At 52.3% G+C, this 134,742-nt stretch overlaps 10 protein-coding genes and 1 non-coding gene across 17 annotated transcripts in view; 5 read left to right on the forward strand and 6 right to left on the reverse strand.

Annotated features, from left to right (window-relative positions):
* Positions 1–2,600: 2,600 nt before the first annotated feature.
* Positions 2,601–18,698, reverse strand: ALDH16A1 (aldehyde dehydrogenase 16 family member A1). Of its 2 annotated transcripts, none has more exons than XM_047077652.1 (17): positions 18,520–18,698; positions 13,050–13,152; positions 12,381–12,507; positions 11,489–11,667; positions 11,325–11,402; positions 10,523–10,704; positions 10,288–10,440; positions 9,625–9,810; positions 9,025–9,120; positions 8,699–8,835; positions 8,394–8,499; positions 8,173–8,303; positions 7,711–7,878; positions 7,241–7,442; positions 4,254–4,439; positions 3,851–3,973; positions 2,601–2,658 (listed from the first exon to the last, which is right to left on the reverse strand). In XM_047077652.1, exons 1-17 carry the CDS (start codon positions 18,607–18,609, stop codon positions 2,650–2,652), a joined length of 2,256 nt encoding a protein of 751 aa, XP_046933608.1. In that variant the 5' UTR covers positions 18,610–18,698; the 3' UTR covers positions 2,601–2,649. The 2 variants fall into 2 exon arrangements, with proteins under 2 accessions (XP_046933608.1, XP_046933606.1); XM_047077650.1 differs by having other exon boundaries at positions 2,601–3,181.
* A 130-nt stretch (positions 18,699–18,828) lies between these two features.
* PIH1D1 (PIH1 domain containing 1) lies at positions 18,829–23,493 on the forward strand. The gene is made up of 9 exons (XM_047077653.1): positions 18,829–19,640; positions 20,003–20,069; positions 20,418–20,597; positions 21,712–21,773; positions 21,862–21,943; positions 22,386–22,515; positions 22,761–22,836; positions 23,126–23,269; positions 23,372–23,493. The coding sequence occupies exons 1-9, from the start codon at positions 19,551–19,553 to the stop codon at positions 23,411–23,413; spliced, it is 873 nt and encodes a 290-aa protein (XP_046933609.1). The 5' UTR covers positions 18,829–19,550; the 3' UTR covers positions 23,414–23,493.
* Positions 23,494–26,736: 3,243 nt separating this feature from the next.
* Positions 26,737–35,994, forward strand: SLC17A7 (solute carrier family 17 member 7). Its single transcript, XM_047079290.1, has 12 exons — positions 26,737–26,798; positions 30,834–31,086; positions 32,261–32,379; positions 32,665–32,779; positions 32,858–32,945; positions 33,101–33,187; positions 33,277–33,419; positions 34,084–34,233; positions 34,405–34,537; positions 35,004–35,114; positions 35,333–35,460; positions 35,701–35,994. Exons 1-12 carry the CDS (start codon positions 26,737–26,739, stop codon positions 35,992–35,994), a joined length of 1,683 nt encoding a protein of 560 aa, XP_046935246.1.
* A 1,426-nt stretch (positions 35,995–37,420) lies between these two features.
* GFY (golgi associated olfactory signaling regulator) lies at positions 37,421–39,689 on the reverse strand. Its single transcript, XM_047079025.1, has 3 exons — positions 38,507–39,689; positions 38,115–38,288; positions 37,421–37,620 (listed from the first exon to the last, which is right to left on the reverse strand). Exons 1-3 carry the CDS (start codon positions 39,687–39,689, stop codon positions 37,421–37,423), a joined length of 1,557 nt encoding a protein of 518 aa, XP_046934981.1.
* A 2,429-nt stretch (positions 39,690–42,118) lies between these two features.
* PTH2 (parathyroid hormone 2) lies at positions 42,119–42,944 on the forward strand. Its single transcript, XM_047079031.1, has 2 exons — positions 42,119–42,243; positions 42,770–42,944. The coding sequence occupies exons 1-2, from the start codon at positions 42,119–42,121 to the stop codon at positions 42,942–42,944; spliced, it is 300 nt and encodes a 99-aa protein (XP_046934987.1).
* A 414-nt stretch (positions 42,945–43,358) lies between these two features.
* Positions 43,359–43,465, reverse strand: LOC124511980 (U6 spliceosomal RNA). Its single transcript, XR_006962018.1, has one exon. It is a non-coding gene; the product is annotated as a U6 spliceosomal RNA (small nuclear RNA).
* A 2,381-nt stretch (positions 43,466–45,846) lies between these two features.
* KASH5 (KASH domain containing 5) lies at positions 45,847–68,453 on the reverse strand. Its single transcript, XM_047079282.1, has 19 exons — positions 68,411–68,453; positions 64,902–65,006; positions 64,210–64,396; positions 63,658–63,722; positions 62,358–62,424; positions 61,964–62,125; positions 61,401–61,518; positions 61,018–61,068; positions 55,952–56,029; positions 55,637–55,693; positions 55,269–55,328; positions 54,539–54,603; positions 54,288–54,375; positions 53,924–54,052; positions 50,771–50,829; positions 48,965–49,010; positions 47,184–47,248; positions 46,982–47,098; positions 45,847–46,863 (listed from the first exon to the last, which is right to left on the reverse strand). Exons 1-19 carry the CDS (start codon positions 68,451–68,453, stop codon positions 46,722–46,724), a joined length of 1,704 nt encoding a protein of 567 aa, XP_046935238.1. The 3' UTR covers positions 45,847–46,721.
* Positions 68,454–76,898: 8,445 nt separating this feature from the next.
* DKKL1 (dickkopf like acrosomal protein 1) lies at positions 76,899–80,864 on the reverse strand. Of its 2 annotated transcripts, XM_047077660.1 has the most exons (5): positions 80,735–80,864; positions 80,296–80,470; positions 79,609–79,749; positions 79,394–79,486; positions 76,899–77,301 (listed from the first exon to the last, which is right to left on the reverse strand). In XM_047077660.1, the coding sequence occupies exons 2-5, from the start codon at positions 80,449–80,451 to the stop codon at positions 76,990–76,992; spliced, it is 702 nt and encodes a 233-aa protein (XP_046933616.1). In that variant the 5' UTR covers positions 80,452–80,470; positions 80,735–80,864; the 3' UTR covers positions 76,899–76,989. The 2 variants fall into 2 exon arrangements, with proteins under 2 accessions (XP_046933616.1, XP_046933617.1); XM_047077661.1 differs by lacking the exon at positions 79,394–79,486.
* Positions 80,865–83,888: 3,024 nt separating this feature from the next.
* TEAD2 (TEA domain transcription factor 2) lies at positions 83,889–98,252 on the forward strand. 3 transcript variants are annotated; one of them, XM_047077655.1, is made up of 12 exons: positions 83,889–84,120; positions 84,502–84,566; positions 84,988–85,050; positions 86,274–86,285; positions 86,510–86,617; positions 86,703–86,761; positions 90,146–90,210; positions 91,234–91,382; positions 94,428–94,601; positions 96,203–96,364; positions 97,052–97,204; positions 97,643–98,252. In XM_047077655.1, the coding sequence occupies exons 1-12, from the start codon at positions 83,889–83,891 to the stop codon at positions 97,754–97,756; spliced, it is 1,356 nt and encodes a 451-aa protein (XP_046933611.1). In that variant the 3' UTR covers positions 97,757–98,252. The 3 variants fall into 3 exon arrangements, with proteins under 3 accessions (XP_046933611.1, XP_046933612.1, XP_046933610.1); XM_047077656.1 differs by lacking the exon at positions 86,274–86,285 and having other exon boundaries at positions 86,510–86,621; positions 86,698–86,761; XM_047077654.1 differs by lacking the exon at positions 86,274–86,285.
* A 158-nt stretch (positions 98,253–98,410) lies between these two features.
* On the reverse strand, positions 98,411–104,021 carry CD37 (CD37 molecule). Of its 3 annotated transcripts, XM_047077658.1 has the most exons (10): positions 103,536–103,766; positions 103,230–103,304; positions 103,047–103,119; positions 102,033–102,157; positions 101,862–101,936; positions 101,175–101,279; positions 100,270–100,506; positions 99,805–99,888; positions 98,729–98,796; positions 98,411–98,623 (listed from the first exon to the last, which is right to left on the reverse strand). In XM_047077658.1, the coding sequence occupies exons 1-10, from the start codon at positions 103,596–103,598 to the stop codon at positions 98,617–98,619; spliced, it is 912 nt and encodes a 303-aa protein (XP_046933614.1). In that variant the 5' UTR covers positions 103,599–103,766; the 3' UTR covers positions 98,411–98,616. The 3 variants fall into 3 exon arrangements, with proteins under 3 accessions (XP_046933614.1, XP_046933615.1, XP_046933613.1); XM_047077659.1 differs by lacking the exon at positions 103,536–103,766 and adding an exon at positions 103,925–104,021 and having other exon boundaries at positions 98,411–98,796; XM_047077657.1 differs by having other exon boundaries at positions 98,411–98,796.
* Positions 104,022–130,172: 26,151 nt separating this feature from the next.
* SLC6A16 (solute carrier family 6 member 16) overlaps positions 130,173–134,742 on the forward strand; it is a 12,543-nt gene continuing 7,973 nt past the window's right edge. Inside the window, 8 exon segments of the mRNA XM_053722185.1 lie at positions 130,173–130,211; positions 130,590–130,734; positions 131,124–131,281; positions 131,471–131,597; positions 131,798–131,976; positions 132,200–132,251; positions 132,254–132,309; positions 132,476–132,714. Of these exon segments, the coding sequence (XP_053578160.1) occupies positions 130,173–130,211; positions 130,590–130,734; positions 131,124–131,281; positions 131,471–131,597; positions 131,798–131,976; positions 132,200–132,251; positions 132,254–132,309; positions 132,476–132,714 (995 nt within the window).

A 134,742-nucleotide genomic window follows, 5' to 3' on the forward strand; every position in this document is an offset into this window, starting at 1 on the left:
GTCTAGGACCATGTGCCCTGTGGAACTCAGGCACAGTCACGTGACTCCCTTGGGCCAATGAAAAGAGGGTGGAGGTGCCGAGTGTCACTTCTGGATGAGGATTAAGTGGGTCAGGGAGTGGCTCTGTGATGACACAAGCCACTTTGAGATCGGGCCACAGTCAGCCTGGGTCCCTGCGTGGCTCTGATGAACGGAGGGCCCCTACCGCCCCTTGATGGACAGGTTACCGTGAGCAAGAAATGAACTTTGTGGTTGTCGACCGCAAAGGTCTGGGGGTTGTTACTGCAGCAAAGCCTCACCCAACCTGTGATATCATCCCTCTCTCCTCCTTGCCCTCTTTGCCTCGCTTCCTGTTCAGCCTGGCGTAGCTTGTCACGCCAGGCAGATATTTTCTCGATTATCTAGTTTTGTGTCTCCTCTTGCAGTGGGCAGAATGGCTCTCGAAGATGTCTACTGGAGGGGTGCCTGGGTGGCTCACTCGGCTGAGAGTCCGATCCTTGGTTTTGGTTTTGGCTCAGGTCGTGAGCTCGGTTTGTGAGATCGAGCCCCGTGTTGGGCTCGGCACTGACAGCTCCGCGCCTGCTTGGGATTCTCTCTCTCCCTGTCTCTCTGCCCCTCCTCTGCTCACACTAGTTCTCTCTCTCTCTCTCTCTCTCTCAATAAATAAACTGGGGCCCCTGGGTGGCTCAGTTCATTAAGCGTTTGATTTTGGCTCAGGTTGTGGCCTCGTGGTTCGTAGGTTCAAGCCCTGCGTGGGGCTCTGTGCGGACAGCACAGAGCCTGCTTGGGATTCTCTCTCCCTCTCTCTCAAAATAAATAAATAAACTTAAAAAAAAAAAAAAGATGTCCAGTGGAACCTCTCAATGTTACCTCACATGGCCAACGGGCCTCTGCAGACAGGACTTGTCTTGAGGTGGGGAGACAATCATGGATTGGGGGGCTACAAAGAGCAGCACAGGGTCACGTGCCAAAGAAAAAGCAGGGAGAACATTCTTCCCTTGAGCTCCAGTCAGGAACGCAGCGCTGCTGACACCCTGAGTTTAGTTTGGTGACGCCCATTTTCAGACTTCGACACCCAGGGCTGTTAAGATCAAACACTTGTGCTTAAGCCGCTAAAACTTTGTTGCAGCGGCGACAGGAGCCTAACACAGCTCTCGCCCGCTAGAACATCAGCTCCTGAGGCCTAGCTTCTCTTGTTCCTGGCCGTCTCCCCAGCACGTGGAACAGTGACTGGCTCAGAGTAACGCACTCAGTGGACAGCTTCACAGACTAGGAACGTCCACCCCTGGCCAGACGTGATTGATTGGCCGAGAGGTGTACGCCTGACCCAAACTGGCCAGGTTTCCTCTCCCTGGATGCAGCACGGACGCTTGCCAGAGGTCAGGGCTGGGGTTACGTTGACCTGGTAGTTGCCCTTGGCTGGTTAAAGCCACAGGATTAATGGGAAGGACACCGAGGCAGCCCGTGGAATCCCGGAGGGAGTTGTCAAAACACAGACAGCAACTAGAGCCTTCCAGGGACTTTCCTCCAACTCTCTCCAAACGTCCAGATCCTGGGAGAGATAATGATCCGGTCCAGCTTTAATCAGATACTGACAGGAGGCTTCTTAGTCTCATTTGCGCCATGACAGAAGCAACCTCTATTTAACAGCTAACACTGGCGAAGCGTGTGCTGTGTACCCATCACTAAGTTAACCAGTCTGGTTAGAACTATTAGTCCCATTTTACAGATGAGGAAACAGGCTCAGAGCAGTTAAGAAGCTTTCCTAAGATCACATGGCTGAAAGAGTTGATTGAGGCAGACAGGTAGAGATAGAAAACCCCAGAGATGGGGCGCCTGGCTGCCTCAGTGGGGGGAGCATCCAACTCTTGATCTTGTGGTCATGAGTTCGAGCCCTATGTTGGGTACAAATAATTAAAAAAAAAAAAAAAATTCCAGTGATCACATGCCCACAGAGAAAGGACCAGCCCTGGTTCCTGCCTGCATCTAGGTTCTCAAGACCTGGGGCACCTCAGCTGCATGTCTTGCCCTATTTTCTGTAAGACGTCTCTGTAGCCTTCTAGAAAATTCCTTCATCCTGAGCTAGCGTGAGTGGGCTCCTTGCATCAGAAAGAATTCTAGGGGTGCCTGGCTGGTTCAGTAGGCAGAACATGTGATTCTGGATCTCCGGGTTGTGAGTGCGAGCCCCACATCGGGGGTAGAAATGACTTAAAAATAAAACCTTTAAAAAAAGAAAAAAAATAATTCTAAAACATGATGTGCTCGAGCCGCTCAGATTCGCTCATGGGAGCGGACTGTTAAAAATTTAGGAATTCTGGGGACGCCTGGGTGGCTCAGTCAGTTGAGTGTCCGACTTCTGGCTCAGGTCTTGATGTCACAGTTCGTGGGTTCGAGCCCCGCATCTGAGCTGTCAGCGCAGAGCCGCTTCGGATTCTGTGTCTCCCTCTCTCTCTGCCCCTCCCCCCGCTCATGCTCTGTCTCTCTCTCAAAAATAATGAAACATTAAAAAATTTAGGAATTCTGTTAGCCTGTTGTTTAGTCATCGGGAACATGGTGGGAGCGTTTATACCATGGGAACTGGGAAAAGTAACTTACCAGGGTTTTTATTGTATTCCAGAGAGCCACTGTGTTTTATTGTTTGTCTGCAAGCTATGGGTCCTAAAACAATGCAGAGGCAGAGAAAGTCAAAGGGGAGGAGCTACACGACGGAGAAGACCAAGGGGGAAACATGAGGCTCTGAGGGCCTGCCTGGGGCTCTTCAGAGTTCCCTTTATCTGTCTCACAAATACCGGGTTATACTGGAGCCAGCCCACCCAGCTGCTGAGTCTTACAATTCAAAAGGCCTCAAACAGAACAGAAGTCGCTACTCCCCCACTTCCTCCCCTGAGAGGCACAGCCAAGGTTGGTCAGAGTTTATTGGAGGGCATCGGAGCCATGATAAAAGAAGGCTCCAGGCTTCTGGTGTCTGTCGGGGTCCATCTCTCCTCTGTCCAAGACGGAGTGTGGGGGCACTCAGGCATCAGTCGCCCATGGGCAGCCACAGGGCCTTGGTCCGTGCTGCCCGCAGCCCCAGCTCTGGGCCTGCTCCCTGGGCTTCCTGATCCCAGGCACGAGGGCGGCCCCTGTTCACCCACACCGGCTTCAGGTTTCCTGCTGAGGCCCACTCCACAAACTGGGAGCCCTGACACAGAAAAGGGGGATCAGCCCTTCCGCCAGCTTGGTTGCCAAGCAGCTGCTTCCTTGGCAACCAGGACTATTACTGCGGAGGGGCCCCAAGGCTTGACCTAGGCTCTGGTGCTACAATGCTCAGCTTGTAGCAGGCAAACCTTTCAGATGCGAGGGAGACAACGTTGACCTTTGCGGACGGGCCCCAAGGCTTGACCTAGGCTCTGTTGCTACAATGCTCAGCTTGTAGCAGGCAAACCTACCAGACGTGGAGGGAGACAACATTGACCTTTGCGGCTGGGGAATTTCCTCCCCATTAACAGCCCACATTCAAAGGAATGAGGCCTGAGGTTCTTATGACAAGGAGTTCCCCTCCGTCACCTTCAGGCTTGAGGGTGGACCGTGGGCTTCTGAGTCTGTTACAGGGTGTGGTCCCTTAGCAACGGGTTGTCCAATGAGATTGGGTCTTTGGGCCGGGCAGGATCTCAGGCCCTTGTTGCTATGCTAAGGAGATCCTCTCCCTTAGCAACAGGGACTCTGGAGGGCGGGATCTCAGGACCCGGTTGCTAAGGAATTTCTCCTCCTTAGCAACGGGAATTCTAAGGGGGCACTGCCAGGTTTCCAGAAAAGGAGGAGACCGTTGGTGAGGTTTAGGACGCTGGAGAGATGGCAAAACAAAGGGTACCTGGGCAGATCCGAAATACCACAGGGCCTGGACGTCCTGGTGCAAGGCCAGGCAGCGGGTCAGGTGGTCCCGGTCTCCAGTCACTACATTCACCAGGCCCGCTGGCAACAAGGTGGCCATATCCTAGGGGATGGGAGAGGGGGTCGGGAGGGAAGGGAGTCAGAGACGCCGAAGGCAATAGGTTGGGTGAGGAGTGAGCTTCCGGGGAGGGCTCACGGGGTCCTGGCCAGAATGGTCACGGGGTCCGTGAGCAGTGCAAGCTTGGATGGAGGGCGGGGGCAATGGGGACTGGGGTTGCCGTGCTTACAAGGGGGTGGGGCTAGTGCAGGCCTTGGGACACCGTCCATCCCTCTGCTGCCCCAGGGGCTGCTGGGAGCAGCAGCAGGAAGGCGGGCAACCGTACCTGGCAGACCTCCAACGCGGGGATGGGGCAGACCCCGCTGGGCACCAAGACCACGGTGTTGCCATGGGCCAGGGCGGCGGCCAGCAGGGACGCAAAGGCAAGCAGGGGCCACTCATCAGGGCACACGATAGCCAGCACGCCCAGTGGCTCCCGCAGCCGGAGCACAGGGCCTCTCAGCTCTGCCACCTGCAGGGGCAGGCAGGAAGGAGGTCAAGGGCTGGGTTGAAAAGCCTCATCGTCTGCCCCTTTCCTCCTCTACCTATCTTTGCTTCTCTGTAACAACTCCAACAATAATTAACCAGGTGACGGTTCAGAGCAGACTCGGGCCAGGCAGCTGGGTTGAAGTCCCAGCTCTGCCACTTACCAGCTGTGTGACCTTGGGTGAGTTACTTAACCTCTCTGGGCCTCAGTTTCCCACCTTTCAAATGAGGCTCATAGTGCTTACCTCGTAGATTTGTTTCCAAAATGAAACAAGTTAATGTGTGTAGAGGGCTCGGAATCTGGCCCATGTTTTGTTTCTGTGTGTGTGTGTGTGTGTGTGTGTATGATTAAAAAAAACCCACAAAATTTTATTGAATATAATTGACATTCACTAATCTGCATGCATTTTAAAGGGTACAATTTGATATTTTTTTTTCTTTTTTTTAAGTAAGCTCTACGCCCAACATGGGCTTGAACTCATGACCCTGAGATCAAGAGTTGCATGCTCTAACGACTGAGCTAGCCAGGTGCCCCAATTTGAAACATTTTGAGATCTATATGTACTCCTAAAACCGACACTATAATCAAGGTAATGAACTTCACCCTTCAAATCTCCTTGTGCCCCTTTGTGATCCTTCCCTCCTGCCTCCATTTGTTTTTTTTTAATTTTTAATTTTTTTTAACGTTTTATTTATTTTTGAGACAGAGAGAGACAGAGCATTAATGGGGGAGGGACAGAGAGAGAGGGAGACACAGAATCGGAAGCAGGCTCCAGGCTCTGAGCCATCAGCCCAGAGCCCGACGCGGGGCTTGAACTCACGGACCGCGAGATCGTGACCTGAGCTGAAGTCGGACGCTGAACCGACTGCGCCACCCAGGCGCCCCAGTTTGTATTTTTTTTTAAAGCTGATTTATTTATTTTGAAAGATTGAGAGAGTGCAAGTGGGGGAAGGGCAGAGAGAGAGGGAGAGAATCCCAAGCAGGCTCCATGCTGCCAGTGTAGAGCCTGACATGGGGCTTGAACTCATGAAACTGCGAGATTATGACCTGAGCCGAAACTAAGAGTCAGATGCTTAACTGACTGAGCCACCCAGGCACCCCTATAATTTGTACTTTCTAGAATTTTCTAGATTTGCAATTATAGAGTCTGTACTATTTAATTTTTTTTAATCTGGCTTCTTTCACTTAGTGTAGTAATTCTGAGATTCATCCACCATGTAGCATGTTCACTCCTGAATGCTGAGTAGGATTCCTTGTAGGGACCTACCACAGTTTATTTATTAACCAATCCAGGGACATTTGGATTGCTCCCTATTTTTACGTATTTAACTAATTATTTAAATAAAAAAAAATTAATGTTTTTATTTATTTTTGAAGGAGAGAGAGACAGAGCGTGAGTGGGGGAGGAGCAGAGAGAGAAGGAGACACAGAATCCAAAGCAGCCTCCAGGCCCCGAGCCGTCAGCACACAGCCCGACGCGGAGCTCGAACTCACAGACCGTGAGATCATGACCTGAGATGATCTGAGAGTTGGATGCCTAACTGACTGAGCCACCCACGCACCCCAATTATCTCTCATTTCTATCCCTGAGTGCTCTGGTGCCATTGCCTGACTCACTGAATCCTCACGCTTTCTTTCTTTTTTTATTAAAAAAATTTTTTTTAAATGTTTTATTTATTTTTGGGAGAGAGGGCACGAGCGAGCGAGAGTGGGGGAAGGACAGAGAGAGGGCAACAGAAGATCCGAAGTGGGCTTTGCACTGACAGCAGCGAGTCTGATGCAGGGCTCGAACTCACCAACTGTGAGATCTTGACCCGAGCCGCTGTCGGATGCTCAACCAACAAAGCCACCCAGGCACCCCTCCTCAACCTTTCCTCACGGACTCACTGTATGTTTCATATCAACCCTGTATTTGGTTGCCTGTCATGTATATAAACAAAACCAAAGTCACACGAAGCAACACTCTGTGTAAGACATTCTATATTTCCTGTTCTATTCTGTTTAAAAAAAAAAAAAAAAAAGCTGAGTGGCTCGGTCAGTCGAGCATCTGACTCTTGATTTCAGTTCAGGTCATGATCCCAGAGATGGGGGATCGAGCCCTGTGTCGGGCTCCGTGCTGAGCGTGAAGCCCGTTTGGGATTCTCTCTCTCTCTCTCTCTCTCTCTCTCTCTCTGCCCCTTTCCCCTGCGTTCTCTTTCTGAAAAGAAAAGAAAAGAAAAGAAAAGAAAAGAAAAGAAAAGAAAAGAAAAGGAAAGAAAAGAAAAAAAGAAAAGAGTAGAGGGGCGCCTGGGCGGCTCAGGCGGTTAAGCGTCCGACTTTGGCTCAGGTCACGGTCTTGCAGTTTGTGGGTTCGAGCCCCGCGTCCGACTCTGTGCTGTCAGCGCAGAGCCAGCTTTGGATCCTCTGTCTCCCTCTCTCTCTCTCTCTCTCTCTCTCTCTCTCTCTCTCTCTCTCTCCGCCCCTACCTTGCTCGTGTGCACTCCCTCTCTCTCAAAAACAAATAAACATTAAAACAAAAAAAGAGTAGGAAAAAAATCATACTGCAACCACTAAACTGATTTTACGGTCCAGAAATGGGTTACTAACGACAATCTGAGGTGCTACACTGTGATGCAGAACATATGCCCATTACACAGATGAGGAAATCGAGGTGCGGAGAGGGGAGGCCACTTGCTGGTGATCGCGTGCAGCTGGGATGCCGTGTGGCTGGGCTCACTCCAAAGTCCTTGCTCTAACCTCTACTGCAGACCGCCCGCCCCGTCTGCTGGTCCCCAGAACCCTCTCACCTGCAAGAGGTGGCCCTGGGCCTGGGCGCGGGCCCCCCACGCCCGCAGCCGCTTCGCGCTAAGCTCCACCTCCACCTTGGCGGTCTTGAGCTCCACTCCGTGCCTCTCCAGCGCCGAGGCGAGGGCAGGCTCCCGGCGCTCCAGTGCAGATGCCAGGGCCCACAGCAGGGACGCCCGGGCTCCTGGTGGCTGGCTCACCCAGCTGGGGGAGGGCAGTGCACGTTACGGGGCGGCTTCCTGCTCCTGGTTCTTTCCAGGTGCCCCAGCTCTGTCCACAGCCCCTACTGCGGGGCTCCAGACCCCACGGCCCATCTGCGTGGGGAGGGGTGTGACCCATATCCTGTCAGCTTTGGGAGCTCAGCCCTCAGGACCCAGACCCCAGATCCCATCAGCCCTTGGGGGAGGGGGGTCTCAGGCTACCCTCTGAAATGCCCCACGACCTCTGGGTTTTCCCACGGGGTTCCCCTTACCCAGGGGCAGCCTGGTGAGCGGCCTCCACGGCACCTCGGATATCCTTGGCTCCGCCCTCAGCCACGTAGGCGTGGAGATTGCCTTTCGAATCCTGGATGCATCTGGAGCTCCGGGCCCCAGGAGCTTGGAAACGGCCCCCGACGAAGAGCCCATAGGGGGCCGCTGGGCTGGAGCAGGGTGAGGCGTGGGGGTGGGTCCTGGGGCCAGGTCTACTCGGACCCCAGGCCCCACCCACTGAGCCTCTGGGAGGGCACTCCTTCATTTAGCAGAACTGAGACTCCCTTCAGGCAGGGGTGAGGGGGGTGGGTGTGAAGCCACAGAGAATGCGATTCTGGGCAGGACTCGGGGACCCCCCTCAAGATGGCTCTAACGAACCCCTCCTCCAGTCCCTGGGCAGCCTGCTCCAACTTCCCTTCTCCCCGCCTGCCGTACCCCCAGAGATGCTGGGAGTTGCAGCTCACCTGGGTCCTATTTCAGGCCCAGATGGTAGGGTCAGGGGGACAGCAAGGCCAAAGGTGTCATAGTTCAGGTTCTCAGAAAGGGAAGGCAGCCGGGCAGGGGTCCCGGAGGGCCGCAGATACTCATACAGACCCTGTGAGAGGGGCAGAGTGTCAAAAGGACGCAAGGTGGGCACTGGGTGGTTGAAGGGGGTGCTGATGGGGGGCAGGAGGAGGGAACTCACGTCTGGGCCCCCGTGCCAGGAAGACCCACTCTCCTTGCAGCCACCTGTGGGCACTTCGGGGTGTCTAAGGCCGTGGGCGTTGATCCAGACCGTGCCCACCCGGAGCCTGTCCGGGGAGAGGAGGACATCAGCAAGAACAGAAGGTTGCAGGGGGTAAATGGTCGGAGGGGCAGGGTGGAGAGAGACCCAGAGACCCACAGAGAGTGGAACGGAGACCCCAAGACTGAGAGAAAGAGCAGAAGCTTGAGCCTCCCCCTCCCCCCACCCAACAGACTGCTTTTGTGCCCCAGCAGGCGCCGACTGACCCATAGCCCAGCTCCAAGGCCTGCCCTAGTCTCTCGCTCCACACACTGGCACTGCCTCCTCGGGGCGTCCCGTTGGCCATGGCCAGTGCCTCCTTAGCTGTGCGGAATGGGGAGGCCACGACCACAGGCCAGGGCACCTGGAAGGGGTGACGACGGAGTTCAGGTGGCCCGGCCAGCTCCCCCCCTCCAACACCCCACCCATTCAGCAGCCCCCAGACCCGGACCAAATGGTCACTCCGGGGGCCTCTGCAGGTGTAGTGTTGCTGCCCATGTGTGGCTGCAGACGGCTGGATGGAAAAGGACTTCCGGGGCCCTGAAGGGCTCACCTCTGCCTGGGTACATGGGGAGGCTGGGGGCAGGTCAGAGACCAAAGTTGGGGGGAAGAATGGGCTGACTGAGGGAACATCGCCAGCCTGGAACACCTGAGGGGAAAGGAAAGATCTAAGGTACACCCCCAGCTCCTCCTCCGTCAGACCTGGGAGACTAGGCCCCCAGTCCCTCCTCCCTCAGACCCAGAGTCTGGGCCCCCAGCCCCCTCCTCCCTCAGACCCAGGAGCCCAGGCCCCCAGTCCCTCCTCCCTCAGACCCAGAGTCTGGGCCCCCAGTCCCTCCTCCCTCAGACCCAGGAGCCCAGGCCCCCAGTCCCTCCTCCCTCAGACCCAGGAGTCCAGACCCCCAGCCCCTCCTCCCTCAGACCCAGGAGTCAGGACCCTCAGCCCCCTCCTCCCTCAGACTCAGAGTCTGGGACCCCAGCCCCTCCTCCCTCAGACCTGGGAGACTAGGCCTCTAGCCCCTCTTCCCTCAGACCCAGAGTCTTGGTCCCCACCCCCTCCTCCCTCAGATTCAGAGTCTCGGCCCCCAGCCCCTCCTCCCTCAGACCCAGGAGTTGGGTTTCCAGGTCCCTCCTCCCTGTACGCCTTGCTCACCTGTGCGCCCTGACTCTGGGCCTCGCGCACGTAGCGCTGGGCCAGGTCATGTGCGGCAGCCCCTCGAGCCCCCATGTCCACAGTGCCGTCCAACCCTCGACCGCCCCGAAGCCGTGCCATGCGCTCCTGAAGCCGCCTCATCGTCTCGTCCCATACGGACTCCTGGATGAGGAGCCGGAGTCCCCCCTGTGAGGAAAAGGGATGTCAGGGCAGGCAAGGTCGGGGCTCACGTTGAGAGGATGGGCCCCCGCAGAGGGTGGAGACTTGGGGATGTACATACACAGATCAGAGGAGGGTCAAGGGGGGGTGGCTGGGGACCCTAGAGACTCACTGAGGCCCCAAACCCGGGCAGGAAGTGAAGTTACAGAAGTTGGTGATTCAGAGTGAAGACAGAGATTGGAAAAGTAGGGACACGGATACTTAGAAAAGTGAAGAGAATCTTAAAGAACGAGAGACGCGAGCCCTCTGCAAAAACTGGAGAGCCGGGATGTGGAAAGGCAGAAATCCGACGTGCGGGAGCCCCACACGCGCCATGGTGCGGAGACAGAATCTGAGGCACAAGGAACTGAAAATTATAATCAGTGGAGACATGAGGCCCTGAGGTCTGGAGACGGACACGCACGATCCCCAGGACTTGGGGGCACACGAGTGCACGGGCCTCACCGCGCTGCGGTCGGACCAGGCTGCATCCACGACGCCCTCCACGGCCGAGTCCACGTCCGCTGCCTCCGTCAGCACCAGCAGCGACTCGGCCCCCAGTGCCAGGCCCAGCTCAGCACCCTGACCCGCCAGGGTCCGCCGAAGGACACGTCCTTCCTGCAGGGCCCCCGCGGGATTCAGCCGAGGGGCCTTTGGGCCTCCCCGCCACGTCCCGCCCCCCTCCCGACCCCGAAGATACCTCGACGGCTCCACAGAAGGTCACCTTCTGGACTCCAGGCTGGGAGGCCAGGATGGGGCCCAGGGAGGCAGGGCCGTTGATCACGTTGAGGATTCCTGGGAAGGAGCCTAGCTCCCCTGCCAGCTGGGCCAGGAGGAGGGGTGTTGGAGAGCCTGGGGGCACCAGCACCACCACAGTGCACCCTGGGAAAGGTGGGCAGCGCAAAGATCCTGGAGTCTGGGCTCCCGGCCCCTCCTCCCTCAGACCCACGAGTCCCAGCCCCCTCCTCCCTCAGACCCAGGGGTCAAGGCCCCCCAGCCCCTCCTCCCTCAGACCCAGGGGTCAAGGTCCCCAGCCCCCTCCTCCCTCAGACCCAGGGGTCAAGGCCCCCACACCCCTCTTCCCTCGGACCCATGAGTCCCAGCCCCCTCCTCCCTCAGACCCAGGAGTCCGGACCCCCAGCCCCCTACTCCATCAGACCCAGGGGTCAAGGCCCCCACACGCATCTTCCCTTAGACCCATGAGTCCCAGCCCCCTCCTCCATCAGACCCAGGGGTCAAGGCTCCCCAGCCCCCTCCTCCATCAGACCCAGGGGTCAAAGCACCCAGATCCCTCCTCCCTCTGACCCAGGGGATAAGGTCCCCACACCCCTCTTCCCTCAGACCCACGATTCCCAGCCCCCTCCTCCCTCAGACCCAGGAGTCAAGGCCCCCCAGCCCCTCCTCCCTCAGACCCAGGGGTCAAGGCCTCCCAGCCCCTTCCTCAGACCCAGGGGTCCAGGCCCCATCAGCACCGTCCTTCTCAGACCCGGCCCATCAATTACCCACAGCCAAGGCAGGGCAAATCCTCCACATCATCTCAAGGAAGGAGAACGTGGGTGACAAGATGAGACCAATCACTCCTGTAAAAGTGAATGAGACAATTGGGGCAGGCACTGCTGGTTCACGAGGGAGGAAGGGGCTGGGGACCAGGACTCCTGCGTCTCACCCATGGGCTCCCAGCCTGCCAGCGTCTCCTCCTGGGTGTATGCCTGGACTGCATGGCATTGGAGTAGCTGCTGGGCCAGTGGGATATCCCTGTCTCGAACCTCTCGAACGGCTCGCCCGGTCACCAGGGACTCCAGGGTCCAAAGTAGCCGCTGGTGCTTCTGGATCATCTTGGCCAGCCTGTAGAGAAAGCCAGGGGGAGAGTCATTTCCCATTGCCTCTCAGTCAGAGTCCTGGAACACCCCCTACATACCTGGACTACAATCCCCATGATCGCCTCCACCATTTACCAGAGGCGAAGAGCACCAAAGATTTATGGGAAATGTAGTCCGAGAAACACAAAACCCGAGGGTGCCTTTTGCAGATCTCGGCCGCCCGCAACCCCCAAAGGTGCTGAGAAATTGGAAATTCAACCTTTAATCTCAATTGCATTTTAGAAAATGGAATGTTGGTCTCTAATTGCTCCAAGAGTATGATGGAAAACGGGTGGCGCTGAGGCTCCAGCAGCCCCAATGAACTGCCAGGAAAATGGGGCCTCGATGAGGCCCGAGGCTATTCTGGGAAACAGAGCTTTGTCATTACTAGTCCTGGTGGATGGATGTTTTAGCTGCTACAGGCTCAAAGCATGCTGGGAATGTGAGCCTTAGCTATGCGATCAATTCCGCGAGGCATCGAGACATCGGGAAACAGTCTTTGTTCCCAGAGTCTCAAGTGGTTGCTTGAGGCGCTGGCAGGCTGGGAGCCCATGGGTGAGACGCAGGAGTCCTGGTCCCCAGCCCCTTCCTCCCTCGTGAACCAGCAGTGCCTGCCCCGACTGTCTCATTCACTTTTACAGGAGTGATTGGTCTCATCTTGTCCCCCACCTCCCAAGGTCCACACCTCAACCGCATCACCTGGTCAGGTGCTGGGCCCGAGAGGCTCCAGGGAGTCCGCTCCAGTTCTCCCACGCAGTCCTTGCTGCCTCCACGGCTGCCGCCACATCCTCAGCCTGTGCCTGGGGGCAACTGGCCAAGTTCTCTCCTGGGGAGATGAAAGGAGGGACCCCAGATGTGCCCCCTCAGGCAGTAGAGCTGCTCCCCAGCCCCACTCTATTATAAATATTTTGGTTGTAGGGGCGCCTGGGTGGCTCAGCCAGTTGAGCATCCGACTTCAGCTCAGGTCACGATCTCACGGTTTGTGGGTCGGAGCCCCGCATCGGGCTCGCCGCTGTCCGTGCAGAGCCCGATTCAGATCCTCTGTCCCCCTCTCCCTCTGCCCCTCCCCTGCTCGCACGCTCGCTCGCTCGCTCTCTCGACAATAAATAAAACGCTAAAAATATATAAATATATTAATCAAGGAAGGGATCTTGGTAGACACTGACTTCAAAAAGCATCCACGGGCACTTGGAGCTATTATTTGGATGACTTTAACGGGAAGAGCCAGAAATCTTGGGCTTCTCCCCCCACCGGCTACTTCCTGCCTTCAGGGCCCTGAGCAAAGAGAATGGGGTGTCGTTGGTAGATACGGCTGGGGATATGGATGCCTGCCTCTCCCTCCCCGAACAACCGGGGGACACTTCATACCTGTGATAGGATCCCGGCAAGGTACTGAATTCCTGTGTTCCGGCTTTAGCCACTTTCCGTTTACATAGTGACCCAAGTGCCGGTCTTGGGTGTCCAGCCAGGCCTGGGGGAGGCAAAGACAGTTTAGGACAAGGTCTGAGAGGCAGCTAGGGGAGTTCAGTCCCTACCTAGGGTCCTCTGGGAGGGGGACACTTACACCCCTTCGCCCCACCTGCCAATTCTTTGCCGGTGTGGCAGGAAAATGCACATAAACATAAGATACATGTACCAAACGGAGCGCCTGGGTGGGCTCAGTCGGTTGAGTGTCCGCCTTCGACCCGAGTCACCATCTCACGGTTCGTGACTTTGAGCCGCGCATCGTGCTCTGCGCTGATGCGAGAAGCCTGCTTTGGGTTCTGTCTCCCCCACCCCCACCTCTCAAAAATAAATAAAGACGAAAAAAACAACAACAACAACACGGAACATAAAACCCGCCATGTTAACCATTTCAAGGCGTACAATTCAGCGGCATGTGGTACGTTCACAATGTCGTGCAACCATCACGACCTAGTCTCAGAACATTCTCATCCCCCCAAAACGAAACTCGGCACCCATCAGGCAGTCACTCTCTCTTCCTCATGCCCCTAGCCCCTAACTGCTAATCTGCTTCCTCTTTCTGCGGATTTGCCTTCTCTGGATATCCCACGTGAATCGGGGCCCCACAACACGTGGCCTCTTTGGCTGGCTTCTCTCACCCAAGATGGTGGTTTGCTTTTTAATTTTTTTTCACTGTTTACTTATTTTTGAGAGAGAGAGAGAGAAAGCACAGGCTGGGGACGGGCAGAGAGAGAGAAAGCCCGAGGATCTGAAGCAGGCTCTGAGCTGTCAGCACAGAGCCCAATGCAGGGCTCGAACTGATAAACTATGAGATCATGACCTGAGCCGAAGCGGGACGCTTAACCGACTGAGCCATCCAGGTGCCCCCAGCATGGTGTTTCTGGAACTCATCCAAGTTGTAGCACGTATCAATCATTCCTTTTTGAGGCTGTAGGACATTCCATTGTCTGGAGAGGCTACGTTTTGTCTCTGTTCATCATCACTTGACACATTCCGTTTGTTTCAGCCTTCTGGTTACTGTGCACAGTGCCGCTGAGGCAGCTTCCCGTACCTGATTTTGTCTGAACACCCGCCTTCACTTCTTTTAGGCAAATGTACCCAGGAGCGGAATGGCTGGGTCATATGGCAACTCTCTGGGTAACCTCTTGACGAACCACCAAACTGTTTGCCATGGTGGTTGTGCCATTTTACGTTCTCACCAGCCACACGTGAGGGCTGTCCTACTGACTTTGACACGCGGCTTCATAAAACCCATTCTCCTGGGGCGACTGGGTGGCTCAGTCGGCTGAGCGTCTAATTTCAGCTCGGGTCATGATCTTGAGTCCCTGGGTTTGAGCCCCACGTCGGCCTCCGTGCTGACGGCACAGAGCCTGGAGCCTGCTTTGGCTTCTGTGTCCCTCTCTGTCTCCCCGTCTCTCTCTCTCAAAAATAAACAAACATTAAAAAGCAAAACAAAACGAAGCGAAACAAAACAAAACAATCTGTTCTCCTCCATGCAGAAGTGACCTCAGGTGAACTTTTCTAATACTCAGGGAACCTGAGACAATTCAGCTGTATTACTAGACAACAATGACTCCTGAATGGTCCACTGCGCCTGAACGGGACAACTGGGGACACACCCTAAATATCCAATGGGAAGCCAGGGCACTGAGGCTGTCTGGAGTTGTCTGCATTCTTTTTTTTTTTTTTTTTTAATGTTTATGTATTTTTTTTTTTTTTACATTTTTTTTTCCAACATTTTATTTATTTTTGGGACAGAGAGAGACAGAGCATGAACGGGGGAGGGGCAGAGGGAGAGGGAGACACAGAATCGGAAACAGGCTCTAGGCTCTGAGCCATCAGCCCAGAGCCCGACGCGGGGCTCGAACGCACGGACCGCGAGATCGTGACCTGGCTGAAGTCGGACGCTTAACCGACTGCGCCACCCAGGCGCCCCAATGTTTATGTATTTTTGAGAGACAGAGAGAGCATGAGCAGGGGAGGAGCAGACAGAGACGGGGACAGAGGATCTGAACTCTGAAGCGGGCTCTGTGCTGACAGCAGTGAGCCTGAGGGTGGGGCTCGAACTCACGAACCGGGAGATCGTGACCTGAACTGAAGTCGGACGCTCAACCCACTGAGCCCCCCAGGTGCCCAGAGTCCTCTGCATTCCTGTGATGGGGCATATACCTTGGGGCGTACAAGACTCTGGAAGCAACGCCCATGACACTGTATTAGGCACCATCGGGTTCTTTTTGGAAGGTGGGGTTTCTAAGCCGGGTGGTCCCTGCACCCAACCGTGTGATGGCATTCCCTCCCCCCTCGGCGGCCGCCACTTAGAGGAGCAGTGTGGACCCCCAGTGAAGACACAGGCCCCACAGGTGCAGCTTCTTGGGCTGAGCCCCAGGCGCGGCACGTAGGCATTGCCAACGGGGCAGCAGTGTGTGGATTCGAAACCCGGTTCTGGGACTGAGCGGTGCAACCTTAGCCAGGGTGTTATCACACTCTGGTCCCCGCAAGGTCACCTGAAAGATGGGGATAATCCCAGCCCCTCCCTACTTCACAGGGTCGTGGCGAGGATGAAATGGATCAATGCACGTGACACGCTGAGAGCAGCACTGCCTAAGACTTGCTCTTAATCTCTCCCTCCACGTCTGCTTCAGATTTCTCTCCCTGCTCCTGTCCCCCCCAAAATCCTCGCTAAATCCGAGTCACGCTTCCCATTTTTTCCTTCCACAGATGTTCTCTCTCTTCTCTTAGCATCCCAAATGCCCCATTCTCCTAATCTTTCTCTCACCCTGCCAACTGGCTCTTCGTATGGGGCTGGAACACGAACGGTGAGATCATGACCTGAGCCGAAATCAAGAGTCAGACGCTTAACAGACTGAGCCCCCCAGGCACCCTGACATTGGATGATATTAAAGAATGACCCCTAGGGGCACGCCCGGCTGGCTCACTCAGTAGAATGTGTGACTCCTGGTCTCAGGGTTGTGAGTTCCAGCCCCACGTTGAGCGTGGGGCCTACTTAAAAATATTCAAAAAGGGGCGCCTGGGTGGCGCAGTCGGTTAAGCGTCCGACTTCAGCCAGGTCACGATCTCGCGGTCCGGGAGTTCGAGCCCCGCGTCGGGCTCTGGGCTGATGGCTCGGAGCCTGGAGCCTGTTTCCGATTCTGTGTCTCCCTCTCTCTCTGCCCCTCCCCCGTTCATGCTCTGTCTCTCTCTGTCCCAAAATAAATAAACGTTGAAAAAAAAAATATTCAAAAAATTAAAGAATTGGCTGCACACTAGAAGTGTGCAAAATGGCCAGGTGGGTTATGTTATCAAGTGAGTTCTTATCAGTTAGAAAAGAGGATCCAAATACTTATGGGAAGATAACATGACATCTGGGATTTAAATCATTCCAGAAAAAAGAGAAAACCAAAGAATACAACTCTGGCCCAAATGTTGACGATTCCTGAAGCTGAAGTAAATAGCAATTCATAGTATCAAGTTCTCTGTGGAAGTTTGCAAATCCCCCCCCCCCCTCCCAAAGAAAAACAAAACCCTAAAAGAATGTCTACGGGGTCCTGGCAGGTCACGCTAGTGTGAGAAGAGGGCCTGGTGGAGACTGGGAACTCACAACTTGCCTAAAAAAAGACAGTCACTATTGGATCCAGATGATTTTTGTCAGGGAATGTGAGCCAAACATTGCCAAATTTTGGGATTTTATTTTCAAAAGAAGCTGGGATCCTGGGATGTTTCCATGGAATGAGTCGACCACGAATTCACATTTTCAAAAATAAAGTTCGGGCCAAAGAAAACAATTTGTTGGATGAATCGGGCCCACATGTTGTAAGGTTGAGACCTTTGCTTGGGAGGCTGTGGGGGAACCGTGAATCCGAGGGTTCAGGTTCAGATCTCAGCTTTACCTATTTTAAACCGTGTTGGCCGTGGGCAAATTACTTACCCCCTGAAGCCTCCGTGTGCTATCACTAAAAGGATGACAACCATCCCCTCCCACAGCTGTTCTGGGGATTAAAGGAGATCACACTGAGCGCAGAGGCTGGCACGTAGAAAGCACCCAGTAAATATAAGCTATTTCTACATTATTGCTATTTCAGTATATTCCATCTCAAGCCCACCTTCCAGTGTGGGAATTCTGTGTGCTCTGTCCCAGATCATCACTCCCCCCGTCCAATGGTCTTACGGTGGTGACTCCCAGGTCCCTGTCTCCAGTCCTGAAAGGCTCAAGCCCAAGTAACATCAGACTCCTGCACATAACTCAAGGCTGTCCCCGGGTCCCTCACACTTTCACCATGCGATAATCACGCTCAGGGTCTTTCCTTGCAACTCTAGTCCTCCTGGGTTCCTCCCTGGTGGCGGTGGTGGAGGGATGGAGACACAGCTGGACCCCAGGCATTGCCCTTGCCCTCTCAACTCCTCAAACGGTTCCCCTGCCTCATCCCCTCCTATCCACCTTATCCATTTTCACAGCGGGCTCCTGGCTCTGACCTCATCTTCTTCCACTTGGACCACGGTTCTAGACTCCTCTTCTCTCCTTGAAGAGAAGCCCAAGCTTCTCATTCCTGGGTGCTAGAAGACCCTGTGCGATCACGAGAGCCCCAATGAGGGAATTCTGAGGGGGCTAGGTAATTACAGGATATTCCAGCCACCCTACTTCTCCCTAAGAACCACAAGAGGTTCTGGGGAACCCTGAGGGATCACAGAAGTCTCATGAGGATTTGAAGAGGCCCTGAAGAATCGCGGGAGCCCCATGGGGGGTGTTCTGAGATGGGTGAGGGGGTCATGGGAGCCCCATGGGGATATTCTGGGGGGTGTAGGTTAATTACAGTTTAGTTCTGATGTATTCTGGAGTTCTGAGTTCACAAGATCCTAGGAGACCCTCAAGTATTGGTGGGGGCCTTGAGGAATCCCGGGACTCCATGGGAAGGCGGGGGTGGGGGGGGACTCAGGATCATGGGAGCTACAGGATGTTCTGGGGAAGTCTATGGGGCTTCTGAGGGTCCTTGGAAGATCAAGGGAGCCCCACAGGAATTTCGAGTCCTGGGGGATCCCGGGAAGTTCTGAGGGGGCTGGAAGAATCACGAGAGCCTCCGGGGAATCCGAGGCCTCGAAGCAACCGGGGAAACGCCATCACAAGTAGGTACCAGGGAGCAGGAGAGCTACTACCAAACAACGGAAGAGGATCCAGGGTTAAGAAGAAGCAACCGCAAAGGCTTAAGGGAATGCCCTTCTAGGGTGGGTCCCAAGGGGTGGCGAGAATCACGGGAACCGAGAAGGGCGGAGCTGCTGAGCTGCCGCGGTGGATCACGGGAGTCCGCGCGCTAAACTGGACCTGGATGCCTGGTTGGGGAGGGGGGGCGGGAATGGGCAGCGCTGAACGGCAGGCCCTCACCAGTGCGCATGCGTGGCTCTCAGGCACGGGTCCGTACTCCAGCGTGGTGAAGATCTCTCGGGTGCTGCGCTGTGCGTGCGTCGCAGCCATCACTCGCCCGGACCGCTTTCCACGAAGGAATGCGGGGCCCCCGCTCTGCCCAGAGGAACCTTGAGGCCGAAGGGCGACACCGCCCCCTCCAGCCCAAAGGGCGGGGCTACGGGAGATAGAGCGTAACCCCACCTTAGACCCGGTGGCCCCGCCCATGCCCCCAAGCTGGGAAGTGTAGTTTGGAGCATGCGCAGTCCTCAAAGTGGGGGCGGCGGGGAACCGAGATGTGGGCGCCTGGCCGGTAGTTAGGGCTGCTCCAGATTTAGAAGAATGACCGTGTGGTTCTTCCCGCCACCCTTTTTATACTGAGGACAGGAAGTATATTTAGTCCGAAGTGTATTTACTAGAGAATCGAATCTAGCTCTGGGACGAAGCGATAGTTCATAGATCAGAAGGGAACCTTTTAGGATGGACACTGAAATGAAGGTTTTGAAAGTGTGCCAGTCTGGACTCCCCCGTAGTTTGGCTAGATGTTGTTGGGAAGGAGAAATACGGCTTTAATCGGCACAGGAAGTGTGGCATTTAGAGACTAGGTTCAGGATTTAGTTTTGATTGGTTGAGGTGAGAGGCGGGGCTTAATCTTTAGATTATGATTGGTCGGAACGTAATGAGGTTGCAGGATTGGTGAATGAGCTTTTGAGGCAGACGGAAGCGTGGTCGGCCGAAGTCCTTGGTTACACAGTGACTAGAAGCGTGGCTGTCATTTACATAGCACGTAGGACGTAGAGAGCGTCTGGAAATATTGGCTCCTAACAGATTTGACAGCCGTATCTGGTCTGAGTGGAATTACAGTTTCAGGACAGATTCTTAGACTTTCATACGGAATAGTGGGCACCAGGAGCCGGGGTGGGTCTGGCAGCAGGCTCCACAATTCGCATCCTGGCGAAGGTTCCCGCTCACGTCGGAGTTACTGAGGACGCCTAGGTCTTTTCCCCAGGGCCATGGCGGACTCGAAGCTGCTGGTGCCCGAGCTAAGCGAGGCAGAGAAGATGGGCGCTGAGACCATGCGTTTCGAGGAGCTACTGCGGCAGGTGCGGACTGACGGGCCTCCGGGTCCTGGGTCCCTGGGTATTCTGGGGAGGTGTGTGTGTGTGTGTGTGTGTGTGTGTGTTGTGTATATGTGTGTACGCCCGCGGGTGCTCTGAGATGGGACTACATTCCCAGAAGGCACTACATGGGATTGTAGTTGGTTAGCTGCAAGTTTGCTAGGATCTGGAAGAAATGCAGATGGGGTTGGGATTGTTCATAGGGGTCCTCAAAGGAGGAGAGGGACATAGTATGTCTTATTCTGCTCATATCTCACATGCACAAAATTTCTCCATAAACTTTTGAAGAACAAATGAGGGTCTGATAGCATAGACACCGTGACTGGAGGGTGTTTTCCTTCACACAGGCCTCCAAGGAGCTCCAGCAAGCCCAGACAAGCAGACCAGAATCCACACAGATCCAACCTCAACCTGGTAAGAAAGGCAGAAAGCCAGAGAGAGAGGAGGGATTGAGTCTCAGAGAGAGGTGGACAGAGACTGGGGGCAGGGGACAGAGACAGAGGAGGCAGGAGAGAGGCAGAATAATGGAGTATAGAGGTCTTTGGCAGGGAGAGGGGGAGGGACCAAGAGCTAAAGAGAGAAGGAGGAGGACAGGAGTGACTGGGGGACAGACTCAAAGATAGAAGGAGAGTCAGAGATCCCAGGAATGGGGAGGGGAGCAGGCCCAGAAAGCAGAGGACTGAGACTCAAAGCAGGGACAGACCAAGGGAAGGACAGAGATGCACACAGAGGCAGACATCAGGACAAACCCATTTCCACCAGGTTTCTGCATAAAGACCAACTCCTCCGAAGGGAAGGTTTTCATCAACATCTGTCACTCTCCTTCCATCCCTCCTCCGGCTGATGTGACCGAGGACGAGCTGCTTCAAATGCTGGAGGAAGACCAAGCCGGGTTTCGCATCCCCATGAGCCTGGGAGAGCCTCATGCAGAACTGGACGCAAGTCAGTGCCCTCGGGGGACCCAGGAAGCTAGCTCCCTGGGTCCTTTCTTCCCTAGGATCCAAGATCCAGGGCCCAAGATCCCCCTCCCCCCTTTCCCCCTAGAAATCTGGCCCCCTTTTCCTTGTGACATAAACCTAACCTCCTGGGCCTCCAGTGCCTGCTACACGGGGTAGTTCTGTCCTCGTTCTGCCCACCTGGCCAGGCTGGCACTTCTCCCTGCCCTACCCCACAGTGAGGGAGAGCTGGGCGGGTGTCCTCATTAGCTGGCCAGACCAGCTCTCAGTCTTGTTCCTGTTTCCTTCTTCACTCTTCTCCCCTGTCTCTGTCTCTCTGCCTTGTCTCACGTGTCTCTGTTGAGTTTCTGTGTCTATATGCTTGCTTTTTCAATTAACGTATGTCCCCTGAAGCCTCCTGGGATCAAGCTTTGGGCAGTGCCCTGGGGAGTAGGGACTGATCCAACCCAGAACTTGCCCTTGAGAGACTCCTAGTCTTAGGTGAGGGCAGAGAAGACAGATGCGATTTCATTATGGTGTGATCTTTGCTGCTCTGGAGTTGGAGGGGGGTGGGCTCTTTACCCGAACTGAGGAGTCAAGGAAGGCTTCCTGGAGGAGGTGGCAGATATAAGATGCAAAGGAACCGAAAGAGTGTGTCAGGCCAAGACACAGAAGAGGGTTCTAGGCAGAGGGGACCGAGGAGTCCAGAGGCTGGAGAGAATGGTTGAATTGGATCGGTCAGTAATTGGAAGAGACTGGAAGAAATTTAAAGGGACGAGGTCCCCAACAGAGAAGTGAGCTTCTCTTCAGGTGGGAGGAGCTGACCACACAGGGCCTCCAGCGCCAGACTGAAGGACACAAACCTTCGTCTGGGGCGCTGGGGAGCCATGGGAGGGTCTGTGAGCAGGGAAGGGGCAGGGTCATTGCTGGGATGTGGTGGGAAAGGACCAGAGCAGTAGAGAGGAGGCTGGTATGACTGGCAAGAGCCCTCACTTTCTAATTGTCTCTGGATCTTTCTGGTTCGTGTGGCCGCTGTCCTTTATCGTTTTTGCCTCGTCGTTATCTGGGCGGTGGGGTTCCTACCGAGGGCTGGGGGTCTCACCCCCTTTCTCTCCCCACAGAAGGCCAGGGTTGTACCGCCTACGACGTAGCGGTGAACAGCGACTTCTACCGGAGGATGCAGGTTGGGGGCGGGGCTGCGGGTGAGGCCTGGGCTGGGGCCTCTCCCTCCATCCCGAGCCCTCCGGCAAATCTCCCTCTCTCACTTCTAGAACAGCGATTTCTTGCGGGAGCTCGTGGTCACCATCGCCAGGGAGGGCCTTGAGGACAAATACAGTCTTCAGCTGAATCCAGGTGAAGGGCGTGGCCTGCGCTAGCGGGGACTCGGGGAGCCAGAGCAGCTCGGGGACAGCCCTTGGAAAAGGTGGTGCTGGTGTGGGCAGGGATTGTTTTGGTCCCTGGGCTGCGGGTTACAGGGAGAAGGTGAGGCTTCCCAAGGTGGGGGTGGGGGTGGAGATGGGACTGGCCCAGGAGCCAGATAAGGGGCGGGGTCTGGCGAGCCAGAGGGCGGAGCCAGGAGCACCTCTGGTGACAGATCCCGCCCCCCCATATCCCTAGAAGGGCGGGGCTAAAGTGGGCAGATTTCCTGAAGCCAAGCTCGGGGGTGTGGCCAGATCCCTGGCATCCTGGGAGGGGCGGAGACTTTCCCCTGAGGCTCTCGCTGCGTGGGGACCGCTAGGAAAGCCGAGGGAACCCGCGCTTGAGCCACCTTTGACCCTGAGCTTCCTACTCACAGAGTGGCGCATGTTGAAGAACCGACCTTTCCTGGGCTCCATCTCCCAGCAAAATATCCGCTCCCAACAGCGTCCTCGGATCCAGGAGCTGGGAAACCTATACACTCCCGACTCCCCGAGACCTGAGGAAGGGTGGGCCTTCGCTGGGTTCTGTCCCTCTCATGTCTCCCCAGTAATTTTTGGAATCCCTCCCTCAATCCTGCCTCCCCATAGGAGGCGGTGTCCTGGGGCCCTGGGAACCCAGAGAGGGGGGAAGCAGGATGGCCACTGAGAAGGCTCCCCGAGGCAGCAGGGTTTGTAGGAGGGAGAAAGGGAAAGAATAGCTTTGGCAGAGACCTAGTGGGCTCTCCTCAGTTTTGGGTCTTGGTCCTTCGCAGCCCTGAGAAGCCTCACCTGAACCTTTGGCTGGAAGCCCCTGACCTCCTCTTGGCTGAAATTGACCTCCCCAAACTGGTGAGTGTACCTCTGGCCAGAGTGGGAGAATGAGGTCTGGAAGGGTTGGGGTCTCCGAGGGAGAGTGAGCTGGGCATATGCAGACAGCGCTGAGCCTGGAGCCTGCTTTGGATTCTGTGTCTCCTCCTTTCTCTGCCCTTACCCTGCTCGCGTGCTGTCTCTGTCTCAAAAATAAATAGACATTGAAACAACAACAACAACGACACACAAGGCTTTTGTTCCTGGTCCATATTATTATTGGCCTATTGCTGGGAACGGAAGGGTGGGCCCACTCCATTAATATTCCCAGGATGGAGCTCTGGGGCTGTCGCTGGAGATTGGGGAGAACCGGGTAGTGTTGGGGGGCCCCCAGCAGCTGTACCATCTGGATGCCTCTATCCCCCTGCGGATCAACTCTGAGGAGAGCAAAGCAGCCTTCCATAGGAAGAGAAAGGTACCTGGGGAGGTAGAGGGAGGTGTGCGGGGGGAGCGGGGGCGCTGGGGAGGCCTGGGCTCCTGGTCCTGAATCCTTAATCTGTTTCCCGTCTCTCCTCAGCAATTGATGGTGGCCATGCCCCTCCTGTCGGTGTCTTCTTGACCTGCTTTCTTTCTGTGCTTCTAAGTGGAGAGAAGAGGCTCGTGGCTTCTCTAAAATGGAAATAAAAGATGTTTGCCTTTGTTCTGTGTCTGGCTAGGAATGCACGGGGAGCGGGAGGGAAAAGGGACATTGGACCGTGTCCTGGCGTCACAGAGAAGTCACTGTCCCCACTGAGGCCTCAGCCTCTCCCCACCAGAGCCCCTCCCTGGCCGCCAGTCTCTCCCGTCGTGTTGCACACGGTCCCAGAGCCGGCCCTCCCCTCTCCACTTCAGGGGTCCTCGGCTCCCCAGGGTCCCAGGAGAAGGTCCCAGAGCCCCCTGCAGCGCAGCACTCCGGGCCATGTGTGGTGTGGTCCCCTTTATGCTTCATTTTCTCCCTGTCCTTCCTGTCACTCAGTCCCAGCACAGTGAATGGTGTCCTGAGCACACCTGTGTTCTGCAGCCCCTCTTTAGTTTCTGCTGTACCCGCCCCCCCTTTAGTGTGCCTCGTCAATAAAACCAGAATTTTTTTTAATTTTAAATTAAAAATTGTTTGATGTTTATTATTTTTGAGGGAGAGAGAGAAAGAGACGGCGTGAGTGGGGGAGGGACAGAGAGAGAGGGAGACACAGAATCCCAAGCAGGCTCCAGGCTCCGAGCTGTCAGCACAGAGCCCGTCGAGGGGCTCGAATTCACGAATTGTGAGATCGTGACCTGAGCTGAAGTCAGATGCCCAACCAGCCGAGCCACCCAGGCGCCCAAACCCAGGGAATTTCTAATTGCCCTCCCAGGGGGCCTTGCCCAAGTCCATTGGTGATCCGATGCATGCCATCATCTCCAGCCTCCCCTGCGTCTCGTCCTGGAACAGTGCTTCATGTCACAATCACACAAAACTGTGTCCCACTTTCCAACTCGGCAAGCACCGTTTCCTGTACCGCGGACACTCCCAAAGTCGTCCCTTTCAGTGAACTTTCTCTGGGAAGCTTTTCCAACTTCAAGCTGTCTCTGGTCTCCCCTGGCTGAGTTAGCAGTGGCGGTGGCGGTGTCTGGAACCAGTGTTACCTGGTTGTAGCTCCGCCCCTGTGGTGCGGTAACGCTTTACAATGAGCAGGAACTCAAAAAAGGAGTTCATGAACGAATGCTAACTCTCTCCTTCCATAGTGAGTCCTAAGAGGATAGGTAAACGGAGGAGCCTCAGTGGTAAACGTTAGAAGAACGGCGAGACCAGTGCGGTTGGAATGGAGTCAATGAGGTCGGGTGGCAAGGTGGATGGTGAGAAGGTGAAAAGGTAGCGGGGATGATCTCGGGTAGGGTCTGTTGGACCTGAAGGAGCGAGCGTGGGCTCCGGCGTCCACCAGAGGGCGCCTCGCAGCCTCAGGCTGTTGTCTCAAAACTACAACTCCCAGCGGCCCTCGGGGAGCGCGGCTCTTCTGAAGCGCACGGCGAGGTCCAGCGACCGCTGGGACTTGTAGTTAGCACGGGGACCCTCCGTGGGAGGCCGAAGAACTCTTTTTTCAGGTCCCCCAAAAAGTGTGGAGCTGGGTCCTTTCCGCCTTCTTCGGTCTCCATGGTGACGGTTCCGGCGCAGGCCCGGGATTTGGCAGCGGCCGGGGCCCCCCTCCCACTCCCTCCTCTTCACCATCTGCTCCACCTTCACACCTGGCCCGGAGCCGCGGCCGCCGCCTCCGCACCCGGGCCGGGGATTCTGCCGCCACAGGGTGGCGCTGGTGGACGGCTCCGCGGGCTACTCCTCCCACAGACCCGGGAGTCCGGGTCTCCAGCCCCTCCTCCCTCAGATCCTGAGGTCCCGGCCCCCAAACCACCACCCCTTACCAGGGATGCGGGGGGTTCTCAAACACTGGCAAAACTGTGAGCCCCAGGGACCCAATGGGACAAGGCGACAAACGGGAGGCCGCGGTGGGCAGTGGCTGCCGGGCCACCGGGTCAGTGGCGCCCGCCCGCCGCGCCGGCTGCTCCCTCCCAATCCACTTGAGGGCCTGTGCCACATCATGAAAATTTAATCCCAAACGCATTTGCGGCCCGACTCAGGGAGGCGGAGAGGAAAGGAGCACCCTCCCGGCGCTTGGATCTGGAAGTGGCCTCAGCATCGGGGAGAAGGGCTGGTCTGGAGAAAGGAGCAGGGGCAGGATCTGCCTGCGGGCCAGGGACCTAGAAATAGTCCGGGTTCAACCCCAAAGGGGCAGGGCAGGAAGTCAGAGATGGAGTAAGAGGGCGGGGACAGGTCCTAGCAGGAGGGGGCACAACTCAGGGGGCGGAGAAAGAACTCCGGGTGTGGGTGGGGACAGAACTCAGACGGACAGATTCCAGGGGAAAGGGGCAAAAATTAGGGCAGGGACAGATGTCCGGGGAGGGGACCGAACTCAGGGAGCGGGTAGAGAACTCGGGGGAGTGGGGACAGAACTCAAAGGGCGGGTTAGATTCCAGGCTGGGAGGGAATTATGGGGGTCGCAACTGGGAACTGGCATATAACCGTCAGGGGTTAGGAAACAGAGGATGCAGAAACCATGAGGGGCATGCGCCCCAAAGGGAAATAGAGATGGAAGGGGGTAGAATTTTAAAAAGGAAAGATGGAAACAGGTGGATGGAAGTCCAGAGGGAAGAAACTGGGTGGGGGAAGAACAAGAGGGGACAATGGGTGGATCGAAATGGGGAGTTGGAATTCAGGGGGAAAGAATTCTCTGAATGAGAAAGCACCCTCTGAATGAGGAAGTCGGAGCTGAGGGACGACGCGGGATGGGGGTGGAATTCGGGAGGCGGGATGTGGAACTGGAAGGCACAGAAACTCGGGGGGATAGGGCTGGAGAATGAAACGTGGAAGATGGAACCGTAGGGGGCGAAAGCGCCAGGACGAAATTAGGGCGAACTAAAAAGGAGAGGGAAACCTCAGGTGGGCAAGAGAACTCGGGAGGAGAGAAAAGAGATAGAAGGAGCTGGGGGGTGGATGGAAACGGGGGGGGGAGTAACTCCGGGAAGGGATAGAATTGGGGCGACGCAACCCGGAGGACTGAGTTCAGAACCCAGAGGCGTGGTCTTGGAGTGGAAGGGGCAGGAGGAAAGGAGCCGGAGGGCTGCGGGAGGGGGCGGGACTAGAACACAAGAGGCGTGGTCTATCGAGGGTGGGCGGGGCATCACCACCGCCCGCCCCGCCCCCGGCGCTGAGTCCACTGACAGCCCCTAGGCAGCCGGCACACGCAGCCTCCTTCCCCCCGAGCGGAGCTGCGGGGCCGGCCGGGCCGGGGCGGACCCCGGGAACCCGGACGCGGCCGCCCGGGCCCGCGGGCGGGGGGATCGGCGGGGGGGGGAACGGCGGCAGGGGCAGCCACCATGGAGTTCCGTCAGGAGGAGTTTCGGAAGCTAGCGGGTCGCGCCCTCGGGAGGCTGCACCGGTGAGCGTGGTGAGGGTCCTGGGTGGGGAACAGCCCGAGGGTCCGAGGAGGACGCACATTCCCACCTGGACAGAGACGGACAGTTGGACGAGCGATACCCGTGCATGGGGGTTCCACTCATCTGTTCTATTTTCTCCCTCCTCCAACAGTCCGCTCTCCCTGGTCCAGTCTCGTCCATCATCTCATTCATTTTTCCGTGTCCCACCCCACCCCAGACTCTACCCTTTCCCCTGGGACTGCCTCTTTCCTTCTCTTTGGATCTCTGACCCCCTTCCTCACTTTTGGGTCTCTGTTCACTTATCTTCACTCTGCCTCCTTTCTTAGGATCTTGCCCCCTCTCTGAGTCTCTATTTCCCTTTATCTGCAAGTCTCTGTCCCCCCCCTCTCTCTGAGTCTCTGGCCACTGGTCTCAGATCTCTATCAACCCCTCTCTCTGGGTCTCTGCTCCCCTCTCTTGGGGTCTCTGACCCTCTCCTTTTGGGTGTCTGTCCCCCTCTCTCTGGGTTTTTATCCCCTGCCCTGGGTGTCTCCATCTCCCTGTGTCTTTTTCAGTGTCCATCTCTCAGAGAGTTTAATCTGAAGCTAAAGCGGATTGGGGCGCATTGGTCCTTGTCCTTGGGGAGAGCTAAGCTGGGAGGAGAAGCCAGGGTATCCTGGGTCTCTGGGGGGGAAAGAAGTTGCAGGCCAAAAATTAGGCCCTGGGGTACGGTGGACTTCCCGAAGGATATAGACTAGAGCTAAGAAGGACTTCTCATCATCCAGGGAGATGACCCCAGTGACCTGGGTGTCCCCAGGACAGTCTGCTGGACACCTCCACCCAAATCTCTCACCCCCAACCCCAGCCCTGGCTCCAAGTCAGAGAAATTACTCAGCTGCGGAGAAGCCTAAAAATATCCAGCCACAGTGCGGGGAGGAGATGGCCTCATCAGGACCATGCCCCTGCTGCCATTCCCTCGGACCCTGTCCCCTTGGCCCTGACCCCGTCTTTAGTTGACCCTCAGTGCCTCTCCCTAGGCCATACAAGTCCTTCTCTTGTATTCTCTAAGACTGTGTTCTCTAAGACTGAACACCGGTCCTCCTTGCTGCGGATCACTTCCTAGCTCCAAAGTTCCCCCACCCTCTAGTAACTGGAAAGATGGGAATAAGGCTGGACAGAAGGGAGGGGGCAGGAGGGTGGTGCAATGGGGGGCGGGGGAGCTGAGATAACCTCACCCCTTCTTTCCCCAATCTTCCAGCCCCTCCCCACCCTTTTTCTCGCCTCCTTTCACGAGTTTCTCAAAATACATCAGTGCGAAGTCAGGAGAGGGAGAGAGCCGTGCTGATGGAGGGGGCTGGAAGGAGGGTGGTGGTGGGAGGGATGTGTTGCTCAGGCCCCCTCCCTCAGCCCCTGCGTCTCAGCTTCTCGTGTGTGTCTGGGCTTCTCAGTCTGTCTGTGTCTTACCTTCACCTCCCTGAGCTGCCTCCTGAGCCTCTAGAGACCCCAGAGCTCAGAGCTGCCCCCAAGACAGTCACCAAGGAGCTGGAGTTTGAGAAGAGCTTTGCAGCTGAACCCTGGGCTTCACTTCGATGGCTGGGGAGAGGCAGAATGCCCTGTACTGGACGTAACACCCTGATTCCATTAAATCCTTTAGACAAAGCTGGGGAAACTGAGGCTCAGTTCGAAAAGGGGGGAAAAAAATCAATGGATTAATTACAAATGCCGTCATTCGAACCCAGACCAGCCCCTCCCAAGCCTGGGATGGAGGCTGCAGTTTCCTCGAGATGAGTGATCCTGGAGTGGGTGGGAACTCCCTCAGACCAGGAAACAGACGGTCACCCGGAGCGACTTGTGACAAGGACATGGCAGGGGGAGGGGAATGCAGGAGAGACAGGAGCCAAGGTGCCTCCTTTCTGAGAACCAGGCCTTGGATGGGGCGATGGCAGGGGCCAGGGAACGCTCAGAACCCATCATCACACTCTGGTGTGTGACCTTGGACCTGCTACTTCTGCTTTCTGAACCTCAGTTTCCCTAGTTGTGCAATGGCAGGAGACGACCAAGGGACATAAGGGGACAGAGGCCTGCGAGAGCAGGGGAGCGGACAGAGAACCGGAGAGAAGCAAAGACAGAGACCCAGGGAGAGGGAGATTGTGACACCTTCTTCATTTTGGTGAACTGCTTCCTAAGCGCGGCATTCCGGGCACCCAGGAAGGGGAGGAGGACCTCCCTCCAGGCTCTCCCCCTCTCTGTTCTTGTCTTCTGGGAATCACTTGGGTCACTTCATCTCTGCACCCTGGTTCTCTTGTCCTGAGATGATCAGTATCACCTGGCAGTTCCCTCCTTGTAACTTCACATTCTACCCTGGTCCCCATTTTATAGATGTGGGATACTGACACCCTCCCCCCCCCCCCACCGCCGCAGCCCATTTAGAAAGCCTTGGTCAGGTATCTATCTGACACATTGGAGTATCCACAACGGGTATCAGATTTCAGGGGCTGCAATCACATCCTGAGTTTCAGGGTCCAATGGCCTCTGATGGTAACCCGGGTCAAAGTCTACTCGCTATGGCTGGCAGGTTCCGATGCGGGGTGGGGGCAGTCTCTACCAGTCTGAGCTTACATTCTGGGGCATCTATTCCCCGCCCCCCCCCCATCTGGCTCTCTTTCCTGGTCCCTCCTGGGTACTGCCCACTCCCCCAGTCTCTTTCTCCTACCCCGTTTCTTAGCTGCCCCCCCCCCACCTCCTTAAGTTCTAGGATGGGGAGGGTGGCTGTGTTCTCTCATCGCTTCCACCCGCCTCCCCCTAGACCGTCTGGCTGTTCTATTCCTCCCCCGTCCCAGTCTCCCTCGCCTCCATCTGTTCCAGCCCCTTCCTGGGATCCAGCCCGATCCCCTGGCTGCGCACCCGCCTCAGAGAGGGGCCGCATCTCGCGAATCACGTCCCCAGCTTGTTTCTCCTCAGTCCCTCGGTCTCTCCATCTTTCTCTGCATCTATGTGTCCTCTCTTTCGGGTTGCCGTCCTTCTCCATCTCTGAGGTTCTGTCCCCTGCCCTCTCAGGGTCTCTGGTCTGTTCTCCCTTTTCTCTCTGGGTCTCTGTCTCTCCTTCTGTGTCCCTGACCCTCTTTGTTTCAGCCTCTGCCCACCCCCACCCCATCTCTGTCGCCCTCCTTTTGGACACCCTGTCTCAGGGCACCTCTCTTTCCCTGCAGCCTCTCTCTGGGTTTGAGGTGGTTCTCCAAATACCCTATCCATCATCACAGACTCAATTCCAGAACGGGCGGGGGCGAGAGCCACACTGGGGCCTGAGCCAATCCCCCTACCAGGGCCATCTGTCCCTTGCCAGGACACCACCCGCCACTCCCCCTCCCTACCCCCTAGCAGACAGCCTGAACTCAAGGTTCCCCAGGGATGTCTGGCTGGGCTGCTGGATTCCAGGGACCCTGACTTCTCCCCACCCTCAGGGAATGGGCTTCCGGTGTCTGAAGGGAGTCAGCTGGATGTCAGCCCCACACCTGGGGCCTGGAAGCAGGGAAGGGCATGCCGCAGGGGGCAGGAGAGGAGGGGGTCGGTATATATAGCAGACGTGGCTGAGAAGCATCTGTTCTTTTGACACCTTTGCTGAAGCATCTCCTTAGCGCTTTTTGCTTCCTCAAATAGACTCATATCTGGAAGAGGGGGTTGGAGAATCTCTGGGCCTTAGGGTGGGGGCTGGGGGCACAGGTTCTTGGATCACGAAGCGTACTCTGGGGGTCTAAAACTCCTGAGTCGAGAGATAACAGGGCTGGGGGAGAAGGAAACCGAGGACCCCCATATCTGAGTCTGCGAGAGAAGGGAGCTGGCAGTGTGCATTCATGGTCTGTGGGGGATGGAGAGAGGGGGGGGTCCAGATTCCTGGATGGGGGGGGGGCGAAGGGAGTTAGGGCCGGACTCTTGGGGAAGGAGGGAGTGCGGGCTTAGAATCGTGGATCTTGAAAAGCAGGAGGTTTTGCACTGGACTCATGGGGAGGAGGGGGCCGGGGGCCTGGACTTACGAGTCTTTGATTCTCGCTGCCCCGCAGCCTTCTGGAGAAGCGGCAGGAAGGTGCAGAGACGCTAGAGCTGAGTGCGGACGGGCGCCCGGTGACGACGCAGACCCGGGACCCGCCGGTAGTGGACTGCACCTGTTTCGGTCTCCCTCGCCGCTACATTATCGCCATCATGAGCGGTCTGGGCTTCTGCATCAGCTTTGGGATCCGCTGCAACCTGGGCGTGGCCATCGTCTCCATGGTCAACAACAGCACGACCCACCGCGGGGGCCACGTGGTGGTGCAGGTAGTTCAGGGGCGTGCCCCGGCACGCCGGCCCACCTGGCCCTGCCCACGCCCCCTGCTGACGTCACGTTCGTCCACGAGCAATCCTGGCTCAGCCCCTTCCCACCGCAGCCAGAGTAGCCCCGCCCATCTGTGCATGCCCTACGCCTCCCCTCTGCTCTAGGGGGTCTCCTCTTCCTAAGCCCTGCCCCCAGTTAAATGAAGCTCCGCCCCTATTTTTCTCAGTGTAGACTTTGCGCCAGCATTGGGTTCCCTACGTGTTTTGCCCCTGTCCCATTTTGGGCCTCCTAGCAACTTTGCTCCACCTGCCATCCATGCCTGTCACCAGTGTCACAACTTAATCCCAGCCCCATGGCAGGCTCCACCCTGAGTTTTGATCCTGGCGTTTCTGAAGTTCAGTCGCTGCTAAACCCCGCTTCGTTGAGTCCAGCCCTTACCTAAAGCCCGCTTCATCTCAGACTTCTTCCCTATTTAAAAAAAAAAAAATCTAAAAAAAACACATTTATTTTGAGAGACAGAGCATGAGTGGGTGAGGGGCAGAGAGAGAGAGAGAGAGACATACCGAATCCGAAGCAGGCTCCAGGCTCTGAGCACAGAGCCTGATATGGGGCTCGAACCCACGAACCGTGAGATCATGACCTGAGCCAAAGTCAGACGTTTACCAGACAGAGCCACCCAGGCGCCCCAGACATCCTTCCTATTTTAATTCCGGTGTAGATCGTGCCCGTGCCCTAGGAAAAACTGATTTAGGCATTGACCTGCCTGCCTCGCCTCTTGCTCCCTTCCAGTCAGGCCGCCCCTTTGGCTACTTCCGGTCCCAGGCCAGACCCCACCCAGTCACCCCGCAAACAGTTCGTAGGTTGGTTAAGAGGCGTAAGTGGAGAAAGAGTCCCCACCCCATTTATGCGCCCCTAGACAGTCAAAGCTGGGGCACTGAGACAGCGAAGGCTTCTAGGCAGCAGCAGGCCCCTTTGCTAGGGCAGAGCAGCCCCTGGAAGCCCACCCAGAGCAGAGCTGGGAGGAGGACGGCTTGAATTCTGATTGGCAGGTGTTTTGGCGCGAGAGGGGAATCCCTGTTGCTGATTGGCTGAGGGACTAAATCTGTCTGTGCTGATTGGTGGAGGGGCAGAGCCTGGGGGCGGAACAGCTCGTTTGACGTGCCTTTTGGCCCGCAGAAAGCTCAATTTAACTGGGATCCAGAGACTGTTGGCCTCATACACGGCTCCTTTTTCTGGGGCTACATTGTCACCCAGATTCCCGGAGGATTTATTTGCCAGAAATTCGCAGCCAACAGGTACAGGGCTGGGGTCTCGAAGTGGGCGGGAACTACAGTTGTGTGGGTGGACTTAGTGGGTGTGGCCTGGCATTTAGGGGTTGACGGGGGGAAATGGGAGGAGCCTGCGTTAGGGGCGGGGTCTTGGAGGAAGGCGGGGCTTGCGATTGTGGAAGGTGAGACAGAGGTGGGAGCCGGGGGTCTTGGAGAACACAAGGCCTGGCCCGCCGTGGGCAGAAAGAGCAGAATCCTAGCTTTGGCGGGAGAGCTGGACCCTATTCTCGTACTACGGACTCTTCCCACCAGGGTTTTCGGCTTTGCTATTGTGGCTACATCCACTCTAAACATGCTGATCCCCTCGGCTGCCCGAGTCCACTATGGCTGTGTCATCTTCGTGAGGATCCTGCAGGGGTTGGTAGAGGTAAAGCCCTGCTCCACATGACCCTGTGCCTGTTCTGACTCCGCCTCTTCTCGTTGACTTTGGTTTTCTCCTTCCTAGGGGGTCACGTACCCCGCCTGCCACGGGATCTGGAGCAAATGGGCCCCGCCCCTAGAGCGGAGTCGCTTGGCAACCACAGCCTTCTGCGGTGAGAGGAAGGGGCTGGGATCCAGTCTTGCGGGTCTGAGGGAGGAGGGGCTGTGGCCTGTACTTCTGTGTCCCAGAAAAGCAGGGGCTGGAAGTCCACATTCCCGGATCTGAGGATAGATGAGCCTCTTCTACATGTTGCACCCTCCCCCTTAGGTTCCTATGCTGGGGCGGTGGTCGCGATGCCTCTCGCCGGGGTCCTGGTGCAGTACTCAGGATGGAGCTCTGTGTTCTACGTCTACGGTGAGGGTCCGGAGCCTGGGTCCGGGTGGCGCTGGGGCGGAGCGAGGCCGGTCATCGCCTCGCTTCCGTCCCCCTCCTGATCCCCCCAGGCAGCTTCGGGATCTTTTGGTACCTGTTCTGGCTGCTCGTCTCCTATGAGTCCCCGGCTCTGCACCCCAGCATTTCGGAAGAGGAGCGCAAGTACATCGAGGACGCCATCGGCGAGAGCGCCAAACTCATGAACCCGGTCACGGTCCGGGCCCAAGCCTGATGGGGCGGGGGAGCGGTGGGGCAAGAAGAGATATCCAGGCAGGGAGGCAGGAGAAAAGGGGGCTTCGAACCTGCACGGAGTGTAGAGTGTAGATCGTGTTGGGTTGCTGTAGACTCTCAGAGGAGACAGGATGGGGACGCACAGTGGGCGGGGCTAGAACCTAGGAGGCGGGGTTAAAGCCCGGGGAAGAAAGGATCAGCAGGTGCTGAGGGCAGGGCTAGGTTGCTAGGTGGACAGAACCAGTATGAGACGTAGTTAAACCGGCAGAGGCGGGATTCGAGTGTGGGGGGGTGGGTTGCTTAGACGGGTGAGTGAGGCTAGAATTAGGGGGCATAATGGAAATGGAAAGAGACTCCTGGGCTCACATTTATGGGTCCCTGAGGGTCATCATGGGGTCCGCACACCTGCGAACCTGAGGGACACCGTACAGTCGGGACGCCTGCATTTCTGAAGTGTCACTGTGAGGCTAGGATGCCAAGGTCCCCACAGGGACGTGGTCAAGCTGGTGCCCCTGCGTCCCCAGAGGTTTTAGTGAAGTCGGGAGACCTGGGTCTCTGTGGGACTATAATAGGGTCCCTGAAGGGACACGGAGAGCACCCAGCCCTGGTCTCGATCTTAGCGGCCGCTCTTCTCCCCCCACCCCCAGAAGTTTAACACACCCTGGCGGCGCTTCTTTACTTCCATGCCAGTCTACGCCATCATCGTGGCTAACTTCTGCCGCAGTTGGACGTTCTACCTGCTCCTTATCTCCCAGCCCGCCTACTTCGAAGAGGTGTTCGGCTTCGAGATCAGCAAGGTTGGGCCCAGGAGGGGAAAGCAGGGGGCGCAGCGGGGGGAGATGAAGCAACCGGGCCCGGATCCCAAGAGGTTGGAACGAGGGACAGGAAGGAGCCAGTGGAGCACTAACCGGGTGCAGATGTCCGGCCAGCAGCCCCTGAGCCCTCGCTCTGTGCGCTCGCTGGTGCAGGTGGGCCTGGTGTCAGCGTTGCCTCATCTGGTCATGACCATCATCGTGCCCATCGGCGGCCAGATCGCGGACTTCCTGAGGAGCCGCCGCATCATGTCCACGACTAACGTGCGCAAGTTGATGAACTGTGGAGGTGAGTGGGGCGGGGCCCCGAGCCGGGTCTGGGACCGCCCGGGCGGGGCGGAACCAGGTGGGGGTGGAGGTGGGGCCAGGGGCGTGTCCAAAAAGTCCCGGCGCGGGCGAAGGAGGGCGTGGATGGAACAGAATCCCTGGCTGCGGTCTCAGGGCCCACCTGGTGGCGGGGGCTGGTGCGTGTGACTATGCAGGGGCCTGGAGCGGAGTCTTTAGGGCGTGGCCTAGTCGGGGCGTGGGGCCACGGAGGACCCAGCTGGGGCGGGGGGTGCTGGCCCCCGTACACCTGGTTGAGGACCAGGGAGGTGAGGGTTTGGTTAGGGCGGGCGCGGGCGGAATGAGGGACGAGGCGGGCTGCACAAAGCCAGGGACCGGCATGGAGGCGGCCGGACTGGGGCGGGAACAGGCTGGAGAGGCGGTGTGGGGAGGCCGGGGCTCAGATGAGACGGCCCTCCGGCCCTCCGTAGGCTTCGGCATGGAAGCCACGCTGCTGCTGGTGGTCGGCTACTCGCACTCCAAGGGCGTGGCCATCTCCTTCCTGGTCCTCGCCGTGGGCTTCAGCGGCTTCGCCATCTCTGGTGAGAACCGCGGATCCGCAGCTTGGCGGACTCTGGACAGCTCTGTAGGGAACTCACTGGCTCAGGATAGGGGACCTTCCAGCCTCGCAAAAGGTGGTCTGGAAAGAGCCGGGGTGGGCGGGGTGGGGGGGGGACGTGGGGGGTGGGGCGGCTCAGTAGGAGTCCCTCTGAGTGAGATTCACTGAGTCAGAGTGACGCCTTCTGGCTTGCCTCGCCAGGGTTCAACGTGAACCACCTGGACATCGCCCCGCGCTACGCCAGCATCCTCATGGGCATCTCCAACGGCGTGGGCACGTTGTCAGGCATGGTGTGCCCCATCATCGTGGGTGCCATGACTAAGCACAAGGTCCGTGCACTGGCCCTGACCCACTCGCCCTCCGGGCTTGTGTATGGCACCTTCCTGACGTGCGACAACCTCTCCGGGCTCCATTCCCTGCCCTCTCCTGGGTCTTTCCGCTTCTCTCTGGATCTCTGTCTCCCTTTCTCTGCCCGTCCTCCCCCCCGCCCCCCCCCCCGCCTTCTCTCTCCCCCTCCTGTTTCTCTGTCCTCTGACCTCACCTCTCCATTGTCATCCCCCCCCCCACAGACTCGGGAAGAGTGGCAGTACGTATTCCTAATCGCCTCCCTGGTGCACTATGGGGGTGTCATCTTCTACGGGGTCTTCGCTTCTGGAGAGAAGCAGCCGTGGGCGGAGCCTGAGGAGATGAGCGAAGAGAAGTGTGGCTTCGTTGGCCACGACCAGCTGGCTGGCAGTGACGAAAGCGAAATGGAGGATGAGGCTGAACCCCCCGGGGCACCCCCTGCTCCCCCTCCTTCCTATGGGGCCACACACAGCACAGTTCAGCCCCCAAGACCCCCACCCCCTGTCCGGGACTACTGACCATGTGCCTCCCACTGAATGGCAGTTTCCAGGACCTCCATTCCACACGTCACTGGCCGGAGTGACTGTCAAGGAACCCCAGTCCTCTCTGTCCTGCTGCAGGCCTAAGAAGCACTCGCCCTCTTCCCCAGTGCTGTCAAATCCTCTTCCCTTCCCAATTGCCTCTCAGGGGTAGTGAAGCTGCAGACTGGCAGTTTCAAGGATACCCAAATTCCCCTAAAGGTTTCCTTCTCCACTTGTTCTGCCTCAGTGGTTTCAAATCTCTCCTTTCAGGGCTTTATTTGAATGGACAGTTCAATCTTTGACTCTCTCTTGTGGTTTTGAGGCACCCTCCCCACCACCTTCTCTTTAACCCCTGGGACTCTCTCGGGTTAAGCCCTGAGATTACTCAGCCTTCCTCTCCTTTCAGAAAAACTGAAGATCTTCCTCTAGAAGTTCCCAACCTCTCCCAATTCTATTTTGCATTTTCCAGGTTGGGTTAACCAATCGCCCGTCCCCGCCATTCTAGGGATTGATTCTCACCAGCGTTTCTGAGGGAAAATGGCGGTTTCAAGCCCCCCTCCCCCCTTCACCCCCTCCCTCCACCAGCAGGTTCTGCTGAAGCACCAAATTCCCCAAGACCTCCCTAGCTTAGCACAATGTCTAGGGAAACAAGATGGCGGTTTTAACACTATGCCTCTCTCCACCCCCATGCACTTTTTCTGACACGTTTTCAGGTCTAAATAGTGGCTGCTCAAGTCCATCCACTCAACGGTGTGAAGCCACCATCACTGAACTTCCCCATGGTGGTTTCAAGATGCCCCTCTTCCCCCAGTTCCTTGCACTTTATTCTCCTGGGTGGTTTCAAACTACCCTCATTTTCTCAGTGGCCATTTGTTGTGTCCCTCAGGGGCTAAATGACTCAGAACCTGGGATCCTTCCCCTCTCAGACTCCCCTCTTTCGGCTTAGAATTTGGGGAACCTATGCAGGAGAAGTCACAGAATCCCAGGAAACGGAATGGGGCTGGGGGAGAGGGGTGTTTTTCCCCGGAGCAGGGTTGTGTCTTTGTGTCTGTCTCTGTGACTGTGAATCCTGCCCTGCCCCACTCCCAATAAAATGCTTTGGTGTTCACACTCAGTCGTCCTTGGCCTTGGCAGTCACAGGAGTCTGGGCCCCCAGCTCCCTCCTCTCTCAGACCCGGTATCCTAGGGTCCCAGCCCCCTCCTCTCCCAGGACTCAGGCCAGAGTACGTGTCTAGCTTTGGGAACAGTTGATTTATTCGGCCGCACTCAAGACGGTGTTCTCCGGTCACAGCGAAAGCTTCTCTGTGGGTGGGACTTCCTATCCAGGAGGACTACTAGGTAGCAAAGCATGCCAGGAGGTCAGGACCTCTGGGTCCTTCCTCGGCCTGGGGACGGCGCAGGTCTGGCGGGACGCGAGCGGGGCTCACACGAAGTTGTTGGGGAGCGTGGCGGGGGAGAGCGGCTCCAGGCTCTGGGGGCGCCTCCCGCAGGGCGGCGGGGGCAGCTTGGGCGGCAGCGGGGGGGTGGGCGGCGGCTGTTTGGTGGCGATGTGTGAAGGGACCCAGGCATCCGGCGCGTAAAAGTAGAGGTCGTAGGGGTCCTTCGGGGCTTCCAAATGCATAACTGTGGGAGCGAAGGGGCGAAGTCATCCCCAGGCAGACAAGGGGCCTGTCCCCTCACTGTGCCGCGGGCCAGTGAGAAGGCGGGAGAGAGGATTACGACTGTTCTTTAGAACCGGGTTTTCAAATTAAAGGGCGGGAGCCCCATTCCCCAAATGGAAGAGGAGGCGTGGCATCCGCGTAGCAGGGGCGGGGCCCGCAGTGGGGGGGCGGGGAATGCGGGGCTCCGGCCCCGCCCAGGGAGGGGAAAGAGGCGGGGCTTGTAGGGGCGCTTGGCTCCCAGCCTGCTGCAATTCCCAGCTGGGCTGGGGGCGGCGCTGGACGTGTGTTTGTGTGTGTGTGTGTGTGTGTGTGTGTGTGTGTGTGTAATTTCGGAGAATTGGGGGCAGGATCATGGAGAGGGGTCGGGGCTTCTATGGATCTAGGATGGAGGACCTGTACTTTTTGGCAGGCGAAACCAGGTTAAGGGAGCGTGCCGTCGCTGTAAGGGTCGCTCACCCGGTTCATCTCCGTCGTTTGGAAGCCGGTGATGTGCGAAGGGCCGGTGTCGAGCCGCCCGGCGGTAGAGACACCACAGCAGCAGGAAAATGCCGATCAGCAGGCCGATCCCGGCGAGGAACAGGCAGAGGGCCCCTCCCGCCGCGCCCCGGGGGCGCCCCACCAGGGTCACGCCTGAAGGACGAGGGGCCAGGAATTGAGCAATCTAAACCCCTAGCCCCCTTCTTCCTGAGACCCCCCTCTTTCCTCAGTCCCAACATACCCGTCCTCAGCACCCTCCCGCCTTAAACTTAGGAGCCAGGTCCCCAGCCCGACCTCTCCGAGACCCAGGAGTCCCGGCCTCCAGCCCCCTTCTTCCCTCGGACCCAGGAGTCCGGGTCCTGGCCCCTCACCGGTCTCCTCCACTCGTTCCACCACGATGATAGTGTTGACTCTCTCACCTCGGCTGCGCCGCTGGGGGACCCGTGGAGTGGCAGGGGCCAACTGACTGGGGGACCCTGGAGGAGCAGGGGGGCCCGCAATCCGGGCTGAGGGAAGAAGGGCGTCAGGCCCTTTAGGGCTAGAGTCCTGGGAGGCCTTCAACTCAACTGTGCCAGGAGACTCTGAGGTGGGCAATTTAAGGGAGTCAGGCTGGGTGACTGCAGGGGTTTCTGGTTTGGGATTCAGGGGCAGCTCATTTAGGGCAGCTGTTGCTTCGTCCTTGAAAGGTGTAGTGGTTTCTGAGTGAAGACTGGCGGAGATCTCAGGGTCCGAGGTCATGGGGTTCTCTGTTGCATCTTGGTAGTGGGTTGTGGGGGATTCTGTCTGGGGAATTTCAGTGGGGTTGGGGTTGCTGGTTACATGGGATTCTGGGTGGGGGCTTTCAGTAGAGTCAGGATACAGGGTCTGGAGGAATTCAGAGTGGGGGGTTTCAGTGGTGTCAGGGTTTGGGGTTTCTGGAGTTTTGGGGTGAAGGCTCTTGGTGGGGTCAGGATTTGGCGTCTCAGGGACTTCTGCACGTGAGACTTCGATGGAGTTAAGTTTGGGAATCTCTGGGGATTCTTGGTGTGGAGTTTCTGTAGGGTCAGGGTTTGGGGTTTCAGGAAATTCTGGGTGTGAAGTTTTGGAGGGACTAGGTTTGAGGGTCTCAGGAGATTCTGGGTGTGGGATATCAGTTGGGTCAGGTTTGGGGGCCGCAGAAGGTTCTGGATGTGTTGTTTTGGAGGGATTAATTTGGGGGGTCTCCAGGGAGTCTGATATTGAGGTATTGAGTGAGTTAGATGTAGGAGTCTCAGGAGACTCTGGGTGTGGGCTTTCTTGGAGGTCATGGTTGGGAGTCTCAGGGAAGTCAGGGCGGGAGGGTTCAGGGGAAACTGCATGAGGTATTTTGGAGGGCTCAGGATAAGTAGCCACGGGGGAATCTGGGTTAGGCTGGTCTCCAGTGGAATTCTCAGAAGCAGGAGGGGAGGTCTGAGAAGGGTAGCCCATCTCAGGGAGGTCGGAGCCTGTAAGCGGTGAGGCCGAAGGGTCAGCCTTGGAACCCAGCCTGGCGAGGAGGAAGATGAGGACGAAGAGGATGGGGCAGAGGGATTTCATGGCTCTGGGAGACGCCTATAGCTGCGGGGAAGCAGGAAGGAAGGGGTTAAAGTTGGAAGCCTCCTGGGAACCCCCGCCCCCACCCCTGCCTGGAGGCCACGCCCACTGGTCCCCAGGTGGGCCGTGATCCCGCCCAGCTCCGCGCCAGGGAGAGGAGGACCTAACTGCAAAGCCCTGAAGGCTGTGCAGTAGCTAAGGGAGACTGAGGCGCGGGGCTTCTTGGGAGTCGTAGTTAATTTCCTTATGTATTTCCCCGAGGCACGGGGTGGGGGGGCAGGAAAATTGGGAAAGAATGACACCTCTCCAAGCCCTCACACCTCCTCAACTTCTATTTCAGAGGATGTAGACCTCCAAGGAGATGCAGGATCCCTTCCTCTCTGAGGGCTCCAGGGACACCATCAGGGCACAGTTGTTTACGCTAAAGCAGGCTCAGAAGGAATGGCTGGGGGTTGGGGGCCCGAATGCCTGGATCTGAGGGAGAAGGGAGATTCCTAGGATCTGGGGGAGAAGGTTGCTGGGGGTTCAGACTCCCTGTTTCCAGAGGGTGGAGGGCACTGTGGGTCTAAATTCCTGGTTCTTTAGAGAGAAGAGGCCTGAAGGTTCACACGCCTAGAATTTTGAAGGGGGGGAGGCTGGATAACGGGGGAGAAAGGAAACAGGAGTATCGAACTCTAGGGGACTTGGAACTCGGAGTCCGAGTCTTGGGTCCTCCACAGATAGGCGTGGAGGGTTCTGGATTCCTTAGCCTTCAAGAGGAGAGAGCTGTGGGGCAGGACTCCTCTAGTCCCTCTGTTTATTGGCGATGGAGCTGAGATCCCAGACTCTCAGGACTGGTCTGAGGCAGAGACACCTAGGTCTGTGCCCAGTGGGAGGTGGAGGCGGCAGATACCTGGATAGGACAGGGTCCCTTGGGGCCTGGGGTCTCTTACCTGCTCAGTGGGGTCCAAGATAACAGCAGGTGAGCAGAGCTGGATGCAGAGATGGGTGAATGTTGCAGAATGGCTCTGGGCGGGGCAGCAGGAGGTAGGGTCCCAGGGGCGCAGATGACGCACCTGACCCCCTCCCTGGGGAGCCTGGGAGCCTGGCGACAGGCTTGTTCTCTTAAAGGGACAGAGATAAAGAACATTGTTTCTGGAATGGGGAAGGGAGTTAGGGCCTGGATCATCTATCCAGTGGAGGGATGTGGCCCAACCAAGCTATCTTTTCTTTGAAACCAGGCATCCAGGCCATCTTGTGTCTCCTACATGCGAACCCAAGAGCCTAGGTCCCTGGTGCCCTTTTACTTCAAGACCCAGGAGTCTGGGCCTCCAGGTCCCTCCCCTCAGATCCAGGAATCCAGGTTCCCAGGCCCCTCCTGCCTGGGAGAACTAGGAGTCCAGGTTCCCATGTCTTGCCATTCAGATACCCAGATGGCTGACGCCCTTTGGGACTTCCCAACCTTGGCCTACCTCCCCACTGTGTAGAAAGCACCCTCTTAAGAGCCAGTGTGAGAGGACTGGGCCTTTACAGCACCCCCAAACTCCTCCCCAAGAAGGCTTAAACCGATGCACGGGGTCACTCTTGTCTCTTTCCCCTCTTTGCGGTTTTTCTGACTCCTGATTTTGCTCATCATTTTACCAGCCTTCCTCCCCCCCCCCCCCGCCCCATACCCTTTGCCTTCTTCTGCCTTCCCTTCCCTGCCCTCTATCTCTCACTCTATCTTTCTGGTTCTCTCCCGCCCGGATTCATCTCTGGGCATCCCTGTCCGGGCTGGCTGTCCTTCCATCTCCTGTCGTTCTCAGAGCCTCCTCCCTCCACCCTCCATCTCTAGCTGGCTCTTTGTCTTCTTCCCTGTTCCCCCTTTCTTTCCTTCTTCCTCTGTTGCTCCCTTTCTTCCTCTCTGTCCTTTCCTCTGTCACTCTGTCTTTGTCCTTCCATCTCATGGTTACTTCATCTCCGTGTCTCTGCTTCTCTCCATCAGTCCCTCTTCTGTTGCTTTCCCTGTCTCTTTCTCTGTGTCTCTGGCTTCTGCTCTGATGGTCCCTCTGCTGGTCTCTATTTTTATCCCTGTGACACACCTCCCGTGTCCACTTCTCTGTCTGTCTGTCTCTCCCCCTCCTGCTTCCCCTCGGGTCCCAGCTCCTGGTCCCAATTAGTTGGTGGCTGCCAAGGCAGAGGCAGGGCCCCCACTCCTGGCTCCTCATTACCGCTGGCGGCTCCTAATGAGCCTGGTGGAGGGGCTGACCCTGCGCCCCCAGCCCCCTGGTCTGCGTCACTGCCCGCTGCGGGGGCTGTGGAGGCGATATAAGGGGGCCGAAGCCTCGCTGTCCGAGCCCACTGCGCGGTATCGGGCCCTGCAACCGGGCGCAGGAGGTGGGTGGGTGGTGGGGTCCGGGGTTCTGGGCCAGGACGTGGGCCTCACTGAGCTCTTCCGTGTCTTTCCACAGGTGATGGAGACCCGCCAGGTGCCCAGGAGCCCCCGAGTGCGGCTGCTGCTGCTGCTGATTCTGCTGCTTGTGCCCTGGGGCAACCACACTGCCTCAGGAGTCGCCCTGCCCCCTGCGGGGGTCCTCAGGTACCTGCGTCGCCCCGACTTCCGACTCCCAGGGAGGGGCGGGGGTTCCGAGAGGTGGGAATAGACCCAAAGAGAAAGGCGCACAGAGACTCTAGAGAGAGGAGGACAAGAGACTAGGGGTGGAGAGAGGTGGAGTGTGGACAGGGAATCAGCCCGAGAGAGAGATACAAGAAGGAAGATTCAGAGAATGGCGTTGGGAGATTTGAAAGGAGTCCAACCAGCAGCGGCGGATTCATTGCTTGAGCAAAGTTTACTGGGTTCTCAGTGTGTGCCAGGTCGTGCGCTGAGCGCTGGGGGTGGACGCATGCATCAGACTCGGTCTCCGTACTCAGGAAGCTTCGAGCCCGGTGAGCAGAGAGACAGAGACCCACACAGAGAGAGACGGGGGACTGAGGACAGACAGCGAGCCACTCCACAGGACGGTGCAGGGACAGGGCTTCGAATTAGACCGCGGGGGGCGGGGGTACAGGCGGCGGCTGGCGGGGGCCTGGACCCGCGGTAACCGCATCTCTTGGTCTCCTGGCAGCCTCCGCCCCCCCGGGCGGGCCCGGGAGGGCCCCGCCACCCCGCTGTCGCGGCGGAGCCTGGCGTTGGCTGACGACGCGGCCTTCCGGGAGCGCGCGCGGCTGCTGGCCGCCCTCGAGCGCCGCCACTGGCTGAACTCGTACATGCACAAGCTGCTGGTGCTGGACGCGCCCTGAGCGCGGTGCCCGCCCAACCTCAATAAAGATCCTCCCGAAAGCCTCGGGTCTGCGCCTCCTTCCTGCGCCCTCCGTGTGCTCGCGCGGGGTCTGGGGGCGGGGCTTGCGTCGCTACTCCAGCGGACCTCTTCCCCGGTTCACTCTCTCTTTGCTCTCCCCACTTTTTTTTTTTTATATCATCTTTCCAACCACCCTCTCCCTCTGGATTTCTGCTCTGCCCTCCCTCCATGCCCCAGCTCTGTCCCCTCCTCTCTGTGCCTCTGTCTCTCCCCACCCACGGGTCTCTGTCCTCCTCTCTGGGTTTCTGTCCCTTTGTGTTTCCCTCTGAGTCTCTGCCCCCTTCTCTTATCTAGGCTTCTGTCACTCTCTGGGTATCAGTTCGCCTTCTCTGAGTCTCTGTACTTCTGTCTTTTTTTTTTAATGGAACGCTTCACGAATTTGCGTGTCATCCTTGCGCAGGGGCCATGCTAATCTTCTCTGTATCGTTCCAATTTTAGTATATGTGCTGCCGAAGCGAGCACATGTCTTTTTTCACCCTCCTGGTTTGCTAACCCTTTGCCTCGTCTCTCTACTCTTCTTTCTGCTTCTAAAACTCTTCCTTCCATTCTAAATCACTTTCTTTTTTCTCTGCCTGATTCCCTCATGTCTTTTCTTTCCTCTGTTGTTTCCGTCTCACCTTCTTCCAGTTCTCATTTTCTCCTTATTTCCGCTCTCCCATCACTTCCTGACTTCTGTTTGGGCGCAGTGGAAAGATCGGGGGCTCTGGTGTGAAGAGGTACCTGCCATTCAAGACCTAGTTCCCCCAAACCTAGCTGTGTGGTATGGGAAGGACCGCTTAATCTCAGCCTTTTTCCCCCCTCATCTGAGGATTAATCCAGATACACCATGAGAAAACATCACAGCACCCGCGAAGCAAAGCGCTTTTGTTGGAGACGGGTTTCTGCCTCTCTAGCAGCAGCTTCCCGAAGTTTGTTCAGGGTTTTCTGACTGCGCCCTTCCCGGGAGATCATCAGGGCGCCACGTTGGGGCGGGAGGAGAGAGCAGAGGGTACCAGGCGTGAGGCTCCACAGGCACAGGGTGCGGGCTCAGGTGAAGCGAAGCAGCAGCTAATCACAATCTGTCTCTGTTTCTCTGTTCCCGTCTCTCTCACCGGCGGCTTGGCCAACCCTTCATCCCAACCCTCAATGGTAACCATGGCAACCTACTCGTTCAGCTGCACTGACGGCTCTGAGGCGCGTCCCGGGGGCGCGGCTCGTGCGGACCGCGCGTTGATTGGCCTACACAAGAGGGCGGGGCTGGGAGCGTGTTCTCGCGGGGAAGGGGGCGGGGCTGGCGCTTGGTAACTGGCAAGCTCTCCTACAATTTATTTCTGGGAGGCGGACCGCGCCCTAATTGGCCCTTAGACTGCAGGGGTGGGGCTGCTTCTCCGATTCAGAAATACTGAATAATGAATGAATAACTATACTCCTCAACACCAACCCGGGTTGGCCAAATTTCACAAATAAGACTCTAAAAGTCAAGAGTAATTCCCCCAAGTTATCAGCGGCAGTAAAGGACAGAAGGGTAACTGGAACCCAAATCTGTAAAGTCTAGACCTTTCCATAACTCTCATGGAGAAATGGGATTAAAGTTATGTGCAGTTACCATATGCCGGGCACTCCTGTAAATATTGCACCCGCACTGGCTCTTTGAAACTCACAACCCTGGGAGGAGCCTTACAGGCTTTTGGCTGGAGGGCCTGGTGGTTGGGTCTTGGCCTGCGCTCCTTCCATACCTTACTCCTTCTCTAGATGTCTTGACTAGCGTTTGAGGCTTTTCATGAAATGGTGCCTGGAAGTCTTCCCCTCTCCCCTCCCTTTTCCCCAGGAAATTTCAGCAATTCCCCCAAATGTCAATCGCCATCCACAGGGAATAACACCTACACCCCCATCTCCAGACTGTGGGTTCAAGGCTGAGGGCTCCAGCCACATCTTGGAACCCTGACACTCACCCCATCCCACAGGGGCTGGGTGTTCCCCCAAACCCACTCCTCCTCCTGGGTTCCTGTTTTGGAGATGCTTCACTGTCTACCAATCACTGGGTCAGACCCTCGTGCTGTCCTTGCCCTTTCCTTTTTCATCCTCCTTCACAGCCATCAGTCTCTGTCTCCATCCTTCCCACTCTGCCTCTCTGCCCTTCCCCTTCTTTCCATCCACATCCCCAGTGCAGCTCAGGCTTCGTCCTCTGCCACCTGGACCACGGCTCTAGCCTTCTCCCCACCTCCTGCCTCCAGCCTCACTTCGTATTCATCCCCTGTGCAGGATCGAAGCTCTGTCCCCCACCCATCATTGATTCTGCCCTTTCCCTGCTCACAGCCCTTTCCTGGGCACTTGGGATGGTGTTCAAAACCCTTCATGGGCTCTTGCCTCTCTCTCTCTCTCCTCACCACCTCTGTAGCTTCTTTCCTGGCTCCAAATTCCCCCCCCCTTTTTTTTAAATCCCAGCAACATAGTGCTTTCTATAGCTCTCTACACACTGAGGCGCTTTCCCACCACCTGGTCTGCACACACACTGTTCCCTCTGCCTGTGACACCTTCGGTCGGTCCCTGCTCACTGCAACAAACCTTATTCATCTTTCAAGACTTACACACAGATGCCACCTAACTGGGACAAACTCTCTATCCTCCTGGGAGGGCGTAAGTGCATTTTGTGGGCGTGCATGGAACCTACCGTTACCTCTATCACTATCTGCCTTTAAATAGGGGTGACTCTGACCCTCCCTTGCTCAGAACTCTCCTCATGAAGCCTCTGCAGTGCTGAAACTGTTCTATATCTTGACCCAGATTTTGCTTTCATGGGTGTTTACATATGCAAAAATTCATGCACCTGAGACTTTAAGATTTTGTCCATTTATCTGTATGGTTCCAACTTTAGTATATGTGCTGCCGAAGAGAGCACATCCATTTATGTGTACATAACTTACATCTCAGTTAAAACATAAGTAACCAAAAATAAGCAATAAAATCTCCCAGTGCTCCCATCATCCTTAGGAGCAAACCAGCACTCCCCAGCCTGGCATTGGAGGGCCTGTTTTTCTACAGCTTTATCTTAGAAGGTCTAATTGTGGCAAACAAATGAGCAGGAAGTGATGAGTGAACAAATGGCACACTGGTCCATTTCCCATGGGCTGTTTGCACCACACAGGACATCTGTGGGGTGAGCCCGGCCCACATCTCTTTCTCCCTCTGTCTGCCAGGAGGGTGCTCGGTCTCTGAGCCTCTCTTGCAGCTAAGAGTGGTCACAACAAGAGATTTTGGCCAGTGAGACATAAACACAGGTCTGCTGCTGGCCCTGAGAAGGCTACCGCTTTTTCTTTAAAAAAGGTGCACCCTTCCTGCAGGTGCGACGTGTGAAGCTATGCCTGCCATCTCCTGAGCAAAAGGGAAGGGCCAAGAGAATCATAGAGAATCACAGCCCTCCTGGCCCCCAAGTTGTGGAGACTCTGAGCTGTGGGCCCACAGCTGTCCTTCTCCAGACTTGTTTCATGAGAAAAATACCCACCTAGTATTTAGTCCATTATTGGATATGTTTGCTATTAAGAAATGTAGTCACCAATATCAAAAAACCAAACCAAAACAAAAGACATCACCTAAAAACCCAGTATGGGGGTGCGGCTCCTGGAGTACTGTATCTGGGGTCCCCGAACTGGGGTGCTCCCAGGTAACGATGGCACAACAATGGCAATAACAGTAGAAAGAGTCCCGGGGCGTTCATTGACTAGACCTTACTCAGGGTGTCTCACACTGGGGGCGGCTGAAGGTAGCAGAGCTGAAGGTGGGGCCAGGTCGGAGGTGGGGACTGGCCCAGCAGCAAGACAGAGAGAAGCAGCAGCAGCAGCAGCCCCAGGACTGGAGCGGGGATCAGCGGGTGCCGGGTGACCCTGGCGGGGGGCAGTACAGAGTTCAGGGAGGGGCCGGGGAGCTGCCAGAGTCTCAGCGGTGGGCAATGTCCCCGTGTGTGACCATCACCCTCCCTTCCGGGACTGCCTTGGGGCACACCTGAGCGGCTGGGGGTGCAGGGGGGCCAGGCAGAGCTGGCCCCAGTCCGGCCTGCTGACTGGGACCAGCTCTTTCACCACAGGCACCAGGGCTCGCTGCAGATCCGGCCTGGCAGGGCTGCTAGGCAGAAAAAAGGATGGGGCAATCATGCCGGACTTTCCCCTACCTCCAGGTCCCTTCCAGTCCCCGTGGGTCCTGTTACCTCTCAGGAAGGCTTCCTGGAATGTCTCCTGGGTGAGGGTCTCCCAGAGGGATGGGGAAATTGGCCTGAAAGGACAAAGGAAACGGACTTGAGACACTGGCTCCTGGATTAGGAGAGGCCTTTGGTTTAGCCCAGTGGACAGAAGTGACTGCATGGAAGGGGTTGGAACACAGTGGCTCAGTGCCGTGACATACACCACCAGGTGGGCTTCCCAGCTCTACCAGCTTCCACTGTGTGTCCCTCTGGAATGTCACCCCACGTCTCCAGGCCCCACTTTCCCCATCTGGGCACAGGGTCGTTGACATGTACCCACCTCACAGGGCTGAAGGAGAGTCTACCTGAGGGAACACAGGTAAAAAGCAAAGTAGCGGAGGGTGCTTGGAACAGTTTCTGGCACTGAGTGAGCACTGGGTAATTGTGTGTGCTGTTCAATATTGCTAGCTCCATTTGCATCTGATTCTGGAAGGATGCAAGTTCCCAGAGGGCAGAGACCTCATCTTCTCCAAGAGTCCAACCTTGTGCTGGGCCTAGTCCAGCGTGGGCACTCTCTTTGGGTCTGTCTCCCTGCCTGTATCAGAACCTGCAGGTGCCTTAAGATTAAAGCCCCAAAGGGGAGCCTGGGTGGCTCAACTGGTTAAGTGTCCAACTTCAGCTCAGGTCATGATCTCGTGGTTTGTGAGTTTGAGCCTCTTGTTGGGCTCTGTACTGACAGCTCAGAGCCTGGAGCCTGCCTGGAGCCTGCTTCTGATTCTGTGTCTCCCTCTCTGTGCCCCTCCCCCACTTGCTTGCATTTCCTCTCTCTCTCTCTGCCTCTCTGCCTCTCTCTCAAAAATAAACTTAAAAAAAAAAGCCCCAAATATTTGTCCAGGGGCCATCTCATCCCCTCTGTTGCTCTCAGGCTTTCGCACCCACACTTTTGTTCCATGGATGATGCTGATGGCAATAGTAACAATAATAAGGAATAACAGGAACACCAGTCTCAGCCACCACCTGACCACTGCCACCTAACGTACACCTGTTCTGCGCCAGGCCCTTTACACATGGTCCTTAACCCTCACCCCACCCTGACAGCTAGGTAAAGATCATTGTCAAGTCAGCTGTGAGGATAACTGAGGAGGGTACCAGTCTCCATGGAAGGGAGTAGGAGGTGGCTTTGGGGTCAGGCTGTTCAGAGAGACCACGATGGATCGTCTGGAGCCTGAAAGAGCGCAGATACCAGGTGTACATTTGGGCTCTCACATTCCTAACCTGAGGACCCAGGCTCCTCACCCCTCCTCTCCAGGCTTCCTTCCTTCCCTTTCCTTGCCAGAGAATGGGGACTGTCACCCACACCTCACCCTGTGCCCTGCCGCTATGAGGAACAAAGCAGCGGGTGTGTGTGGTGATAGGCAAGGGGGCTGTGACAGGCGCTGTGCCCCAGGGAGTTCTGGGGCTGGCTGGGGAGGGCCCGGCCCCTTCCTGTGTGTGGGCGCATGTGCGTGTGCATTTTCGCATTCCGGGGGTGTAGCCACGTCTGTGAGGCCTGTGGCTTAGCGGCTGCAGCCCTGTGTATGTGCTTGGGGGGTCCCCTGGGAACATTCTGGCCGCCCACTGGCCTGCAGGCCTCCCCCCACAGCACTGTCCGCTCTCATTAGCTATAGCAAGGGCCTTGTTATCTCTTGGCCAAATGATTTTTCTGTCTGCTCAGGAGAAGTGGGGGTGTGGGGTGAGGGCTGGGAGGAGCTGCCCGTACATCAACCTCCTCCAGGGCCTGGAGTAGGTAGGGGCTGGGGACTGCCTACCCTGACCTGGGTCTCTGCTTCCTCCTCTTCCTGTCTTCTGGGTAACCTGAGAAGACAAAAAAGTCACTGCAAGCATCTTCCCTCTGCCTAGCTTCCCTTTGCCCACTATGGAGCTGGATGAACCTTTAAAGCAGGGGTCTTAATGCAGACCGGGCATCATGGATGAGCGTGGGGGTGTCCTGGAGCCCCAAGAGCAAACTGCTGTGTGTAGGTCAGCGTATGTATTTTGCAGGGGAATTTTCAACACGCTCTTCATACAACTGGCTTTCTCAGCTGCTATGTTTCCAGCTGATGCCTTAGCTGGGAGCCACGGCTTCTCTTCTCCTACTCTCCCGACACCAGAGACTCAGGGCTCTCCCAGACTCCGGGGCAGGTCCAGACCCCACCCCCCACTTTGTGCCTGGTGGGCTGTGCCACTTTTAGTGAGTCTCAGTCTTACTGGATCTACTTTTAGGACTGAGATTCCAGAAGCCAACTGTGTGAGCAATTCCCCCCACCCCACAAGTCATTCTCTGGGGTGGGCAAGCATCCACCCTCTGCTCCCCCAAGGGCTACAGCTCTCTGAAGTGCCTCTTTGGAGACTCAGACCTCAAGCTGTCTGGCCCAAATGCCCCTCAGAGACCCAGACGTCCACACCACCAGCTACCACCTCCATTTGGGTTCAGGGATCCATCCTCCAGCTACTACCACTTTGACAACCTCAGGACACAGCTGTTTCTTCAATTAGCACCCCAAAGTCAGCTAGGCTGGTAAGCCCCCAGTCAGACACAGAGGTGTCTCATCCCCTGGGACTTCTACTTGGGACCCAGGTGGCTCCTCCCCCAGCTCCTCTCGGATCCGAGCCTTCACCCCTACCCATTGTTAGGGACCACAGGATTCACTACCTCCCTTGCTTCCCAATCTGTGAATCACACTGTCCTGCTCCTGGGAAACTCAGATGGCCAGCCCCCGCCCCTGTCGCTGCTCAGCCCCTTCTCCCCTCCCTCCCCTCCCTGGTGACGCTAGGGAAGGTCATAGCTCTGGGCCCCCCTCCCGCCCAATCTCAGCTTTCTCAGAGGAGCCCAATTAGAGGCTGGTGGCAGGAAGCCTCATTAGCTGCCTCAGCGGAGAGCCTGAAAAAGAGGAGGGGGTGTGGAAGGCCCCAAGGCCAGGGACCCGGAGGAGAGTGGGCCCAGACATCTAGTGGTTTATCTCTCCTTGGAGGCCTGCATCCAAGCTTCGGAACAATCACAAGGCTGGGGTTCCATGGCCCACCACCCCATCACTAAGTCACCAAGCTGGGATTTGAACCCAGGCTGTCTGATTCTAGAGTCCCCAGTTGTCTTGTAACTACATGGGTGTTCGCCCTTGATCCAATGGGTTTCATTCATCCCAGGGTTCCCTGGAGGCCTCGGGAGAAGCGTGTTCAGTGACCTAGTGACTGAGCTGTCCCATCTGCCTGACAACTGTCTTCTTGTCTGAGAGTCTCCTAGATGAAAATTGCTCCTACAGGACTCCATTCAAGCATTACCTCCCAGGGAAGCCTCCCCCGCAGGTGGAGTGAAGTGTCAGATGTTCTCACAGAGCCAGCCAAGTCAGAGTCTGTGTCCCTCTAGGCTAGGAGATGCTGAAGGCAGGGCTGGGTGTGACTCATCCTGGGTCACAGGCCCAGGGTGGCCTCAGTGTGAAGGAATGAGTGAATGAATGAATGAATGATGAGCAGCTCCCCCAGGGCTCTTCCAGTCCTTGTATGCTATTCAAATTCATCCAAGAATTTGGTGTTACCTCAACGCAGGGGGATGGCTCTGGAAGGAACAAGCTTCTTACCACATCGATTGCTCCTTCCTTCCTCCTTGAGGGTGCGCTGGCTCTCCCTGGAAGTTTCTCTGTGGGAAAAGAACAGGTTAGGTCTCCCAGGCTGCGACACCTGAAAGAATTCACCACCTTGGGGCGCCTGTGGCTCAGTTGGTTGAGCGTCTGACTTTGGCTCAAGTCATGATCTTGCAGCTTGTGAGTTTGAGCTCCACCTTGGGCTCTGTGCTGACAGCTTGGAGCCTGGAGCCTGCTTTGGATTCTGTGTCTCCCTCTCTCTCTGCCCCTAACCCACTCGCATTCTGTCTCTGTCTCTCTCAAAAATAAACAAACATTAAAAAAAAAAAAAAAGAATTCACCGCCTGCATCTAGGACCTGCCCTCCTCTTGGGCTCTGTCACTGAGGCTGGCTCTGCATCCCTCTCAGAGCAGAAGCCAGAAACGGGAGAGTTGTTCTAGACCCCTTTCTATTCAGGACCCAGGAGTCCAGGTCCCCCAAACCTCTCGTACTCCCACAAACTTCTCACACTCACGTGGACCCAAAGGAGGCTCAGTGTTTCCCTTCAGATCCCCTTTCCCTCCCAGGTTCCTGGTCTTGGGCAGCTCCACAGCTGTTCTCCTTCAGGATCCAGGTCCTGTTTTCTCCGGAGACATCTCCGTGTGTGGCCCGGACCACCGACTTGATATTGTTTTCTAAATACATTCCTGAGCTCCAGCCTTGTGTACCCATTGACCTCAGGTAGCCCCCCAAATGCCCCTCAGGATCTGCATCTCACTAGGACGCAGTATAAGTTTGGCATCTTTCTGGCTTCTCCCTTCCCAGCACTCTGCGTGCCCAGCCCGCTTGCCTGCAGCTGTGTCCCCCCGCCCTACTTTTCTCTGCCCATCATTCCTCTTTCTCCATCCCAGGGCCCTGGCCTGGCTCAGACTTCATCCTCTGGACTCTTGCCCCAGCCTCCTCCCTGGCCTCCTGGCCTCTAATCAGAATCCATGTGGCCTGCAAGGGGTCTTTCTACATTCAGAGCTGACCTCGTCCCTCCCTGCTCTCAGCCCTCCTGTGCCTCCTGGGGCTCCTGTGGCTCGATGGAGAAAAGTAGAGTCTCCCAGCCTGATGTTCAGGGAATCCCTGTCGTGATGTGGCCTCCCGGCTCACTAGACACCTCAACTCGCTCTGCTTTCCGAGCATGTTGTATGCTTTTGTGCTGCCAGGAAGGCATCTCTTTCCTCACACCACTTCTCCCTCTAGTTTTCCCCAAATAAGCTCAAGTGTCAGTTTCCCTGTGACACCTCTCCAGTCTCCCACTTGACACAGGTGCCCCCTTCGCTGGGCTCCCTCAGGGCCTGCCGCCCACCTCCGCACACCCATCGTCCTGCATTAGGATGGCCGCTCTGCACAATCTCTCTCTCTGGCTCCAAGTGGCTCCACGTGGTAGCTCCAGGACCCAGAGCAGGTGGCAGCCAGAAGCCTGGGTCCGTGTCCCCCGGATGGGGCATCAGAGAGCTCACAGCAGAATCCACTCTAACTTACACCTCCTCTGAGGGCTGTGACTCTGCTGCCCATAGGCTGTGTGACTGGGGATGTGTGACCTATCTGAGCCTCAGTTTCCCATATGTGACAGGATGAGGGATGAGGATGTCTACCTCACAGAGATGCTGGGGGAGGTAAATGAAAAATCAAACAGCACTGGTGTCGAAGGGAAACACAGAAGCATCTCTCAATCCAGGGAAAACGTGAGCAGAGAGACAAGTTTCTCCTTTAAGAATGGTAAACAGGGGCGCCTGGGTAGCTCAGTTGGTTAAGTGTCCCGACTTACTCTTGACTCTTGATTTCAGCTCAGGTCACAATCCCATGGTTCGGTTCATAAGTTCGAGCCCTGCACCAGGCTCTGTGCTGCTGGTGCAGGCTCTGCTTGGGATTCTCTCTCTCCCTCTCTCTCTGCCCCTCCCCACTCGTTCTCTTTCTCTCTCTCTTAAAAATATAAATAAACCCATGGGGCGCCTGGGTGGCTCAGTCGGTTAAGCGTCCGACTTCAGCTCAGGTCACGATCTTGTGGTCTGCGAGTTTGAGCCCCGCGTCGGGCTCTGGGCTGATGGCTCAGAGCCTGGAGCTTGCTTCTGATTCTGTGTCTCCCTCTCTCTCTGCCCCTCCCCCGTTCATGCTGTGTCTCTCTCTGTCTCAAAAATAAATAAACGTTAAAAAAAAATTAAAAAAAAAAAACCTAAAAAATTAAAAAAAAAAAAAAAAAAAAACAAAGAATGGTAGGCACACCTGGGTGGCTCAGTCGGTTAAGCGTCCGATTCCAGCTCAGGCCATGATCTCACAGTTTGTGAGATGGAGCCCTGTGTCAGGCTCTGTGCTGATGACTTGGAGCCTGCTTCAGATTCTGTCTCCCTCTCTCTCTCTCTGCCTCGCCCCTGCTGTTCTCTTTCTCTCTTTCAAAAATAAATAAGAATAAACATTAAAAAACCCAATGGTAAACAGGTAATTCTGAAGCAGTATAATTCTCAAGATGATGCAGTTACAGAGCTGTGAGCAATATTTTCTCTGGAAAAACAAAAAACAAAAAACAAAGACTTCTGGCACGAATGGATTAAAATCTCACTTTTCTGTTGTGGACACTGAAGATGAGCTGTGCCAGTTGTTTCAAAGGGTGTTGAAATACTGTTCAGGCAATTACAGAAGTCCTAAAACAACAGCTATTGGTTGAGTTCAAGATTTCACAGTGGGCTTGCTAAGCTTTTCCTAAAGGTGCTTGCATCCAAAAAGTAAAAGTTTTAGAAAAATAAAACCAACAAGAAAACACACATGCAAAAACCACCCCCAAAAAACCCAAAAGTAAAAGCTTAACGTATCTTTCCGGTGTCTGGAAGAACGCTTCACGTCTTACCTTCCCCCTGCAGACCCTGGTAAATAACGATTCCTGACAGTGTTTTCCACCTGACAAAAACTACCAGCAGGCAATTTGTGTTTGCTTTGTTTACGGTCTATTGCACTCCCGAGCTGGTCTCTAGGGGGCAGGGATGGTGTCCTGTCTGGCTTGGGCTCTGTGTCCAGCAGGCCCTTCAACACTTGCCTGTGGGATGGGCAACAAGCTGGTGGCAGGTGGAGCCCCAGGCCCCTTTCCCAGGTCCTGGACGCCGGTGGTCTCTGAGCCCCTCCCATGCTCACCTCTGCCCCAGCTGGGGCTTCAGGTGGAAACTCAGCTTCCTCGTCTGTCTCAGTCTCGATGATGACCTCCTCCCACTGCCACACTCCACAGAGAGGGCTGGAGAGAGCGGAGTCTGCCACTTCTTGTTTCTGGGAGGGAAGGCATTTCTGAGACCAGGGATGCCAGGGTGAAGGCAGAAGATGGGGATGGAGATGGGCTGAGGCATGGGGTGGGGGAGGGCAGGGGACTGGCGTGAGGCTGGGTCGGGGTAGGGATGGGGTTGAGGATGGAGATGGTCCTGGGGGGCAGATGGGCTGGGGTGAGAATTGGGGTCAGAGCCGTGGCCGGCCGGGGGTTGGGGTGTTTCCGTGGAGCTGGGCCCACCTGCCGAATGGCCTGGATCTCCACGCCCAGTGACGGGGGCAGCACCTGGGTCCAGCCCGCTCTTCTCACCTGGGCCCCTTCCGGTAGCCTAGTGACACCGTCAGGAGGGGGAAGGCTCTCTCTGTGCCTGCCTACTACCCCTCGGTCCACCTACTCTGGGGTCGTGGCCCTGCCCACCCTGTGGCTGGAGGTTGGGGGTCCCTGCCTTTGGGCTCTCCTCCTGCCTCCTCCACCCCTGATGTTCCACTCACTCATCCGGCCCCTCATGGATCTGACTCAGCTGCTCCTCCAGGTGTGAGATTTCCAGCCTCAGTTCCTGCAAAGGGGGCAGTGGGGGACCCTGGCCTCTCTGTTCTTCTCTACCTCCCAGCCTTGGGCTCCCCTTACCGTCACTTCTACTTCCCCAACTTTTTTGAGCTCTCCAGACACATATTCCCAAGAGACAAGGAGAAGAAACTTAGGAAGCCAACAAGAGACAGAGAGCAGCAGGAACCTAGAAGGTAACCTACTGGCCAGGAAAATTAAGAAAAGGAAGGGAGAGATGGAGACGCACAGAACAAAAGACATGGATGGACACAGATTCACAGGGGGGCAAAAGACAAGCAGGGTGTAAGAGACTCATAACAACCAGGGACCAACAGAGAGTAGTGACCCCTGGAGACGGACAGACTAGATCAAAGAAAGGCAGACACAGAGCAAGATGAGCAGGGGAGATGCGGTGGAAGACCCCCACAAAGAATGAAAGTGGACCCAAGCTGGAGATACACAGAGTGAGAGAGAAAGGAAGGAGCAGAGAACAAGAGAAAAGGCAGAGAGAGAGATGGAAACAGAGAGGGAGAGACACACAGTAGTAGAGATGGAAGAAACCAGGTATAGAGACTCCACAAAAGATGGGCAGGAACAGAGAGAGGCAGCAGATCCCAGAGATGGCAAAAGAGCGGGGCTGGGCAGGGGGCCGAGGGTGGGAGGGCAGCCGCCTACCTGGGTCATCGTTCTGTACTCCTCCAAGGTCTTGGCCAGACTCTCTGCATGTTGAGTACGCTGGGAAGGCCCAAAGGTAACTGAGACTGGGCCCAGCCCCAGAGAGACACTGAGGCAAGGGGTAGGGGAGACTGGAAGGGTGAGCTTGGGGGGGGAAGAGCTAGGGCCTGAGGGAAAGCACCAGGTTTCTAGATCCTGCAGGGTCATGCTTGTGAGCCTGGTGTTGGGAGCAGGGAACCCTCTGACCTCTCCAGGCTGCATATCCATGGAGGAGATCCTGGCGGGACCTCCCTTTCTAGACTAGGGGCGGGAGATGGCCAGGCACATATGGAAGGTGAATGTCCCCTTACCACCCTAGGGCCCCTCACCTCAGAGAGGACAGCATCTCGTTGGCAAATGAGGCGTTCACACTCAAAGAGCTGCCGCTGCCAAGGAAGGAGCCCGTCCATCTGTCCGGCCTTCCGGGACTTGCCTCAGCAGGCGCTGCCCTCCCCGGCCCACCCAGCTCTCTCGAGCCCCTCTCCTCAACCTCCCACGATGTCTCTGGACATCAGCTATCCCGAGAGGGATTTCAGCCAAGCTGCCCGGAGCCTCGGGAGCCTGATGGCTTGATGGAAGTCCCCGGTTCTCACTAGGCCAGAGTGGCTGAAACTGGTAAAAATGGCAGGAGGAAGAGATTCCACCTTCAAAGCGTCCTTTTCTGTGGCCAGCTCCTCACTTCTCCTCTTCACTCCGTCCCGCTCAGCCAGTAGTTTCCCGTTCTGGAAGAACGAACAACCGGTCACGTCCCCTCCGGCACATGTTAGTACTCACAGCTGACATTTCCTGAACAGCTGATATGCAGTAGGCCTCATGCTAAGCACTTTCTATGTTTTGGCCCATTTAATCCCTCCAACCATCCTGTAAGATCTGAGTTTTGATTTCTCTGTGCATCACTGGGTGCTTGTCTGTAAAAACAGAGATGAGAGCTGCCTGGGTGGCTCAGTCATTTCAATCTCCGACTTCGGCTCAGGTCATGATCTCAAATTCATGAGTTTGAACCCCGCGTTGGGCTCTGTGCTGACAGCTCAGAGCCTGGAGCCTGCCTCAGTTTCTGCGTCTCCCTCTTTCTCTACCCCTCCCTCACTCGCGTTTTCTCTCTCTCTCAAAAGTAAATAAACATTAAAACAACTTATTAAAAAAATGGAGATGAGATAGACCTACTTCATAGGGCTGCTGTGTGGATTAAATGAGCTAATGGTGACTGCTAACCTGTACTGAGTGCTTTGCAAGTGTTAACTCATTTCTTATCCCCCATTGTTTTTTTTTTTTTTTTAAGTTTATTTCTTTTGAGAGAGAGAGAGAGAAATAGTGGGAGAGGGGCAGAGGGAGAGAGAGAATCCTAAGCAGGCTCCACACTGTTAGCGTGGAGCCTGACGCAGGGCTCAAACTCATGAACTGTGAGATCATGACCTGAGCTGAAATCAAGAGTCTGTCACTGAACTAACGGAGCCATCCAGATACCCCTTTACTACCTCATTGTAAAGATGAAGGCAAGTCTAGCACAGAACAGTTGTGCAACTTGCCCCGAGTTATACAGGTGATAATTCATGCAAACACATGTTACTACATATAATAAGCACAAAACATATATGGTATATGGTAATTGCCTGGCATATACCAACATGTTCAGGAAACGTAAAATGTATAATTTTAAAGGTATCTTCAAAACTTTGTAAGTGCTTTTCACACACATATGTGAAAATAACAGTACAATGAATGTGCATGGCCCATCACCGAACCTTGATAATTATATACATTTCCCCAGTTTCTCCCCTATCCTCCAAGGCTTTTGTTTTGTTTAACAGATGATTCAAAAGCAAATGCCAGATATCACATTATTTCACCTATAACTACTCTGGCATTTTTATTTCCTACTTGAGGAATTTTCACTTTAATAAACTCACAATACCACTATCATCTTAAAATGGATCATTCCTTACTGTTGTCTCATACTGAATTGGTGCTTTAAAAAAAAAAAGTTTATTTATTTAAGTAATCTCTCTACTCAACATGGGGCTCGAACTCACAACCCTGAGATCAAGAGTTGCACGCTCCTCCAAGTAAGCCAGCCAGGCACTCCCTATATTTTTGTTTCATTTTTTCATTTTAGTTATCTCACAAATGTCTTTTCACATTTATTTAGTTTGTATGAGGATCTAAATGAGGTCCACCGTGGCTTTTAGTTGAAATGTCTCCTTTTCATCTGACAGTGGTCACCCACCTCCCCAACCATGGCATTTTTTGGGGCCCTTCTTTTGTGGAAGAAATCAGGTTATTTGTCCTGTAGAACAGGAGCATTTGGATTTGACTTACTGAGTTCTCATTCCCTGTGCGGGATGTTCACCCCGTTCCTCCAACCTCTTTATTTCCTCTAAACTGGTGAGTAGATCCAGGGCCCTGGCCAAGCTCCTGTTCCATTTTTTGGCAGGAAGATTTCACGGGTGCTGCTAAACGTGTCCTCTTGCACCATTCAGGAAGAATGTAATGTCTGGTTGTCCCAAGTGTTAATGTTTTTATCGAGATCACCTCCCCTGTCCCAATTTTGCAGAGGAAATTGAGGAGTGGAGGGACTAAGAAACTTTAAATGGTGAGTGAGTGGATTCAAACCCAAACCTGACTCTAAACGCTGCAATTATAACCCCCAGACTCTCTGAGCCAGACATAGCCCTGGGTGAGAACAGGGAACCAGCTTCGTCTCTCCCCTCAGGGGAGCTCATTGCTAGAGGTGGAGACCAGTGCAGAAGTAGATGATGACAACATGGGAGGCAGACTCTGATGAGGCTTAGCTCCTGGGCCATGTGGGAGCCCGGATGAGGGGGTTCCTGAAGAAGCAGTGTTGGGGCACCCTGAGTCCTCCAGGGTGAGGAGAATTATCTGAGAGAACAAGGGGGCTGGGAGAGGGCAGCACAGGCCAGCCATGCTGTGAGATCTGAGAATAAAATGGCCCCAAATCCAGTCTGGAGTTTCCAGGCACCAATACTATAGCAACTTGCACTGACTTCGATGGGAAGCCGCCATGGGCAAAAAGCATTTCAGCGCAAAGAGGCAGGTGGACTTCCCTCGCCACACCCCTCCTCTCAGTGCCCCTGGGGATACCCAGGCCAGCTCCTCCTTCTCTCCAGCTGGCTCGGCTCCAAATCCTCCATCAGTGGGCCCTCACGCTCAGTCTCAGCGGCCTGGGCTGCCAGGTGAAGGGCAGAGGAAGGACGGACCAGGAATGCTGTGTCAACATCTGTCCACCTGGTAGGGGATTTGCAGGCTGGATCCTGGGCCACTCGGCAGGGAACCTGGTTACTCAGCCTCTCCCGCCTTCTTCTGCAGTAACCTGAGCCCTGCTCTGTAGATTCTCTGTAGGAAAACTGAGTGTCTGAGTGTCCCCTGCTCTACTCTAACATTATTCTACTGTAACTTGAGAACTCGATCTATAGATGCTCTGTAGGCTGCCGAGGGGAGGGGATAGGTGGAGGGGAAGCAACCAAGAATAGCTCTGGTTTATCGAGCGCCTAGGATGCCCCAGGCACCGCTCAAGGCACTTGACCTGGCAGTGGGCCTTCTGGGCTGGGAGGAGGCCCAGACTTCTGGCTGCAATTCACCCTGCTTATTCTTTCTTCTGCTTTCATTGGGGGTCCACTCCACATGGGCAGGTGGGTCCTGGTCTGGGGTGAATGAGATGGAAGTCTCGGAGGATTCAGAAGTGGCTTGTTAGCTAACCCAGCAGCCATTGTCACCCCCTCTGACTTGTTCATCTCCCACTCCAGAGGCTGAGCCCCCCTCACAGCTGGGGGTTCTTGCCAGCGAGATGGAAGAGAGGTATGCTGGGGTGGTGGGTACAGTGGGGGTGCTCCTGGGAAGCCTTTTCCTTCTGATGAAAAGAGAGCTATGGGAGAAGCATTAGCTGGGCTCCCCTGTCCCTCTTTGTCCTGATTTGGATGAGACCATGAGGGCAGAGCTGCTGCAGCCATCTGTGATCACGAGGCCACAAGCAGATGAACAAGCCTGAATCACCAAACCAATCCAGAGACCTTCAAAGCCTCTTGTTACAGAAATGAGTGCCCTTTGGATTGAAGCCACCATTTCTTCTGTGTTCTCTTCCTTGGAGCTGTAAGTATTCTGGCCCATCAGCGGTTGGATTACCCATGCCAAGGAGTGGTTTGGCTATAATCATATGATATCACTTTATCCAGTAACATAGAAGAGGGAGGTTCTGCCATGGGGCTTTAGGGAGAATTTCTCCCTGTTCTTAAAAAGTGATGTTCTGGAAGAAACAGTTACTTCCTGGCTACACCCCATGCCTCACATTGTGGCAGCCATCTTGTGGCAATTCCCATTGTTCCAAATGATGGAACTCTCATGGAAGAGCCAGAGAACAATAGTGGAGAAGTTTTGGATTTGAATACAAAAGCTACAATACAGATGTAGGACAAAGAGATTTGGGGGGATCGGGCAGAATCAATATCATTGCCTGGACTCAGCAAAGATCTTTAGGTCAGGGGAGGGGTGGAGGAGGGTCAAAAAAGAGAGCAGTAGAGGGGAAACATGCCCTGAGCCAGCCCCCAGCCCCGGGTTAGCTAAGGTGGGGGGTGAAGAGGAAGGATGCTATTGAACAACACAACCCCTGGGAGGTCTGGGAATCAGAGAGCATTTCTCAGCTCAGTCTCAGCCCCAACAAGGCCTGTGAATAACAGAACTGAGATAGCTGTGTGAGAACCAGAGGCTGAGAGAGACCCACGAGGCCCCCTATGGCCACAAAGAGTCTCAGGGAAGTAGCCAAGCCTCCTCTTTGGCCCCTGAAGGGTATGGAAGTGGCTGAGGGAGAGCCCCAGAGGCCCCCATGTGCTGGGGGGTCCAGAGGGCCACCACCAGCAGGTGCAGTGAGGACTGTACATCCAGACACCAGAGGCAATGCCCGCCTCCCAGTGGATGCCAGCGTGTGGTGGTGACTAAGGACGAGGACCAGATGGGATGATGAACATCAATCTTGTGACCAGCAGAGAGAGCAGATGTTGAGCGAGGACCGCCACCTCCTGGAGCAATGAGATGCTGTGTGGGTCTCCAGCAACTTAGATGCCACCTTGTGGGGGGTAGTGACGATTTTCATTATCAATTGATGAGTTTCATTTCCATCTAAGATGACTAGATGGATCTGGATTTAACAAAGGCTCGGGAAGGAGAAGTCACATGCCTAAAGGTGGCCCATCTTGTAAGTGGCAGAGACGGGATTTGAACTCGCTGATTTCAAGGCCTGTATTCTTTCCACCATAAAAATGCTAATATATGAACAATACTGGTTAACTTTCAGCGAACACTTCCAATGGTCCTGCCTCATACCTAATACTCTATAAGCATCCTTTTGTTTAAATCTCACACAACCCAGTGAGGGAGATTCTATTATTTTGCCCATTGTTACAGGTGAGGACACTGAGGTACAGAGAAGCAACAGACTGACCCATGCTTATGGAGGCAGCTCCAGCATGGACCCAGGCAGTCCGCCCCACGCCCCTCACTCTTACTAACCATAGCAGTCCTCACATGCAGTGATGTGACCTTCAGAAACATTCATATGTTATTGGGATTCTGGGGTCTCCCTCTACAGACTGAAAGAATAAGTGGGTGCAGGCTACTGAGGATGCCTGGGGCAGACGGGGCGGGGAGGGGAAGATCCTGAGGACCGGGGAAGGGATGGGGTGGGCACTGGGCCTCAGCTCACCTCCTCCTGCAGAGTCTCCATCTCGGCCACCAGATGCTGCTGTTCCTTTTCCTGAGCAGCCGCGAAAGAGGACAAAGGCTTTCTTAGGACCTCCTTGCCCCCATATTGCCCTTCTCCCCCACCTGGGAACACATCTCGGGTCTGGGTCATTAAGGAGCAAGGCTGGGAGAAGGGGTCTGGGAGCCCTGATGGCTCCTGCTGTCCCCTTTGTCATAAAAGGGATGGCAAATCGATCTGAGCCCTAGGTCAGGAGCAAGCAGGACCTGGAGGAAGGGAGGAAGCCAGGGTAACCTCTGCACCTTCCCATTTCACAGTCAGACACCGCTGCTCAGACTCTTTAAGAAAGGGAGAGGGCACCTTCGTGCCCCTTGCCCAGAACCCACCGTCTGTCGGGCCTGGGCCAGGAGGCTGCGATTCTGCTCCTCCAGGCTCTTGGCCAGAGTCTTCAGATCCTCCAGCTCCTCATCCACAGCCTTGGCACACTGCAGAGCCTGCTGGGTACTGAGTGGGGGCGGGGCAGATGGGCCACGCAGGAGGGAAACAGAGACCATAGAGATAGATCCACTCAGAGCTGGAAGTAACAGAGACCTGGGGGTGGGGCACAGAGACCCAGTTTCTACCTAAAAGACCAAGGGGGTGGGACAGAGACCCAGAGAAAGCAGGAGGACTAAAATAGGGGAATCATGATGGACAGGAGCATAGAGAAAGGGATAGGCTGCTGATACGGAGACTCAGAGAAAAATGAAGAGGGAAGTCTGAACCCAAGAGGCCAAGAGACAAGAACTAGGGAGACACAAAAGAAAAAGAGCAAAAGAGAAAGGGACAGTGCAGGGTTGAAGACAGGGCAGGAGGTGCGGAGAGAGCCTGTGGAGAGGAGAGTGACGGGGGGGGGGTGAGGGTGGGGGAGGAAAGCCTGGTCAGGAGGGACACAGGTGCGCCGGCCCACCTGCGAAGCTGCTTGCGCAGGGCTGCAATCTCCTCCCCGAGGCGCGCAGATCCCTCCTCCGCTGTCTCCACGCTGCGCTGGAGCTTGGCGTTCTCCCCGGCCAGCCTGCGGTTGCTGAGCTCCAGGTCCTCCAGGCTGCTCAGCAGGTCAGCTGTGGCGGGCCTGGGGTCAGGGAGGGGCAGGTCACTGGCCACAGCTCCGACCTCCTTTCCCAGGTTGGGGAGGGGGTGGTGGGGACATGAGGTTCTTCTGGAGAGAGAGAAACAGGAGAGACTGCCCCGCTCTCCTGGAGCCATCAGCACAGCACCCCTCCCCCCCATCCCTCACCCACTCCCAAAGGACCCCAAGCCCTATGACATGGAGGCTGGAGGGCAGCGGGGGAGAGAATAGGTACAGCTCAGGTCTGGGGTCTTCGCCTCCGAAGCTCTCCAGGTTGGCTGGCTCCTCAGCTTCTGGGCATCCTGGGGAAGACAGACAGGGTGGTGGGCTCCCCGGTGACCTTAGGTGTTGGGCCACCCCAGAACTCGGGCTTGGCCTCCGCTAGCCTCGCCCTCACATTTGTTGTGGGTCATGTCATCTACTCCTGGGGCTACAATTACATCCAGCAAGTGAAAGGCCTTTTGCTCACTGGTACCTTGAGCAAAAGCTGGCCCTCACTCATAGCCCCGATTCCGTCACATCCAGGATGAGGCAGCACCTTAGCTGCCCCCAAACCTGTTCTTCCTCCCAGTATCCCTCCCTCCCGGCCACTGGGCTGTCCTGGCTCATCCCCACAGTCCACTGGAGCCCAGGCCCTCCTGCCCTCCTTCCCCATTCTCTGTGCTCCTCTCCTCTCTGTGTCAGCCAGTCCTGGCTCAGGCTTTGCCCTCTCCTCTCGCCCTCTCCCCTTCCTCGCCCTCTCCTCACCACAACCTCATCCCCAGCCTCCTGGCCTCCAGCCTTCCCCCACCCAGAGGGGTGTTTCCTCAACAGGAGATGACCTGACCCTCCCCTGGCCCCCAAGCCCAACTGGAGAATGTTTAAGGGAATGTCCAGGAAGCTGTATTTTTTTTTTTTTTTTTTTGCTTTTGTTTGGTTTTATAAGGTATAACGGGAACACTTTTTACGGTGCGCCTCCTGTGTGTGAGGTCCTAGGGATAAAATGGTGAGCGAATCAACTAACCAAACAGCACGGCAGGTAACTTAATCGGTTAATCATGTTTTTACAGGAAAGGAGGGCTGTGAGCGAGCCTGGACTGCCAGGGACCTTAGCCTGGGGCCTCCCAGGGCTTCCCCACAGAGGGTTCCCCAGGTGTGGGAAGTTTAGGGGGAATAACCTGAGGGGAGGACCGTGGTGGGCAGGCACTGAGTGCATTAGAGGCTGAGCCAGGAGGCCCAAGGGAGCAGGGACTAGAGAGCAGGCGGGAGCTGGAGAGAGCTGACAAGGAGAGGTGGGCAGGGCCTTACAGTCCTCTGTGATAGGCTGGGGTTAGGAGGAGGACTTGGAACCAACCCCTGAAGAAAAAAACCCCAAAAGGTCAAGAAAGGAGGGAAGGCAGTCATGGAGGTGCCTAGAAAGCCAAACTCACAGCTCCAGGATGGAGCTAAGGTTCCAAGGGTCCCACCCTATGCCCCTGGCTCTGTCTCCAGGTGGGAAGTCCCTCCACTGTCTGACCCCGGGCCTTCCTGCTTCATTCTATATATAGTAGTCTCACCAGATGGCGGTTGCTGGGAGGTCAGGGCCCCCTCGAAGGCTGTCTCCTCTTCCAGCTCTAATCCCCTGTATCAAAGGGATGAGGCTTAGAGCCCCCTGCAGCCACCCCCAATCCTGACCAGCCACGAAGGGGGATTGCTGGTGGCAGGAGGAGGGGCCGGGTCAGGTGAGAGCCAGAGAGCATGGACAGCACCACCGTGGGGAGGAAGGTAAGGCCAGATGGCAAGAGCCCTGGGCCAGATGGAAAAGCAGGAGAGGCAAGGCCTGCGTTTGGAGAAGGGATGGGGAGGGGCCTCAGTCAGCCCCCTAACACCCCAACTTTTCCTTCCAGCCCCTTTTATTTCTGCCTCCCCATCCCAGGAACTTTGTCTTCAGACTTTCCACCCCATTCCCCCCAACCCCATCTCTTTACTTTTCGCTCCTCCTCAGCCTCCTCCAAACCACAGTAGGTCCCTGTGCCCAAAGGGTGCTGGCTGCAGTAAGCAGGTATGAATGAGGTTAGATCTCAGGAAGGACTTCCGGGGGGGCAGAGGGGAGAAGTGCAGAGACCCACCCATCCAACTGACAGGCAGCAATCCAATCCCGCATGACAACCAGGAAGGTGTCCAAGTCCACAGTGGCCTGAGGGCCCTCTCCATTGGGGTCCAGGTTGCAGGCCAGTGTTTGGAGGCGTGCATCCTGGGAGCCCCGTCCTGTCACAGCCTCCAGGTAGGCTAGTACGTGGGTCACAGTCACGATACCTGGGGACAAAGCATGCCGTGAGGGAGTCCAGGGCAAGTGGGGGGGAGGGGAGTAGGGACAGGCAATGGCTTGAAAGCAGGATGCCAGTGGCTGGGCTGGCAGCACCTCTGCACCATGGCTTAACTGAGACACTTTGGGCAAGTCCTTTCCCCTCCTCTAAGTTGAACTCTTCACCTGGAAATGGAGCCCAGTCATCACCACTCACAGGGTGGACCCAAGAGGACCTGCTATGCCCCATCAGGCCCTCAGTGGCTGCCCTCCCTCCCTCTCCCTAGGCCCCACCCTCTTCCATTAATGTCCTCACCCTGAAAGGCCTCGGTCCCTTTATCCAATCCTTCCAGAAGCTTCCTACAATCACCCATTTGTCTGTAGGACCCCCAAGAAAGGGCCCTAGCCCATCCCTCTCTTTACGGCTCCCCAGTTTCCAGCCTCCCCATCTCTGTCCCTTATTATTCCTTGTGTCTCCCAGGTCCAGGGCTGCCAGGCTCTCATCCTGTCCCCCACCTGTCCTCTGGGGGTCACAAGCTTCGAACGTCGAGTTGAGTATTTGCTCCTCTAAGCTCAGCAGCGTCCCCAGGCTCCCCTCCTCCAGCTGGTCCCAGAGATACACTGAGGAGACAAGAGGGCCAGCCCGCCCATGAGAAGGGGAACAAGAAGAGGAGTGACCCCAGGTCCTGTGCTCCTGCAGAGGGGAGTGAATTCATCCTGAGCTACCTGGAGTTGGGGGGGAACAGCAGGAAGCTCGGGCTGGGGACAGCAACAGTAAGGGCCTCCTTGCTCCCCATCCTGAGGATATGGGTCCCCTCTTTCAGGCCAGGAAGTCCCCCCTGCTTCTAATCCTTTGTGTCTGAGCAGCTCAGGAGCCCAGATAACAAACAAGGCTCTGAAATCACCCTTTTCTCCTCTCTTCCCTGGCCTCCCAGGCTCTGCTCAGAGGGGGCTGGGGCAGAGGAGGGCAAAGAAGAGAAGATTCTGGGAGGAGCTGAAGGTGAAGGGGGGCCCAGGAGCCAGGAACAATCCAATAAGGCGCGGGCAGCCTGGATCGATTCTGCCGGCCACATCTCCGGTTTCCCAGCCTGCCTGGGGGGCCGGTTGTCTTTCCTACCTGAATCCCCAGGCGGGGCTGGCGTCATTGCAGCCCACAGCCAGGGGCCCGAGATGAGAGGGGATGGGTGATCTAGGTAGGGTGAGTGGTGGGGGAGTGGTTAGGAGCTCATAGCCCAGCTACGTGACTATGGGCAAGTCCATTCTCCTTTTGAAGCCTCAGTTTCCCCACCAGTAAAATGGGCAGGTAGTGGTTCCTCCTTACCAGGGCTGGGAGGGTTAGGTTTGTGTGTGGGAAGAGACCTCCCAGCACAGACACACAATGTAAACGCCCCCACGTCTGTTTGTCCACGGCTGTATCAACAGTGCCTGCATATACAGGCACTCAATAAATTCTCCACGATACAGGGGAAGATCCTCTACCCCAGGGATTACTGGGGTCCATTTCTCTGGGACTGGAAGTGACCTGCAAGGCTCCCTACCCTTGAACAACTGGGTATAGCGGCAGGCCTGGCACAGGCTGCTGGGTCTGGGTGACCCAAGGGGCAACCCGAGCAAGGAACGCAGACTGAGCCTCAGTTTCTTCCTCTGGAAAATGGGGCTGGTGTTCCCTCCCTCCTAGAGAAGAAATGAGAAAATCTGGAAAGGCTCTGGGCAGAAGGCCTGGCCCATGGTGGAGGCTCGATAACAGAACTGAACATTCATTTAGCAAATGTGTAGGTGCCCTTCCTCTTCTGAGGGTTTGTATGGACCACGGCCACTGCTATTTGTAGCCCCACTTTACAGATGAGGTGAGTGAGGCACAGAGTAGTTAGGAACTTGCCCTGGCTCTTTTTTTTTTTTTAAGTAGGCTCCATGCCCAATGTGGGCCTTGAACTCACGACCCTGAGCCAGCCAGGCACCCATGGGTGCTCTAATTCCTTTTAATCTCCAGGATTCATTGTAGAGAGCTAACATTCAGCCCCCACAGGTTTGAACCCATGCTATTAGGGAAGGGGAGAGGGAACCCACAATTAGAGGAGACACCAGGGCCCATGCTGGGGCTTTACCTGAATTTGCAGTGTTCGCCTCTCACTGTGCTCCCCAGGTTATGAAGGAGGACCCTGAGGTCCAGCGAGGTCACTCCCCAGGGCTGCTCAGCCAGAGTCAACCCAGGACGTCTGGCTCAGAGGACCCCCACGTGTCTATCTGGGGCCCCTCAGGAAGATGTCACTCTGCCTGTGCTGTTCTGTTCCTTTCCCTTCATTTCCATCCTCCGTGTCTCTACCTCTCTCTGTGTCTCTGTCTCTGCCCTTCTCTAGTTTTCTCTCTGGCTCTTTCTCTCCATCTTCCTCCCCATCTCTCTCTTCCTGGGGCCCTGCCTCTCTGTCTCTGTGTTCCTTGTCCCCATTTTCTTCCCCGTGTCTCCAGCTCTGGGCTTCTTTTCCCATATCTCAGTGATTCTCCATTCCCCAAGCCTTCTCTCTCCTTGCCCTGCTGTCTCTCTGGCTTTTTCCCCCCAGCCTTCCTCTGTCTCCATCTCTCCCGGGTGTGGCCTTCCCTTTCCTTCAGGAGCCTCCCAAAGGCGGCTCAGCCCCGGCCCAAGGGATCCTCCGGGCCCGCACGCCCTCTGCTGGTGCCGGAGAAGTTTTGATGTCGGTCACTCGGTCCGCCAGCCCTGGCGCTGCCTCCCGCACCCAGGTGTCTGCCTCCTACCTTCCCCTCTGGAAAGACTCCTGAGGCCAGAGTCCAGGCCTGCGGCTTTGAGAAATGATGCAGGCTCTGCTGCTGGATGCTGGGAGCCTCTAAGAAAGCGGCCCTGCCTCTCCCCAAGGGTGGGAGCCTCCTCCCCCATCACATTGGGCTCTCCCACTTAGCAGATGAATTTCAGAGAGGGCAACCCAGCGTCTTCCTCCCCAAGCCGGCTTTCACACCCCCTTGGTTTGCATCCATCCAAACAAATCAAGAACAATAATTGAGCTCCTACATGTCAGACGTTGTTCTAGGGCAGCGCTAACCAATAGGGCAGCCACTTGCCACATAAGTTTCTTGAGTGCTTGAACTGTGGCGAGTGTGAATTGAGATGCTCTATTAGTGTAAACCACACACCAGATCTTGAAGTCCTAGTGTGAAAAAAAAAAGAGTATCTCTAATACATTTTTATATTAATTACATGCTGAAAGGATACCATTTTGGACACATCAGGTTAAGTAAAATCTATTATTCCCATTCCATTTTGCCTGTTTCTTTTTACCTTTAAATGTGGCTAGTAACAAAATTTAAAATTACATTTATGGCTCACATGTTGGTCAGCACTGCTCTAGGGACCAGGAATGCCAGAGTGAATAAAACAGACAGACCCCCATGTCGGGACGCCCGGGTGGCTCAGTCGGTTGAGCTTCTGACTTTGGCTCAGGTCATGATCTCACAGTTTGTAAGTTCAAGCCCCGCATCAGGCTTGGGCTCACTGCTGTCAATGCAGTGCACAGCCCACTTCAGATCCTCTGTCCTCCTCCCCCTCTGCCCCTCTCCTGCTCCCACTCTCTCTCTCAAAATTAAATAAACATTAAAAAACAAACCAAAAAAAAACCCCAAAACAAAAAAAGACCCAACTCATGTCCCAGTGGGAGAGACAGAGACTAAGCAGTGCTATGAAGAGAAGCAGGAGAGGGGAGGGTATGTGAAAGGCTTTTCAGAAAGCAGAGATCTGAATGACTAGTGAGGGGCGACCCAGCAGGTCATTAGGGAGGAAGGAACAGAGCTTGCTAAGGTTTCTGCTGTAGTTTCCCCAGAGCAAAGGAGATACGGTATCCAGACAGGTGGGCGCACATCGGCACTTCATCAAAGATAGCTCCCTCCCTCCCACCCCGGCACCAAAGTGGAGGCTCAGTCACCCTAAGCCACCTCTCTCAAGTCCCCAAGCTGGCACCCACTCACCCACTGCCCCCTCCTCATCCTCCCTTGGGGTGAACAGGGGCCCAGCCACCTACTTTTTGCAGCGGGGCCACCCGCCCGGCCCTCTGGGACATCCATGGGCCACCCTGGTCGCTCCACAGCTGCTGGAGAAACTAACAGCCTGCCCCCATCACGGGGAGGGACTGGTAAAGGATCGTCTGCTCCAAGAGCTCCTGGAAGGACAAAGGGGAATGGCCTCCTCAGACCAGCCACCCTGCCCCACCTGTGCCCCAGGCCGCTCTGGGTTCTCAGAACCTGTTTGCCCACCCCTGCCTCAACCAGAGCAGCTCCCGCTCAGACCTGTTTTATGAATTGGAGGTGTGGGCTGGGAAAATGGGGGGCCAAGGAGTGGGCAGCAGAGATCAAAGAGGGGGCTGGTGGATGGGGGTCACTGCCTCCTTGCTTCCCTCCCCCACCTCCTCCCCACAGCCTGTCAAGTCCCTAGCCTTGTCCCTCTTGCCCTATGATTCTAACTTGACCCCTCCTCTCCTTCCCTACAGCTCTGGGTTCCATTCTCTCCCCCTGGGCCCTGGGCCCACCCTCCTCCCGGCCTCCCAGTCTCTAGTCTTTCCCTCCCCGTCCATCCCCAGCAGCGCCCCAGAGCTGACCTGCCCAGTGTTCTCCCGTGGCTCCCCAGTACCCCAGGGACAGAGCCTAGACCCTGGACCTGGCATTGAAGGCCTTGCACAGCCTGGCCCTGCCCAGGCTCCCGCCTCCCTACCCCAAATCACACTTGCTGTTCCAGCAAATCTGAACTGCGTGCTCTCCCCCAAACTGGACTGGCTGTCCCCACCTCGGGGTATCTGACTGGGACGCCTTCCTTTCCAGCCCTTCCTGCCTTGGCTTATCTATCTCCTCCTCTGGGAAAATGTTTCTGAACCAGCTGCCGTCCCTGGGTTCCCACACCACCCTGGGCTACCGACATTCTGCCATATCAGTCTGTATTTGGAACTACTGGCCTCCTGTGCGAGTTGGACCCCCATCTCTCTCCTGCGCCAATCCCTGCCATGGATCCCTAGTGCCCTCAGGGCTAAGTCCTAGCCCCTCTGGCTGGTGTGGGACAGAGTCTTCGCCCCTGCAATTCCTTGCCCCTTTTTGTCACTTTTCTCTCCACTGGCTGACCTCTAGGTCCCTCCCGCTCATCACAGCCGTGGGAGTTCTGCACCTTTGCATGGTCTTCCCAGGCCCAGGTGGTACCACACGCACCATCCTCACATGTGGCCCCTGCCCTGGCTCACAGCCTCCCTGGGAAGCCTTCCCTGAGTCCCTGGGGTCCCCTAGGGACCAGTGAGGGACTCCCTCCTCTGTGCCCTGACAATGCCCTGCCCTACCTCCATTATAACCAGGTTGACCATCCGTACGACTTATCGTCCCAACCCAGGACACTTTCAAGAGTGAGAAGAGTGTTGGGGCACCCGGGTGGCTCAGTCGGTTAAGCGTCTGACTCTTGGTTTTGGCTCAGGTCATGATCTCACAGTTTCGTGAGTTCAAGCTCCACATCGGGCTCTGTGCTGACAGTGAGGAGCCTGCTTGGGATTCTCTCTCTGCCTCTCTCTGTCCCTCCCTAGCTCACACTGTCTCTCTCAACTTAAAAAAAAAAAAACTTAAAAAACTTACAAACTTAAAAAAACTTTAAAAACTTAAAAAAAAAGTAAAAGAGTGAGAAGGGTGCTATTAATAATTATGCTGGACAACTATGCCCATCGGGGCTACACTGGGCACACTGGGGCAAATGGCCCACATAGGGTCACCTGGGGTCTGTCTGTCCTCACCCCACCTGCTCGTCATACCTTTCCTCACCAAGTACTCCCCACACCCTGCTCTCCCTGGTGCCAGCCGGGTCCACAGCCATGGAGTGCACGCTTCTTGGCGGCTTTTAGAATGTTCTAGAAAAAGCAGCCTTTGAAGAGACAGCCTTCCAGGGTTTGGACAATGCTGGAGGGTGCAGAAGGGGGGTGATGGCTGTGGGATCTGAGGGGGGGCGGGGAAGGGTCTGGCACCGGGTGCTTCTGACAGGGACTGAGGGATAAACTTCCGGTGAGGGGCTGAGGGAGGCTCTCCTCAAGCACGGAGGGTCTTCCACAGGGAGGCTGGAGCAGGAGGAGGACACAGGCAGGAATTAAAGGGGTTCGGATTTTAAAGGGGTCTCTGGGTTCCAAGAGGGTCTCTGACCAGATTTCTGGGGCGTCTCTGGATTTCTGGGGGTGTCTGGATTTCAGAGGTCTCTGATAGGATTTGGGAGGGGAACCCGACAGGATTTTTGGTGGGTTTGACAAGATTTCCGGGAATCTCTGACAGGATTTCGGCGGGGCGCGGGGAGGGGTGGGGGTTCTCTGATTTGGGAAGGGAGCGTAACAGGATTTTTGCGGGGTAGTCTGGCAGGGTCTGAGGGAGAAGTCTGACAGAATTTCTAGAAGATTCTGACAAGATTTCAGGGGTCATCTATCACATTTCCCAGGAGTCCTTCTCAGTATTTCTGAGGGGTTTTCATCAGGATTTCACGAAAACTTTTAACAAGGTTTGGAAGGCCTTGATATTGGGGACTGTGCAGGGCTTCTCTGGGGAACCCCACCACATCCCGAGCGTCCCTGAGCCCACGTCCCACTCTCAGGACACAGCCGGGGCCCACGACCTACCACCAGGCAGTTGCTTGGGAAGAAGGTACACGTGCGCCGTTCCCGCCAGAAAAACGTTGGGGCGAGACCGAGGGCGCGCGCGGCGCCTAAGCCCCGCCCCACCTGGGCGCCTCCCCACGACGCAGGCGCACACCGGGGGAAGGCTCGCTCTAGTCTTGTCGGTTACCTGCACCAGGACGCCGCGCATGCGCAGGACTGTCCGGGCGCGCACCCAGCCTGGCCGAGCGGGTGCGCGCGTATCGGCCGGGAGGGCCAAAGCTAGAGGGAGGGCCGCAGGCAGCGGAAGCGAGGGGCGCCTGCGTCCCCTACGTTGGGGTCTTCTCTCCGGCCTCAAGCTTGGGTGCCATGGGCCAGTTGGATTGAGGGACCCCTTGTCCATCCCCCACTTTTCATCAGCTACTAGTCACGCCCTTTTTGCCCTCTCTTCCGTGCAAGGCTGCCCATCGCCATCACAATGATGTTCCTACCCCGTCTTGCCTCACCGCTTCCGCGCCCTTGTGGCTCTAGTCACGATGTATTAACAGATCCCTGAAAGACTGTTTCTCAAACAGTTTCATTCATTCCCTATGGGGGGGGAGTGGGAAAAAGTATTCTCAGCCTTTCCGGCTAGAGAGAAGAGAATTATATCCAAAATTGGCTCCCAGGAATGGGGATTTGGGACAAAGATGCCCCATCCACTCCTCCTTTCTGCTAGCGGAGACACAGGAAAGGAATTCTTTAGCATCCTCCGGTTCACCCCACCATCATTCATTTCTCAGAGCGACCTTTCCCTGCCACGCTGCCTCCATTAGGCCCTCATCTCACTAACCACCGTTAGAGGTCCCTATCTCACGACCTGACATATTGTAGATTTGTGTAGTGTCACCCCCACTGGAACGTGAGCTATAGGCAGTAGGAGGCTGTTTGGGGGCCTGAACGTGGCTGACCCAGTGTGAGTGATTAAAAAAAAAAAAACGTGTTGAATAAATGAGTGAACGAGTGGACGGAATCCATGCCTCTTAACTACTGGGCGGTGTTGGGTTGATGACAAGGCTATGGGCCTGGAGTCAGACATGCTCGGGTTTGAATTTTGGCTCCATCCCTTCCTAGCTGTGATCTTGGCACAATGGCTGGCTCTCTCTGAGCCTCAGGTTTCCTCCCAGAAATGGAGGCAATAATTGCTTCTTTTGTTACCTTGAGGTCTTAAGGCGGTATTCCGTGTTAACTATTATTATGTTTATTACATGGTAACCTGTCATAAGGCCTGGGAAAGAACCTGTTTGAGGTGTGATGTGATGAATGATTCCAAGTGTGAGATATGGAATCAGACAAACGCAGGGCCACTGCTGTGTGACTTTGGCAAGTGACTTCACCTCTCTGAACCTCAGCTTCTCTAAAATGGGAATAAATAATATCCACCTCAGGGGGGTCTTGAGAGTTCAGTTAAGAATGTTTCCCAGGTGTTTTCTTAGCACAGGCTGTCAGGTGGTGGACTCCTTAGTTTATTAGCATAATTTCATTCTTTCTGTTTATTTCTTCAGTATTTCACGTTCCTCCCTCCCTCCCTCCCTTCTTTCCTTTTTTGAAGCCTGGGTAATTTTGTTTGTTTTTATTTTTTCTTAATGTTTATTTAATTTTGAGAGAGAGAGCAGGGAAGGGGCAGAGAGAGTGGGAGGCACAGAATCTGAAGCAGTCTCCAGCTCCACACTGTCAGCACAGAGCCCCATGAGGGGCTCGAACTCACAAACCACAGCATCATGACCTGAGCTGAAGTCGGACACTCGACTGACTGAGCCACCCAGGCGCCCCAGAGGCCTGGGTAATTTTGTAAAACCTAAAAAATTTTTTTAAATTATAGTGTCGCTGTAACATATACAAAGTGCTAGACATTAAGTTATAGCTCAGTTAAATCTGTATAGAGTAAATACATTAATGAAAACACCCATATAAATATGTGAAAAAATGGGAGTATTGCCCGCAACCCAAAAACCTTATTCACACTTACTTTTAGTCATTCCTTTCCAAAGGTAACCACTTTTGATTATGGCTTCTTTTGCTGAACATTATGATTATGAAAATCGTAACATGGCCCTTTCTTTTCACTGTGGTATAATTTTCCATGGATGAATATGCCACAATTTAAACATTTCACTCTTTTTTTTTAAATGTCCATTTATTTATTTTGAGAAGGAGAGAGAGAGAGAGAGAGAGAGAGAGAGAGAGAGAATTCCAGGCAGTCTCCATGCTGTCAGTGCAGAGCCTGACACGGGGCTTGACCCCACAAACCGTGAGGTCATGACCTCCAGGAGTTAGGCTCAATCGACTGAGCCACTCAGGCACCCCTAACCATTTCACTCTTGGTGGGTTGTTCCTGGTTTGTGGCAATTATGATGAGTTCTGTTGTCATGAATTATTTATTTAGATTTTCTTCAATTGGTTTCCATAATGTTTCATAGTTTTCTGTTAAGAGACCTAACAAATCTTTTGCTAGATTTATTTCTAGGTATTTTATTTTTTATGCCAACGTGAATCACATTTTTATGAATTTCATTTAATTTTTTTGTTCTAAGTGTTTAGGGATGTAACCGATTTTTTTTTTAATGTTAATTTTTGAGACAGAGAGAGACAGAGCATGAACGGGGGAGGAGCAGAGAGAGAGGGAGACACAGACTCTGAAGCAGGCTCCAGGCTCCGAGCTGTCAGCACAGAGCCCGATGCAGGGCTCGAACTCGCAGACTGTGAGATCATGATCTGAGCAGCAGTCGGAAGCTCAACCGACTGAGCCACCCAGGTGCCCCAGGGATGTAATTGATTTTTTAAAAATGTTTATTTATTTTCAAGAGAGAAAGCCCAAGTGGGGGAGGCACGGAAAGAGAGGGGGACAGAGGATCCAAAGTAAGCTCTGAGCTGACTCCGAGATGACACCAGAGAGCCCAAGGTGGGGCTGGAACCGTGAGATCATGACCTGCGTAGAAGTCGGGTGCCCAACCAACTGAGCCACTCAGGTGCCCCTATTATTATTTTTAGGTAGGCTCAATGCCCAGCGTGGAGCGCAACACGGGGCCTGAACTCACGACCTTGAGATCAAGACCTGAGCTGAGATCGAGAGTCAGACGCCTGACTGGCTGAGCTACCCACGTGCCCCCAAACTAGTTAATTCTTAAATTAAAATGTGAATATTGTAAAAATTGTACTCTTTGGCTCGCATTGTCTTCCTTTGGAAAGGATTTGATTTCCTTGTATCGTGCAGACATAGTACGTATGGATAGATCACCGGGATCGAGATGAGGCTGACGTGTTTTCGGTTTGCTGTTCCTGCTGGCATGCGGGCTCTCCCGTCTCTCCCAGGAAGGCTGGAGGTGTTCACTAGGTCCCTTCTCCTTAGCGGGTCCTCAATTCCCATCCTTGTTTCCCTAGTACTACGAGACTGCCGATGTCTCTTCTTGGCTCTTTAGTGCTTTGGAAGCAACTTGCTTCTTGAATTCTTGGTTTCTGCTTGATTTCTTTCTTTTTTTTCTTTTTTTGAGTTTGTTTATTTATGTATTTATGTATTTATTTATTTTTAAGCCATCTCTACACCCAACGCGGAGCTCGAACTCACCACCCTGAGATCATGAGTGACAAGCTCGCTCTTCTGACTGAGCCCGCCAGGCGCCCCAGCTTCATTGCAACTTCCTTTCTTGGTGTTCTCCCAGCATGGTCACAACCTAGGGGGTGGCAAATGCCTGAAGGGGATTCTGCGCGCAGACTGTCAGGCTCATCTCATCACATTTCTCTCGGAGATCGTGATTCTTTCTTTCTTCCTTTTTTTTTTTACGTTTATTTTTTGCGAGGTGGTGGGAGGGGCAGAGAGAGGGAGACAGAGGATCCAAGCAGGGCCCGATCGATTGACTGGGGGCTCCAACTCACCAACTGCGAGATCATGACCTGAGCGGAAATCAAGAATAGGCCACTTGACCTACTGAGCCACCCGGGGGGGGGGCCCCTGAGACCTTGATTCTTTAACTTCTGGCTGTGTTGGTGGCTCTCTGATGCCTCCATCAGTTGTTTTTATTTCATTGCATTCAGCTTTTACAGCTGAATTTTGGTGAGAGTCGACCACCAGCCACTCTATCCATATTGATGCTTTTTTTTTTTTTTTTGGAATAATCAAAAATTTAAATTTTCAGGAGCGTGCCTACCTGGCCCGGTCAGTAGAGTATGCAACTCTTTTTAAGTTTTTTTTTTGAGAGAGAGAGCATGGGGGTGGGGCAGAGAGAGGGGGACAGAGGATCTGAAGCAGGCTCAGCGCTGACAGCAGAGAGACTAATGTGGGGTTTGAATTTACGAACCATGAGAGCACGACCTGAGCTGAAGTCGGACACTTAACCTACTGAGCCACCCAGGCGCCCCATAGAATATGAGACTCTTGATCTCAGCGTTGTGAGTTGGAGCCCCACGCTGGGTGTAGAGATTATTAAAAATAAATGAATGGAACCTGGGTGGCTCAGTTGGTTAAGCATCCGACTGCAGCTCAGGCCATGATCTCTTGGTTTGTGAGTTCAAGCCCTGTGTGGGGCTCTGTGCTGTCAGCACAGAGCCTGCTTGGATCTTCTGTCCCCCTCTCTGCCCTCCCCTGCTTGTGTGCATGTGTGCTCTCTCTCTCAAAAATAAACATGGGGTGGGGGTGCTGGGTGGCTCAGCTGGTTAAGCATCTGACTCTTGGTTTCCGCTCAGGTCACAATCTCACAAAACCTGCTGGGGGTTTTCCCTTCCCCTCTCTCTCTGCCCATATCCCACTCGGTCTCTCTCTCAAAAATATACTTAAAACAAATAAACATAAAAAACTAAAAATCTTTAAGGAAACCCCTCAATTTTCAAAAGAAAGTTCACTTTTATTTATGCCCATGTGTTTCTAGGCTCCTGAATGTGCTGGGTCTTTCTGTGGGGTGATCTGACTCTGAGCCTGGGCTTCAAGGGAGAAAAGTTCCTCATGTCCGCATCCCCTGCAGGACTCGGCTCCAGGAAGACCCTGATGTGCCTTCTAGATGAGGGAGAGGCCTTGAGGGAGGGTTCTTGGAGGGAATGGATGTTGGGGCAAAGTGGACAGGGCTGTGGACTTCCAGGTTTGGCTGAGGCATCAGGTCTGGCCGGCAGAGATGGAGTCTGAGGTGTTGGCACAGACGGACAGGCAGAGGGACAAAGGGAGAGACGAACAGAGTAAGTCGAAGTTCAAGTCAGCATGTTAGTCGAGAGTCAGGGAATGAAAAGATCAAAAGGAGAGCGTGAGAACGGGCAGGTGTGGATGTTAACAGAGAGGGGGGTGGAGGTGACAGGATCCAGACCTGTGGTAGGAGAATCCTAGTCCCCAAAGATGGCCATCTTCTCCAGGTCCTGCATCCTGGGAAGTGTGCTGTCCTGGTGGGCCCGATCCAATCCTGTGAGCCCATAAAGGCAGAGAGAACTGTCTCCCGCCGGAAGAGGAGGAGAAGGCAGAAGGAAGATGGGGCAGAAGGGAGAGTCTGAGAGGTTCTGGATCTGAGGTGTAGGGTACACACACAAGGACCAGAGAGAGGCTTCTAGGAGCTAAGGATGGGTGGCCCCAGGTCACAACCAGTGAGGAAGCAGCGTCCTTGGGATAACCCCAAGGCTCGATTGTGCAACAAGCCTCCCCTGTTGGGAACAGGAGGGCAGACAGGGCAGACAGGTGACAAGGTCAGCGACTGAGGGGATGATGGATGGGGATGGAGGGGACAGAGCTGCTCAGTGAGCAGACAGACGCCGGGGAGTGAGAAAACTGAGCCCGGCGACCTTGGCGAGAGCCTGTGGCACAGCCAGATGTCACTTTCCAGGCTAGGATTGGGGGGAGGGGGCTTGCCATGACCCAGTCGGCTGAGGCCTGGGGACAGATCCTGAAAGGAGAAAGTGCTGCTAGATGTAAGAACTTTATTTCCATATGGAGCTTGGGGTGGGGTCTGGTGGGGGGTACATGCAGGTGTTCTCCAGCTCCCTCCCCACCCCTATAGCTGCTGGTAGGGCCTGAGGATGTACAGGAAGTGGGTCTTGCGGGCGGGCAGCTTTGAGTGGGAGGATCCCTGGGTCCCCTCTTCGAGGCTGTACTCGTGGGTCCCCTCGCGGAGCCCGTCCCGGATGGCCTGCAAGCGGTGTCGCTTCTCGCTGAGCCAGCGGCCGCCCTCCTGAACATCCTGGTGGGATCTCCTGCGTGGCAGCTTCATGATCCAGAAGGCGACTCGGGGATGGGGTTCAGGGCGGAAGGTGTCGATGGCTTTAGGGACAGGCACCAGGGCCTCCTTCTCCTCTATCTTGGGCACCTGGGGAGGAGGAACAAGGAGACCTATTAAACTCCAAGTGACAACCCCAGGATGCTGAGTTCCCAGCTGGCGTATTCAACCCATTTTGCCCACCTACAGGGCGCTTTGGGAGTTTAAAGCTCATTTTGTGCTTTACAAAAGCACTGGGTTTACAAGTGCTTTTGCGTTAAAAATACTGAGATTTATAGACTACTCTGGGATTGAAAGCACATTTTAGAGGTTTCGAAAGCATTTTAGGATTAAACCTACTCTTAAGGTTTAGAAAGCAGTTGGAAATGTACAAATCACTTTGGGATTAAAAGCTCTTGGTTTTACTAAAGAATGACTACAGTTGCAACGTGTGATACTTTTTTTTTTTTTTTTTTAGTTTGTTTATTTTGAGAGAGAGAGAGCACACAGGGTAGGGGCAGAGAGTTGCGGGGAGAGAGAATCCCAAGCAGGCTCTACATCGTCAGTGCACAGCCTGATGCAGGGCTTGAACTCACGAATCGTGAGATCATGACCTAAGCTGAAATCAAGAATCAGATGCTTAACCGATGACTGAGCCACTCACACGCCCCACAACGTGTGATCCTTGATTGAATCCTGCATCAAAAATCAAATCGGGGGGGGGGATGGGCTAAATGGGTGATGGCACTTATAAAGGAGGGCACTCATTGGGATGAGCACGGGGTGTTATATGTGTGTAAGTGATGAATCACTAAATTCTATCCCTGAAATCATTATGACACTCTATGTTAACTAACTTGGATTTAAATTAAAACAAAAATCAAATCAGCTCTTATGGACAGCTTTCGGTCAACTGGGGACATTTGAATATGGACTGAATGTCTGCTTGGTCCTTGCTACTCAAAGCGTGGGCTGTGGACCAGAGGCCTCAGTAACCTTGGGAGTTTGGTAGACATACAGGTTAGCAAATTAGATGTCCAGACCTACTGAATCAGAGTGTGCATTTTTCTGAGAGGTCCTGCAGGAGATTGTTATGGGTTGACTTGTGTCTCCACTTCCCCACCTCCATTTGTGTGTTGAAGTCCTGACCCCCAGGACCTCAGAATGTGATCTTACTTGGAAACAGGGTCATCGCAGATATCATTAGTTAAGACGAAGGTCATTAGGATGGGCCCTCACCTAATATGCCTGGTATCCTTATGCAAAGGGAAATTTGGACATAGGGAATGCACACAGGGAGAAGGCCATGTGAAAATGAAGACAGAGACGGAGAAGGGATGCTTTCTACATTTCAAGGAATGCCAAAGATTTTCAGCAGACCACCCCGGAAACTAGGGGAGAGGCATGGAACAGATTCTCCCTCGCAGCCTCAGAAAGAACCAACCCTGATGAACACCTTGATCTTGAACTTGTAGCCTCCGGAACTGGGAAACAATAAATTTCTGGTGTTTAAGCCACCCAATCAGTGGTACTTGGTTATGGCAGCCTGAGCAAACGAATGCAGAGACAATAGTGTGATTATCAGTGTTAAATTTCTTGGGTGTAAAAATGGTACTGTGATATGGGGTGCCTGGGTGGCTTAGTGGATTAAGCGTCAGACTCTTGATATCGTCTCGGGTCATGATTTCACAGTTTGTGAGAATGAGACCACACACACACACACACACACACACACACACACACAAGCACTTTGTGGTTAGACTCGCTCTTAGCAGTTTACAAAGGTGAGAGACGCAAAGCATTAGGGATTCCTAAAGCACTTTGGAACAAAAAATCACATTTTGAAGTTTATGAGAGTGAGATTTCCCAAGGCCTTTGGGGTAGATTAAAAAATACTTGGAGGTTTGCAGAGTACTTTAGATAAAAGCACCCTTTGAGGTTTACAAGGGTGAAGATTAAAAGCACTTGGAATTAAAAGCCCTTCTGGGTTTACAAACTTTTCTGGGGCTTGCTGTGTGAGTGGGGATATACTCTGGGGTTGTAAACCTCATTTCTGAGAGCTGGTTTGTCCATTTGACAGATGACAAAACTGAGGCCCGGAGAAAAGAAGTGCTGAACAGTCAGAGTGGGAATATCCACTCATCTTCTCCCAAACGACAGAAAGTGTTCGAGCTTGGACACATTGTCCAGGGCAGGTCCTAACCTTCCAGTCACTCTCCAAATTCCCCTCTCCCGGCTCAATGGACGCCACCACCTGCTCAGAGATCAGCACCTCTCCAGTTTTGTTGTCTGTCACCTGTGAGGACAGGAGGAGAGAGTGAGAGCAAAACCACTTTCTTCCTCTGACTTCCTCCCCACAGATACTGCAGCATGAGAGATCATGGGAGGACTCCAGGAGGGACTTCCCAGCATAGGCACCTTGTCGATCTGGAGGTGGCTAGAGAGAGTGTTGTTCCCCAGCCGGTGCTCCTGGTTCTCTTCTTGGTGGTAATTCCTGGGGAGGCCCCGGAAATCCATGGGGGCAGAGAAGAAGCTGTCCATGCCCCGCAGAAAGTCATCCTGGGGGGGGGGGGAACCATTGTTCTGTTGGACCCCAAGACTCCCCAGTAAATCTGAAGCCCTGCCAGCATGCTGTTGAGGCCTTGCCCCATGTACCTCCCATCTCCTTCTCTGTCTTCTGACCCTTAGGGCCTAACCGGGTCACCTTCTGCCCCATCCCCCATCTGGCCTGTCTCTATTCTGTCCCATTACCTTCCTATTCATGCTCCCCCCTCCCCGCTCCGTCCTACAGTCTCTATGGCCCCATCCCCTTCTCCTTCCGAGTCTCCAGTCTCTGTCGCTCCAGTCTTTTGTCTCTGTCCCATCTCCCTCTCTGCTTGATTTCCTCTCTCTCTTCCCATCACTCAGTCTGCCTGTCGCTCTCTATTCATCTCTCTTTCCCTTTGATTCCCTCTCTTCCTGTCTGTCCTTTGGCCTGGCAGCAACCCGTCTTCCATTCTGTCTCTCTCTCCGAACCCCTTCCATCCCTCAGTCTCCATCCTCCCCACCCCCCCTTCCCTCTTCTCTTCTTTTTACTTCTTGCTCCCAACCCTCGTCATTGCTCACTTTGAGGAACAGCCGGGTGAAGCCTTGGATTAGGCTCTGGAGGCCCAGAATACCCGAGGAGCTCTCCTGGGCATCAGCATCGCGGATCGGTGCTGCAGCGGAGGGGGGCACCAAAGCAGAGGGGAGCAGCAGCAGCAGGACCAGAGGTTGCCACATTGTGGGGCGGGCAGGGAGGCTGTGGCAGCGGTAGGGGTCAGAGGCCCCGCCCTCAACGAGCCCCCGCCCCCTAGCAGTCACACCCCCTCTACCCAATACCTTCACCCTTTTCCCGTCCGAGGCTCAGTCAATTCCCCACATCTCCCCGCTCCCCTGTCCACCCACCCTACCCCCTCCATCGCGTCGGGCCCTCCCCCTCCTCCCGGGCCCGGCCCTTCTGGCCTTACACACGGTTCTCAGTCCTTTCCTTCACCCACATTCATACCCAGATCTCATTCCTCACCTTCTCCCACGCCCTGCCCCTTCTTTTGGGCCTCGCCTTTATGCTAGACCACAGCCCGGTCACCGGACTCCCAGACCCCGGCCGTCCGTCCACGGACTGTTAAATCCAAACAGTTCTGGTCTCGAGCCCAGGCGGGATTACCTGGAGCGTTGGATGAGCTCCGCGAGCCTTAGCCTCGCTCCTACCACCTGACCACGCCCCCATCCGCTGACCTCACCCGCGAGCCAGGCCTGCTACTGGGTGGTCACGCCCTTAAGGGCAGAGCCACGGCTCTACTTGTTAGCCACACCCCCACTGTCAGACCACGCCCCTGTCGGTTGACCTGGGCCCTCAAGATCCTGTGTGGCCTGTGTTCTCGGATTTTGGCCCTCTCGCCCCCCTCCAATCTCAGATGGCCACGCCCCTTGACTTAGAGCCCTGCCCCCACACCTGGGCCATTCGTCTGTGCCCCAGATCTTGCCGCCAGCCCCCTCAGTTCCATTCTTAGGCTGCCAAATGCGTGGAAAGCCCGAGACCGAGCAGTCATTCTGGTTCACCCACTCCTTAGTTTTGCATTTATCTCTGAGTTTCTCCGTGTTCTTATCTTCTCCAAGATTTGAAACGATTACTGCACTCCACAGAGTGCAGTGCAAGGGACGCTGAACTGGGGTCCTCTTCCGTTCCACTGAAAAGCCCCGACCTCTCCGGAAACCTAAATCCAGTCCTATGTTCTACCTTCCAAGGAGCCCAGAATTCAGGCTCCCTTCGCCTTAGGGCCCCAGAGTTCGGACCACAGGTCCCTCTAGTTCCCTGAACGTGAACATCCAACACCTCACCTTTAAAGGACGCAGGAGGCCGGACCCTAGCTCCTCTCCGCTCAGGCACCGAGGGTCTCTCCCGGGCTTGGTCCATTAGTGTGTGTGGAGCAAGAGTCTGCATCTCCAATAAACTCCCAGTACTCTTGCCCACCTCTTTAACTCTGCTGAAGTCACAAGGACACCCGGGTGTCCTAGCAATCAATCAAAAATCCATCTCACATACTGCAGATATACTTAAGGCTGAAGAGAAAAGATTCTTTTGTGTTCTTATCACTTCCACGTCCCCAACACACAAATACACTGGAGGGTGGTAGCCAAAAGTCGAGGCCCCCAGACTCCTCCTCCCTCACACCCAGGTTTCTTGGCCCCCGTCAACCTCCTCTCCGAGACCTAGGAGTCCGGATCCCCCATCCATCACCTCTCCCAGGGATGCAAGCATCTGAAGCCTGAAGTTCCTACGGGGCCCAAGCTAGACTTCACCTCTCCTTTGCCAAAGCAAAAATCCTCCTGCGAACTGTCACCGTCGGATCCCTCTTCCCTGTGTCCGGCGCCCGGGCCCGCCCCCCCCCCTCCGGTCCCTCCCACTTTTCCCAAACAAAGCTCCCGGGCAACTTTCTCCCTCGCAGCGCCCCGCCCGCCCGCGGCTCCCCAGCCCCAGGCCGGGAGGTAGGAAGGCTCCGGCGGGAGTCGGGGATCCAGCTTTGGGGTGTGTGAGTTGGGGTGGGAAGCTACGGGTTATGAGTTGAGGTGTTTGTGGGACCGTCTCAGAATTGCTTGCCGCCCTCTTTTTGCCCGGGGCCCCGAGTTTGCGCTTGTGACCGAGTCTTAGTGAGGTGTTGGAACTTTCGCCGGAGTTGGGGTGTCTGGTGATGGGTCTGAGTCTGGGATTGCGCGCTCGGGAGTGGGTGAGGGCCGGGGACTTTGGCGGGTGTGTCTCGGGGGTGTGAGTGTATGCGGCGATGTGGTTTTGAAGTGAGAAAGGACCCCGTGCGTGTTTCTGACCGAATTGGTTTCCGTGTGTCATTTGCGGGCGCCTGGTCCTCCTAATGGAGAAAGGAGGCCCCCGGGGTGGCATAGGGCGGGCTACAGTGCTTTCTGGATCTTCAGTCTTGCCTCTTCCGAAGTTTAGGGCCTGGGGCGGGAAACTAGTGGGGACCTTTCTTACCCGGCTCCTCCGTCCCTTTGTCTGGCCACATGGGGGAGAGCTGGGCTGGGATTTTGGCCTACGGGGGTCCTGAACGCCTCAGCGCCACTAGGCTCGGCCTGGGGTCTTTGTCTCGGCCTGGGCTTCAGGGTCCGAGGGAGGAGGGGGATGGGAGCCTGGACTCTGGGGTCCTGGGAAAACTGTGGAAGACGTGGAGCCGCCTGGGAGGCGGGATCTGACTGTATTGGAAAAAGTTTTTCCCTGTTCCTGGCCTCCGGAAAGTCACTGGGAACTTGAGTTGGATCCGAGCCCAAGGCGCAGGGGGAGGGGAGGGAAGGGGCGGGGCCGGGGGCCAGAGGGGAGGCGCCCTCGCCGGCCAGCCCCTCCCCTGATGGGGGTTGTGGGAAACTGGGGGAGGGGACGCCGGGGCCCTTTGTTCTGGCTCTCCTGATGGCAGGGCGCCCCTGCCCCCCAGTTTGTGGTTCTGTGGGTCTTTCCTGGTCTCGGCTTGAGTCTCTGCCCTGAGTTTCTGTCTCGCCTCTCTCTGGGTCTCTGTCCCCTCCTCTCTGGGTCTGTCCCCCTCTTTCTCTGGGTCTCTATCTGCTCTCTCTCTCTGGGTGTCTCCCCCCCACCCCCACCCCCCCACTGGATCTCTGTTTCCCCCTCTCTGGGACTCTGTCTCATGCTCTCTGGGTCTCTGTCCCTCTCACTGGATCTCTGTTCCCCTCTCTGGACACCGCCCCCCCCCCCCCCATCTTACTATGGCCTAGGCCCCTCCTTCTTTTCTAGCAGCTGCTGTCCACATCCTAGCACCTGTTCTTGGGATGGGACTGAGAAGATCTCATCCACACCCGGGTTCCCTGCAGCTAGGCCCCGACTCCTGTCTTCTTGAAACCAGTAATCCTTACCCAAAGGTTCGGCCCTCATGGGCCCTAGGCCCTACTCTGGGGTCTTCAAGACTTCGCCACAACCCAGGCTCCCCTGGAAACACAGAGGACACTCTCACCCTCACCCCTAAGCTTCCCCAGAAATCCAGCCCCTTTCTGCAGGACGTAGGGATCCCGGCTCCCAGCTTCCCTCAGACCCAGAAATCCAGGCGCCCAGCCCTCGCCTCCCTCAGACCCAGCAATCTGAACTCCCAGCCCTCCCAGCCCTGAAGGCTCTCTGGGGTGGTTGGGGAACCTTGCTGAGCTCTGTGTTCCTCCAGGCCCAGATGGGGGAACCCCGGGCTGGGGCCCCCCTGGACGATGGCAGTGGCTGGACAGGAAGTGAGGAAGGAAGTGAGGAGGGCACCGGCGGCAGCGAGGGGGCTGGGGGAGATGGGGGCCCAGACGCAGAAGGCGTGTGGAGTCCAGACATCGAGCAGAGCTTCCAGGAGGCCCTGGCGATCTACCCACCATGTGGCCGGCGGAAAATCATCCTGTCTGATGAAGGCAAGATGTATGGTGAGTCCACCCCTCTGTTTTGTCCTTGGCCCCCACTGATTAATACAGATCATGACCAACATTTCTGGAGCCTTAAATGGCGTTAAGGTCCAAGAACATTGTATGCTCACAGGGACTCAGGCAGGAGCCGGCATCGCGGTTTGCACAAAGGAGGAAACTGAGGCACAGAAAGGTTCAGTGATTTGCCGAAGGTCACAGAACCAGTAGGCGGAGAAGCTGGGATTTGAACCCAGGCGGGTCTGGCTCCAAAGCCTGAGGCGGTAACGCCTCTTCCACACAGCCGTCCCAGCTGGCAGCCATTGCTTCTGTCCCCTTCCCTGGTGCCCTGTTTGTTGGGAAGTCCCGCGAAGGTCTAACCCTGTCCCATCTTTGACTCTTCAGGTCGGAATGAACTGATTGCCCGCTACATCAAGCTGAGAACAGGGAAGACCCGAACCCGCAAACAGGTCTCAGGACTGACTTGTGGGCTTCTCTCTGGGGCGGGCTTGTCTTCTTGGGGCCATCCGACCATGGGTGGGTTCAGGTTCCAGAAGGATCTGGTTCGTGTGCTTTTGTCTGTCCTGGCTGGCACCTCTGTTAGTTTGCTGTACTGTGCCTATTTTGGTATGGATTTCTTCCCAGTGTGTTAGAGAGGGAGCTGGACCGGATTTGCTGGGTCTGGGGAAGATGAGTAGGGTTAATGAGAAGAGACCAGCCTCTGTGGACACATCTGTGTCAGCAAGCACCTGCCACAGCTACCGGGTTCTGTGTGTTTGTCATCTTTCATGCTCTGGTAGCTCCGGGGGGCACCCGGAGGGTGGGAAGGGAGAGGGCGTGCAAGAGGCAAGTGGCGGTGGCCTGAGTCCACTTCTTTGTCACTCCCCGCAGGTCTCTAGCCACATCCAGGTTCTGGCTCGAAGGAAATCAAGGGAAATCCAGTCCAAGCTCAAGGTATAGACTAAGGCAGACACCCAGAGCGAAGGGGACTGAGACCCTGAGAGAGGGGGACAGAAACCCAGAGAGAGGGGGACAGAGACCAAGGGAGGGGGGGCAGAGACCCAGAGAATGGGGGACAGAGGATCAGAAAGAGGGGACCCAGAGAGAAAGAGAAAGAGGGACAGAGGTTCAGAGAGAGGGAGACAGAGACCCAGAGAGAGAGGTCAACAGAAATCCAGAGAAAGGGGGACAGGGAGACCCAGAGTGGGTAACAGAGAACCAGAGATGGGGACAGAGTCACACAGAGAGGTAGACAGATTGAGGAAGTAGAGATCCAGGGTGGGGGGGGTTCATGGCCCAGCCAGGGGGGTGGATAGAAGCCCTGGGTGGGGAAGAGATTCGTAGAGAGAGGGGAACAGAGATTTAGCTGAGGGCAGGCAAGAAGGATGGGGTGTCAGGCCTCTCCTCTGGCTACTGCAATCTTCCCCCTCCCTCTCCTCTCCTCCTGATGGTCCCCCCTTCCCATCTTGTGCTATGAGAACCTCCTCTTCGTCTCCTTCTGGTTCATCTTCCCATTTTTTTGGTCCCTGGCTGGCCTGCCTATTGTTTCAGTGTCCAGAAATCTTCATTTTGTTTGGAGATATTCACATCCCTTTTCTTCATTCTCTGGATTTCCGCTTCCCTCTTGGCCTGAGACCCTCATGTTCTCCTCCTCTGGGTGTGAGGGGTTTGGTTTTGTTTTATTTTTTTGCGCCTCTTCCTTTGGATTTGGGGACCACCACTTCCTGTTCCTTTTTTTTGTACCCAGAAGCCTCCCTCTCCTTTCTCTCCAGGTCTAAAAAAAAATCTTCACTTCTGGTCTTTTCTGGACCTCGCTGTCCTGTCTCTATCCTGTCCAAGCTAGGGAATGTTCGCTGCCTATTCCCTCGGGGTCTGAAATTCTCATTTCCTGTTGCCTGCATATCCGGAAACCTTGACTTCCGGCTCTTTCTTGACCTAGAAACCCTCATGCTGTGTACTGTCTTATATTCTGGGTATAGGAGCCCCTTTCCCCCTCAAGGCCTGGCCCTCTCTCCTTCCTGTTCCATATTCATCCTTGCTCCCCCTTCCTCCCATTTTTCAGCTCAGGGTGGTGGAGCTATAGGGATTGAGAGGGCAGGAAGGTGAGAACTCAGGCCTCACTTCCTAAGTCATGTTTTCTTTCCTCCTTTGGCACCCTCCCCCACCCCCACGGGCAGGCCTTGAATGTGGTAAGTGCCCCTGCCCATCCTACCCCTCCGCTCCTTTCCCCCAGACATTCCTGAGGGGGCCAGGAGGGGCAGAGGGCTGTAGGAAGAAGGATTTGTGCCCTCCCCCAATCGCCTTGACTCCCCAACTCTGCCTCTCCCCTTGCTTGCCCTTCCCTGGCATTGACCTACCCCTGCTGTGTCGACTGGGACTCCCCATTAATGTGGACCCCCAACTTCTCCTCCAGGACCAGGTTTCCAAGGACAAGGCTTTCCAGACAATGGCCACCATGTCCTCAGCCCAGCTCATCTCAGCACCTTCCCTGCAGGCCAAACTGGGTCCTGCTGGTCCTCAGGTGGCTTAGGGATTGTGGGAGGGGTGGGGCTGCGGTTTCAAAAGGGGACTGACTGACTGACCTCCTTCTTTTGTCTCTTTTTCAGGCCTCTGAGCTTTTCCAATTTTGGTCAGGGGGCTCTGGGTCCCCCTGGAATGTTCCAGAGTGAGTACTTTCTGTTCTGGGTCAGCATCCCCCAGGCCTGTTTCCTCCACACAGACCTTTCTTACCCCACCTTCCAGCTCCCAACTCCTTTGTGAGCACGGATTCTGCAGCTAGCCTCCCAGAGAGGAGGCTGTGTGATGGTCTGGAGAATAGGATGAGGCCTGAGCTGGCACAGCGAAGGGGGACAGGACAGACAGAGTCAGGAGGAGGGGTGGGGCTGGGGCCTCATGGGCTGGGAGCCAAGGGGCAGAGGAAAGGACCGTGCCTGGGGTCTTGCTGGTGACTGGGGTTGGTGGCACAGTCCGGAGATATGTGTCCTGGGGCAGGGGCAGGTTTGGGGAAGAAAGGAGCTCAGTGTGGGACTGGATGAATGTGTGGGGCCAGGAGGATGTCCACGGGGATAATGGCATCCCAGTGAGATTGTCTGGGCCCCAGAGGCTCATGGGTAGGCTTGTTCCCATCCCACAGAGGTGTTCTTGGGCCTGAGGGGAGAGCAGGAGTCTTCTCTCAGAGTCGAAAGGAAGAAAATAGGTCCCCAAAGTACATGGGAATGTCTATTTTAGCCCTGAGAGAGCCCTAAGGGTGAGGGGATGTGTTTCCAGCCTAGCAGAATAGAAACAGGCCCCAGAGACTCATGGGAAGTGCAGTTTTCAGCCCAGAGAGGAGCCAGTGGATCGAAGCTGGGTGTTGGTGGGGCATTGTGGCCTCAGGACAGTGACGAGTGGTGTTGAGGGTGTTGCCAGAGCGAGTGAAGTGCCATGCTGTGGCATCTGGGCTCCGCGGAGAGTTCCCTGGGGAGGTGCTGGGACCCTGGAAAAGATCAGGACAGGTCCCTTGGGCTGAAGGAACTGCAGATTTGCGGGAAGGGGGCTGAGCTGGAAGGAGGGGTGGGTCGGCACTGGGGTCCCACCGTTAGGGGAGCTGATAGTCAACGGGGAGACAAATGTTAACGAACTCATCACCTGCCTAAACACAGAATCGAAGAGTATGTGATATGGTCCAGAGGACTGCAACAGGTTCTGGGTTGAGGAAGAGAGTTCTGGGGGTTTCTCTGAGGAGATAACGTTGAAGGCAGAGTAGGACTTAACCAGGTGAAGAAGGGGGGTTGGGAATATTTTAGGCAGTGAAAACAGCATGTGCCAAGATCCTGAGGTCTGGTGAGTTCCAGGAAATGAGAGAAGGTATTAAGCCGCCGGCCAGTCAGATGTTTATTGAGCACCTGTTAAGTGCCTGGTCCTCCGTTTAGATTGGGACACAGCATTACATAAGTGAGACAGAGTCCCTGCCTTCATGGAGCTGACGTGTTTGGAGAGGGGAGGAGACCGACAGTAAACACGTAAACAAATAAGCATTCCTGCGAAAGGAATAAGTGCAGGAAGTAAAGCAAGGTGTATGTGCTCTATTTAGACAGGTGTCAAGAAGGGCCACTCTGAAGGGGTGGCATGTGGCCAGCAGCCCTGATGACAAGAGATGAAGTCAGTGGGTAGGGTACTGGAGTTGAGATTTCAGAATTGGGATGATGAGTACTGGGCCAAGGGCCCTGGGAGTCGAGATCTGAAGGTCCCTGGAGTTTGTGTCTTTCTGATTCGGGTCTTTTGACTTTTTAAATTATTTATTTATTAAAAAAATTTTTTTGGGGCGCCTGGGTGGCGCAGTCGGTTAAGCGTCCGACTTCAGCCAGGTCACGATCTCGCGGTCCGTGAGTTCGAGCCCCGCGTCAGGCTCTGGGCTGATGGCTCGGAGCCTGGAGCCTGTTTCCGATTCTGTGTCTCCCTCTCTCTCTGCCCCTCCCCCGTTCACGCTCTCTCTCTGTCCCAAAAATAAATAAAAAACGTTGAAAAAAAAAATTTAAAAAAATTTTTTTAATGCTTATTTTTGAGAGAGAGACAGAGGGTGGGCGGGGGAGGGGCAGAGAGTGAGGGAGACACAGAATCCGAAGCAGGCTCCAGGCTCTGAGCTGTCAGCACAGAGCCTGATGCCGGGCTTGAACTCATGAACTGTGAGATTGTGACCTGAAGTCAGACACTCAACCTACTGAGCCACCCAGGTGCCCCTGGACTTTTAAAAAAAATTTAAGAATTTTTATTTTTTTTAAGTGTTTATGTATTTGTTTTTGAGAGAGAGAGTGTGTGTGCTTGAGAGCGAGTGGGGGAGGGGCAGAGAGAGAAAGAGAGAGAGAGAGAGAGAGAGAGAGAGAGAGAATCTCAAGTTGTCAGTGGAGAGCTGGATGCAGGGCTCGATTTCACGGCTGTGAGATTACAATCTGAGTTGAAATCAAGAGTCAGACGCTTAGCCGACTGAGTCCCTATTTTTATTATTTTTTCAAGATTTTATTTTTAAGTGATCTCTACACCCAATGTGGGGCTCGAACCCACAACCCCGAGATCAAGAATTGTATGCTCTGCTGACTGAGCCCGCCAGGTGCTGCTGGTCTTTTTGACTCGTGACCGCTTACTGACCTTTGACCCCAAGTGTAGTCTCCATGACCTCTGACCTTTCAATCTCACCATCATCTTCTCAGCTACCCATAGGTAATTGGTTTCTAGAGCTATTCTGTCAGATACTACAGTCACTAGCCACAGCCTGTTATTGAATCTTCAGTTAATTAAAGTTAAATTAAATGAAAAAAGTCAGTCCCTCAGGCACTCTAGCCACATTCGCGCTCAGTAGTCATGAGTCACGTGCTCAGCAGCAACGTGTGCCTGGGGGCTACCATATTGGACAGGGCAGATGTAGAGCATGTCCGTCATCGTGGAAAGTTCTATCGGACAGCACTCCTTTAGATTTTGTGGCGCTGCTTCCTCACCCCAGACTTTGGACTAATGTCCCATCTCCTGACCGTTGGTCGTTTTCTCCTACCCTCCTGACCCTCACCCTCCTCTTTCTCCACATTTCCCATTTCTTCATGTGTGTTTATTTTTGAGAGAGAGAGAGCGAGAGAGAGCGAGAGCGGGGAAGGGGCATGAGAGAGGGAGACACAGAATCTGAGGCAGACTCCAGGCTCTCGGGGGCTGTGAGGATTCAGTGAACTCTCTCTCTTTTTTTTTTTTTTTTAAATGTTTATTTGTTTTTGAGAGAGAGAGAGAGAGAGCTTGAGCGAGCTGGGGAGGGGCAGAGAGAGAGAGGGAGGCAGAGGATCTGAAGTGGGCTCTGAGCTGACAGAAGAGAGCCTGATGTGGGGCTCGAATCCACGAGCCGCGAGATCATGGCCGGAGCTGAAGTCAGATGCTTAACCGACCGAGCCACCCAGGGGCCCCGATTCAGTGAACTCTTGCCCATAACATGCTACTATAGGGTCTGGCTTTTGGTGTCCCCGAGTAAACATTAGCCTGTATAGTTACCATCTTTCTACTTTGCTGACCCCCAGCTTCCTTTCTCCCTCAGTGTGAAGCCATTCTCACAGACGCCGTTCTCGTTGTCACTGACCCCCCCATCTACTGACCTCCCAGGTAAGAGTCTGCTCTCCACCTTCCTTGTCTCCCCGCTCTCCTCAATCCCAGCTGCCTTTCCTTCCCCTTCCATTAATCAGGAAACGCATTTCTGTATAGGTCCAGGTCTGAGGAAGGATGAGTGATAGAATTTGTAGTGGTTCATATCGTGGCCTCTGAATCCGGAGACGCTGGGTTTGTGTTCTGCCACTTGCTACCTAAAGGACGTTGAGGAGGTGTATTAGTCAAGATTGTTCCAGCTGCAAGTGGCAGACACTCAAATCACGCTCGATGACACAAAGAAAAAGAAAAAAAAAAAAAGAGTTTGTTGGCCTAGGTAACTGATATTTCAGGAGTTGTGGCTTCAGGCATGGCTGGATCCAGGGGCTCAAGTGGTAGTGTCAGATTTGCTTGGTCCTGCTTTCCCCTGTGGTGTGTGGTGGCTTCATTCCCAGGCAGGCTCTGCCCACCTGGCAAGAAAGACGGCTTCCGGAAGTCCATGATGCTATGGTCCTAAGAACTCACACTGGTGAAAGAGAACTCTCAGGTTCCACAGATTCATCAATTCGAAATGCTTTTGGCTGCAAGTAACAGAATGCCCAAGTTAATAGTGCCTTAAGTAATAAAGGCTTTAATGATTTCACCTAACAAGGAGTCTGGAGGTGGGGTGCTCAGCAGCTCAGCAATATCAGACCTGGCATCTCTATAGGTCCTTTGGCCTCTTATTGTCCCAAGATGGCTGTTGTGATTCCAGGCATCGTGTCTCAAGCAGCACTTGACCAGGGCCAAAAGCTTTCTCCTCCCAAAGTTCTGTCTTTTTCATTCAGGAAGAAACTCCTTCTCAGAAGCCCCTCAGCAGATTTCCCCTAACGTCTCATTGGCCAGGACTGTGTCACATGGCCATCTCTAGTTGCAAGGGAGGCTGGGAAAGTGAGTATGTAGCTTTTTTAGCTTCTAAGCGGAGGCAGGCAAGAGAGAAGAATGCTTGATGTGTTTAATACATGTTAGCAATTTTTGTTGTTCTTTTTTTTTCTCTTTCTCTAGGGTACGAGCCCCCTCAAGCCCTCTCACCCCCTGCCCTGCCCCCACCTGCCCCGTCACCCCCAGCCTGGCAGGCTCGGGCCCTGGGCACTGCCCGATTGCAGCTGGTAGAGTTCTCAGCCTTTGTGGAACCGCCGGATGCAGTCGACTCTGTGAGTGCAATTTTAGAATAGTCACTGGCGGGGGTTGGAATGCAGAGAGTTATAGGGAGGGAAAGCATAACGCCGTGGTTCTCAAACTTTAGCAGGTATCAGAATAACATGGAGGGCTTGTGGACACACAGACTGCTGGGCTCCACCTTCAAATTCTGATGCGGTAGAGTCTGCTGTGGGGCTTGAGAATTTGCATTTCTAACCCTCTCCCAGGCATTTGTTGATGCTGCTGGTCTGGAGACCACACTTTGAGAACCACTAGCGTGGAGGGACTGGATGGTCATGGGGGGTCATGGTTAGGTTGCTCAGAGAAACTCCCCAGGCCGTTGCGTGTTCACTCGGGAAACATTTTTGAGTGCCTGCTGTGTGCCAGGCTTTGTGGTGGACCCTGGGAACCTGGAAAGGCAGGTCTTGTTTCTAGGCCTGAGCTTTTCCTGGCCTAGGATGGAGACAGATGCCATATTAGTCAGGGTGGGCTGACTGTTAGAAGAAATAACCCGAAACCCTCAGGGAATGAACATCCTAGAAGTTTCTCTCTCCTGTAACATTTCCATGTAGGTGTCCAGTAGGAGGCTTCCACACAGTGATTTCGGGAAATTCCAGGCTCCTTCCATTTTGTGGTTCTGACATTTTCTAGGGCTTCAGCATCTGCTGCTGGATTCCCTGCATCTGGCCAGCAGATGGTGGAAGGGAGAGACTCAAGAATTGTGCAGGAGGTTTTATGGATCTGGTTTGGAAGTGGCAACTATCAGGTTCTGCTCGCATCCCATTGGCCAGAATTTAGTCATGTGGCCACACCTAACTGCAAAGGAGTCTGGGAAGTGTAGTTTTGCTGCGTGAAAAGGAACAGGGGTTTGTGAACACATAGTAGTCTCTGCTACAGCCAAATAAACACCAATTGCTGTGTATGGTGGTCCTGTAAAACCCAAGTTAGGTCAGGTTGAAACCCTCCCATCTCACTTGGAGCAAAGGCTAAAGTCCTCTCAGTTGCCCACAGGGCTGTGCACAGTCTGACCCCCATTCCTGCTCTGTCCTCATCTCCTGCCCTCATACCCTTGCCCACTGTGCTCTAGCCACACTGGCTTCCATGCTCTTTCTCAAACACACCAGGCCCACTCCTGCCTCAGGACCTTTGCATCTGCTATTCTTGCCACCTGGAATATGTTTTCCTCAGATGGTTCCCACATTCTCCCTCCATTCACTCAGGCCTTTGCTTGGCTTCTCAGATTGGCTTTCCCAGACCACTTCATGGAAAATACCAGCTGCCATCACTCTTGACCCTCTTACTGTGATTTTTGGGAATTTTTTTCAAAGAAGTTGTCACTCTCTGAGATTTATATTATCTGTGGGTTGAGTTTTAAATTTTTCTTTCTTTCTCTTAAGCTATTTTTTTAAAGAGTTTATTTTTTTATTTTTATTTTTAAATTTTTTTTAACGTTTATTTAGTTTTGAGACAGAGAGAGACAGAGCATGAACAGGGGAGGGGCAGAGAGAGAGGGAGACACAGAATCTGAAACAGGCTCCAGGCTCTGAGCTGTCAGCACAGAGCCCGACGCGGGGCTCGAACTCACGGACCGTGATATCATGACCTGAGCTGCAGTCGGACACTTAACCGACCAAGTCACCCAGGCGCCCCTAAAGAGTTTATTTTGAAGTAATCTCTACACCCAACATGAGGCTCAAACTTATAACCCCAAGAGTCACATGCTGTACCGACTGAGCCAGCCAGGGACCCCTAAAATTTTCTGTCTTTGCCAGCGGACTCCACGAGGCCAGAAATTTTGCCTGGTAGCCCTAGGGGCCAGAATAGTGCCCACACAGTAGGTCTCTCAGGAGATGTCTGTTGCATAATGAATATGTGCTGGGATAGGGGAGGCTCAAGTTTTTGTGGGTGTACAAAGGAGTCATTCTGCCTGGGAAGTTAGTGAAGGCTTCCTTGAGATGACAACAGTTCAGTTGGGCTTTGAGGGTTACCTGGGAGTATACCACGTGCAGAACTTTATGTTCCAGAAACAGCATGAAGTTCTCAGGAAAACAAATAATTGAATATGGGGGGGGGGGGCTGGTGAGGCTGCCGACAGGTGGGCAGGTGCTGGTTCTGGAGGATGTGGCATTGCCAAGCTAAGGGACCCAGACTTTCTCCTGAGTGTGATGGGGAACCATAGAAAAGAGAGGTCCCATCTGATTGATCAAGCGAGGCTTTCAGGAAGAGGTAGATTTGCATAGGCTTGGGCCTTAGAAGATGGAGGGAGGACTTGTATTGAAAGAGAAGATGGGGGCGCCTGGGTGGCGCAGTCGGTTAAGCGTCCGACTTCAGCCAGGTCACGATCTCGCGGTCCGTGAGTTCGAGCCCCGCGTCGGGCTCTGGGCTGATGGCTCAGAGCCTGGAGCCTGTTTCCGATTCTGTGTCTCCCTCTCTCTCTGCCCCTCCCCCGTTCATGCTCTGTCTCTCTCTGTCCCAAAAATAAATAAACGTTGAAAAAAAAAAATTAAAAAAAAAAAAAAAAAGAAAGAGAAGATGGGGGAAGGTAGGAGAATTTCAGAATACGGATAAGAAGTGATAAGAATGGAGAGATGGGGGGAGTCTTGATCTGGGCTGTGTGGATTCTATCCATCCATGCATCCATTTTTCCATCCATTGACTGAACATTTGTGAGCATCTATTTGTGAGAGCCTCCAGGTTGGGGGGTGTGGGCTTTGTCCTGGGTGCTCTGGGGAGCCACGGAAGGGTTGTGAGCAGGGGAGGTCCAGGGCTCTGGGAGTCTGTAAGGGATGACCTGGAGAGTAGAGATCGGAGGCTGGGAGGCCAGGGAGGAGGCTGGGGTGAGAGTGGGAGAGGACAGGGCAGTGGGGATGGAGAGCAGGGGACAGGGCTTGGGGACTGAAATATTGGGGGGCAGCAGGGAATGGTGACAGTTCTGGGGAGTCAGGCCCAGCATCTGGGTGGACGGTGTGAAACAGCTAGTGGTTGCTGGGGGTACAGTATGGGATGGGCTTGAGCAAGTGAGCATCTGTCACTCCTCATTCATGGCCGACCCTTCTCAGTACCAGAGGCACCTGTTCGTACACATCAGCCAGCACTGCCCCAGCCCTGGAGCGCCCCCCCTTGAGAGTGTGGACGTCCGGCAGATCTATGACAAATTCCCTGAGAAAAAGGGTGGCCTGCGGGAGTTGTACGATCGCGGGCCCCCTCACGCCTTCTTCCTGGTCAAGTTCTGGGTGAGTTCTGCCACCAAAACAAAAGTGCTCACAAGTCACATGGCCTCTGGCTCTAAGGGAGACAAGCTCAGGCCTCATGGCTCAGAGTGTCAGCCCCCTTGTAACAAGGAACACAGAGGAATTTTATCCCCAGGCCAGGAATGGATAGGACCAGTGCAGGCGTAGGGAGAGGACTTGGACCTTCCCGGGTCCCACTAGACTTTGCCACAACCAGTGGTGTGACTGATGTGGACTTAGGGATTGGCTTGCAACTTTCCAGACTTCCCTGCACCCCACCTGACCACGTGAAGCCTTGTTGCTAAGGAATGGTTCCCGTCCCTTAGCAAATAAGAGTCATGGAATTTGGTCTCTAAACAGAGGACAGACCCTAGCAGACCCTGTTATTAGAGAATGGTCTTGAGGAAGCGACCGATGGAACTGGAAGGGGCTTTGTGAAGGCATTTATTTATTTAACAGTCATTTATTGAGCACTTACTATATATAGGCCCTATGCCAAGTGCTATGTATGTAATCATGAATAAGAGGGTCCATCTTGGGTCTTTCTTAGGCCCACTTGGTTTGGTGTTCACTATAATGGCTGATGTTATAGGGGCCCAATAAACATCGTGGATGTTTAGGGGGTGTTAACTCTTGTTAACCAGAGCTGTGGCATGGATCTAGTTTCCTAGAAGGAAGCCTGCCGAGGGCTTGAGGTTCATGAGCTTTGTGTGATTATAAAGTGTTCTAGTGTGTAGTGGCCCAAGGCGGCTCTGGGGATGTGCTGCCGAGGCCTTAGACGTGTTAGGACTTGAGACAGGCCTTATCAGGTCCCAGATCAGGAGAACGATCCCTAGGAAGCCCAGCAGCTGAAGGGATGCAGGGGTGCGGCTGGGAAGGCTGGGAGTAGCCATTGTCAGGGTGATGGATGGAGTCAGGGCCCTGAGGAGAGGACTAAACCACCTCAGAGAGTGACCTGGTCAGGTCAGCAGCTAAGGTTAGGAAGAGGAAGAGGTGTGCTTCCCAAAAAGGTGCCCAAGGAACTCAGGCCACTGGTGTGATGAGGTTTTAGGCTTCGTTGGGCCCTACTTGGCCTAATTAATGGACTGTCTGCCCCCTTAGCTGAGGATTGGCTGAAAGGGCCTGGGAGAGTGTTCTGGAAAGGAGTCTGGCTTCCCCAGGCCCCTTTGCTAGGGAGTAGCCACTTGCCTTAGCACCCAGGGCCATGAAGCAACTCCCTCTGTGAGGGAGTTTCTGGTTGCTAGGGAGTAGCTGGCTCCATAGTAACCGGAGGTTTGGAAGGGGCTGACCTCTTGAGTTGGGGCCTCCAAGAGAAGAAAGTTGAATTCCAGGGCTCCTTTGTTGGGGGTGGAGTTATTGGAGAGAGAGTTATTGGACCATTTTAGGAAGCCAGACTTCTCTCATACTGATGGAAGGGTGGGTGTGTTCCAGAAACAGGCTCATGGAGAAGCAGGGACCTTGAATGCTAGGGAGGAGAGGTGGGCAAATGCAGGGCTATGGGGGGGGACCAGGCCATGGGGCAGAGTTCCCATTTTAGAGGCATCCCCACCATTTACAGGGAACTTCCTCTCCAACTCACCTGTGCCTGCCTCCCCATCCCCCAGGCGGACCTGAACTGGGGCCCTAGTGGCGAAGAGGTAGGGGCCGGCGGCAGCAGTGGTGGTTTCTATGGAGTGAGCAGCCAGTACGAGAGCCTGGAGCACATGACCCTCACCTGTTCCTCCAAGGTCTGCTCCTTTGGCAAGCAGGTGGTGGAGAAGGTGGAGGTGAGGCTGGAGGGATAGAATTCCGGGCGGGTGAGCACCCAGCCACCTGGCACTTTGGGGGTGCAATAGCTCATGCACTTGAGTGTCTGTGTGGTGGGGTGGGGGGTGGGGGGGGGGTGGGAGAGTGTTTTATTCTCTTTGGGGACTTAATGCACGGGCTGGGAGCTAATACTGAAATCCAAAGTTGCATGTAGGGGTTACTTTGAAGGCTCAAAGGTTACATGTGGTACAGAGATTTATAGTTGCTAAGATTCAGAAGGTTCTTAGGGATATGGGGGAATCTGCAGGGCAAGGAGGTTCAGGGGCCACACTTAGGGATTGCTGAGGACTTGAGGGGTCTTGAACTCAGAGGTCATATAGAGTCTGGAGACCTGGTGGAGGGGTCTTTGGAGGATGTGAGGGTATCTGAGGGCCTGGAGGTTAGTGCAGTTCAGAGGTCATTGAGGCTTCAGAGCACAGTTTTGAGAGGCTGGAGGGGTCCCTGGTTTGCAGGCTCAGTGATCCCAAGTTGGATACCTGAGGGTTCAGGTCCCATCTCGGGTCACCATGGATGGAGCAATGGTAAAATGACCGCAGTGGGGAGTGGGCATGGCATTGGAGAGGCACAGAGTGGGGCTCAGTTCCTGGGGTGACCCCTGTGTCTCTCAGTCACCGTCCTCCCTACTCTGCGCCCCCATCCTGGTTCAGACGGAGCGTGCCCAGCTGGAGGACGGGAGGTTTGTGTACCGCCTGCTGCGCTCACCCATGTGTGAGTACCTGGTGAATTTCTTGCACAAACTTCGGCAGCTGCCCGAGCGCTATATGATGAACAGTGTCCTGGAGAACTTCACCATCCTCCAGGTGATGCACTGGGGCTGGGCCGGAGTTGGGGCGCTGATGTGGTGGGGAGTGCCCACGACAGACCCTCAGCCTGGGGACCTGACACAGGGGGATCCCTCCTCATGGGGGAAACTGACCTCGAGGACATCCCGTGGTGGATCCTCAGTTTAAGGGACCTCCTCCATAGGGAACCTAACCTTAGCTCAGGGAACATGATCCGGTGGGACTCCTTTACCTCTGATATGCCACCTCATGTGAGTCTCCTCACTGCCAACACTCGAATGAAGAAACTGACATGTCAGGCATCCCTTCTCCCTACTCCCTGGGGAATGTGATAAGGTGGGGACCTCTTCCCTGGGTATTCCATGGCACCTTGGGGAGGGCACAGTGGTCCCCAGTCTCCCTCTTTGTTTTGTTTTTGTTTTTTGCATAAACCCTTTCTCTTGGCCTCCTTGGCAGGTGGTAACAAACCGAGACACCCAGGAGCTGCTGCTCTGCACTGCCTACGTCTTTGAGGTCTCCACCAGCGAGCGGGGGGCCCAGCACCACATTTACCGTCTGGTCAGGGACTGAAAGGGGACCCCAAAAGTGGCTCATGCCCGGAATACCCTCCTTCCAGGAAGGACCCCCAGCTTTCTTCATGCTTATTTGGGGAGGGGGTGCTGATCCCTGTTAGAGGGGACCTTACAAAGCTGGGTGGCAAGCTGGAAGGTTGGATCCTGATATTGGGACTTCACAGTGGTGTCTGAAAGGACAGATCACTCCAGAGCATGGGAACTGGGGACAGGAGTGAGACAACCCTGAGGTATAGCACTGGTTTCTCAGTCTCTTAACAGGTGCCCTCCCCCAACTTGGTTCTGGATGTTTTGGGGGGGGGGGCTTTGGTATGATTTGTCCCTCTGTCTTTCAGCACACCCCCATCTCCCTTTCTTCCCAACCTGCCTCTCCTTACCACCCTCACCCTGTGACCTTAAGATCAAGATCGAATATTGAAGGTTAACCCTTTCTGTGCCGGAGCAGAGCCAGGTGGGCCCTGGAAATATTTTTTTTAATATAACGAGATATTTATAAGTGGGTATTAGGGTTGTGACTTTTTCTCAGCTGGGCAAGCAGTGGGGTGAGTCTTTTAATCTCATCCTCTCTTCTAAATAAGACGTGGGCTATGCTGTGTTGCCTCCCCTCACCCGCAAAGTGTGTTGGTTCGTGTTTTGACAGAGGATAAAACTATTTTACCAAAACGCAGGGGATTTATTTGGGGTTTGGGCGAAAAATAATCCTGTGGGAGGTGCGGTAGGCCAACACATGAGGCAAGGAAATGAGGTATCTTTGGGGGCAGGAAGCCGGTGACCAGAAGCCTCAGGTCCCGCGGGAGAGGTGACAGCAGATGGGCAGGCAGACATCTGGGTCCCCGGGGAAATGAGGAGGTTGAGGACTCAATGGCTGGGGCGAAAGGGGTTGAACAAATATTTACACACCACAGGGAAGCCTCTGGGGCACTTGAAGGGGTCAGGGCGGGGCTTTGGGAAGGGCGGGGCCTAGAGGTACCGAGCAAGCCGGTCGTAGACTTGGTCCAGGTTTCTGCACAGGAATATGGAGAGCGTCATGAAGCTGAGCTATAGAGAAAGGAGACCTGGTCAGAGAGGTCCAGGGGATGTTGGCGAGGGTGATGGGGGTAGGGAGGATGGGGGTCCCGAGGGAGAAAAAGGGGTGGGGCCAGGGGATAAAAATAAAGCAAGGAGATTTGGGTTGGGGGCGCGGTCATGGGGGGCGGAGAAGGGAGTAGAAGGTGGGTGGGGCTAGAGGGAGAGCTGGGCCAGGTTGTGAAAGATGGGATCAGGGATGGGAATTTGGAGGCTTGGGGTTAGTTACTAAAGACGCGAGGGCGAGAGAGGGAGGATGGGAAGAAGAATAGGGTGGGGTAGAGGTGCCCAGCTGCGTCTAGCGCAGGTTTGGAGTCTGGGAAGGAGTGCGATCCGGAGATAGCCCAGGGTACTTTATTCCGCAGGCTCATCTGTCTCCCCCTCTCCCTCGGCCGCTAGTTCCACCTCGACCTCCACCTCCACACTCCCGTTCTCAGGTTGTTCCTCGTCTTGATCCCAAAGCGGCCAGGGCCCCAGGGCCATGGGCAGCTTGACCTGTGGGGACTTGTCCCCCCAGTTGGGACAGGCGTCCGCCATGCCCCAGCCACCCCAGAGACCGCCGCTACGCCCGCTGCTGCTCAGCACACCACAGCGCCCGCCGCCTCCGCCATCAGCCCTGGGACCAAGCCCGGGGCTCGAACCATAGGCGTCCGGCACCTGCAGCTGGCGCTCCCGGCAGAGCGCCCTACGCAGTAGTAGCAGGCTCAGCCCCGCCACACTCACCTGCAGGGAAAAGGGAGGAATATTGCAGCTAAGAGCAGAGCGCTAGAACGCCCAGGGAGGCGGGAACGCCTACTCCCTGCGTACAACCAATCAGGGCTCACAGAAGATAGGTCTTGTGCGGTGAGGCAGAAGAGCCTGGATTGGCTGAAGCTCTATCACGCCTGCACCTTTCCCTGAGAATGGGAAGGCGCGCAATTTGGGGGCGGAGCCATCTAGGGATTGTAGGGCTAATCGCAAATAGGGGCGGGACCAAATTACCTCAAGTAGACCGACGCCCAGACAAATGCCTACTATGGAGATGAGGTTGTTGTGCAACCACTTCTGGAGGCTCCGCGCGCAGCCCTAGGGATATAGGGAAAGGTTAAAGGTAGGGTCCTCTCTGGGATTCTCCCTCAACCCCGTGCACACTGTTTTCCTTAGCCCAGCCCTCACCCCTCTTTCAGGCACCACCCCGCATCCCTAGTTACTAGGGTTCTTTAGTCTCCACCTCGTCCGGTCCAACCCTCCTTTCAGCCATGCTTTTTCTTTTAGGCCCCGCCCCCGCAGACCACGCCCCTTCTGGGGAGCTCCACTCCTCCTGCTGTGCCGCTTTCTCGTAGCCCCACCCTACTTGCAGACTCCTCCCAGGTCCTGCGGCCCCGCCTCCTGGGGAGCAAACCCCTCCCACAGCTCTACCCCCTCACCGGCCCCTCCCCTTCCTAGCGGGCTCCAAACCCTGCCCACCTCGCTGTAGATATCGCTGTTTGCAGGGACCAGGCAAAGGTCTGTACTGTGGCGGGGCCGCGCCAGTGGTCCCAGCCGGCTGAACTGGGGGAAGGAGAGTTTCTCGAAGATGGCGGAGTCGTTGCTCGCCGATGAATTATAGCAGGAGCAGGGCACGCGGTGCACCTCTGACTCGTTGCTGCTGAGGCTGGGGATACTGAACCAGTCCCGAGGAGAGTTCCAGCCGCAGCAGCGCAGCTAGAAGAGGGACAAGAGTCAGAGAGACGTGGACTGGAGGGATTCAAAATGATTTGGGCGTTCAGGGGACTGGGTGGTGTGCATGAGGTCATGTTGGGGAGCAGAGGGCCAAGTAATGGGTGTAGGTGATGGACCACACGCGGGCTAGGCTTGGGGACGTTAGAAGAACTTGGGGTTGGTGGAGACCAATCACGGGTGACATGGGGCTGTGGGAGGAGCTGCAGAATCACGCTGTGGATGGAAGATTGGGTGGGCGGTGCAATTCAACCTGAGGTGGGGAACAGGTGGATGGGAGGTCAGGGCCACGAGAGTGGCCAGAGTGGAGTCTCACGTGGGCCGGGTCCTGTGAGGGCCAGAGTCACTCAGGGTTAGGGAGTGGGGTCACGCTAGGGCCTTGGGGCTGAGGGCGAATTCTTATCAGGGCACAAATCAGAGCCTCTCCAGGGTCTGGGAGCTGGGGGAAACGACCGCACAGGAGTCAGTCGAGTGGCCATCTGGGGACGGGGCCACGCAGTAGGTAGGGTGGATGGATAGGGTTACCCTTAGGGTCCTGGAGCTGGGCGCCCCGGCTTGGTCGGGGCGGAGTCTCCCTGGGACAGGGGACAGGGCTGTCAGAGTCCCAGACCTACAGGGAAGGATGCACGTCCGGGTAGGGGGGGCTCACCCACCTGGAACTGCACGTAGTCCCAGCTCTCCTCCGCCGCCGACTCCTCTGGGTGCGCGTGGTAGCGTTGGATTGTCTCCATCACGATATCCTTCACCCTCCGCTCCAGCTAAGAGGCTAAGAGTGAGGCCGGATCCCCACGCGCTTCCCCACCCCCAATTTGCCCCGACCCACTCCAGCCTCTTCTGGGCTTTCTCAGTCCCATGAGGTCCCCGAGCGTCTTAAGTTGGTCTCGATTTCTCACCCAATGGCTAGCTATGTATTTGTTCCTTAAAATCTCTGCCTATCATGTCTTTGTTTCTCCCACTGTCTCCCACGATCTCTCATTTCTTGCCTCTTTCTTGGAGCCTCTTCTTTCTCCGCCTGTTTTTTTTTTTTTTCTATTTCCCTTTGGATCTCTCTCTTGCTATGTCTTTCTTCCTCCTTTCTTCCTTCCTCTATGTCCCTTCCTTGCTATGCCTGTCATCCTCGTCGTTGAGTCTTCCTTCGACTCACCTCATCTCTATCTTCTTTGTGTCTGTCTCTGTGTCCCTATGTTTTTCCGTCTGCCTCTGCCTGTCACTATTATTTCTTTGTCCATGTCAGCTCTTGTCTACCTTTGTTTCTGTCTTTTTCAGCCCCCTCCCTCCCCCCCCCCCCCCGTCCCCCACAGGAGCTTGGGAGGAGTGGGGGGAGGGGAAGCCAAGCTCACCCGGGTCCGCTGAGTGGAGATGAGGATTCCTAGCGTGATCTGCATGGCAAACAGGAGCAGCAGTATCCCAAAATACTGGGGAGGGGGGGGCAGCAGAGTGGGGGAGATCAGGCTGAGCCCCTTCCTTGGATGTGGGGCTCTATTGGAGGGGGGTGTGGGGAGGTCACTCACCAGGCCCAGCAGGCAGCGGAGCTCCTTCAGGGCCCCCACACAGCCCAGGAGAGCAAGACCCATGGTGAGAATTCCTGAGATGGCCAGGGCCTTGGACCAGATCTGCAGGGGCATGAAGGACAGGCCTGGGGGAGGTGAGAGGCAGTGACATTGGGCACGGTGCTCACAGCCCCAGGCAGCCCCATTCCCCACCCATGCAGCCACTCAACTGGGGAGGAGTATGGGGGGGGGGGTTCTTTCTCTGCGTGTCTGTCCCTGCCACATGTTGAGTCTCTGTTCCTCTCCTTCTGGGATGCTATCTACCCCTCTCTCTGGCACTCTGTTCCTCCTGAGTCACCGTCCCCTCAACACCCTCTCTAGGTCTCTGTTCCCTTCTCTCTGGATCTCTGTTCCTTTCTCCCTGGTCATAGTCTCTCCCTCTTGCTCTCAGTCTCTCTTTCCTCCTTCAGCCCCTCCTCACCCCCAAAAGTTTCAGTCCCATCACTTGGCAGTACATCTGTCACTTAGACCTCCCAAGGGGTAGGGGTGCATGATATCTATTTCTGAGTGCTATTTCCAGGGACACATGGGAGGCATGCGCTCAACGTAGTCCTCAGTACAGGGCACACACTTATTAAACGTGAGCTATCAGTATTTCGACTATTACTCCATTATTATTTTCCTACTATTATTATTATTATTATTGTTATATCAGCTCTTCCATTTCCTTGCTGCGTGACAGCCAGTAAGTGACGTCCCCTCCCTGAACCTCAAGAGAGGGGAAGGTTTGTGGGAGGATCTGATAAGGATCTGCACTACATCTAACACGTAGGAAGTGCCTGAGAAATGGCTATTATCATTTTTATTAGTATTCATATGCACAACTCATTTGCCAGAGGAAGGCACTGAGACTAAGAGCAGTGGGCAGGCTGTGAAGCAGAGTCTGGGACAAGGGAGACCCCGGGATGTCACTTAGGGGCAGACCGGGTCACACTTGCTCCAGGAGGCCCCTCCCAGGAGCCCTGGCCCCCTCACCTACAAAGGACACGAAGCTGGTCTTGTCAATGAGTATCCAGATGCCAAAGCAGAAAATAAGGCTGCCTAGGACCTGGAGGGAGGAGATGAGAATATGGCGGTGGGCAAAGGATGGGGGGATATCAGGTCAGGTGGCTGTGGCAGGGGCTGGGGCCTGGGCTGGGTAGCCATGTGGCAACTCACGAAGAAGAAGAGGTTGAAAACGAAGAGGAGGTACTTGATGAGGCTGAGGCAGCTGTCCTGGGCCGACATCTTCGCCTAGAGGGGTGGGCAGCCAGAGGGGAGGGACCGAACAGAAGAGGTGTTAGCAGTGGAGGAGAAGGGCAGAAAGAGGCTGTGAGAGAGGGGGAGGGAGAAAGGAAGAACACCGAGAAAGAGGAAGTTCCAGAGGTGGAGCCCCGCCCCCTCCCTCTACACCCTCGAGGTGGCTTTCTCCTCTATCTGGGCCCCTGTCGCCCTCATCTGCCCCACTCAGACACACACCAGTACCTGAGGGGCCTTGGGATTTGTGGGCACCAAGGACACGTTGGGTAGTTCCTCCCAGGTCTCCATGGCTCAGGCTGGGGGACCCGCAGGGACTCCTGATCTACTTGCACCCACCTACTCTGGGCCCCGGGGCCCCAGGCCAGCCCTGGACAGCAGCCGACCTCACAGACACTCTGACCTCACTGCCTGCTAAGCTTTGCCATCTCTGTCCCCTCTTCCTGGCCCTCTGTCTCTGGTCCTCCCTTCTCTGGGTCTCTGTCCTCTCTCTGGGTCTCTGGTGTCCCTCCCCCAACACCTCCCACCTCACCTTCCCCGCATCTACCCTCTCCCTCTCTGGGTTTCTGGCCCCTTCTCATGCCTGTCTTTTCTCTGCTTATGACCCATCCCCGCACCTTGTCATGGCCTCTCTCTCAGAGTCTGCATCCAGTTCTTGACAACAAATGTACACCACGCTGTTCCCATATGCTGGGGAAGGGGCTGGGCACCTGGGGGAAGTGAAAGTGCTTCAGTGCCCCACGTGGGAAGGTCCCTGGGAGTGAGGGGGTGGCCTGGCTGTGCCAAAACACCCAGAGAGGAAGCTGGGTCTCTGCAGTACTTCCTGCTTCTGCAGTGGGGCCCCAGCAGGGTGAGGCTGGGGAGGAGTCCGGATTGAATCTGTGACCTTGGCAGTTAGATCGAGGTCTGCTGTACTTGATGGTCTCCAGCCTCTGTAGTCTCTCCTGTTGGCCCCCACTCTTGTCAAATCAGATTTCCACCGTTGGGGATGTTCCTACCTCTTGACGTCCATCCAGGCCCTGGGAAACCCGCCCCTCTTAGAGACCTAACACCCTCTCTTTCTGAGAGATCTCATCTACCATTTTTTTTTTTAAGGCTCCAAATGCAATTTATTTTCTTATTAATGTTACCAAAAATCAATTGTTAATAGTATTCTGATTTTTGGCTCTGGACTTTCTTTTTCTCTTTCCAGTGTTATTGAGGGATAATTGACAATTGCAATTGTATGTTATTTCAAGTGTCCAACATGATGATTTGATCTACATATGCATTGTGGAATGATTGTCAAGATCAGGATAACATTTTGATCATCTCACATAGTTAACTATTTTTATTTTTTTGGTGGTGGTGAGAACACTTAATAGGTATTCTCAGCAACTTTCCAGTTTACAATACTGGATAATTATCTATAATCGCCATCCTGTATATTAGATCCTCAGAATGTATTCTTTTTTTTTTTATGTTTATTTACTTGAGAGAGAGTGAGAGTGAGAGAGAGAGAGAGAGAGAGAGAGAGAGAGCGAGCAGGGGAGGGGCAGAGGGAGAGGGAGAGAGAATCCTAAACAGGCTCCATGTTGCCAGCACAGAACCCTATGTGGAGCTCGACCTCATGAACCTTGAGATCATGACCTGAGTGAAATCAAGAGTCAGATGCTTAACCAACTGAGCCCCCAAGGCACCCCTGAATGTATTCTTTTAACTGAAAGTCTGTACCTTTTGATCCACATCCCCCCATTTCCCCTATTCCCCAGAGCGTGATGGTCAGGACTCTATTCTCTGTTTCTATGAAATTCTCCCCCTGCCCTGTTTTTTAAATTTTTTTAATTATGTTTCTTTATTTTTGAGAGGCAGAGAGAGACAGAGTGCAGGCGGGGAAAGGGCAGAGGGGAGGGGGGGGACACAGAATCAGAAGCAGGCTCCAGGCTCTGAGCTGTCAGCACAGAGCCCGATGCGGGGCTCAAACCCACAAACCAGGAGATCATGACCTGAGCTGAAGTCGGATGCTCAACCTACGGAGCCACCCAGGCGCCCCTCCCCCTGCCCCGTTTTTAAAATAAGATTCCACTCCCTCTGTCTCTGCCCCTCCCCTGTTCATGTTCTGTCTCTCTCTGTCTCAAAAATAAATAAACGTTGAAAAAAAAATTTAAAAAAAAAAGGGGGCGCCTGGGTGGCTGGTCGGTTAGGCGTCCGACTTCGGCTCAGGTCATGATCTCACGGCCTGTGAGTTCGAGCCCCGCATCGGGCTCTGTGCTGACCGCTCAGAGCCTGCAGCCTGTTTCAGATTCTGTGTCTCCCTCTGTCTCTGCCCCTCCCCTGTTCATGCTCTGTCTCTCTCTGTCTCAAAAATAAATAAACGTTGAAAAAAAAATTAAAAAAAAATAAGATTCCACATTTCAATGATACCATGAAGTCTTTCTCTGTCTGGCTAATTTTACTTAGCATAATGCCCTCCAGGTTCATCCATGTTGTAAATGGTAGGATGGATATATATATGTATATATATAGTTGACCTTATATGTGTGGGTATACTTCCTTATTACATTGGTTTATGTGCCTGTTTGTATACCATTTTTTTAAGTTTATTTATTTATTTTGAGAGACAGAGAATGTGCACCAGTGGGGGAGGGCCAGGGAGAGAGAGAGAGAGAGAGAGAGAGAGAGAGAGAGAGAGAGAGAAGCCTAAGCAGGCTCCATGCCCAGTGTGGAGCCCTACATGGGGCTCCATCCCACAAACCATGAGATCATGACTGAGCTTAAATCAAGAGTCAGCACTTAACCGACTGAGCCATCCAGGCATCCTATACCATTTGTTTTGATTACTATAATTTTGTCATATAGTTTGAAACCAAGAAGTGTGATGCCTCCAACTTTGTTCTTCTTTCTCAATATTCTTTTGGCTATTTCTTTTTCCTTTTTACTGTTGTTATTTACCTTTTCTAAATTAATTAATTAATTTATTGTTTAATTTATATCCAAGTTAGTTAGCATATAGTGCAAAAATGATTTCAGGAGTAGATTCCTTAGTGCCCCTTACCCATTTAGCCCATCCTCCCTCCCACAACCCCTCCAGTAACCCTCTGTTTGTTCTCCATATTTAAGAGTCTCTTATGTTTTGTCCCCCTCCCTGTTTTTATATTAGTTTTGCTTCCCTTCCCTTATGTTCATCTGTTTAGTATCTTAAATTCCTCATATCAGTGGAGTCATGTGATATTTGTCTTTCTCTGACTAATTTCGCTTAGCATAATACTCTCCAGTTCCATCCGTGTAGTTGTAAATGGCAAGATTTCATTCTTTTTGATTGCTGAGTAATACTCCATTGTGTATGTATGTGTGTATATATATATATATATATATATATACACACACACACATATATATGTATATGTATGTGTGTGTGTGTGTGTATATATATATATATATATATATATATACATATACATACATACCACATCTTCTTTATCCATTCATCCATCGATGGACATTTGGGCTCTTCCCATATTTTGGCTATCGTTGATAGTGCTGCTGTAAACATGGGGGTGCCTGTGTCCCTTCGAAACAGCACACCTGTATGTATCCCTTGGATAAATGCCTAGTAGTGCAATTGCTGGGTCATAGGGTAGTTCTACTTTTAGTTTTTTGAGGAACTTCCATACTGTTTTCCAGAGTGGCTGCACCAGTTTGCATTCCCATCAACAATGCAAAAGAGATCCTCTTTTTCTGCATCTTTGCCAACATCTGTTGTTGCCTGAGTTGTTAATGTTAGCCATTCTGACAGGTGTAAGGTGGTATCTCATTGTGGTTTTGATCTATATTTCCCTGATGATGAGTGATGTTGAGCATTTTTTCATGTGTTGGTTGGCCATCTGGATGTCTTTTTTGGAGAAGTATCTATTCATGTCTTTTGCCCATTTCTTCACTGGATTCTTTGTTTTTGGGTGTTGAGTTTGATAAGTTCTTTATAGATTTTGGATACTAATCCTTTATCTGATACGTCATTTGCAAGTATCTTCTCCCATTCTGTCGGTTGCCTTTTAGTTTTGCTGATTGTTTCCTTCACTGTGCAGAAGCTTTTTATTTTGATGAGGTCCCAATAGTTCATTTTTGCTTTTGTTTCCCCTTGCCTCTGAAGACATGTTGAGTAAGAAGTTGCTGTGGCTGAGGTCAAAGAGGTTTTTGTCTGTTTTCTCCTCTAGGATTTTGATGGCTTCCTGTCTTACATTTAGGTCTTTCATCCATTTTGGTTTATTTTTTTTTTCAACGTTTTATTTATTTTTGGGACAGAGAGAGACAGAGCATGAACGGGGGAAGGTCAGAGAGAGAGGGAGACACAGAATCGGAAACAGGCTCCAGGCTCTGAGCCATCAGCCCAGAGCCTGACGCGGGGCTCGAACTCACAGACCGCGAGATCGTGACCTGGCTGAAGTCGGACGCTTAACCGACTGTGCCACCCAGGCGCCCCCATTTTGGTTTATTTTTGGTGTATGGTGTAAGAAAGTGGTCCAGGTTCATTTTTCTGCATGTTGCTGTCCAGTTTTCCCAGCACCATTTGCTAAAGAGACTGTCTTTATTCCGTTGGATATTCTTTCCTGTTCTGTCAAAGATTAGTTGGCCATACATCTGTGGGTCCATTTCTGGGTTCTCTATTCTGTTCCATTGATCTGAGTGTCTGTTTTTTGTGCCAGTACCATACTCGTAATGATTACAGCTTTGTAATACATCTTGAAATCCGGGATTGTGATGCCTCCAGCTTTGGTTTTCTTTTTCAAGATTGCTTTGGCTATTCAGGGTCTTTTTGCTTCCATACAAATTTAAGATTGTTTGTTCTAGTGCTGTGAAGAATGCTGGTGTTATTTTGATAGGGATTGCATTGAATATGTATATTGCTTTGGGTAGTATCGGCATTTTAACAATGTTTGTTCTTCCAATCCAGGAGCATGGAATATTTTTCCATTTTTTGGTATCTTCTTGAACTTCTTTCATTAGATTTCTCTGTGTATAGATTTTTCTATACACAGTGTAGAAATTTTCAGTGTATAGATTTTTCACCTCTTTGGTTATGTTTATTCCTAGATATTAAAATTTTTTTTAATGTTTATTTATTTTTGAGAGAGAGGGAGAAACAGAGTGTGAGTAGGGCAGGGGCCGAGAGAGAGGGAGCCATGGAATCTGAGGCAGGCTCCAGGCCCTGAGCCGTCAGCACAGAGCCTGATGTGGGCCTCGAACCCACAAACCGTGAGATCATGACCTGAGCCGAAGTTGGACGCCCAACCGACTGAGCCACCCAGGCGCCCCTATTCCTAGGTATTTTATGGTTTTTGGTTATTTACTTTTGAGAGAGCAAGAGTGCGAGTGAGGGAGGGGAAGAGAGAGAGGGGGACATAGGATCCAAAGTAGGCTCCGTGCTGACCACAGAGAGCCCGATGTGGGACTTGAACCTATGAACCATAAGATCATGCCATGAGCTGAAGCTGGACTCTCAACTGACTGAGACACCCAGGCACCGCTCTTTTTGGCTATTTCGAGGTCTTTTGTAGTTCTGTACAAATTTTGGGACAGTTTTTCCTACTTCATGAAAAATGCCAATAGAATTAAAAAAAATTTTTTTTTAACATTTATTTATTATTGAGAGACAGAGCATGAGCAGGGGAGGGGCAGAGAGAGAGAGGGAGACACAGAATCCAAAGCAGGCTCCAGGCTCTGAGCTGTCAGCACAGAGCCCGACGTGGGGCTCGAACTCACAAATCGCGAGATCATGACCCGAGCCAAAGTTGGATGCCCAACCGACTGAGCCACTCAGGTGCCCCTAGAATTTTGATAGGGATTGCACTGAGTCTGTAGGTTGCTTTGGATACTATGGACATTTTCACAATATTGATTCTTCCTAGCCAAGAACACAGGATGTCTTTCCATTTCTTTTTTTTTTCGATTTCTTTCATTGGTATCTTATAGTTTTCACCTCCTTATTGAAATTTATTCCTAGGTATTTTATTATTTTGATGCTGCTGTAAATGGTTTTGCTTTCTTCTCTTTCAGATAGTGTGTTGTTAATGTATAGACATGCAACTGATTTCTGTATTTTGATTTTGTATTCTGTAACTTTACTGAATTTGTTTATTAGATATAACAGCTTTTTGTTGGAGTCTTAGGGTTTCTTATATAAGATTATGTTGTCTGCAAACATAAACTTTTCCTCCTTTCTGATTTGGATGACTTTTATTTCTTTTTCTTGCCTAATTGCTATGGCTAGGATTTCTGGTATTATGTTGAATAGAGGTGACAAGAGTGGGCATTTTTGTATTGTTTCTGATCTTAGAGGAAAAACTTTTGACTTTTAACACTGAGTATAATGTTAGCTGTGGGCTAGTTACATGTGGCCTTTATTATGTTTAAAAAAATTGTTTTTTAGGTTTATTTATTTTGAGAGAGGGAGAAAGGCAGAGAAAGAGGGAGAGACTCCAAAGCAGGCTTTGTGCTGTCAGCATGGAGCCTAACATGGGGCTTGATCTCACAAACCATGAGATCATGACCTGAGCTGAAATCAAGAGTTAGATACTCAACTGAGCCACTCAGGTGTCCTTAGCCTTTATTATGCTGAGGTACATTCCTTTTATACCTAATTTGTTGAGGATTTTTATCATTAAGGATGTTGAATTTTGTCAAATGCTTTTTCTGCATCTATTGAAATTATCATGTGATGTTTATTTTTCATTCTGTTAACATAGTACATCACATGTGTTGATTTACCTATGTTGAACCATATGTATGTTGCATCCCAGTCATAAATCCCACTTGATCATGGTGTGTGAGCCTTTTAATGTGGTGTTGAGTTCAGTTTACTGGTATTTTGTTGCGGACTTTTGTATCTATGTTCACCAGGGATACTGGACTATAATCTTCTTTTCTTGCAGGGTCCTTGTCTAGCTTTGGTAAAGCTGGCCTCGTAAAATGAGTCTTGAAATATTCTTTCCTCTTGAATTTTTGAGAAGAATTTGAGAATGATTGTTGTTAATTCTTCCTTAAAATGTTTGGTAGAATTCACCCATAAAGCCATCTGGTCCTGTACTCTTATTTGTTGGGGGCTGAATCAATCTCCTTGCTCATTATTTGTCTGTTCAGATTTACTGCACGATTCAGTCTTTGTAAGATGTGTATTTCTAGCAATGTATCCATTTCTTCTAAGTTATCTAATTTATTGGCATATAATTGTTCATACTAATCTTTTATGATCATTTGTATTTCAGGGGTTTCAGTTATTAAATCTCCTCTTTATTTATAATTTTGTTAATTTGAGTCATTTGTCTTTTTTGTCTTAGTCAGCTAAAGATTTTTCAACTTTTGCAGCACGTGGGTGGCTCAGTTGGTTAAGTGTCGGACTTAGGCTCAGGTCATGATCTCACAGTTCATGAGTTTAGGCCCCACATCAGGCTCTCTGCTGTCAGAGCAGAGCCCACTTGGGATCCTTTGTCTGCCTCTCTCCGCCCCTCCCCACTCACGCTCTCTCTCAAAAATAAATAGACATTAAGAAAAAAAGATTTTTCAATTTTCTGTTTTCAAAAAACCAAATCTTAGTTTAATCGATCCTTTAAATCGTCTTTCTAGTCTCTATTTCATTTATTTCTGCTGTAATCACTATTATGCCACCTTCGTGCTGAGTTTGTTCTTGTTTCAGTTCCTTGAGGTGTAATGTTAGAACACAGATGCAAAAATCCTCAACAAAATACAGTACTAGCAAACTGACTTCACTCTTTTTCATTCTTATTTCTCTTTCTCTCTTTTTTTCTCCTCTGACTGGATAACATCAAGAGATATGTCTTCAAGTTCACAGATTCCTTCTATCTTGGTGGACCAACCCTGGGTGATGCCCTCATTCCCATACAGCCCATCAGTTCCTAAGCCAATACATCCTGTGTCTTGATTCTCTACGTTCTCTCCTTCTCTCTGTCCTCATTGCTTGGGCTGGCTCAGGACTTGTGCTTTCCCATCTGGACCCAGATCTCAGCCTCCTCCATTCTCTTAGTCTCTCCCCTCCAGTCCACTCCCTACGTGGCCTGAGAGGATCTTTTGAAGCCCAGACCTGGATTATACAGCCCTATGTCCACATCTATTAGGACACAGATTTACCACCCCTCATCCCTCAGCAACTCTTCTAAGCCATCATTAAATCTTCTGTGCTCTACTACTAATATACAGTTCAAATTCACTCACTTCTCTCCAAGGCCACTATCCTAATCCAGGCTGTGTTATTTTCCATACAAATAATTACAATTGCTTCTCTACTGATTGTAGGGTGTGGATGGTGACACCCTGCCCCTGCCCCTAAAAAGATATGTGCATGCTGGGGCATCTGGGTGGCTTAGTCGGTTGAGCATCCAGCTTTGGCTCAGGTCATGATCTCACGGTTCCCGAGTTCAAGTCCCTCATCGGGCTCTCTACTGTCAGTGCAGTGCCCGCTTCGGATCCTCTGTCCCTCTCTCTCTGCACCTCCCCCACTCATGCTTGCTCTCTCTCCAAAATGAATAAACATTAAAAAAAAAAAAAGACATGTCCATGCCAAAGCAATACTGAAAAAGAAGAACAAAACTGGAGGTATCATAACCCCCGATTTCAAGATACACTACAAAGCTGTAGTAATCAAAACAGTGTGGTAGTGGCACAAAAATAGACACATAGAGCAATGGAACAGAACAGAGAGCCCAGAAATAAACCCACGATTATATGATCACTTAATGTTTGACCAAAGAGGCAAGAATATACAGTGGGAAAAAAGACAAATGGTCCAGGAAAAACTGGACCACTTTCTCCCTCCATACACAAAAATAAACTCAAAATGGATTAAAGACCTAGACGTGAGATCTGAAACCATAAAAATCCTAGAAAAGGACACAGGAAGTAATTTCTCTGACATGAGCCATAGCAACATTTTCCTAGGTATGTCTCCTGAGGCAAGGGAAACAAAAGCAAAAATAAACTACTGCTACTACATCAAAATGAAAGTCTTCTGTAGAGCAATGGAAACAACCAACAAAACTGAAAGACAACCTACTGAATGGGGGAAGATATTTGCAAATGACATTATCTGGTGAAGGGTTAGTATCCAAAATATATAAAGGACTTCTATAACTCAATAAAAAAACCCCAAAAGATAAAAACAAAAAAACCCCAAAACAGAACAAAAAAAAATTAATCCAAACGCAGAAGACATGAACAGATACTTCTCCAAAGAAGACATATAGATGGCCAGCAGATACATTAAAAGATGCTCAACATCACTGATAATTAGGGAAATGCAAATCAAAACCGCAATGAGATATCACACCTGTCAGAATGGCTAAAATTAAAAACACAAGAAACGACAAGTGTTGATAAGGATGTGGAGAAAAAGAAAACTTTGTGCACAGTTGGTGGGAATGCAAACTGATGCAGCCACTGTGGAAAACGGTATGGAGGTTCCTCAAAACCAAAAACAAAAACAGAATTACCATATGATCCAGCAATTCCACTACCAGGTATTTACCCCAAAGAATACTAAAAACACTAATTTGAAGAGATACATGCATCATTACATTTATTGCAGCATTATTTACAATAGCCAGATTATGGAAGCAGCCAAAAAGTGTCAATTGATAAATGAATGGAAAAAGAAGATGTGAGATATGTATACAATGGAATATTACTCAGCCATAAAAAAGAATGGAATCTTGCTATTAGCAATGACATGGATGGATCTACAGGATATAACACTAAGTGAAATAAGTCAGAGAACGACATAGTTGCTCATATATGGAATTTAAGAAACAAATGAACAAAGAAAAAAAAGAGACAACTCAAAAAATAGACCCCAAACAATAGAGAACAAACTTATGGTCACCAGAGGAGATCTGGGCAGGGGGATGGGTAAAACAGGTGGAGATGATTAAGAGTACACTTACGATGTGGGGCACCCGGGTGGCTCAGTCGGTTGGGCATCCGATCATGATCTCATTGCTTTTTGGGTTCGAGCCCTGCGAGGGGCTCTGTGCTGACAGCTCAGAGCCTGGAGCCTGCTTTGGATTCTGTGTCTCCCCTTCTCTGCCCCTCCCCAACTTGTACTCTGTCTTTCTCTCAAAAATAAAAAAACATAAAAAAACAAAAAAGAGTACACCTATGATGAGCACTGAGTAATGTACAAAATTGTTGAATCGCTACATTGTACGTTTGAAACTAATATAACACTGTATGTTACCTACACTAGAATAGAAAAAAAAGGATATGTCCATGTCCTGGAATCTGTGAATGTCACCTTATCTGGCAAAAAGGGTTTTTCAGACGTAATTAAGGATCTCGACATGAGATCAACCAGCATTATCTGAGGGGGCCCTAAATAAATCTAATGGTGAGTGTCTTATACTGTAAGAGACACACAGGAGAAGACAGACGAGAATGCCAGGTGAAGGAAGAGGCAGAGATTGGAATTTTTCAGCTGCAAGTTATTTTAGGAAACTCTTTGACTATGGCTCATGATTTGGCCTTAGTCCAGGGAACGTAAGAAATTTGGGGTTTATTTGGATCCTCAGAAAGACTTAACTTGAAAAGGGGCAGGGTTTCATAGGTTCAGGAGAGGAGGTGGAGAGAGTTTTGGAGGAAAAGGGAAGTTTGGTGAAAGGATTAGAACCAGGGAGCAGGGGGGACAAAGGAGGTGAGGACTGTGCAGAGGAAGATGGCACCAGATGCAAGGCCTGAGAGCAAGGTGGATGCTATGTATTATAGAGACAAAGAAGGGCGGGGAGGAGGAGAGGAGGTAAAGAGGCCTTAGAAGACATTCTGACTTCTTTCAATTGTTTAGTTGCCTCATTTAATTTAGAAATAGTACTTTGTGATGTGATTTGAAGTTTGGGTTAGAGAGCGAACAGCCAAGAAAGAATTCTTGACGTATTTTTGGTGCAAAAAGGTGACTGTATTCCAGCACGGGGATAGGACCCGTGGGCAAAAAGGACTGCTTTGGGATTGTGAAGAGGGACTGATTATATGCTTTTTAATTAGTGGGGTTTAAGGATTGCGTAAGTCTCTAAGGAATTTGGAAGCACGGCTTTCAGGATCTTGAGGGGCTAGCTGCCGTTAAGATAAGGTTACTTTTACTCTTTAAAAAAATTTTTTTTTTAATGTTTACTTATTTTTGAGAGAGAGAGAGAGAGAGAGAGAGAGACAGACAGACAGGCAGATACAGAATCTGAAACAGGCTCCAGGCTCCGAGCTGTCAGCACAGAGCTTGATGCGGGGCTGGAACTCAAGGACTTCAAGATCATGGCCTGAGCCAAAGTCGGACACTCAACCGACTGAGCCACCCAGGCGCCCCTACTTTTGGTCTTTAATAAAACATGCACATTAAGGCATTAAGGCAGCCATGAGTTCCTTGAGGAATGTCATGCTCTGTATGTTTCAGGTATCTATCAGTGGGCTGCAAGCTGTGAGGAAACTTAGCTTTGGCTACATTTCTCTCATCTTTGTTCATTTTACAAAGAGGTAAACAGAATCCTGAAAACATCTGCAAGCCTCAAGGTACTGTTTACAATAGGCATCTCATACAGGTTTTTGCTTCTTTTACAGCTGTAGCTCTCCAATTTAATTTTGAATAATAAAAAAAGTTTGGAGAGATCAGAATTTCCCCATGATTGCCATTGGGAGTTCTAAAATACTTTCTGTCAAGTCGTTCCATTTCCTTGTAAGTGTGCCAAAAAAAACCTGCCAGAGTCCCAGAAGGGGCAGGGCGACCTCAGAGCGTTTTGATGCCTGGGAACCCCAGTTCCTAGAGGTTTCTCTTTAGAGCAAAGAGAAAAATTCCTAGATGGCACAGTTGGAATAAGAACAGCCCAGTTCCAAACAGGAGGGGGAATGAAGTCCCAAAGAGTAGTCTCAGGGAGGACAAAGCCTTAAAACAGATGCCCAAATAAAGCCTGGAGTGCTCAAATCACGAAGAGTGAAGTTGAAATCCAGGAGAAAACACCTTCAAACTCCCGGGTCATCAAGAAAGCAGTAAGCTCAGGGGCGCCTGGGTGGCTCAGTCGGTTAAGCATGCTACTCCTGGTTTCCACTCAGGTCTGTGAGTTGAGCCCCATGTCCAGCTCTGTGCTGCCAGTGCAGAGCCTGCTTGGGCTGTCTCCCTCTCTCTCTGCTCCTTCCTCACTTGCGCTGCTGTCTCTGTCTCTCTCAAAATAAATAAATACACTTAAAAATATCTAAAATAAACAAAACTTGTCAGTTATTTTACCAGCAAAAGTGAGTTATTGGTCCCCCCCGCCCCGAGGAATAATAGAGAATTGCAATTCAGGACAGGCAAGTTAGGGCAAAACCACAGTCAAGTCCAAGAAAAAAGGAGAAAACTACTCTTTGATAGAGGAAGGCGGGGAGCTGGGAGGGCTGTTGTAAATAAAAGTCTATTGGAATGAACTGGGAGTCTGAAGTGTAGGGACTTCGCATTGGCTGAGTGAGTTGTGAAAGTCTCTCATTGGCTGGGGTGTTGCTGGGTAGGAAAAAAAACTTTCTTCCTCCTGGTGAGATAGTACAGTAGTCACTGCCAAGGTAGGTTTCTTCCTGTCGGGTCTACAATTGACTGCAGTGGTAGGGTGTGAGAGCTCCCTCCCCTTGCTGGTCCCCAGACTCAATTTTAGAGAGGCTACCCTTCATTAATATTTCACGTCTGCAATCCCAGTAGGTTTCTGAGCTCTCTGAAGGCAAGGTCCGTGTCTGTCCTGTTGGACACATATTTAAGCTTTGGATAGTAGTAGGGGAAGCTTAACTAAACACCATAAGTTTGAAAGCAAGAGAAATGACTGGGAAGAACAAGCTTTCCACCTCACCCACATCGCCACCTCACTCAGGGGTGTGGAAGCAAAGTTCATGCTCCAGACTCGGGATACGGCTAAAAGCTTGGCTTCAGCACCACGCGCAGTGAGGAGGGCGTTGGGTGCCTGGTCCAAAGCGGGAAGAGACGGACGCGGGGCCCGACCAGGATGCTCGCACAGGAAACTCAGTGGGGAAGCGGCTGGAGGGCGCGCGGGGGCGCGCGCGTGCGCAGTGCAGGAGGGCGTGTTAAGAGTTTCGGGGCGGAATCCTCCGCGGGGTCGGGGGGGCGGGGCGGGGGGGCGGGGCGCATGCGCAGAGGAACGGCGGGAAAGGCACCTGAGGCGGAGCGAGCCGTGCGTCGCGAGCTGGCCTGACGAGGCCTGGAGGGGCCCGAGATGTTGGGTAGGCTTCTCGGCAGAGGCGTCTTCATATTCATTTTTTTCCAGACTGAACAGACCGGAGAGCCCGGGGGTCTCCGGGCTGGGGTGAGAGTGACAGCCCCAGGGAGGCCTGAAAACTCAGAGATCCGGGATGTGCGAAGCTGGGCGTCACTCCTGAGGCCTGGGGTCACGGGATTCCCCTGGACGCCCCGGGCTCTGAGGAGCTGAGAGATCAGATAGGCCCAAAGGGTCCCTCCTTTTTTCTCCCCCAGGACCCCGCACACTGTCTTCAGCCCCTTCGCGGTCTGAATCTGACTTGGGGCCCCGTGCTCACGGGACTCGGCCCTGGGTCCCCGCCGTTTGGGGAGACCCAGCGGTTCAAGCGCCCGGACCGCGGAAACCCGGGCCAGTCCCACCATCCATCGGCCTGTTAGGGACACAACCCCTGCTCCTTGAGGAACCTGCCACCCGCTCCCTCCTTTCCTCTCCTGAGGTTGTAGTTCCAGGAAGGAGGGCCTCCGCGGGGAAGAGGCGTTTCTGGGGGACCCTGAGTGCCCCCCCAGAGGCCATGGGCCTGGAGGAGCGGTTGTCGCGAATGGTGATGTAGGTGGTCACGCGTGGCCCCTCACCCCCAGGGCCGCTCAGCCGGGAGGAGGGGGTCTGCCGCGGGGCCAGGGGGCTTCACAGGTGGCGCGGGTGGCCAGCTCTCTCGCTGAAGGGTCAAATTTCCCCATTTGCCAGAAAACTCGTTTTAAGGAAGACCCTTTTGGAATGTGTTTCAGAGAGGTGGCTGTATTTTTCATGAATACAATTTTCCTTTCCTCTCCCCCAGGGGAGCGGAGAGTCCGAATCAATGTCAACAGCATGGGATTATGAGAATCGGAAGTCCTCCTGGTTATTTTGAGGTCTGTTACATTTCAGCTGCTGGCGAGATATCTAGTTGTAATGAACATTTGTGCTTTTATTATTTTTTTTTTTTAAATTTTTTCTAAGTGGGCTCCATGCCCAAGGTGGGGCTGGAACTCAGGACTCTGAGTTTAAGAGTCTCATGCACTACGGACTGAGCTAGACATCCCCGCCCCCACCCCCTTTTTGGAACATTTGTGCTTTTTTTTTTTTAATATTTGTTTTTATTTTTGACAGAGAGAGAGCGCGAGCATGGGAGGGTTCGAAAGAGAGGGAGACAGAATCCAAAGCAGGCTCCAGGCTCTGAGCTGCCCAGCCCAGAGCCGGAAGCAGGGGCTCAAACCCACAAACCCTAAGATCATGACCTGAGTGGAAGTTGGATGCTTAATGACAGCCACCCAGGTGTCCTGGAATATTTGTACTTCTTAAGACAGCTGCCACCTTTACCTACATGTCTCCAGCTTCCTCAGCTTGCTTAACTTTTGTACAAACTGAATTAAGATTTCTCTTTCTGTTTACTTCCTACCCGCTAAAAGCATACATGTTCATATCGTTCTGTTTCTTAAAGCCTGTTAAATAAATCACTTTTAGAGGTCTGTTCCCTGCAGATTTTTTCAAACTTTTCCTTCATTTTTAAAGTTTTTAAAAAAATTTACTTAGAGCGCACACACAAACATGGGAGGGGCAGAGGGAGAGGGAGAGAGAATCCCAAGCAGGCTCCGAGTTGTCAGCAGAGCCTGACCTGGGGCTCAGTCTCACCAACCATGAGATGGTGACCTGAGCTGAAATCAAGAGTAACATGTATAATCCGCTGAATCACCCAGGCATCCCTTTCCTTCATTTTGCTTTGCTTTGCTTTGCCTTTCCTTTCGTTTTCTCCCTTTGCTTCTTTCTTTTCTTTCTTTCTTTCTTTCTTTCTTTCTTTCTTTCTTTCTTTCTAAGGAAACCAGTTATTTTATTACCTTTGGCTAATGATTCTAATATTTGGACTCGTTTGCATTTGTCATCTGTTGTTTCTGTCCGTTCTCACTAGTAGTGCCTTTTTTTCCTTATGTGCTATGTATGCTTCTTGTTCTTGACAAATTATTTTTTTTTAAGGTTCTATTTAAAAAAATTTTTTTTTCAACGTTTATTTATTTTTTTGGGGACAGAGAGAGACAGAGCATGAACGGGGGAGGGGCAGAGAGAGAGGGAGACACAGAATCGGAAACAGGCTCCAGGCTCTGAGCCATCAGCCCAGAGCCCGACGCGGGGCTCGAACTCACAGACCGCGAGATCGTGAACTGGCTGAAGTCAGACGCCCAACCGACTGCGCCACCCAGGCGCCCCTAAGGTTCTATTTTTAAGTAATCTCTATACCCAATGTGTGGCTGGAAGTCACAAACCCAAGATCAAGAGTTGCACGCTCTACTGACCGAACCAGCCAGGCACCCTGACAAATTATTTGTAGGAATAACTTAAGGCCCGAGAATGAAGATGTCTTACTCCAGGGAGGGTTCTGATTTATTCTGCAAAGTACTTAGGGGCACCATTAGTCTTGTACTACTTATACTTAATTTGGGAAGGGGGTTGGTATATTACTGTGGTTTTAACTTGGATTTTTCTGATGACATGATGTTGAACACATTTTTCAGATGTGTATTGGCCATTCATATATCTTTCTTTGTGAAATATCTTTTCACATCCTTTATCCATTTTTTAATTGAGTTGTATCTATTTTTTAAATTTTTTTTTTCAACGTTTATTTATTTTTGGGACAGAGAGAGACAGAGCATGAACGGGGGAGGGGCAGAGAGAGAGGGAGACACAGAATCGGAAACAGGCTCCAGGCTCTGAGCCATCAGCCCAGAGCCTGACGCGGGGTTCGAACTCACGGACCGCGAGATCGTGACCTGGCTGAAGTCGGACGCTTAACCGACTGCGCCACCCAGGCGCCCCGAGTTGTATCTATTTTTATTAAGTTGTAGGAGTTCTTTCTATTCCCTAAATACAAGTCCTTTGTCAGATATATATATGAAGATCATTTTCCCTTAGCCTCTGGCTTGCTTATTAATTTAGAAAATTAATCAAGTCTTTTGATGAGCAGAAGTTTTTAAATTAAAAAAAATTTTTTTTAATGTTTATTTTTGAAGGAGAGAGGCACAGCATGAGCAGGGGAGGGGCAGAGAGAGGGAGACACAGAATCCGAAGCAGGCTCCAGGCTCTGAGCTGTCAGCACAGAGCCCGATGCAGGGCTTGAACTTACAAACTGTGAGATCATAACCTGAGCTGAAGTCGGACGCCTAACCAACTAAGCCACCCAGGCGCCCCAATGAGTGGAAGTTTTTAATTTGGTGAAGTCTAAATGAATACTTTTTATGATAATTGTATTTTGTGTCCTGTCTATGAAACTTTACCTACTCCTAAGTCATGAACATATTCTATTATATTTTCTTTTAAATATTTATTTATTTTTGAGAGAGAGGGCATGAGTGGGGGAGGTGCAGAGAGAGAGAGGGACAGAGGATCCGAAGCAAGTTCTGCGCTGACATTAGAGAGCCCAATGTGGGGCTTGAATTCGTGAACTGTGAGATCATGATCTGAGTCGAAGTCAGACATTCAACAGACTGAGCCACCCAGGTGCCCCTCTTATATTTTCTTTTGAATGCTTTATAGTTTTAGATTTTACATTTAGGTCTGTGATTTATGTCAAAATAATGTGTGTGTATGGTGCAGAGTAGGGTTTGGGTTTCATTTTTTTCCCCCCATATGGATATCTAGTTATTCTAGAAAGGACTTTTCCCCCTCCAATTGAATGTGTTTGGATTCTCTGTCAAGAAACAAAAGACCAATACATATAGTTACGGGTCTGTTTTTGAGTTACATTGTTTGACTTTTGCATGTTAAATCAACCTTGCATTTCTGGAATAAACTCCATGTGATCATTATTTATTATCCTTTTTATATATTGCAGGATTTGCTTTGTAACATTTGTAGAGGATTTTTGCATCTATGTTTATGAAGATACTGGTCTGAAATTGTCTCTTTTACTAATATCTTTTTCAAGTTTTGGTATTTGGGTCATAGACTTATAAAATGGGTTGGGAAGTGTTTCCTCTTCTTTCCTGGAAGTAATTGTGTAAGGTTGGTGTTATTTTTTTCTTTCAATATTTGGTATAATTCACTAATTATTAACTGTTTGGGCCTGGAATTTTCTCTGTGGGAAGGGTTTTGATAAGAAATTCAACTTATTTAATGAAACTGTACAGATTTCCCATTTCATTTGATTGCAGTTTTGTTAAGCTGTATTTTTAAGAAATTTTCTCATTCATCTAAGTTGTTAAGTTTATTGGCATAAGTTTGACATCATATTTTCTTATTCTTTTAATGTCTATAGCATATATAGTGATAACCTCACTATCATTCCTGATATTGGTGATGTGCATGTCTCCTTCTGTCTTAATCTGTCTAGGGGTTTACCAGTGTTGTGATCATTTCAAAGAACCAGCTTTGGCTTCTTTACTTTTTGCTATTATCTGTTTTCTACTTGTATTTATATTTTTCTTTGTTCTTTTTTGGATTTATTTTGTTCTTGTCTTGAAAGCTTTTTGTAAGACATTGATTTGAAACCTTTCTTTCTAATAACAGAATGTAAAGCTATAAAATTCTCAATAAGCATTGCTATTGCTGCATCCCACAAATTTTGATATTTTGTATTTTTATTATGCTTCAATTTAAAATACTTTATAATTTCTTTGTGACTTATTCTCTGACCTATATATTGCTTAATAATATATTCTTTAATTTCCAAGTATTTGCAGCTTTCTTACACATCTTATTGATTTCAAACTTATTTATGTTGTAGTCAGAGAACAGATCCTGTGTGATTTCAATCCTTGTAAATTTATGGGTACTTGTTTTATAGCCCAGCCTATGGCATTGATGAAGTATGTGTGTTCTGTTTTGTTTTGTTTTGTTTTTAAGTGGGTTTTAAACCCAGAGTGGAGCCTAACTTGAGGCTTGAGCTCACAGCCTTGAGATCAAGACCTGAGCTGAGATCAAGAGTCTGTTGTTTAATGGACTTAGCCACCCAAGTGCCTATTTGGGGGTTTTATAAATGTCAATTAGGTCAAGGACACTTGTAGTGTTATTGGATCTTCTATATCTTTACTGATATTTTGGTCTTCTTTTTCCCTATCACTTACTGAGAAAGAGTGTTAACTTCTACCATGATTGTGGAAATCATGTAGCCTTCAGCCTTCGTAAATTTTTGCCTCATGTATTTTGAGATTTGTTATGTTTGCATACATTAGTTGTCTTCATGATGAATTGACATCATTTTTTATCATTAGTAAGTATCCTTCTTTTTTTTTAAATTTTTTTAACGTTTTATTTATTTTTGAGACAGAGAAAGACAGAGCATGAACGGGGGAGGGGCAGAGAGAGAGGGAGACACAGAATCGGAAGCAGGCACCAGGCTCCGAGCCATCAGCCCAGAGCCCGACGCGGGGCTCGAACCCACGGACCGCGAGATCGTGACCTGAGCTGAAGTCGGACGTTTAACTGACTGAGCCACCCAGGCGCCTTAGTAAGTATCCTTCTTTAAATCTGATAATACTCTTTACCTCAAAGCCCATTTTATGTTACATTAATAAGGTCACTACAGCTTTCTTATGCTTCATTTGCAGGATGGGTCTTTTTCTGTTAAGCTACTTTCAATCTGTGTTTTTGAACTTAAGTTTCATCTCTTCAGAAGCTTATAATTGGGTCTCTTTTATTCATCCTGACAATCTTTGCCTTTTATTTAGTTATTTTTTAAATTTGTGCCTTTTAATTGGAATGCTTAAACTAAAAACGTTTCCTGTAATTATTGACATGGTTGCATTTTGGTCTCCAATTTTCTGTTTGTTGATTTTTTTTTTTTTTTTTGGATAGCTTGAATCATTTTTAGTATCCATTTTTATTTATTTATTGTCTTAGTAGCTATAACTCTTCACAACATTTATTTAGCAGTTTTTCTAGGGATTATAATTCATACTACTAACTTTTTTTTTAATGTTTGTTTTTATTTTTGAGAGAGAGAGACAGACTTGAACGGGGGAGGGGCAGAGAGAGGGAGACACAGAATCTGAAGCAGGCTCCAGGCTCTAAGCTGTCAGCACAGAGCCATACGTGGGGCTTGAACTCATGAACCGTGAAATCATGACCTGAACCGAAGTCGGACACTTAGCGCCCCTAGACTTAACTTTTTAAAAATTTTTTTTTTTTTAACGTTTATTTATTTTTGGGACAGAGAGAGACAGAGCATGAATGGGGGAGGGGCAGAGAGAGAGGGAGACACAGAATCGGAAACAGGCTCCAGGCTCCGAGCTGTCAGCCCAGAGCCTGACGCGGGGCTCGAACTCACGGACCGCGAGATCGTGACCTGGCTGCAGTCGGACGCTTAACCGACTGCGCCACCCAGGCGCCCCTAGACTTAACTTTTTATCTCTATTGTGTTTCCCAATTTTTTTCCTTTTAACTAAAAGTATTGTGCCACAGGCTAGTTTCTCTACCTAATTTTTTCTTCATCTCGGAACACTTGTGGTTCAAATTAATGCTTCCTGCTAATGCTGTGGTGGCACAATTTGTCTCAGGGAGAGACCTATTAACTCATTCACGTTTTCTCTAAAGTGGCTCACACATTGGCTCACAGATTTTTGCACCCTCTGGGATACAGCTTCTGGAAGCTGTTGGTTCATTGGAGCAGAAGGGCTTTGGAGAGGGATTCTGTTTCTCTCCAACAAGCTGCCTGGAAAATTATAACTTATTTCCTAAAACATTAAACGACTTCATCAGGAAGGATCGATGTCAATTAACCCCTTAGTGACTACAGTTTGATCCTGTCTGTTGTGTATGTAGCAGGATTTTCTCCATTGTTTAAAATTTAAGTTTTAGTTAATATACAGTGTGATAGTGATTTCAGAAGTAGAATACAGTGATTCATCACTTACATACAACACCCAGGGCCCATCACAAGTTCCCTCCTTAATACCCATCACCAATCTAGCCTATCTCCTACCTACCTCCCTCTGTCAATCCTCAGTTTGTTCTCTTGTTAAAAGCCCTTGTGGTCTTTTCCCCTCTCTTCTTTCCTCCACCTTCCCTTCCCATATGTTCATCTGTTTTGTTTCTTAAATTCCGCATATGAATGAAATCATATGATATTTGTCTTTCTCTGATTGACTTATTTTGTCTAGCATAATTCTTTTCTAGCTCTGTCCACGTCATTGCAAATGGCAAAATTTCATTCTCTTTGATGGCTGAGTAACATTCTATTGTATATATATACCATATTTTTATCTATTAATCAGTCTATGGACATTTGGGCTCTCTCTATAGTTTGGCTATTGTTGCTAATGCTGCTTTAAACGTTAGGGTGCATGTACCCCTTCCAATCTGTATTTTTATATCCTTTGGGTAAATACCTAATCGTGCAATTATTGGATCATAGGGTAGTTCTGTTTTTTGAGGAACCTCCATGCTGTTCTTCAGAGTGACTGCACCAGTTTGGATTCCCACCAGCAGTGCAAGAGAGGTCCCCTTTCTCTGCATTCTTTTTTTTTTTTTTTTTCAACGTTTATTTATTTTTGGGACAGAGAGAGACAGAGCATGAACGGGGGAGGGGCAGAGAGAGAGGGAGACACAGAATTGGAAACAGGCTCCAGGCTCCGAGCCATCAGCCCAGAGCCCGACGCGGGGCACGAACCCATGGACCGCGAGATCGTGACCTGGCTGAAGTCGGACGCTTAACCGACTGCGCCACCCAGGCGCCCCCCCTTTCTCTGCATTCTTGCCAATACCTGGCTTGTGTTGTTAATTTTAGCCATTCTTACAGGTGTGAGGTGGTATATCGTTGTGGCTTTGATTTGTACTTCCCTAATGTTGGGTGATGTTGAGCATCTTTTCATGTGTCTGTTAGCCATCTGGATGTATTCTTTGGAAAAGTGCCTATTCATGTCTTCCTCCCATTTCTTAACTGGGTTGTTTTTTTGGTGTTGAGTTTGATAAGTTCTTAACAGATTTTGGATACTAACCCTTTATCAGGTGTGTCATCTACAAATATCTTCTCCCATGGTGTAGGCTGCCGTTTAGTTTTGTTGATTGTTTCCTTTGCTGTGCAGAAACTTTTTGTCTTGAAGTCCCAATAGTTCATGTTTGGTTTTGTTTCCCTTTCTTTTGACAATGTGTCTAGTAAGAAGTGCTCCAGCTGAGTTTTGAAGAGGTTGCTGCCTGTGTTCTCTTCTAGGATTTTGATTTTCTCACATTTAGGTCTTTTATCCGTTTTGAATTTATTTTTGTGTATGGTGTAAGAAAGTGGTCCAGTTTCATTCTTCATGTCACCATCCAGTTTTCCCAGCACCAGTTGTTGAAGAGAGTCTTTTTTCTATTGGGTGTTCTTTCCTTCTTTGTCGAAGATGAGTTGACCATATAGTTGTGGGTCCATTTCTGGGTTTTCTGTTCTATTGATCTGTGTGTCTGTTTTTGTGCCAGTACTATCTTGATGAATACGGCTTTGTAATATAGCTTGAAATCCAAAATCATGATGACTCCAGTTTTTTTTTTTTAATTCAGGATTTCTTTGGCTATTTGGGGTCTTTTGTGGTTCATACACATTTTAGGATTGTTTTAGCCCTGTGAAGAATGCTGGTGGTATTTTGATAGGGATTGCATTAAATGTGTAGATTGCTTTGGGTAGTATAGACATTAAAAGAATGTTTGTTCTTCCAGTCCATGAGCATGGAATGCTTTTCCATTTCTTTGTGTCATCTTCAGTTTCTTTCATAAGTCTACTATAGTTTTCAGGGTATTTTTTTCTTCTTTTTTTAAATTTTAGTTTTTTTGTTATTTTTATTTTTTATTTATTTATCTTAGAGAGAGAGCAAGAGTGTGGGCATGAGCTGGGGAGAGAGGTGGAGGGAGAGAATCTCAAGGAGGCTCCATACTCATCGTGGAGCCTGACATGGGTCTTGATCCCACAACCCTGGGATTGTGACCTAAGCCAAAATCAAGAGTCAGACCCTCAACCTACTGAGCCACCCAGTATGCACTCAGTGCCATAAATTTCCTTCCAAGTACTGCTTTCATTTCATCCCACAAATTTTGGTAAGTTTTGTTTCATTTTCATTTAGTTAAAAATATTTATAAATTTCTCTTGAGAGTTTTTCTTGATCCATGTACTATTAGAAATGATTTGTTTAATCTCCACGTATTTTGGGATTCTCCAGTTATCTTTCCATTAGATTTTTAGTTTAATTCAATTGTGAACTGAGAGAAGACATTGTATGACTTTTTGTTTTTTGAGTTTGTTAAGCTGTTTTATGGCCCAGGATGTGGGCTTGAGAAAAATGTGCATTCTGCTGTTATTGGATGAAGTGGTCTGCAGATGTCAGTTATATCCAGTTGATTGATGGTGTTGTCAGATTTGACATATCCTTACTGATTTTCTGCCTGCTGATGTTAAGTCTTTGTTTTCTTTGCTTTTCAGTTCCAGAGGTTTCTATTGAGAGATCTTCAGGCTCAGTGTTTCTTTCCTCAGCCATGTCCAGTCTACTAAAAAGCCCATCAAAGGTATTCTTCATTTTTGTTACAGTTTTGTTTTATTTTTTAATCTGTCAGTTCTTTTTGGTTCCTCCTTAGGATTTCAATCTCTCTGTTTACATTGCCCATCTCGCATGCCGTCTACTTTATCCATTACAGCCTTTAGCAAATTAATCCCGGTTGTTTCAAATTCTCAGTCTGACAGTCCGAGCATGCCTGCCATGTGTGGTTCTTATGCTCACTCTGTCTCTTCAAATTATGTTTTTTTTTTTTTTGCCTTTTGGTATGCCTTGTAAATTTTTGTTGTTGTTGTTAGCTGCAAATGACGTACTGGGTAAAGGAACTGCTGTAAGGTAGGCCTGTAAGTAATGTGGTGATAAGGTGTGGGGAAGGGCAAGTATTCTGTGCTGGGTCTCAGTCTTTTAGTGAGCCTTTGGCCCTAGACTGAATTTCACAAGTGTTTCTTGGGGTTTTTTTCCTCCTCTCTTAGGTGGGACAGGATGGCTGGAGTGGGCTGGAGTTGATATTTTCTTTCCCCTAGCTCAGACTGACTTTGATATTACCCCACAGATTAGGCTGTGGTTAACTAGTTTCTCCTGAGGGCAGGCCTTGTTAAGAATAGAGTGCCCTGGAGTATTTCAGTATGGCTCCTTTTTCCTTCCCCTTCTGGAAGCCTGAGGGGATTTTCAGCCTATATTCCATGAGAACTTGATCAGGCTCCCGGAGGTCAAACTCACCAAAATGTGCCTCACCCCAGTGACTGGGTCCTCCTGGAGTTTTAAACTCTTGGATTGTCCACACTGAGCCTCCAGCAATTTGTCAATTACAATTGAGTTTTTCCCTCTCTGGCACTGGTTCCTGTTATGTCCAGAATTCATGATCCCCAAAGACCACCAGGGAGCCAAGTCCGATGCAAAAGCAGAGCCTTTATTCGAGCTAGCTCGAGCTCAATCCCCTACCTGCACCGACGCAGAGCAAGTTTCAAAAGCACAAAGATTTTATAGGGGTCTAGGGGTAGTTGGTGAGGTAATGGCAGTGGCCTCAGCCGATTGGCTGGGGAAGGGTCGGAGTCCTGTTACGCAGGTTGCCGGTCGTGTTTTGATCGGGAAGTTTGAACGGGTGAGCGGGAGGTTACCCAAGGGGAGGAGGCGTGGTCTGAGGTTTCTGCGATTTTCCTGGAAAGGGGGCATGTCGGGGACTTAGTCACTCAAGGTGGAGGACACAGAACAAGATGGAGTCGGCCAGCGTAGGTCCTCTCTTTCAGTTCCTTGGCAGTTTCTCCTCCTAAATTTCTGCTCCAGTAATCAAGTAATCTTTGTATTTGACTATCTGTCAGTCTTGGGGGCAGTGGTTTACTCTGTGCCCCTACCTCCCTTAGGGATCCAGTTATTGATTTGCAATCTGTTCAGCTTTTTACTTGTTAGGATGGAGTGGTGACTTCCAAGTTCCTAACATGTGAACTGGAAACTGGAAGTCCAACCCAGCTGCTTTTCGAGTTCTGGTATTAACCTTTAAAAAAATTTTTTTTAAAATATTTCGTTATCTTTGAGAGACAGAGAGAGACAGAGCATGAGCAGAACAGAGAGAGAGGGAGACACAGATTCCGAAGCAGGCTGCAGGCTCTGAGTTGTCAGCACAGAGCCCGACGTGAGATCATGACCTGAGCCAAAGTCAGACGCTTAACCAACTGAGCCACCCAGGCACCCCCAGTATTTTTTTATTTTTATTTTATTTTTTTTAATTTTTTTTTCAACGTTTATTTATTTTTGCGACAGAGAGAGACAGAGCATGAACGGGGGAGGGGCAGAGAGAGAGGGAGACACAGAATCGGAAACAGGCTCCAGGCTCTGAGCCATCAGCCCAGAGCCCGACGCGGGGCTCGAACTCACGGACCGCGAGATCGTGACCTGGCTGAAGTCGGACGCTTAACCGACTGCGCCACCCAGGCGCCCCACACCCCCAGTATTAACTTCTTATTTTCACATAACTTCAGACTTACAATTGTAGTTTCAATCTTGCAATTCTTTCATCTTTCCTTATCTTCTGACTTTGATCCATTTTTAATGAAAATAATCCAGTTGTTTTATAGAATGTTCCTCAATTTGTGTTGTCTAATGTTTCCTCGTGATTGGATTCTGGTTGTACATTTTTGGCAAGAATAGCACTGAAATGATGTTGTGTTCTTTTCAGTGCATCATATCAGGAGACAGATGATATCAGTTGGCTTTCATTACTTGGTTCAGGTGGTGTCTAACACTATAAAGGTACTATTTTTCTGTTTTTTGTTTTTGTTTTTTGGAGGAGATATGTTAATACTGGGCAATTATTTGTCCCCACCAAACTTTCTTGTGTTAGTAACCATTGATGATTCTTGCTTGAATTAGTTATAAATTTCAATGGTTTCCAAATGATGACTTTCTAATTCCATCATTCCTTATACTTTTATTAGTTTTCATTTTGCTGTAAGGAGAAATTTTCCTTTTGCTCATTTATATCGTTATGGATTCATGGATTCTTACTTTATTCTATGGGTTCTCATCTGTTACTATTATTTATTTTGATGCTTTAGTTGCCCCATACATGGGTGAAAGAACTCCTTCAATCTGACTTCTGTGTCCAGTATCATCTTTTTATTTTTAAGTTTATTTATTTTTGAGACAGCGCGCAAACGAAGGGGGGGCCAGAGAGAGAGATGGAGACATAGAATCTGAAGCAGGCTCCAGGCTCTGAGCTCAGATCCTGACACAGGGCTTGACCCCACGAATGGTGAGATCATCACCTGAGCTGAAGTCAGCCGCTTAACCAACTGAGCCACCCAGGCACCCCTCATCTTTTTATTTTTAATTTTTACATGTCAATACATACTTTTCTCGATTATTGAAGCAATACTTTTTTAGACATTTTAATAAAACCAGAGAGAAAGATATAAAAATATCTTACTGTCTTCTACACATTGGCGTATTTTCTTTCAGCCTTTGCTTTCATTGCGCTTTTAAAGGTAGTAGAGATAGAACTATAGGCACAGATTTGCGTCTCAGTTTTGGTTTTTAACCTGTCATTGAATTATAAGCATTTCCTGAGCTAGTAAGAACTCTTTCCAAACAGTATGTCTCACAACTGATTATTCTTGTGACCCAGATGCGCTAGTGCTGCCCTGAGACCTACCTGTTGCCTCTGCTTTTGGATGGCATGCTCCTTCCCCTTCTGAAAGAAAAATCCAGTTCCCTCTCTCTTCCCCTCCCTTTTTTCCTTTTATTTTTCAGCAACACTCCTTGCCCATTCTCTTGTAGAGCATTTGAGGAGTCAGCAACAGGTCAGAGTGGCAGAAGTGCAGAGAGGAGAGTGTCCCCAGATGTGAGGTAGAGCACTGTCCTCTTGCTGGGGAAAGAGCAGTCAGTGGGGAGTTGCGGGGGGCGGAGATAGACAAAAACGAGATGAACAGTCAATAGCTAATCGCATCAGGAGGTGAAAAATGCTATGAAGAAAGATAAAAGGGGGTAGGATGGAGAGAGTAGTGGGGATGGGTAGCTCCTATTTTAAATAGGTGGATAGGGAAGACCTCTCTGGTGAGGTGATATTTGAGCAGAGACCTGAGTGTTCTACAGAAGAGAAAGCCCAGAGAGTTAAAGGAACCTTCCTAAGGTTATAAGCAAGATGTATTAAATTCATTTCTTTATTTTTTCGGTTTTTTAATTTATGTAATCTCTACACCCAGCATGGGGCTTGAACTTGTAACCCTGAGACCAAGAGTCACATGCTCTTCTGACTGAGCCAGCCAGGCACCCTGAAGTTTGTTTCATTGATTCAAAAACCCACTATAAATGGTACTTCTCTCCATAGGGAGTATACCTCAATGTTTTTAGAAGCCCTTTGAGTGCGATTCCCAACTGTTAGCTTGGCTATCTCTACCCTTCTCCCTTGTACTGAAATATTTCTAAGAGGTAAAACTTATATAGAGATTTTTATATGTTTTGACTCTCAAATCTAAATGTAGGTTGTGGTGTCCTTAAGGTCTGTTCAGGAAGGTGAACACCCCATTGAAAAAGCTGGAGCTGCTCCAGGGAGTCTGCCTAGAATGAAGGTAGAGGCCCAGGATTCCACATCTTTACTGGCAAAAGCCATCTCTACTGAGACAGAACTTTCTGAGAGTGCCCAAGAAAGACAATCTTGGGAAGATAAGGGCATGGCTCCCTGGCCTGCGATGGTCCGGCTTTCAGAGTCCCAGGCTTTGGAGGCCCAGGTGGCAAAGGCTTAGGCCTGGGAGATGCAGGCTTGTGAGGCCAAGTACAGAGCTAGCCAGTCCAGGCACATCTCTGCATTGGAAGTGGCAGCTACCGGGGCACCTGGGTGGCTCAGTCGGTTGAGCGTCTGACTTCGGTTCAGGTCAAGATCTTGCAGTTCATGAGTTCAAGCCCCGTGTCAGGCTCTGTGCTGACAGCTCAGAGCCTGGAGCCTGCTTCGGATTCTTTGTCTCTCTCTCTCTCTACCCCTTCCCCCCTCATGCTCTGTCTCTCTCTCTGTCTCTCAAAGATGAATAAACGTAAAAAAAAAAAAAAAAAAAAAAAAAAAAAGAGTGGCAGCTACCCTGACCCAGAAACCCTTATGTGGTAAGGGGCAGGTTGCAGAGAAGGAAAAGAGAGAGGCCTTTTTTAACCGTCCATGCTGGTCCAATAAGGTTGAGTACATCCTGACTCAGGTAGGCTACTCCATGAGGATGAGTGATCTCTGGCATGTTTTCTTCCTATGACCTCACAATGGAGGTTGTAAGTTTGGGGACCAGGAATCATGGATCCACAAGAGGCTTCAAACTCCAGGGTTTCTGAGATCTGTAGAGGCTGGAAATTTGGTACTCTGAGCAGGATAGGAGTCAGGTGCCTGAACACTTAGGATCATAAGAGGGTAGGGGTACAGGGTATCAGAATATAAGGATGGTGGTCCAGGGTGGGGGTGGAAACTAGGCATCTGGGTCTTACAGAAACTAGGGGTGAAGAGGTACCTGGGACTATGAGGGATGTGGAAACAGTTGAGCCCTGATGCCTGTGGCCCTGAGGGAGGTCACGGGGTGGGGGAATGTGTTTTCCCGGACCCCCAAAGAAGTTTAGGCACTGAAAAGCCAGGTGGTTCTCAGAGCCCTCCTGACTCCCTTGCACAGGCAGTTTTCTCATCTTCTGTATCCACGTGCTGTTCTTGATCGGGGTTCCTCTTCTATTCCTGGAGATGGCAGCTGGTCAGAGAATGCGTCAGGGCAGCATTGGTGTATGGAAGGTCATCAGCCCCTGGATTGGTGGTGTGGGGTATACCAGCTTCATGGTGAGGAGTCCTGGGCTGCCCCGGCCTGCCCTTTACACCCCACTCCTACCCTGACCCTTGTCCTGGGATGGGTCCCATGACTTCACTTCCACAGGTCAAGTCTCTTCAGTTCCCAGTCCTCTCTCTCTAATCCCCTCTTTTTTCCTGTTCTCATTCTTCCTCCCTAGCCACCTCCTTTGTGGCCCTCAGGTGTGCTTCATCACCAACTTATACTTGAATGTGGTCAATGCCTGCATCCTGTCCTACTTGGCCCAGTCCTTCCAGTTTCCAGTTCCATGGGAGAACTGTCCCTTATTGATGAACTCCAGTGAATTTGGTGAGGAAGAAGTGAGAGAGGAGGAGATGGGGAAAACAGCTGGAAGGGAATTTGGAAGAGGAGAAAGGAGTGAGGAGGGTAAATAAGAGGAAAATCTTAGAAAGAAGAAGAAATGGGAGGGAGAAAGAGATGGAGGAAGTGGGAGAAAGGCTAAAGAAAAGGGAGGGATCATCCTATCTAGTAGGCATGTCCAAAGACAGGTCCTCCCAGATCCTGAAGGACAACACCTTCCATGTACTTCTGGTACCTGCTGACCTTGAAGGCCTCAGACAGAATTGAGGATGGTGGGTCACCAGTCTTCAGTCTGAAATTGTTCTTATTGGTGTCCTGGTATCTTGTTAGCGCTTTCATTATTAATGGGCTCAAGTTCTCTGGAAATGTAAGCCACCATTGACATTCTCGGATGCCTTAGACCTCATCTAATACTGTTATCACTGATCTCCTAATGTCTTGCTCCTTCTGGCCTTTTGCTCCCACCAGCCCTTGACCCTTGCTGAAAACTGTCTCCTCCTCACTTCTGACTCAGAACTTTTGATCCCTGTTGATTGTTGGTTGACCCCTCACTGGTACAGGCTTGCTGATATGTCCCATTCTCAATTCAGGTAATGTATGTCTTGGTACCAGTCTCTTATTGCATTGTCCTCAGTTTCCTCATCTGTGTCTACTGCTCTAAGGGGCAGTATTTGGCCTTCAGTATTTGATGCTTTCCGAGGTAAAGTACATCTTCCTCACTCTGCTACCGGGCCTTGGCAGACTCCTATTGTCTATTTTTAGGGCATGCTTTCCCCCTTATTACCCCATGTCCTTCCCCCCATACTTGCTAAGGTTCTCCTCTCCTTCTTTGACATTTCACCTTGTACTTGTCTTCCCCCTTTTAGATATCAACTATGTGCAACATGGATGTATGGCATGAAGTAGGGAACCGGGTCTTGTTTGCCTTGTGTCTAGGCTTTGGCCTTGTCTCCTTATCCTCGCACATGTACCCATCCAGCAACTGTCTCATTGATGCCTTCGTTGTGACTCTGGTCAACCTGCTTAGCATGCTGCTGGTCACCTCTTTTTACTTCTGTGTCCTGGGCTTTTGGGCCACAGTCATCATGCACCGCTGCAGTGAGAAGTAAGGCCAGCCCCTTAGTTGAGGGTGCCAGCACCAGGGAACTACAAAACCTAAAGACCCTGACTTTCAACATGCTACAGAGACTCCTGTCCACAGCTGGCAACATCAGGTGCACTTGCAAGTTTCTACTGTCCCGTGGAGCAAAACACAGAGACAGTAGAATCTCTGTCATGTAATATTTTGTCCAGAGCCTCTTTCTGGCCCTAGAAATCTTCAAACTCAGAGATTGCCAGCCATCCACTTCAGAGTACCACCACAGAGATAGGCTAAAAGTGGCAAACATTCAAGATTACTCTGGTCTCAGATACCATCTAAGAGCACACCTATATGGAGAACTTTCCACTTGCTGAATGTTTTCACTCTTAACTTTCAACTCCTAAGTTTAGGGATTTCTGTCAATCTGTCGCACTTAAACCCCAAAAGGACTCTCAGAAAGAGATTTTTTATTGTCTGCTCACCCCTTGTTTTTCATTCTTTAGGCATTAGTTTCAAAAACACTCATCAGACATTTAGAAAGAACTCTTTGTGTACCACAGAGATGTGGACAGGTGAATCAGACCACAGTTCTTGCTTTCACTGAGTTTTCAGTTTTCAGAGGGAGGAGGTGGGGGAATTGCATAATCAGACAGTCACAGACTCATGATAACTAATAACAGGGGTGATGGGGAGTATAGAAGACAGAGCCTTTAATTCTGACTGGGCTAGTCAGAGAAGGACTCCTAGAGGAGGCAAACCTAAGCTGAATTTGTCCCTATCCTAATCCATGTAAATAAGCACTTTTTTCTTCTAGAATTAACCTGGGAATATTCATGTGCTTATGTGCAAGAGTCCTCTGGGGTATATACTTAGGAATGGAATTGCTGGGTAGGGTGCCCACACCTTTAGTCTTACTGTGTGTTGTCTCATTACCAAAATGGCTTATGATGTGTGAGAATTCTGCATATCCCACTTTCTGCACGTTTGATTACACTTGGTCACACTTTAAAATTTTTGCCAGTCTGGTGGGAGTGTAATGGTATTTTTTAATGTTTAAAAAACATTTTATTATGAGGTATTACCTACATATAGAAACACACATAAAACAACATATGCAGAATAAATAACTATAAAATAAACAGCACCCATGTTAACAACTAGAATGACCCATAGAAGATCTCTGTGTATCTCTAATTATAAACTCTTTCCTCACACCCACTGTCCTGGCTTTTATGGTAATTAGTTCTTTGTTTTTTTTTTTTTTTTATATTTTATTATCTACGTATGCATATCTAAGTACAATATAGTTTAACGTGTCCATTTATATAGTTTAATTTGTTCATTTACATATACATTCTCTTTGTATTCTTTTGTGTTTTACTTCTTTCATTTCAATGTGTGTTCATAAGATTCATCCATATAGTCTGTGCTTTTAATGCTGTATAATGTTCCAGTATGTGAACATTCCACAATTTATTTATCCATTATACTATTGACCATTTAGAGTCTTTCCAGTTTTGGGCTATTAAAACAATGCTGTTCTAAACATTCTTACACGTGTTCCTGATGTACTACACATGTGCTTACGTGTGTAGGGTATATATCTATGAGTGAGATTGTTGATGCCGAGTTCTATGTTACCGTGTGACAAATCACTCCGAAAGTAAATGGCTGAAACCAAGAATGATTTATTTTTTCTTAAGATGCTATGGGTTGGCTGGCAAGTTCTTCTATTGGGCTTGCATGGGTTAACTCGCATGTCTGCATTCAGCTGGGCCCAGCTGGGATTGCACCGCTTTGCTGTGTGCGGTGTTGACAGGGCTCGCTTGAGCGCTCTGGTCAGCTGGTGGGTCCGCAAGGCCTGCTGTTTCCGGGAGGCCTCTCTGTGTGGCTAGCTTGGGCTTCCTCATATGACAGCTCACAGAGAACCTAGGTGGAATCAGCAAAGTGTCTTGAAGCCTAAGCATGGGAATACTCTCATTGTCGTTGCTGCTACATTTCTTTAGTCAAAGGAAGTCACAAAGCCACCCCAGATTTGAGGGGTGGAGAAAC

This window comes from Lynx rufus, unplaced genomic scaffold, assembly GCF_022079265.1.
Source record: "Lynx rufus isolate CCGP_SWC_20201006 ecotype Redwood Valley unplaced genomic scaffold, mLynRuf1.p SCAF_16, whole genome shotgun sequence".
NCBI classification, from domain to species: Eukaryota; Metazoa; Chordata; class Mammalia; order Carnivora; family Felidae; genus Lynx; species Lynx rufus.

What these genes read in the sequence shown, in the direction of transcription:
- ALDH16A1 (XM_047077650.1), bottom strand. Translation starts at nt 18,609, where the DNA reads ATGGCTGCGACGCACGCACAGCGCAGCACCCGAGAGATCTTCACCACG. An exon ending in GCCTTGGAGCTGGGCTATGG is followed by an intron (nt 8,500 to 8,698) that starts GTCAGTCGGCGC and finishes CTCCCCGGACAG; the next exon opens with GCTCCGGGTGGGCACGGTCT. An exon ending in GCTCACCAGGCTGCCCCTGG is followed by an intron (nt 7,443 to 7,710) that starts GTAAGGGGAACC and finishes GCCCTCCCCCAG; the next exon opens with CTGGGTGAGCCAGCCACCAG.
- PIH1D1 (XM_047077653.1), top strand. Translation starts at nt 19,551, where the DNA reads ATGGCGGACTCGAAGCTGCTGGTGCCCGAGCTAAGCGAGGCAGAGAAG. An exon ending in CAGTCTTCAGCTGAATCCAG is followed by an intron (nt 21,944 to 22,385) that starts GTGAAGGGCGTG and finishes TCCTACTCACAG; the next exon opens with AGTGGCGCATGTTGAAGAAC. An exon ending in TCCCCGAGACCTGAGGAAGG is followed by an intron (nt 22,516 to 22,760) that starts GTGGGCCTTCGC and finishes GGTCCTTCGCAG; the next exon opens with CCCTGAGAAGCCTCACCTGA.
- SLC17A7 (XM_047079290.1), top strand. Translation starts at nt 26,737, where the DNA reads ATGGAGTTCCGTCAGGAGGAGTTTCGGAAGCTAGCGGGTCGCGCCCTC. An exon ending in GGGGCCACGTGGTGGTGCAG is followed by an intron (nt 31,087 to 32,260) that starts GTAGTTCAGGGG and finishes TTTGGCCCGCAG; the next exon opens with AAAGCTCAATTTAACTGGGA. An exon ending in TCGGCTTCGAGATCAGCAAG is followed by an intron (nt 34,234 to 34,404) that starts GTTGGGCCCAGG and finishes TCGCTGGTGCAG; the next exon opens with GTGGGCCTGGTGTCAGCGTT.
- GFY (XM_047079025.1), bottom strand. Translation starts at nt 39,689, where the DNA reads ATGAAATCCCTCTGCCCCATCCTCTTCGTCCTCATCTTCCTCCTCGCC. An exon ending in GGAACGAGTGGAGGAGACCG is followed by an intron (nt 38,289 to 38,506) that starts GTGAGGGGCCAG and finishes CTCGTCCTTCAG; the next exon opens with GCGTGACCCTGGTGGGGCGC. An exon ending in AAACGACGGAGATGAACCGG is followed by an intron (nt 37,621 to 38,114) that starts GTGAGCGACCCT and finishes TCGCTCCCACAG; the next exon opens with TTATGCATTTGGAAGCCCCG.
- PTH2 (XM_047079031.1), top strand. Translation starts at nt 42,119, where the DNA reads ATGGAGACCCGCCAGGTGCCCAGGAGCCCCCGAGTGCGGCTGCTGCTG. An exon ending in CCCCCTGCGGGGGTCCTCAG is followed by an intron (nt 42,244 to 42,769) that starts GTACCTGCGTCG and finishes GTCTCCTGGCAG; the next exon opens with CCTCCGCCCCCCCGGGCGGG.
- KASH5 (XM_047079282.1), bottom strand. Translation starts at nt 68,453, where the DNA reads ATGGATGTCCCAGAGGGCCGGGCGGGTGGCCCCGCTGCAAAAA. An exon ending in TTGTGACCCCCAGAGGACAG is followed by an intron (nt 64,397 to 64,901) that starts GTGGGGGACAGG and finishes CTTTGTCCCCAG; the next exon opens with GTATCGTGACTGTGACCCAC. An exon ending in GAGATGCTGTCCTCTCTGAG is followed by an intron (nt 55,329 to 55,636) that starts GTGAGGGGCCCT and finishes GGGCCTTCCCAG; the next exon opens with CGTACTCAACATGCAGAGAG.
- DKKL1 (XM_047077660.1), bottom strand. Translation starts at nt 80,451, where the DNA reads ATGTGGCAACCTCTGGTCCTGCTGCTGCTGCTCCCCTCTGCTTTGGTG. An exon ending in TCACCCGGCTGTTCCTCAAA is followed by an intron (nt 79,750 to 80,295) that starts GTGAGCAATGAC and finishes CCCCCCCCCCAG; the next exon opens with GATGACTTTCTGCGGGGCAT. An exon ending in ATTTGGAGAGTGACTGGAAG is followed by an intron (nt 77,302 to 79,393) that starts GTTAGGACCTGC and finishes CCTCCTCCCCAG; the next exon opens with GTGCCCAAGATAGAGGAGAA.
- TEAD2 (XM_047077655.1), top strand. Translation starts at nt 83,889, where the DNA reads ATGGGGGAACCCCGGGCTGGGGCCCCCCTGGACGATGGCAGTGGCTGG. An exon ending in TGGGTCCTGCTGGTCCTCAG is followed by an intron (nt 86,618 to 86,702) that starts GTGGCTTAGGGA and finishes TCTCTTTTTCAG; the next exon opens with GCCTCTGAGCTTTTCCAATT. An exon ending in AGGTGGTGGAGAAGGTGGAG is followed by an intron (nt 96,365 to 97,051) that starts GTGAGGCTGGAG and finishes ATCCTGGTTCAG; the next exon opens with ACGGAGCGTGCCCAGCTGGA.
- CD37 (XM_047077657.1), bottom strand. Translation starts at nt 103,598, where the DNA reads ATGGAGACCTGGGAGGAACTACCCAACGTGTCCTTGGTGCCCACAAAT. An exon ending in TCCGCTGCCTGCTGGGCCTG is followed by an intron (nt 101,937 to 102,032) that starts GTGAGTGACCTC and finishes CCCCCTCCCCAG; the next exon opens with TATTTTGGGATACTGCTGCT. An exon ending in TCTCCACTCAGCGGACCCGG is followed by an intron (nt 101,280 to 101,861) that starts GTGAGCTTGGCT and finishes TTAGCCTCTTAG; the next exon opens with CTGGAGCGGAGGGTGAAGGA.